The 121,896-nt window shown below is 54.2% G+C and overlaps 6 protein-coding genes across 9 annotated transcripts; all 6 read left to right on the plus strand.

The window, feature by feature from the left end:
• The first annotated feature begins 58,678 nt into the window (after window positions 1-58,678).
• Window positions 58,679-101,724, plus strand: LOC140404709 (histidine N-acetyltransferase-like). 4 transcript variants are annotated; one of them, XM_072493387.1, is made up of 5 exons: window positions 58,679-58,843; window positions 62,025-62,249; window positions 80,107-80,331; window positions 96,811-97,422; window positions 100,846-101,724. In XM_072493387.1, exons 2-5 carry the CDS (start codon window positions 62,073-62,075, stop codon window positions 101,467-101,469), a joined length of 1,638 nt encoding a protein of 545 aa, XP_072349488.1. In that variant the 5' UTR covers window positions 58,679-58,843; window positions 62,025-62,072; the 3' UTR covers window positions 101,470-101,724. The 4 variants fall into 4 exon arrangements, with proteins under 4 accessions (XP_072349488.1, XP_072349489.1, XP_072349490.1 ...); XM_072493388.1 differs by lacking the exon at window positions 80,107-80,331; XM_072493389.1 differs by lacking the exons at window positions 58,679-58,843; window positions 62,025-62,249 and adding an exon at window positions 65,888-65,974.
• LOC140404816 (histidine N-acetyltransferase-like) lies at window positions 88,258-89,310 on the plus strand. The gene has a single exon (XM_072493554.1). It carries the CDS (start codon window positions 88,340-88,342, stop codon window positions 89,039-89,041), a length of 702 nt encoding a protein of 233 aa, XP_072349655.1. The 5' UTR covers window positions 88,258-88,339; the 3' UTR covers window positions 89,042-89,310.
• Window positions 101,725-101,990: 266 nt separating the features above from the next.
• On the plus strand, window positions 101,991-106,394 carry LOC140404711 (histidine N-acetyltransferase-like). Its single transcript, XM_072493391.1, has 2 exons — window positions 101,991-102,104; window positions 105,516-106,394. The coding sequence occupies exons 1-2, from the start codon at window positions 102,006-102,008 to the stop codon at window positions 106,137-106,139; spliced, it is 723 nt and encodes a 240-aa protein (XP_072349492.1). The 5' UTR covers window positions 101,991-102,005; the 3' UTR covers window positions 106,140-106,394.
• Window positions 106,395-108,202: 1,808 nt separating this feature from the next.
• On the plus strand, window positions 108,203-110,406 carry LOC140404712 (histidine N-acetyltransferase-like). Its single transcript, XM_072493392.1, has 2 exons — window positions 108,203-108,609; window positions 109,529-110,406. Exons 1-2 carry the CDS (start codon window positions 108,208-108,210, stop codon window positions 110,150-110,152), a joined length of 1,026 nt encoding a protein of 341 aa, XP_072349493.1. The 5' UTR covers window positions 108,203-108,207; the 3' UTR covers window positions 110,153-110,406.
• Window positions 110,407-111,910: 1,504 nt separating this feature from the next.
• LOC140404713 (histidine N-acetyltransferase-like) lies at window positions 111,911-114,422 on the plus strand. The gene is made up of 2 exons (XM_072493393.1): window positions 111,911-112,622; window positions 113,542-114,422. Exons 1-2 carry the CDS (start codon window positions 112,221-112,223, stop codon window positions 114,163-114,165), a joined length of 1,026 nt encoding a protein of 341 aa, XP_072349494.1. The 5' UTR covers window positions 111,911-112,220; the 3' UTR covers window positions 114,166-114,422.
• A 1,598-nt stretch (window positions 114,423-116,020) lies between these two features.
• LOC140404714 (histidine N-acetyltransferase-like) lies at window positions 116,021-119,089 on the plus strand. Its single transcript, XM_072493394.1, has 2 exons — window positions 116,021-116,633; window positions 118,211-119,089. Exons 1-2 carry the CDS (start codon window positions 116,232-116,234, stop codon window positions 118,832-118,834), a joined length of 1,026 nt encoding a protein of 341 aa, XP_072349495.1. The 5' UTR covers window positions 116,021-116,231; the 3' UTR covers window positions 118,835-119,089.
• Window positions 119,090-121,896: the final 2,807 nt, after the last annotated feature.

Here is a 121,896-nt window from a genome sequence, read left to right on the forward strand (position 1 = left end):
CTACTGTGTCACCCAATGTGCTACTGTGTCCTCCACTGTGCTACTGTGTCTCCCACTGTGCTACTGTGTCTCCCACTGTGTTACTGTGTCCCCCACTGCGCTACTGTGCCAAAAAGTGTGCTACTGTGTCACCCAAAGTGCTACTGTGTCCCCCATTGTGCTACTGTGTCTCCCACTGTGCTACTGTGTCCCCCACTGCGCTACTGCGCGCACGAATGTGCTACTGTGTCACCCAATGTGGTACTTTGTCACGAATTGTGCTATTGTGTCCCCCTCTGTGCTAGTGTGTCACCCACTGTGCTAATGTGTCCCCCACTGTGCTACTGTGCTGCCCACTGTGCTACTGTGCCCCCCACTGTGCTACTGTGTCCCCCACTGTGCTACTGTGCCCACCAGTGTGCTACTGTGTCACCCACTGTGCTACTGTGTACCCCACTGTGCTACTGTGTCCCCAACTGTGCTACTGTGCTGCCCACTGTGCTACTGTGCCCCCTACTGTGCTACTGTGTCCCCCACTGTGCTACTGTGTCTCCCACTGTGCTACTGTGCCCATCAGTGTGCTACTGTGTCACCCAATGTGCTACTGTGTCCCCCACTGTGCTCCTGTGTCCCCTCCTGCGCTACTGTGCCCACCAGTGTGCTACTGTGTCACCCAATGTGCTACTGTGTCACCCACTGTGCTACTGTGTCCCCCACTGTGCTACTGTGTCACCCACTGTGCTACTGTGTCCCCCACTGTTCAACTGTGTCCCCCACTGTGCTATTGTGCTGCCCACTGTGCTACTGTGCTCCCAAATGTGCTACTGTGTCACCCATGTGCTACTGTGTCACCCACTGTGCTACTGTGCCCCCCACTGTGCTACTGTGCCCCCCACTGTGCTACTGTGCTGCCCACTGTGCTACTGTGCCCCACACTGTGCTACTGTGCCCCCCACTGTGCTACTGTGCCTCCCCACTGTGCTACTGTGTCGTCCACTGTGCTACTGTGTCCCCCACTGTGCTACTGTGTCCCCCGCTGTGCTACTATGCCTCCCACTGTGCTACTGTGTCACCCAATGTGCTACTGTGTCGCCCACTGTGCTGCTGTGCCCCCCACTGTGCTACTGTGCCCCCCACTGTGCTACTGTGCTGCCCACTGTGCTACTGTGTCCCCCACTGTGCTACTGTGTCACCCACTGTGCTACTGTGCCCCCCAGTGTGCTACTGTGCTGCACACTGTGCTACTGTGTCACTCACTGTTCTACTGTGTCCCCCACTGTGCTACTGTGTCACCCAATGTGCTGCTGTGTCTCCCACTGTGCTACTGTGTCCCCCACTGCCCTACTGTGCCCACCAGTGTGCTACTGTGTCACCCAATGTGCTACTGTGTCCTCCACTGTGCTACTGTGTCTCCCACTGTGGTACTGGGTCCCCCACTGCGCTACTGTGCGCACCAATGTGCTACTGTGTCACCCAATGTGCTACTTTGTCACCCATTGTGCTACTGTGTCCCCCACTGTGCTACTGTGTCCCCCACTGTGCTACTGTGCCCCCTACTGTGCTACTGTGTCCACCACTGTGCTACTGTTTCACCCACTGTGCTTCTGTGTCCCCCACTGTGGCTCTGTGCCCCCCACTGTGCTCCTGTGCCCCCCACTGTGCTACTGTGTTCCCCACTGTGCTACTGTGTCAGCCAATGTGCTACTGTGTCACACACTGTGCTACTGTGTCCCCCACTATGCTACTGTGCCCCCCACTGTGCTACTGTGTCACCCACTGTGCTACCGTGTTACCCAATGTGCTACTGTGTTGCCCACTGTGCTACTGTGTCCCCCGTATGCTACTGTGCCCCCACTGTGCTACTGTGCCGCGCACTGTGCTACTGTGTGTCCCACACTGTGCTACTGTGTCCCCCACTATGCTACTGTAACCCCCACTGTGCTACTCTGTCCCCCACTGTGCTACTGTGCCCCCCACTGTGCTACTGTGCTGCCCACTGTGCTACTGTGTCCCCCACTATGCTACTGTAACCCCCACTGTGCTACTGTGTCCCCCACTGTGCTACTGTGCCCCCCTGTGCTACTGTGCTTTCCACTGTGCTACTCTGTCACCCAATGTGCTACAGTGCCCCCCAATGTGCTACTATGCCACCCACTGAGCTACTGTGTCACCCACTGTGCTACTGTGCCGCCCACTGTGCTACTGTGTCACCCACTGTGCTACTGTAGCCCCCACTGTGCTACTGTGCCTCCCACTGTGCTACTGTGCCCCCCACTGTGCTACTGTGCCCACCAGTGTGCTACTGTGTCATCCACTGTGCGACTGTGTCACCCACTGTGCGACTGTGTCCCCCACTGTGCTGCCCACTGTGCTACTGTGTCACCCATGTGCTACTGTGTCACCCACTGTGCTACTGTGCCCCCCACTGTGCTACTGTGTCCCCCACTATGCTACTGTAACCCCCACTGTGCTACTGTGTCCCCCACTGTGCTACTGTGCCCCCCTGTGCTACTGTGCTTTCCACTGTGCTACTCTGTCACCCAATGTGCTACAGTGCCCCCCAATGTTCTACTATGCCACCCACTGAGCTACTGTGTCACCCACTGTGCTACTGTGCCGCCCACTGTGCTACTGTGTCACCCACTGTGCTACTGTAGCCCCCACTGTGCTACTGTGCCTCCCACTGTGCTACTGTGCCCCCCACTGTGCTACTGTGCCCACCAGTGTGCTACTGTGTCATCCACTGTGCGACTGTTTCACCCACTGTGCGACTGTGTCCCCCACTGTGCTGCCCACTGTGCTACTGTGTCACCCATGTGCTACTGTGTCACCCACTGTGCTACTGTGCCCCCCACTGTGCTACTGTGCCCCCCACTGTGCTACTGTGTCGCCCACTGTGCTACTGTGTCCCCCACTGTGCTACTGTGTCCCCCGCTGTGCTACTATGCCTCCCACTGTGCTACTGTGCCCCCCACTGTGCTACTGTGTCACCCAATGTGCTACTGTGTCATCCACTGTGCTACTGTACCCCCCACTGTGCTACTGTGCCCCCCACTGTGCTACTGTGCTGCCCACTGTGCTACTGTGTCCCCCACTGTGCTACTGTGTCACCCACTGTGTTACTGTGCCCCCCACTGTGCTACTGTGTCCCTCACTGTGCTACTGTGTCACCCAAAGTGCTACTGAGCCAGCTACTGTGCTACTGTGTCCCCCACTGAGCTACTGTGCCACCCACTGTGCTACTGTGTCACTCACTGTGCTAATGTGTCACCCACTGTGCTACTGTGCCTCCCACTGTGCTACTGTGCCCCCCACTGTGCTACTGTGCCCACCAGTGTGCTACTGTGTCATCCACTGTGCTACTGTGTCACCCACTGTGCTACTGTGCCCCCACTGTGCTACTGTGCTGCCCACTGTGCTACTGTGCTCCCAACTGTGCTACTGTGTCACCCATGTGCTACTGTGTCACCCACTGTGCTACTGTGCCTCCCACTGTGCTACTGTGCCCCCCACTGTGCTACTGTGCCCACCAGTGTGCTACTGTGTCATCCACTGTGCTACTGTGTCACCCACTGTGCTACTGTGCCCCCACTGTGCTACTGTGCTGCCCACTGTGCTACTGTGCTCCCAACTGTGCTACTGTGTCACCCATGTGCTACTGTGTCACCCACTGTGCTACTGTGCCCCCCACTGTGCTACTGTGCCGCCTCCTGTGCTACTGTGTCGCCCACTGTGCTACTGTGTCCCCCACTGTGCTACTGTGTCCCCCGCTGTGCTACTATGCCTCCCACTGTGCTACTGTGCCCCCCACTGTGCTACTGTGTCACCCAATGTGCTACTGTGTCACCCACTGTGCTACTGTGCCCCACACTGTGCTACTGTGCCCCCCTCTGTGCTACTGTGCTACCCACTGTGCTACTGTGTCCCCCACTGTGCTACTATGTCACCCACTGTGCTACTGTGCCCCCCACTGTGCTACTGTGCTGCACACTTTGCTACTGTGTCACTCACTGTGCTACTGCGTCACTCACTGTTATACTGTGTCCCCCACTGTGCTACTGTGTCACCCAATGTGCTGCTGTTTCTCCCACTGTGCTACTGTGTCCCCCACTGCCCTACTGTGCCCACCAGTGTGCTACTGTGTCACCCAATGTGCTGCTGTGTCCCCCACTGTGCTACTGTGTCTCCCACTGTGCTACTGTGTCCCCCACTGCGCCACTGTGCGCACCAATGTGCTACTGTGTCACCCAATGTGCTACTTTGTCACCCATTGTGCTATTGTGTCCCCCTCTGTGCTACTGTGTCACCCACTGTGCTACTGTGTCCCCCACTGTGCTACTGTGTCACCCAATGTGCTACTGTGTCACCCACTGTGCTACTGTGCCCCTCACTGTGCTACTGTGCCCCCCACTGTGCTACTGTGCTGCCCACTGTGCTACTGTGTCCCCCACTGTGATACTGTGTCACCCACTGTGCTACTGTGCCCCCCACTGTGCTACTGTGTCCCCCACTGTGCTACTGTGTCACCCAATGTGCTGCTGTGTCTCCCACTGTGCTACTGTGTCCCCCACTGCCCTACTGTGCCCACCAGTGTGCTACTGTGTCACCCAATGTGCTACTGTGTCCTCCACTGTGCTACTGTGTCTCCCACTGTGCTACCGTGTCTCCCACTGTGTTACTGTGTCCCCCACTGCGCTACTGTGCCAAAAAGTGTGCTACTGTGTCACCCAAAGTGCTACTGTGTCCCCCATTGTGCTACTGTGTCTCCCACTGTGCTACTGTGTCCCCCACTGCGCTACTGCGCGCACGAATGTGCTACTGTGTCACCCAATGTGGTACTTTGTCACGAATTGTGCCATTGTGTCCCCCTCTGTGCTAGTGTGTCACCCACTGTGCTAATGTGTCCCCCACTGTGCTACTGTGCTGCCCACTGTGCTACTGTGCCCCCCACTGTGCTACTGTGTCCCCCACTGTGCTACTGTGCCCACCAGTGTGCTACTGTGTCACCCACTGTGCTACTGTGTACCCCACTGTGCTACTGTGTCCCCGACTGTGCTACTGTGCTGCCCACTGTGCTACTGTGCCCCCTACTGTGCTACTGTGTCCCCCACTGTGCTACTGTGTCTCCCACTGTGCTACTGTGCCCATCAGTGTGCTACTGTGTCACCCAATGTGCTACTGTGTCCCCCACTGTGCTCCTGTGTCCCCTCCTGCGCTACTGTGCCCACCAGTGTGCTACTGTGTCACCCAATGTGCTACTGTGTCACCCACTGTGCTACTGTGTCCCCCACTGTGCTACTGTGTCACCCGCTGTGCTACTGTGTCCCCCACTGTTCAACTGTGTCCCCCACTGTGCTATTGTGCTGCCCACTGTGCTACTGTGCTCCCAAATGTGCTACTGTGTCACCCATGTGCTACTGTGTCACCCACTGTGCTACTGTGCCCCCCACTGTGCTACTGTGCCCCCCACTGTGCTACTGTGCTGCCCACTGTGCTACTGTGCCCCACACTGTGCTACTGTGCCCCCCACTGTGCTACTGTGCCTCCCCACTGTGCTACTGTGTCGTCCACTGTGCTACTGTGTCCCCCACTGTGCTACTGTGTCCCCCGCTGTGCTACTATGCCTCCCACTGTGCTACTGTGTCACCCAATGTGCTACTGTGTCGCCCACTGTGCTGCTGTGCCGTCCACTGTGCTACTGTGCCCCCCACTGTGCTACTGTGCTGCCCACTGTGCTACTGTGTCCCCCACTGTGCTACTGTGTCACCCACTGTGCTACTGTGCCCCCCAGTGTGCTACTGTGCTGCACACTGTGCTACTGTGTCACTCACTGTTCTACTGTGTCCCCCACTGTGCTACTTTGTCACCCAATGTGCTGCTGTGTCTCCCACTGTGCTACTGTGCCCCCCACTGCCCTACTGTGCCCACCAGTGTGCTACTGTGTCACCCAATGTGCTACTGTGTCCTCCACTGTGCTACTGTGTCTCCCACTGTGGTACTGGGTCCCCCACTGCGCTACTGTGCGCACCAATGTGCTACTGTGTCACCCAATGTGCTACTTTGTCACCCATTGTGCTACTGTGTCCCCCACTGTGCTACTGTGTCCCCCACTGTGCTACTGTGCCCCCTACTGTGCTACTGTGTCCACCACTGTGCTACTGTTTCACCCACTGTGCTTCTGTGTCCCCCACTGTGGCTCTGTGCCCCCCACTGTGCTCCTGTGCCGCCCACTGTGCTACTGTGTTCCCCACTGTGCTACTGTGTCACCCAATGTGCTACTGTGTCACACACTGTGCTACTGTGTCCCCCACTGTGCTACTGTGCCCCCCACTGTGCTACTCTGTCCCCCACTGTGCTACTGTGCCCCCCACTGTGCTACTGTGCTGCCCACTGTGCTACTGTGTCCCCCACTATGCTACTGTAACCCCCACTGTGCTACTGTGTCCCCCACTGTGCTACTGTGCCCCCCTGTGCTACTGTGCTTTCCACTGTGCTACTCTGTCACCCAATGTGCTACAGTGCCCCCCAATGTGCTACTATGCCACCCACTGAGCTACTGTGTCACCCACTGTGCTACTGTGCCGCCCACTGTGCTACTGTGTCACCCACTGTGCTACTGTAGCCCCCACTGTGCTTCTGTGCCTCCCACTGTGCTACTGTGCCCCCCACTGTGCTACTGTGCCCACCAGTGTGCTACTGTGTCATCCACTGTGCGACTGTGTCACCCACTGTGCGACTGTGTCCCCCACTGTGCTGCCCACTGTGCTACTGTGTCACCCATGTGCTACTGTGTCACCCACTGTGCTACTGTGCCCCCCACTGTGCTACTGTGTCCCCCACTATGCTACTGTAACCCCCACTGTGCTACTGTGTCCCCCACTGTGCTACTGTGCCCCCCTGTGCTACTGTGCTTTCCACTGTGCTACTCTGTCACCCAATGTGCTACAGTGCCCCCCAATGTGCTACTATGCCACCCACTGAGCTACTGTGTCACCCACTGTGCTACTGTGCCGCCCACTGTGCTACTGTGTCACCCACTGTGCTACTGTAGCCCCCACTGTGCTACTGTGCCTCCCACTGTGCTACTGTGCCCCCCACTGTGCTACTGTGCCCACCAGTGTGCTACTGTGTCATCCACTGTGCGACTGTGCCACCCACTGTGCGACTGTGTCCCCCACTGTGCTGCCCACTGTGCTACTGTGTCACCCATGTGCTACTGTGTCACCCACTGTGCTACTGTGCCCCCCACTGTGCTACTGTGCCCCCCACTGTGCTACTGTGTCGCCCACTGTGCTACTGTGACCCCACTGTGCTACTGTGTCCCCCGCTGTGCTACTATGCCTCCCACTGTGCTACTGTGCCCCCCACTGTGCTACTGTGTCACCCAATGTGCTACTGTGTCACCCACTGTGCTACTGTACCCCCCACTGTGCTACTGTGCCCCCACTGTGCTACTGTGCTGCCCACTGTGCTACTGTGTCCCCCACTGTGCTACTGTGTCACCCACTGTGTTACTGTGCCCCCCACTGTGCTACTGTGTCCCTCACTGTGCTACTGTGTCACCCAAAGTGCTACTGAGCCAGCTACTGTGCTACTGTGTCCCCCACTGAGCTACTGTGCCACCCACTGTGCTACTGTGTCACTCACTGTGCTAATGTGTCACCCACTGTGCTACTGTGCCTCCCACTGTGCTACTGTGCCCCCCACTGTGCTACTGTGCCCACCAGTGTGCTACTGTGTCATCCACTGTGCTACTGTGTCACCCACTGTGCTACTGTGCCCCCACTGTGCTACTGTGCTGCCCACTGTGCTACTGTGCTCCCAACTGTGCTACTGTGTCACCCATGTGCTACTGTGTCACCCACTGTGCTACTGTGCCCCCCACTGTGCTACTGTGCCGCCTACTGTGCTACTGTGTCGCCCACTGTGCTACTGTGTCCCCCACTGTGCTACTGTGTCCCCCGCTGTGCTACTATGCCTCCCACTGTGCTACTGTGCCCCCCACTGTGCTACTGTGTCACCCAATGTGCTACTGTGTCACCCACTGTGCTACTGTGCCCCACACTGTGCTACTGTGCCCCCCTCTGTGCTACTGTGCTACCCACTGTGCTACTGTGTCCCCCACTGTGCTACTATGTCACCCACTGTGCTACTGTGCCCCCCACTGTGCTACTGTGCTGCACACTTTGCTACTGTGTCACTCACTGTGCTACTGCGTCACTCACTGTTATACTGTGTCCCCCACTGTGCTACTGTGTCACCCAATGTGCTGCTGTTTCTCCCACTGTGCTACTGTGTCCCCCACTGCCCAACTGTGCCCACCAGTGTGCTACTGTGTCACCCAATGTGCTGCTGTGTCCCCCACTGTGCTACTGTGTCTCCCACTGTGCTACTGTGTCCCCCACTGCGCCACTGTGCGCACCAATGTGCTACTGTGTCACCCAATGTGCTACTTTGTCACCCATTGTGCTATTGTGTCCCCCTCTGTGCTACTGTGTCACCCACTGTGCTACTGTGTCCCCCACTGTGCTACTGTGCCCCCCACTGTGCTACTGTGTCCCCCACTGTGATACTGTTTCACCCACTGTGCTTCTGTGTCCCCCACTATGGCTCTGTGCCCCCCACTGTGCTCCTGTGCCCCCCACTGTGCTACTCTGTTCCCCACTGTGCTACTGTGTCACCCAATGTGCTACTGTGTCACCCACAGTGCTACTGTGTCCCCCACTGTGCTACTGTGTCCCCCACTGTGCTACTGTGCCCCCCACTGTGCTACTGGGTCCACCAGTGTGCTACTGTGTCACCCACGTTGCGACTGTGCCCCCAACTGTGCTACTGTGACCCCACTGTGCTACTGTGTCTCCCACTGTGCTACTGTGCCCCCCACTGTGCTACTGTGTCCCCCACTGTGCTACTGTGTCTCCCACTGTGCTTCTGTGCCCCCACTGTGCTACTGTGTCCCCCACTGTGCTACTGTGTCCCCCACTGTGCTACTGTACCCCCAATGTGCTACTGTGCCCCCCAATGTGCTACCGTGTAACGCAATGTGCTACTGTGTCACCCAAAGTGCTACTGTGTCCCCCACTGTGCTACTGTAACCCCCCACTGTGCTCTGTGTCACCCACTGTGCTACTGTGCCCCCCACTGTGCTACCGTTTTACCCAATGTGCGACTGTGTCGCCCACTGTGCTACTGTGTCCCCCGTATGCTACTGTGCCCCCCACTGTGCTACTGTGCCACGCACTGTGCTACTGTGTGTCCCACACTGTGCTACTGTGTCCCCCACTATGCTACTGTAACCCCCACTGTGCTACTCTGTCCCCCACTGTGCTACTGTGCCCCCCAATGTGCTACTATGCCACCCACTGAGCTACTGTGTCACCCACTGTGCTACTGTGCCGCCCACTGTGCTACTCTGTCACCCAATGTGCTACAGTGCCCCTCAATGTGCTACTATGCCACCCACTGAGCGACTGTGTCACCCACTGTGCTACTGTGCCGCCCACTGTGCTACTGTGTCACCCACTGTGCTACTGTAGCCCCCACTGTGCTACTGTGCCTCCCACTGTGCTACTGTGCCCCCCACAGTGCTACTGTGTCACCCAAAGTGCTACTGAGCCAGCTACTGTGCTACTGTGTCCCCCACTGTGCTACTGTGCCACCCACTGTGCTACTGTGTCACTCACTGTGCTAATGTGTCACCCACTGTGCTACTGTGCCTCCCACTGTGCTACAGTGCCCCCCACTGTGCTACTGTGCCCACCAGTGTGCTACTGTGTCATCCACTGTGCTACTGTGTCACCCACTGTGCTACTGTGTCCCCCACTGTGCTACTGTGCTGCCCACTGTGCTACTGTGCCCCCCACTGTGCTACTGTGTCCCCCACTGTGCTACTGTGCCCACCAGTGTGCTACTGTGTCACCCACTGTGCTACTGTGTCCCCCACTGTGCTACTGTGTCACCCACTGTGCTACTGTGCCCCCCCCCCTGTGCTACTGTGCTGCCCACTGTGCTACTGTGTCACTCACTGTGCTACTGTGTCCCGCACTGTGCTACTGTGCCCACCAGTGTGCTACTGTGTCCCGCACTGTGCTACTGTGCCCACCAGCGTGCTACTGTGTCACCCAATGTGCTACTGTGTCCCCCACTGTGCTACTGTGTCCCCCACTGCGCTACTGTGCCCACCAGTGTGCTACTGTGCTGCCCACTGTGCTACTGTGTCCCCCACTGTGCTACTGTGTCACCCACTGTGCTACTGTGCCCCCCAGTGTGCTACTGTGCTGCACACTGTGCTACTGTGCTGCCCACTGTGCTACTGTGTCCCCCACTGTGCTACTGTGTCACACAATGTGCTGCTGTGTCTCCCACTGTGCTACTGTGTCCCCCACTGCCCTACTGTGCCCACGAGTGTGCTACTGTGTCACCCAATGTGCTACTGTGTCCTCCACTGTGCTACTGTGTCTCCCACTGTGGTACTGGGTCCCCCACTGCGCTACTGTGCGCACCAATGTGCTACTGTGTCACCCAATGTGCTACTTTGTCACCCATTGTGCTATTGTTTCCCCCTCTGTGCTACTGTGTCACCCACTGTGCTACTGTCCCCCCCACTGTACTACTGTGTCCCCCACTGTGCTACTGTGCCCCCCACTGTGCTACTGTGTCCCCCACTGTGCTACTGTTTCACCCACTGTGCTTCTGTGTCCCCCACTGTGGCTCTGTGCCCCCCACTGTGCTCCTGTGCACCCCACTGTGCTACTGTGTTCCTCACTGTGCTACTGTGTCACCCAATGTGCTACTGTGTCACACACTGTGCTACTGTGTCCCCCACTGTGCTACTGTGCCCCCCACTGTGCTACTGTGTCACCCACTGTGCTACTGTGCCCCCCACTGTGCTACCGTGTTACCCAATGTGCTACTGTGTCGCCCACTGTGCTACTGTGTCCCCCAGTATGCTACTGTGCCCCCACTGTGCTACTGTGTCCCCCAATGTGCTACTGTGTCCCCCACTGTGCTACTGTAACCCCCACTGTGCTACTGTGTCCCCCACTGTGCTACTGTGCCGCCCACTGTGCTACTGTGTCACCCACTGTGCTACTGTGTCCCCCACTGTGCTACTGTGCCGCCCACTGTGCTACTGTGTCACCCACTGTGCTACTGTAACCCCCACTGTGCTACTGTGTCCCCCACTGTGCTACTGTGCCGCCCACTGTGCTACTGTGTCCCCCACTGTGCTACTGTGTCCCCCACTGTGCTACTGCAACCCCCACTGTGCTACTGTGTCCCCCACTGTGCTACTGTGCCGCCCACTGTGCTACTGTGTCACCCACTGTGCTACTGTAGCCCCCACTGTGCTACTGTGCCTCCCACTGTGCTACTGTGCCCCCCACTGTGCTACTGTGCCCACCAGTGTGCTACTGTGTCATCCACTGTGCGACTGTGTCACCCACTGTGCGACTGTGTCCCCCACTGTGCTGCCCACTGTGCTACTGTGTCACCCATGTGCTACTGTGTCACCCACTGTGCTACTGTGCCCCCCACTGTGCTACTGTGCCCCCCACTGTGCTACTGTGTCGCCCACTGTGCTACTGTGTCCCCCACTGTGCTACTGTGTCCCCCGCTGTGCTATTATGCCTCCCACTGTGCTACTGTGCCCCCCACTGTGCTACTGTGTCACCCAATGTGCTACTGTGTCACGCACTGTGCTACTGTACCCCCCACTGTGCTACTGTGCCCCCCACTGTGCTACTGTGCTGCCCACTGTGCTACTGTGTCCCCCACTGTGCTACTGTGTCACCCACTGTGTTACTGTGCCCCCCACTGTGCTACTGTGCTGCCCACTGTGCTACTGTGTCCCTCACTGTGCTACTGTGTCACCCAAAGTGCTACTGAGCCAGCTACTGTTCTACTGTGTCCCCCACTGTGCTACTGTGCCACCCACTGTGCTACTGTGTCACTCACTGTGCTACTGTGTCACTCACTGTGCTAATGTGTCACCCACTGTGCTACTGTGCCTCCCACTGTGCTACTGTGCCCCCCACTGTGCTACTGTGCCCATCAGTGTGCTACTGTGTCACCCACTGTGCTTCTGTGTCCCCCACTGTGCTACTGTGCTGCCCACTGTGCTACTGTGCTCCCAACTGTGCTACTGTGTCACCCATGTGCTACTGTGTCACCCACTGTGCTACTGTGCCCCCCACTGTGCTACTGTGCCGCCCACTGTGCTACTGTGTCGCCCACTGTGCTACTGTGTCCCCCACTGTGCTACTGTGTCCCCCACTGTGCTACTGTGTCCCCCACTGTGCTACTGTGTCCCCTGCTGTGCTACTATGCCTCCCACTGTGCTACTGTGCCCCCCACTGTGCTACTGTGTCACCCAATGTGCTACTGGGTCACCCACTGTGCTACTGTGCCCGCCCCACTGTGCTACTGTGCCCCCCACTGTGCTACTGTGTCACCCAATGTGCTACTATGCCTCCCACTGTGCTACTGTGCCCCCCACTGTGCTACTGTGCTCCTCACTGTGCTACTGTGCCCCACACTGTGCTACTGTGCCCCCCTCTGTGCTACTGTGCTACCCACTGTGCTACTGTGTCCCCCACTGTGCTACTGTGTCCCCCACTGCGCCACTGTGCGCACCAATGTGCTACTGTGTCACCCAATGTGCTACTTTGTCACCCATTGTGCTATTGTGTCCCCCTCTGTGCTACTGTGTCACCCACTGTGCTACTGTGTCCCCCACTGTGCTACTGTGCCCCCCACTGTGCTACTGTGTCCCCTACTGTGCTACTGTGCCGCCCACTGTGCTACTGTGTCCCCCACTGTGCTACTGTGTCACCCAATGTGCTGCTGTTTCTCCCACTGTGCTACTGTGTCCCCCACTGCCCTACTGTGCCCACCAGTGTGCTACTGTGTCACCCAATGTGCTGCTGTGTCCCCCACTGTGCTACTGTGTCTCCCACTGTGCTACTGTGTCCCCCACTGCGCCACTGTGCGCACCAATGTGCTACTGTGTCACCCAATGTGCTACTTTGTCACCCATTGTGCTATTGTGTCCCCCTCTGTGCTACTGTGTCACCCACTGTGCTACTGTGTCCCCCACTGTGCTACTGTGCCCCCCACTGTGCTACTGTGTCCCCCACTGTGCTACTGTTTCACCCACTGTGCTTCTGTGTCCCCCACTGTGGCTCTGTGCCCCCCACTGTGCTCCTGTGACCCCCACTGTGCTACTCTGTTCCCCACTGTGCTACTGTGTCACCCAATGTGCTACTGTGTCACCCACAGTGCTACTGTGTCCCCCACTGTGCTACTGTGTCCCCCACTGTGCTACTGTGCACCCCATTGTGCTACTGTGTCCACCAGTGTGCTACTGTGTCCCCCACGTTGCGCCTGTGCCCCCAACTGTGCTACTGTGACCCCACTGTGCTACTGTGTCTCCCACTGTGCTACTGTGGCCCCCACTGTGCTACTGTGTCCCCCACTGTGCTACTGTGTCTCCCACTGTGCTTCTGTGCCCCCACTGTGCTACTGTGTCCCCCACTGTGCTACTGTGTCCCCCACTGTGCTACTGTACCCCCAATGTGCTACTGTGCCCCCCAATGTGCTACCGTGTAACGCAATGTGCTACTGTGTCACCCAAAGTGCTACTGTGTCCCCCACTGTGCTACTGTGCCCCCCACTGTGCTCTGTGTCACCCACTGTGCTACTGTGGCCCCCACTGTGCTACCGTTTTACCCAATGTGCGACTGTGTCGCCCACTGTGCTACTGTGTCCCCCGTATGCTACTGTTCCCCCCACTGTGCTACTGTGCCGCGCACTGTGCTACTGTGTGTCCCACACTGTGCTACTGTGTCCCCCACTATGCTACTGTAACCCCCACTGTGCTACTCTGTCCCCCACTGTGCTACTGTGCGCGCCTGTGCTACTGTGTCCCCCACAGTGCTACTGTGCCCCCCTGTGCTACTGTGTCCCCCACAGTGCTACTGTGCCCCCCTGTGCTACTGTGCCTTCCACTGTGCTACTCTGTCACCCAATGTGCTACAGTGCCCCTCAATGTGCTACTATGCCACCCACTGAGCTACTGTGTCACCCACTATGCTACTGTGCCGCCCACTGTGCTACTGTGTCACCCACTGTGCTACTGTAGCCCCCACTGTGCTACTGTGCCTCCCACTGTGCTACTGTGCCCCCCACAGTGCTACTGTGTCACCCAAAGTGCTACTGAGCCAGCTACTGTGCTACTGTGTCCCCCACTGAGCTACTGTGCCACCCACTGTGCTACTGTGTCACTCACTGTGGTAATGTGTCACCCACTGTGCTACTGTGCCTCCCACTGTGCTACTGTGCCCCCCACTGTGCTACTGTGCCCACCAGTGTGCTACTGTGTCATCCACTGTGCTACTGTGTCACCCACTGTGCTACTGTGTCCCCCACTGTGCTACTGTGCTGCCCACTGTGCTACTGTGCCCCCCACTGTGCTACTGTGTCCCCCACTGTGCTACTGTGCCCACCAGTGTGCTACTGTGTCACCCACTGTGCTACTGTGTCCCCCACTGTGCTACTGTGTCACCCACTGTGCTACTGTGCCCCCCCCCCTGTGCTACTGTGCTGCCCACTGTGCTACTGTGTCACTCACTGTGCTACTGTGTCCCGCACTGTGCTACTGTGCCCACCAGTGTGCTACTGTGTCCCCCACTGTGCTACTGTGTCACACACTGTGCTACTGTGCCCATCAGTGTGCTACTGTGTCACCCAATGTGCTACTGTGTCCCCCACTGTGCTACTGTGTCCCCCACTGCGCTACTGTGCCCACCAGTGTGCTACTGTGTCACCCAATGTGCTACTGTGTCACCCAATGTGCTACTGTGTCCCCCACTGAGCTACTGTGCTGCCCACTGTGCTACTGTGACCCCACTGTGCTACTGTGTCCCCCACTGTGCTACTGTGCCCACCAGTGTGATACTGTGTCACCCACTGTACTACTGTGTCCCCCACTATGCTACTGTGTCCCCCACTGTGCTGCCCACTGTGCTACTGTGCCCCCCACTGTGCTACTGTGTCCCCCACTGTGCTACTGTGTCCCCCACTGTGCTACTGTGCCCACCAGTGTGCTACTGTGTCACCCAATGTGCTACTGTGTCCCCCACTGTGCTACTGTGTCCCCCATTGTGCTACCGTGTCCCCTACTGCGCTACTGTGCCCACCAGTGTGCAACTGTGTCACCCAATGTGCTACTGTGTCACCCACTGTGCTTCTGTTTCCCCCACTGTGCTACTGTGTCACCCACTGTGCTACTGTGTCCCCCACTGTGCTACTGTGCCCCCCACTGTGCTATTGTGCTGCCCACTGTGCTACTGTGCCACCCATGTGCTACTGTGCCACCCACTGTGCTCCTGTGCCCCCCACTGTGCTACTGTGCCCCCCACTGTGCTACTGTGTCGCCCACTGTGCTACTGTGTCCCCCACTGTGCTACTGTTTCCCCCGCTGTGCTACTATGCCTCCCACTGTGCTACTGTGCCCCCCACTGTGCTACTGTGCCCCCCACTGTGCTACTGTGCCCCCCACTGTGCTACTGTGCTGCACACTTTGCTACTGTGTCACTCACTGTTCTACTGTGTCCCCCACTGTGCTACTGTGTCACCCAATGTGCTGCTGTGTCTCCCACTGTGTTACTGTGTCCCCCACTGCGCTACTGTGCCAAAAAGTGTGCTACTGTGTCACCCAAAGTGCTACTGTGTCCCCCACTGTGCTAATGTGTCTCCCACTGTGCTACTGTGTCCCCCACTGCGCTACTGTGTCCCCCACTGCGCTACTGTGCGCGCCAATGTGCTACTGTGTCACCCAATGTGGTACTTTGTCACCCATTGTGCTACTGTGTCCCCCTCTGTGCTACTGTGTCACCCACTGTGCTACTGTGTCCCCCACTGTGCTACTGTGCCCATCAGTGTGCTACTGTGTCCCCCACTGTGCTACTGTGCACATCAGTGTGCTACTGTGTCACCCAATGTGCTAGTATGTCCCCCACTGTGCTACTGTGTCCGCCATTGTGCTACTGTGTCCCCTACTGCGCTACTGTGCCCACCAGTGTGCTACTGTGTCACCCAATGTGCTACTGTGTCCCCCACTGTGCTACTGTGTCACCCACTGTGCTACTGTGTCACCCACTGTGCTACTGTGTCCCCCACTGTGCTACTGTGTCACCCACTGTGCTACTGTGTCCCCCACAGTGCTACTGTGTCCCCCACTGTGCTATTGTGCTGCCCACTGTGCTACTGTGCTCCCAACTGTGCTACTGTGCCACCCATGTGCTACTGTGTCACCCACTGTGCTACTGTGCCCCCCACTGTGCTACTGTGCCCCCACTGTGCTACTGTGCTGCCCACTGTGCTACTGTGCCCCCCACTGTGCTACTGTGCCCCCTACTGTGCTACTGTGCCCCCCACTGTGCTACTGTGCTGCACACTTTGCTGCTGTGTCACTCACTGTTCTACTGTGTCCCCCACTATGCTACTGTGTCACCCAACGTGCTGCTGTGTCTCCCACTGTGCTACTGTGTTCCCCACTGCGCTACTGTAGTTACCAATGTGCTACAGTGTCCCCCACTGTGCTACTGTGTCACCCAAAGTGCTACTGTCCCCCCCACTGTGCTACAGTGTCCCCCACTGTGCTACTGTGTCCCCCACTGCGCTACTGTGCCCCCCACTGTGCTACTGTGTCCCCCTCTGTGCTACTGTTTCACCCACTGTGCTTCTGTGTCCCCCACTGTGGCACTGTGCCCCCCACTGTGCTCCTGTGCCCCCCACTGTGCTACTGTGTTCCCCACTGTGCTACTGTGTCTCCCAATGTGCTACTGTGTCACCCACTGTGCTACTGTGTCCCCCACTGTGCTACTGTGTCCCCTACTGTGCTACTGTGTCCCCCACTATGCTACTGTGTCCCCCACTGTGCTGCCCACTGTGCTACTGTGCCCCCCACTGTGCTACTGTGTCCCCCACTGTGCTACTGTGTCCCCCACTGTGCTACTGTGCCCACCAGTGTGCTACTGTGTCACCCAATGTGCTACTGTGTCCCCCACTGTGCTACTGTGTCCCCCATTGTGCTACCGTGTCCCCTACTGCGCTACTGTGCCCACCAGTGTGCAACTGTGTCACCCAATGTGCTACTGTGTCACCCACTGTGCTTCTGTTTCCCCCACTGTGCTACTGTGTCACCCACTGTGCTACTGTGTCCCCCACTGTGCTACTGTGCCCCCCACTGTGCTATTGTGCTGCCCACTGTGCTACTGTGCCACCCATGTGCTACTGTGCCACCCACTGTGCTCCTGTGCCCCCCACTGTGCTACTGTGCCCCCCACTGTGCTACTGTGTCGCCCACTGTGCTACTGTGTCCCCCACTGTGCTACTGTTTCCCCCGCTGTGCTACTATGCCTCCCACTGTGCTACTGTGCCCCCCACTGTGCTACTGTGCCCCCCACTGTGCTACTGTGCCCCCCACTGTGCTACTGTGCTGCACACTTTGCTACTGTGTCACTCACTGTTCTACTGTGTCCCCCACTGTGCTACTGTGTCACCCAATGTGCTGCTGTGTCTCCCACTGTGTTACTGTGTCCCCCACTGCGCTACTGTGCCAAAAAGTGTGCTACTGTGTCACCCAAAGTGCTACTGTGTCCCCCACTGTGCTAATGTGTCTCCCACTGTGCTACTGTGTCCCCCACTGCGCTACTGTGCGCACCAATGTGCTACTGTGTCACCCAATGTGGTACTTTGTCACCCATTGTGCTACTGTGTCCCCCTCTGTGCTACTGTGTCACCCACTGTGCTACTGTGTCCCCCACTGTGCTACTGTGCCCATCAGTGTGCTACTGTGTCCCCCACTGTGCTACTGTGCACATCAGTGTGCTACTGTGTCACCCAATGTGCTACTATGTCCCCCACTGTGCTACTGTGTCCGCCATTGTGCTACTGTGTCCCCTACTGCGCTACTGTGCCCACCAGTGTGCTACTGTGTCACCCAATGTGCTACTGTGTCCCCCACTGTGCTACTGTGTCACCCACTGTGCTACTGTGTCACCCACTGTGCTACTGTGTCCCCCACTGTGCTACTGTGTCACCCACTGTGCTACTGTGTCCCCCACTGAGCTACTGTGCTGCCCACTGTGCTACTGTGACCCCACTGTGCTACTGTGTCCCCCACTGTGCTACTGTGCCCACCAGTGTGATACTGTGTCACCCACTGTACTACTGTGTCCCCCACTATGCTACTGTGTCCCCCACTGTGCTGCCCACTGTGCTACTGTGCCCCCCACTGTGCTACTGTGTCCCCCACTGTGCTACTGTGTCCCCCACTGTGCTACTGTGCCCACCAGTGTGCTACTGTGTCACCCAATGTGCTACTGTGTCCCCCACTGTGCTACTGTGTCCCCCATTGTGCTACCGTGTCCCCTACTGCGCTACTGTGCCCACCAGTGTGCAACTGTGTCACCCAATGTGCTACTGTGTCACCCACTGTGCTTCTGTTTCCCCCACTGTGCTACTGTGTCACCCACTGTGCTACTGTGTCCCCCACTGTGCTGCTGTGCCCCCCACTGTGCTATTGTGCTGCCCACTGTGCTACTGTGCCACCCATGTGCTACTGTGCCACCCACTGTGCCCCTGTGCCCCCCACTGTGCTACTGTGCCCCCCACTGTGCTACTATGTCGCCCACTGTGCTACTGTGTCCCCCACTGTGCTACTGTTTCCCCCGCTGTGCTACTATGCCTCCCACTGTGCTACTGTGCCCCCCACTGTGCTACTGTGCCCCCCACTGTGCTACTGTGCCCCCCACTGTGCTACTGTGCTGCACACTTTGCTACTGTGTCACTCACTGTTCTACTGTGTCCCCCACTGTGCTACTGTGTCACCCAATGTGCTGCTGTGTCTCCCACTGTGTTACTGTGTCCCCCACTGCGCTACTGTGCCAAAAAGTGTGCTACTGTGTCACCCAAAGTGCTACTGTGTCCCCCACTGTGCTAATGTGTCTCCCACTGTGCTACTGTGTCCCCCACTGCGCTACTGTGCCCACCAATGTGCTACTGTGTCACCCAATGTGGTACTTTGTCACCCACTGTGCTACTGTGTCACCCACTGTGCTACTGTGTCCCCCACTGTGCTACTGTGCCCATCAGTGTGCTACTGTGTCCCCCACTGTGCTACTGTGTCCCCCACTGTGCTACTGTGCCCCCCACTGTGCTACTGTGTCCCCCACTGTGCTACTGTGTCACCCACTGTGCTACTGTGTCCCCCACTGTGGCACTGTGCCCCCCACTGTGCTACTGTGCCCCCCACGGTGCTACTGTGTTCCCCACTGTGCTACTGTGTCACACAATGTGCTACTGTGTCCCCCACTGTGCTACTGTGTCCCCCACTGTGCTACTGTGCCCCCCACTGTGCTACTGTGCCCCCCACTGTGCTACTGTGTCCACCAGTGTGCTACTGTGTCCCCCACTGTGCTACTGTGCCCCCAACTGTGCTACTGTGACACCACTGTGCTACTGTGCCCCCCACTGTGCTACTGTGCCCCCAACTGTGCTACTGTGCCCCCCAATGTGCTACTGTGTCCCCAACTGTGCTACTGTGTCCCCCACTGTGCTACTGTACCCCAATGTGCTACCGTGTCACGCAAATTGCTACTGTGTAACCCACTGTGCTACTGTGTCCCCCAATGTGCTACTGTGTCACCCACTGTGCTACTGTGCCTTCCACTGTGCTACTCTGTCACCCAATTTGCTACAGTGCCCCCCAATTTGCTACTATGCCACCCACTGAGCTACTGTGTCACCCACTGTGCTACTGTGCCGCCCACTGTGCTACTGTGTCACCCACTGTGCTACTGTTTCCCCCACTGTGCTACTGTGTCACCCACTGAGCTACTGTGCAACCCACTGTGCTACTGTGCCCCCCACTGTGCTACTGTGTACCCCACTGTGCTTCTGTGTCCCCCACTATGATACTGTGTCCCCCACTGTGCTACTGTGCCCCCCACTGTGCTACTGTGTCTCACACTGTGCTACTGTGTCCCCCACTGTGCTACTGTGTCACCCACTGTGCTACTGTGCAACCCACTGTGCTACTGTGCAACCCACAGTGCTACTGTGTCACCCAATGTGCTACTGTGTCACCCACTGAGCTACTGTGCAACCCACTGTGCTACTGTGCCCCCCACTGTGCTACTGTGTACCCCACTATGCTTCTGTGTCCCCCACTATGATACTGTGTCCCCCACTGTGCTACTGTGCCCCCCACTATGCTACTGTGCCTGCCACTGTGCTACTGTGCCTCCCAATGTGCTACTGTGTCACCCACTGTGCTACTGCGCCCCCCACTGTGCTACTGTGCCCCCCACTGTGCTACTGTGTACCCCACTGTGCTTCTGTTTCCCCCACTATGATACTGTGTCCCCCACTGTGCTACTGTGCCCCCCACTGTGCTACTGTGCCTGCCACTGTGCTACTGTGCCTCCCACTGTGCTACTGTGTCCCCCACTGTGCTACTGTGTCACCCACTGTGCTACTGTGCCCCCCACTGTGCTACTGTGCCCCCCACTATGCTACTGCACCCCCACACTGCTACTGTGCCACCCACTGTGCTACTGTGCCCCCCAGAGTACGACTGTGTTACCCACTGTGCTACTGTGTCACCCACTGTGCTACTGTGTCCCCCAATGTCCTACTGTGCCCCCCACTGTGCTACTGTGTCTCCCACTGTGCTACTGTGCCCCCCACAGTGCTACTGTTTCACCCACTGTGCTACTGTGTCACCCACTGTGCTACTGTGTCCCCCACTGTGCTACTGTGTCCCTCAATGTGCTACTGTGCCCCGCACTGTGCTACTGTGTCCCCCACTGTGCTACTGTGCCCACCAGTGTGCTACTGTGTCACCCACTGTGCTACTGTGTCCCCCACTGTGCTACTGTGTCCCCCACTGTGCTACTGTGCCCCCCACTGTGCTACTGTGTCCCCCACAGCGCTACTGTGCCCATCAGTGTGCTACTGTGTCACCCAATCTGCTACTGTGCTGCCCACTGTGCTACTGTGACCCCCACTGTGCTACTGTGTCCCCCACTGTGCTACTGTGTCCCCCACTGTGCTATTGTGCTGCCCACTGTGCTACTGTGCCACCAACTGTGCTACTGTGTCACCCAATGTGCTACTGTGTCACCCACTGTGCTACTGTGCCCCCACTGTGCTACTGTGCCCCCCACTGTGCTACTGTGTCACCCACTGTGCTACTGTGTCCCCCACTCTGCTACTGTGTCCCCCGCTGTGCTACTGTGTCACCCACTGTGCTACTGTGTCCCTCAATGTGCTACTGTGCCCCCAACTGTGCTACTGTGTCCCCCACTGTGCTGCTGTGCCCACCAGTGTGCTACTGTGTCACCCACTGCGCTACTGTGTCCCCCACTGTGCTACTGTGCCCATCAGTGTGCTGCTGTGTCACCCAATGTGCTACTGTGACCCCCACAGTGCTACTGTGTCACCCAATGTGCTACTGAGCCAGCTACTCTGCTACTGTGTCCCCCACAGAGCTACTGTGCCACCCACTGTGCTACTGTGTCACTCACTGTGCTAATGTGTCACCCACTGTGCTACTGTGCCTCCCACTGTGCTACTGTGCCCCCCACTGTGCTACTGTGTACCCCACTGTGCTACTGTGTCCCCCGCTGTGCTACTATGCCTCCCACTGTGCTACTGTGCCCCCCGCTGTGCTACTGTGTCACCCAAAGTGCTACTGTGTCACCGACTGTGCTACTGTGCCCCCCACTGTGCTACTGTGGCCCCCACTGTGCTACTGTGCTGCCCACTGTGCTACTGTGTCCCCCACTGTGCTACTGCGTCACCCACTGTGCTACTGTGACCCCCACTGTGCCACTGTGCTGCCCACTGTGCTACTGTGACACTCACTGTTCTACTGTGTCCCCCACTGTGCTACTGTGTCACCCAATGTGCTGCTGTGTTCCCCACTGTGCTACTGTGTCACCCACTGTGCTACTGTGTCCCCCACTGTGCTACTGTGTCCCCCACTGCGCTACTGTGCCCACCAGTGTGCTACTGTGTCACCCAATGTGCTACTGTGTCCCCCACTGTGCTACTGTGTCCCCCACTGCGCTACTGTGTCACCCAATGTGCTACTGTGTCCCCCACTGTGCTACTGTGTCCCCCACTGTGCTACTGTGCCCCCCACTGTGCTTCTGTGTCCCCCACTGTGCTACTGTGTCACCCACTGTGCTACTGTGTCCCCCACTGTGGCACTGTGCCCCCCACTGTGCTACTGTGCCCCCCACTGTGCTACTGTGGTCCCCACTGTGCTACTGTGTCACACAATGTGCTACAGTGTCACCCAATGTGCTACTGTGTCCCCCACTGTGCTACTGTGCCCCCCACTGTGCTACTGTGCCCCCCACTGTGTAACTGTGTCCACCAGTGTGCTACTGTGTCCCCCACTGTGCTACTGTGCCGCCAACTGTGCTACTGTGACACCACTGTGCTACTGTGCCCCCCACTGTGCTACTGTGCCCCCAACTGTGCTACTGTGCCCCCCAATGTGCTACTGTGTCCCCAACTGTGCTACTGTGTCCCCCACTGTGCTACTGTACCCCAATATGCTACCGTGTCACGCAAATTGCTACTGTGTAACCCACTGTGCTACTGTGCCCACCAGTGTGCTACTGTGCCTCCCACTGTGCTACTGTAGCCCCCATTGTGCTACTGTGCCTTCCAGTGTTCTACTCTGTCACCCAATTTGCTACAGTGCCCCCCAATGTGCTACTATGCCACCCACTGAGCTACTGTGTCACCCACTGTGCTACTGTGCCGCCCACTGTGCTACTATGTCACCCACTGTGCTACTGTAGCCCCCACTGTGCTACTGTGCCTCCTACTGTGCTACTGTGCAACCCACAGTGCTACTGTGTCACCCAATGTGCTACTGTGTCACCCACTGAGCTACTGTGCAACCCACTGTGCTACTGTGTCACTCACTGTGCTAATGTGTCACCCAGTGTGCTACTGTGCCTCCCACTGTGCTACTGTGCCCCCCACTGTGCTACTGTGTACCCCACTGTGCTTCTGTGTCCCCCACTATGATACTGTGTCCCTTCACAGTGCTACTGTGCCCCCCACTGTGATACTGTGTCCCCCACTGTGCTACTGTGTCACCCACTGTGCTACTGCGCCCCCCCACTGTGCTACTGTGCCCGCCACTGTGCTACTGTGTACCCCACTGTGCTTCTGTGTCCCCCACTATGATACTGTGTCCCCCACTGTGCTACTGTGCCCCCCACTGTGCTACTGTGCCTGCCACTGTGCTACTGTGCCTCCCACTGTGCTACTGTGTCCCCCACTGTGCTACTGTGTCACCCACTGTGCTACTGTGCCCCCCACTGTGCTACTGTGCCCCCCACTATGCTACTGCACCCCCACTCTGCTACTGTGCCACCCACTGTGCTACTGTGCCCCCCAGAGTACGACTGTGATACCCACTGTGCTACTGTGTCACGCACTGTGCTACTGTGTCACCCACTGTGCTACTGTGTCCCCCAATGTGCTACTGTGCCCCCCACTGTGCTACTGTGTCTCCCACTGTGCTACTGTGCCCCCCACAGTGCTACTGTGTCACCCACTGTGCTACTGTGTCACCCACTGTGCTACTGTGTCACCCACTGTGCTACTGTGTCCCCCACTGTGCTACTGTGTCCCTCAATGTGCTACTGTGCCCCGCACTGTGCTACTGTGTCCCCCACTGTGCTATTGTGCCCACCAGTGTGCTACTGTGTCACCCACTGTGCTACTGTGTCCCCCACTGTGCTACTGTGTCCCCCACTGTGCTACTGTGTCCCCCACTGTGCTACTGTGTCCCCCACAGCGCTACTGTGCCCATCAGTGTGCTACTGTGTCACCCAATGTGCTACTGTGCTGCCCACAGTGCTACTGTGCCCCCCACTGTGCTACTGTGTCCCCCACTGTGCTACTGTGTCCCCCACAGCGCTACTGTGCCCATCAGTGTGCTACTGTGTCACCCAATGTGCTACTGTGTCCCCCACTGTGCTACTGTGTCCCCCACTGCGCTACTTTGTCCCCCACTGTGCTATTGTGCTGCCCAATGTGCTACTGTGCCACCAACTGTGCTACTGTGTCACCCAATGTGCTACTGTGTCACCCACTGTGCTACTGTGCCCCCACTGTGCTACTGTGCCCCCCACTGTGCTACTGTGTCACCCACTGTGCTACTGTGTCCCCCACTGTGCTACTGTGTCCCCCGCTGTGCTACTGTGTCACCCAATGTGCTACTGTGTCACCCACTGTACTACTGTGCCCCCCACTGTGCTACTGTGCCCCCCACTGTGCTACTGTGCTGCCCACTGTGCTACTGTGTCCCCCACTGTGCTACTGTGTCACTCACTGTTCTAATGTGTCCCCCACTGTGCTACTGTGTCACCCAATGTGCTGCTGTGTCCCCCACTGTGCTACTGTGTCACCCAATGTGCTACTGTGTCCCCCACTGTGCTACTGTGTCCCCCACTGTGCTACTGTGCCCCCCACTGTGCTACTGTGTCCACCAGTGTGCTACTGTGTCCCCCACTGTGCTACTGTGCCCCCAACTGTGCTACTGTGACCCCACTGTGCTACTGTGTCTCCCACTGTGCTACTGTGCCCCCCGCTGTGCTACTGTGCCCCCCACTGTGCTACTGAATCCCCCACTGTGCTACTGTGTCCCCCACTGTGCTACTGTACCCTAATGTGCTACTGTGCCCCCCAATGTGCTACCGTTTCACGCAATGTGCTACTGTGTAACCCACTGTGCTACTGTGTCCCCCACTGTGCTACTGTGCCCCCCACTGTGCTACTGTGTCACCCACTGTGCTACTGTGCCCCCCACTGTGCTACCGTCTCACCCAATGTGCTACTGTGTCGCCCACTGTGCTACTGTGTCCCCCACTATGCTACTGTGCCCCCCACTGTGCTACTGTGTCCCCCACTGTGCTACTGTGCCCCCCCTTGTGCTACTGTGTCCACCAGTGTGCTACTGTGTCCCCCACTGTGCTACTGTGCCCCCCACTGTGCTACTGTGCCTTCCACTGTGCTACTGTGTCACCCAATGTGCTACTGTGCCCCCCAATGTGCTACTATGCCACCCTCTGTGCTACTGTGTCACCCACTGTGCTACTGTGCCGCCCACTGTGCTACTGTGTCACCCACTGTGCTACTGTACCCCCCACTGTGCTACTGTGCCTCCCACTGTGCTACTGTGCCCCCCACAGTGCTACTGTGCCACCCACTGCGCTACTGTGCCTCCTAATGTGCTACTGTGTCACCCACTGTGCTACTGTGCCCCCCACTGTGCTACTGTGTCACCCACTGTGCTACTGTGCCTCCCACTGTGCTACTGTGTCACCCAATGTGCTACTGTGCCTCCCACTGTGCTACTGTGTCCCCCACTGTGCTACTGTGTCACCCACTGTGCTACTGTGCCACCCACTGTGCTACTGTGCCCCCCACTATGCTACTGCACCCGCCACTCTGCTGCTGTGCCACCCACTGTGCTACTGTGCCCCCCACAGTACTACTGTGTCACCCACTGTGCTACTGTGTCACCCACTGTGCTACTGTGTCACCCACTGTGCTACTGTGTCCCCCACTGTGCTACTTTGTCCCCCAATGTGCTTCTATGCCCCCCACTGTGCTACTGCGTCGCCCACTGTGCTACTGTGCCCCCCACAGTGCTACTGTGTCACCCACTTTGCTGCTGTGTAACCCACTGTGCTACTGTGTCACTCACTGTGCTACTGTGTCACCCACTGTGCTACTGTGTCACCCACTGTGCTACTGTGTCCCCCACTGTGCTACTGCGTCCCTCAATGCGCTACTGTGCCCCCCACTGTGCTACTGTGCCCCCCACTGTGCTACTGTGCCCCCACTGCGCTACTGTGTTACCCACTGTGCTACTGTGCCCCCCAGTGTGCTACTGTGCCACTCACTGTGCCCCCCACTGTGCTACTGTGCCCCCCCACTGTGCTACTGTGCCACCCACTGTGCTACTGTGTCCCCCACTGTGCTACTGTGCCCCCTCCACTGTGCTACTGTGCCCCCCACTTTGCTACTGTGCCCCCCACTGTGCTACTGTGCCTCCCACTGTGCTACTGTGCCCCCCACTGTGCTACTGTTTCCCCCACTGTGCTACTGTGCCACCCACTGTGCTACTGTGTCACCCACTGTGCTACTGTACCCCCCACTGTGCTACTGTGCCTCCCGCTGTGCTACTGTGTCACCCACTGTGCTACTGTGCCCCCCACTGTGCTACTGTGCCTCCCACTGTGCTACTGTGCCCCTCACTGTGCTACTGTTTCCCCCACTGTGCTACTGTGCCCCCCACTGTGCTACTGTGCCACCCACTGTGCTACTGTGTCACCCACTGTGCTACTGTGACCCCACTGTGCTACTGTGCCTCCCACTGTGCTACTGTGCCCCCCACTGTGCTACTGTGCCCCCCCACAGTGCTACTGTGCCACCCACTGTGCTACTGTGTCCCCCACTGTGCTACTGTGCCCCCCCCCACTGTGCTACTGTGTCCCTCACTGTGCTACTGTGTCCCCCTCTGTGCTACTGTGTCCCCCACTGTGCTACTGTGTCCCCCACAGCGCTACTGTGCCCATCAGTGAGCTACTGTGTCACTCAATGTGCTACTGTGCTGCCCACTGTACTACTGTGCCCCCCACTGTGCTACTGTGTCCCCCACTGTGCTACTGTGTCCCCCAAGGCGCTACTGTGCCCATCAGTGTGCTACTGTGTCACCCAATGTGCTAATGTGTCCCCCACTGTGCTACTGTGTCCCCCACTGTGCTACTGTGTCCCCCACTGTGCTATTGTTCTGCCCACTGTGCTACTGTGCCACCAACTGTGCTACTGTGTCACCCAATGTGCTACTGTGTCACCCACTGTCCTACTGTGTCCCCCGCTGTGCTACTGTGTCACCCAATGTGCTACTGTGTCACCCACTGTACTACTGTGCCCCCCACTGTGCTACTGTGCCCCCCACTGTGCTACTGTGCTGCCCACTGTGCTACTGTGTCACCCACTGTGCTACTGTGTCACTCACTGTTCTACTGTGTCCCCCACTGTGCTACTGTGTCACCCAATGTGCTGCTGTGTCCCCCACTGTGCTACTGTGTCACCCACTGTGCTACTGTGTCCCCCACTGTGCTACTGTGTCCCCCACTGCGCTACTGTGCCCACCAGTGTGCTACTGTGTCACCCAATGTGCTACTGTGTCCCCTACTGTGCTACTGTGTCCCCCACTGCGCCACTGTGCGCACCAATGTGCTACTGTGTCACCCAATGTGCTACTGTGTCCCCCACTGTGCTACTGTGTCCCCCACTGTGCTACTGTGCCCCCCACTGTGCTACTGTGTCCCCCACAGTGCTACTGTGTCACCCACTGTGCTACTGTGTCCCCCACTGTGGCTCTGTGCCGCCCACTGTGCTACTGTGCCCCCCACTGTGCTACTGTGTTCCCCACTGTGCTACTGTATCACCCAATGTGCTACTGTGTCACCCACTGTGCTACTGTGTCCCCCACTGTGCTACTGTGCCCCCCACTGTGCTACTGTGTCCACCAGTGTGCTACTGTGTCCCCCACTGTGCTACTGTGCCCCCAACTGTGCTACAGTGACCCCACTGTGCTACTGTGTCTCCCACTGTGCTACTGTGCCCCCCACTGTGCTACTGCGTCCCCCACTGTGCTACTGTGTCTCCCACTGTGCTTCTGTGCCCCCACTGTGCTACTGTATCCCCCACTGTGCTACTGTGTCCCCCACTGTGCTACTGTACCCCAATGTGCTACTGTGCCCCCCAATGTGCTACCGTGTCACGCAATGTGCTACTGTGTAACCCACTGTGCTACTTTGTCCCCCACTGTGGTACTGTGCCCCCGACTGTGCTACTGTGTCACCCACTGTGCTACTGTGCCCCCCCTCTGTGCTACCGTGTCACCCAATGTGCTACTGTGTCGCCCACTGTGCTACTGTGTCCCCCACTATGCTACTGTGCCGTGCACTGTGCTACAGTGTGTCCCACACTGTGCTACTGTGTCCCCCACTGTGCTACTGTGCCCCCCACTGTGCTACTGAGTCCCCCACTGCGCTACTGTGCCCCCCCCTGTGCTACTGTGTCCACCAGTGTGCTACTGTGTCCCCCACTGTGCTACTGTACCCCCCACTGTGCTACTGTGCCTTCCACTGTGCTACTGTGTCACCCAATGTGCTGCTGTGCCCCCCAAAATGCTACTATGCCACCCTCTGTGCTACTGTGTCACCCACTGTGCTACTGTGCCGCCCACTGTGCTACTGTGTCACCCACTGTGCTACTGTACCCCCCACTGTGCTACTGTGCCTCCCACTGTGCTACTGTGCCCCCCACAGTGCTACTCTGTCACCCAATGTGCTACTGAGCCAGCCACTGTGCTACTGTGTCCCGCACTGAGCTACTGTGCCACCCACTGTGCTACTGTGTCACTCACTGTGCTAATGTCTCACCCACTGTGCTACTGTGCCTCCAACAGTGCATCTGTGCCCCCCACTGAGCTACTGTGTACCCCACTGTGCTAATGTGTCCCCCACTGTGCTACTGTGCCCCCCACTGTGCTACTGTGCCTCCCACTGTGCTACTGTGCCTCCCACTGTGCTACTGCGTCCCCCACTGTGCTACTGTGTCACCCACTGTGCTACTGTGCCCCCCACTGTGCTACTGTGCCCCCCAATGTGCTACTGCACCCCCCACTCTGCTACTGTGCCACCCAATGTGCTACTGTGACCCCACAGTACTACTGTGTCACCCACTGTGCTACTGTGTCACCCACTGTGCTACTGTGTCACCCACTGTGCTACTGTGTCCCCCAATGTGCTACTTTGTCCCCCAATGTGCTACTATGCCCCCCACTGTGCTACTGCGTCGCCCACTGTGCTACTGTGCCCCCCACAGTGCTACTGTGTCACCCACTTTGCTACTGTGTAACCCACTGTGCTACTGTGTCACCCACTGTGCTACTGTGTCACCCACTGTGCTACTGTGTCACCCAATGTGCTACTGTGTCCCCCACTGTGCTACTGCGTCCCTCAATGCGCTACTGTGCCCCCCACTGTGCTACTGTATCATCCACTGTGCTACTGTGTCCCCCACTGTGCTACTGTGCCCCCCACTGTACTGCTGTGCCCACCACTGTGCTACTGTGCCACCCCACTGTGCTAATGTGCATCCCACTGTGCTACTGTGTCCCCCACTGTGCTACTGTGCCCCCCCACTGTGCTACTGTGCCCCCCACTTTGCTACTGTGCCCCCCACTGTGCTACTGTGCCTCCCACTGTGCTACTGTTTCCCCCACTGTGCTACTGTGCCCCCCACTGTGCTACTGTGCCACCCACTGTGCTACTGTGTCACCCACTGTGCTACTGTACCCCCCACTGTGCTACTGTGCCTCCCACTGTGCTACTGTGTCACCCACTGTGCTACTGTGCCCCCCACTGTGCTACTGTGCCTCCCACTGTGCTACTGTGCCCCTCACTGTGCTACTGTTTCCCCCACTGTGCTACTGTGCCCGCCACTGTGCTACTGTGCCACCCACTGTGCTACTGTGTCACCCACTGTGCTACTGTACCCCCCACTGTGCTACTGTGCCTCCCACTGTGCTACTGTGCCCCTCACTGTGCTACTGTTTCCCCCACTGTGCTACTGTGCCCCCCACTGTGCTACTGTGCCACCCACTGTGCTACTGTGTCACCCACTGTGCTACTGTGCCCCCCACTGTGCTACTGTGCCCCCCACTGTGCTAATGTGCCCCCCCACTGTGCTACTGTGCCACCCACTGTGCTACTGTGTCACTCAATGTGCTACTGTGCTGCCCACTGTGCTACTGTGCCCCCCACTGTGCTACTGTGTCCCCCACTGTGCTACTGTGTCCCCCAAGGCGCTACTGTGCCCATCAGTGTGCTACTGTGTCACCCAATGTGCTAATGTGTCCCCCACTGTGCTACTGTGTCCCCCACTGTGCTACTGTGTCCCCCACTGTGCTATTGTTCTGCCCACTGTGCTACTGTGCCACCAACTGTGCTACTGTGTCACCCAATGTGCTACTGTGTCACCCACTGTCCTACTGTGTCCCCCGCTGTGCTACTGTGTCACCCAATGTGCTACTGTGTCACCCACTGTACTACTGTGCCCCCCACTGTGCTACTGTGCCCCCCACTGTGCTACTGTGCTGCCCACTGTGCTACTGTGTCACCCACTGTGCTACTGTGTCACTCACTGTTCTACTGTGTCCCCCACTGTGCTACTGTGTCACCCAATGTGCTGCTGTGTCCCCCACTGTGCTACTGTGTCACCCACTGTGCTACTGTGTCCCCCACTGTGCTACTGTGTCCCCCACTGCGCTACTGTGCCCACCAGTGTGCTACTGTGTCACCCAATGTGCTACTGTGTCCCCTACTGTGCTACTGTGTCCCCCACTGCGCCACTGTGCGCACCAATGTGCTACTGTGTCACCCAATGTGCTACTGTGTCCCCCACTGTGCTACTGTGTCCCCCACTGTGCTACTGTGCCCCCCACTGTGCTACTGTGTCCCCCACAGTGCTACTGTGTCACCCACTGTGCTACTGTGTCCCCCACTGTGGCTCTGTGCCGCCCACTGTGCTACTGTGCCCCCCACTGTGCTACTGTGTTCCCCACTGTGCTACTGTATCACCCAATGTGCTACTGTGTCACCCACTGTGCTACTGTGTCCCCCACTGTGCTACTGTGCCCCCCACTGTGCTACTGTGTCCACCAGTGTGCTACTGTGTCCCCCACTGTGCTACTGTGCCCCCAACTGTGCTACAGTGACCCCACTGTGCTACTGTGTCTCCCACTGTGCTACTGTGCCCCCCACTGTGCTACTGCGTCCCCCACTGTGCTACTGTGTCTCCCACTGTGCTTCTGTGCCCCCACTGTGCTACTGTATCCCCCACTGTGCTACTGTGTCCCCCACTGTGCTACTGTACCCCAATGTGCTACTGTGCCCCCCAATGTGCTACCGTGTCACGCAATGTGCTACTGTGTAACCCACTGTGCTACTTTGTCCCCCACTGTGGTACTGTGCCCCCGACTGTGCTACTGTGTCACCCACTGTGCTACTGTGCCCCCCCTCTGTGCTACCGTGTCACCCAATGTGCTACTGTGTCGCCCACTGTGCTACTGTGTCCCCCACTATGCTACTGTGCCGTGCACTGTGCTACAGTGTGTCCCACACTGTGCTACTGTGTCCCCCACTATGCTACTGTGCCCCCCACTGTGCTACTGTGTCCCCCACTGCGCTACTGTGCCCCCCCCCTGTGCTACTGTGTCCACCAGTGTGCTACTGTGTCCCCCACTGTGCTACTGTACCCCCCACTGTGCTACTGTGCCTTCCACTGTGCTACTGTGTCACCCAATGTGCTACTGTGCCCCCCAAAATGCTACTATGCCACCCTCTGTGCTACTGTGTCACCCACTGTGCTACTGTGCCGCCCACTGTGCTACTCTGTCACCCAATGTGCTACTGAGCCAGCCACTGTGCTACTGTGTCCCGCACTGAGCTACTGTGCCACCCACTGTGCTACTGTGTCACTCACTGTGCTAATGTCTCACCCACTGTGCTACTGTGCCTCCAACAGTGCATCTGTGCCCCCCACTGTGCTACTGTGTACCCCACTGTGCTAATGTGTCCCCCACTGTGCTACTGTGCCCCCCACTGTGCTACTGTGCCTCCCACTGTGCTACTGTGCCTCCCACTGTGCTACTGCGTCCCCCACTGTGCTACTGTGTCACCCACTGTGCTACTGTGCCCCCCACTGTGCTACTGTGCCCCCCAATGTGCTACTGCACCCCCCACTCTGCTACTGTGCCACCCAATGTGCTACTGTGACCCCACAGTACTACTGTGTCACCCACTGTGCTACTGTGTCACCCACTGTGCTACTGTGTCACCCACTGTGCTACTGTGTCCCCCAATGTGCTACTTTGTCCCCCAATGTGCTACTATGCCCCCCACTGTGCTACTGCGTCGCCCACTGTGCTACTGTGCCCCCCACAGTGCTACTGTGTCACCCACTTTGCTACTGTGTAACCCACTGTGCTACTGTGTCACCCACTGTGCTACTGTGTCACCCACTGTGCTACTGTGTCACCCAATGTACTACTGTGTCCCCCACTGTGCTACTGCGTCCCTCAATGCGCTACTGTGCCCCCCACTGTGCTACTGTATCACCCACTGTGCTACTGTGTCCCCCACTGTGCTACTGTGCCCCCCACTGTACTGCTGTGCCCACCACTGTGCTACTGTGCCACCCCACTGTGCTAATGTGCATCCCACTGTGCTACTGTGTCCCCCACTGTGCTACTGTGCCCCCCCACTGTGCTACTGTGCCCCCCACTTTGCTACTGTGCCCCCCACTGTGCTACTGTGCCTCCCACTGTGCTACTGTTTCCCCCACTGTGCTACTGTGCCCCCCACTGTGCTACTGTGCCACCCACTGTGCTACTGTGTCACCCACTGTGCTACTGTACCCCCCACTGTGCTACTGTGCCTCCCACTGTGCTACTGTGTCACCCACTGTGCTACTGTGCCCCCCACTGTGCTACTGTGCCTCCCACTGTGCTACTGTGCCCCTCACTGTGCTACTGTTTCCCCCACTGTGCTACTGTGCCCCCCACTGTGCTACTGTGCCACCCACTGTGCTACTGTGTCACCCACTGTGCTACTGTACCCCCCACTGTGCTACTGTGCCTCCCACTGTGCTACTGTGCCCCTCACTGTGCTACTGTTTCCCCCACTGTGCTACTGTGCCCCCCACTGTGCTACTGTGCCACCCACTGTGCTACTGTGTCAGCCACTGTGCTACTGTGCCCCCCACTGTGCTACTGTGCCCCCCACTGTGCTAATGTGCCCCCCCACTGTGCTACTGTGCCACCCACTGTGCTACTGTGTCACTCAATGTGCTACTGTGCTGCCCACTGTGCTACTGTGCCCCCCACTGTGCTACTGTGTCCCCCACTGTGCTACTGTGTCCCCCAAGGCGCTACTGTGCCCATCAGTGTGCTACTGTGTCACCCAATGTGCTAATGTGTCCCCCACTGTGCTACTGTGTCCCCCACTGTGCTACTGTGTCCCCCACTGTGCTATTGTTCTGCCCACTGTGCTACTGTGCCACCAACTGTGCTACTGTGTCACCCAATGTGCTACTGTGTCACCCACTGTCCTACTGTGTCCCCCGCTGTGCTACTGTGTCACCCAATGTGCTACTGTGTCACCCACTGTACTACTGTGCCCCCCACTGTGCTACTGTGCCCCCCACTGTGCTACTGTGCTGCCCACTGTGCTACTGTGTCACCCACTGTGCTACTGTGTCACTCACTGTTCTACTGTGTCCCCCACTGTGCTACTGTGTCACCCAATGTGCTGCTGTGTCCCCCACTGTGCTACTGTGTCACCCACTGTGCTACTGTGTCCCCCACTGTGCTACTGTGTCCCCCACTGCGCTACTGTGCCCACCAGTGTGCTACTGTGTCACCCAATGTGCTACTGTGTCCCCTACTGTGCTACTGTGTCCCCCACTGCGCCACTGTGCGCACCAATGTGCTACTGTGTCACCCAATGTGCTACTGTGTCCCCCACTGTGCTACTGTGTCCCCCACTGTGCTACTGTGCCCCCCACTGTGCTACTGTGTCCCCCACAGTGCTACTGTGTCACCCACTGTGCTACTGTGTCCCCCACTGTGGCTCTGTGCCGCCTACTGTGCTACTGTGCCCCCCACTGTGCTACTGTGTTCCCCACTGTGCTACTGTATCACCCAATGTGCTACTGTGTCACCCACTGTGCTACTGTGTCCCCCACTGTGCTACTGTGCCCCCCACTGTGCTACTGTGTCCACCAGTGTGCTACTGTGTCCCCCACTGTGCTACTGTGCCCCCAACTGTGCTACAGTGACCCCACTGTGCTACTGTGTCTCCCACTGTGCTACTGTGCCCCCCACTGTGCTACTGCGTCCCCCACTGTGCTACTGTGTCTCCCACTGTGCTTCTGTGCCCCCACTGTGCTACTGTATCCCCCACTGTGCTACTGTGTCCCCCACTGTGCTACTGTACCCCAATGTGCTACTGTGCCCCCCAATGTGCTACCGTGTCACGCAATGTGCTACTGTGTAACCCACTGTGCTACTTTGTCCCCCACTGTGGTACTGTGCCCCCGACTGTGCTACTGTGTCACCCACTGTGCTACTGTGCCCCCCCTCTGTGCTACCGTGTCACCCAATGTGCTACTGTGTCGCCCACTGTGCTACTGTGTCCCCCACTATGCTACTGTGCCGTGCACTGTGCTACAGTGTGTCCCACACTGTGCTACTGTGTCCCCCACAATGTACTGTGCCCCCCACTGTGCTACTGTGTCCCCCACTGCGCTACTGTGCCCCCCCCTGTGCTACTGTGTCCACCAGTGTGCTACTGTGTCCCCCACTGTGCTACTGTACCCCCCACTGTGCTACTGTGCCTTCCACTGTGCTACTGTGTCACCCAATGTGCTACTGTGCCCCCCAAAATGCTACTATGCCACCCTCTGTGCTACTGTGTCACCCACTGTGCTACTGTGCCGCCCACTGTGCTACTGTGTCACCCACTGTGCTACTGTACCCCCCACTGTGCTACTGTGCCTCCCACTGTGCTACTGTGCCCCCCACAGTGCTACTCTGTCACCCAATGTGCTACTGAGCCAGCCACTGTGCTACTGTGTCCCGCACTGAGCTACTGTGCCACCCACTGTGCTACTGTGTCACTCACTGTGCTAATGTCTCACCCACTGTGCTACTGTGCCTCCAACAGTGCATCTGTGCCCCCCACTGTGCTACTATGTACCCCACTGTGCTAATGTGTCCCCCACTGTGCTACTGTGCCCCCCACTGTGCTACTGTGCCTCCCACTGTGCTACTGTGCCTCCCACTGTGCTACTGCGTCCCCCACTGTGCTACTGTGTCACCCACTGTGCTACTGTGCCCCCCACTGTGCTACTGTGCCCCCCACTGTGCTACTGCACCCCCCACTCTGCTACTGTGCCACCCAATGTGCTACTGTGACCCCACAGTACTACTGTGTCACCCACTGTGCTACTGTGTCACCCACTGTGCTACTGTGTCACCCACTGTGCTACTGTGTCCCCCACTGTGCTTCTTTGTCCCCCAATGTGCTACTATGCCCCCCACTGTGCTACTGCGTCGCCCACTGTGCTACTGTGCCCCCCACAGTGCTACTGTGTCACCCACTTTGCTACTGTGTAACCCACTGTGCTACTGTGTCACCCAATGTGCTACTGTGTCCCCCACTGTGCTACTGCGTCCCTCAATGCGCTACTGTGCCCCCCACTGTGCTACTGTATCACCCACTGTGCTACTGTGTCCCCCACTGTGCTCCTGTGCCCCCCACTGTACTGCTGTGCCCACCACTGTGCTACTGTGCCACCCCACTGTGCTAATGTGCCACCCACTGTGCTACTGTGTCCCCCACTGTGCTACTGTGCCCCCCCACTGTGCTACTGTGCCCCCCACTTTGCTACTGTGCCCCCCACTGTGCTACTGTGCCTCCCACTGTGCTACTGTTTCCCCCACTGTGCTACTGTGCCCCCCACTGTGCTACTGTGCCACCCACTGTGCTACTGTGTCACCCACTGTGCTACTGTACCCCCCACTGTGCTACTGTGCCTCCCACTGTGCTACTGTGTCACCCACTGTGCTACTGTGCCCCCCACTGTGCTACTGTGCCTCCCACTGTGCTACTGTGCCCCTCACTGTGCTACTGTTTCCCCCACTGTGCTACTGTGCCCCCCACTGTGCTACTGTGCCACCCACTGTGCTACTGTGTCACCCACTGTGCTACTGTACCCCCCACTGTGCTACTGTGCCTCCCACTGTGCTACTGTGCCCCTCACTGTGCTACTGTTTCCCCCACTGTGCTACTGTGCCCCCCACTGTGCTACTGTGCCACCCACTGTGCTACTGTGTCACCCACTGTGCTACTGTGCCCCCCACTGTGCTACTGTGCCCCCCACTGTGCTAATGTGCCCCCCCACTGTGCTACTGTGCCACCCACTGTGCTACTGTGTCACCCACTGTGCCTCTGTACCCCCCACTGTGCTACTGTGTCACCCACTGTGCTACTGTAACCCCCACTGTGCTACTGTGCCCCCCCACTGTGCTATTGTGTCACCCACTGTGCTACTGTACCCCCCACTGTGCTACTGTGCCTCCCACTGTGCTACTGTGCCCCCCACTGTGCTACTGTGCCACCCACTGTGCTACTGTGCCCCCCCCACTGTGCATCTGTGTCACCCAATGTGCTACTGTATCACCCAATGTGCTACTGTGTCACCCACTGTGCTACTGTGTCCCCCACTGTGCTACTGTGCCCCCCACTGTGCTACTGTGTCCACCAGTGTGCTGCTGTGTCCCCCACTGTGCTACTGTGCCCCCAACTGTGCTACTGTGACCCTACTGTGCTACTGTGTCTCCCACTGTGCTACTGTGCCCCCCACTGTGCTACTGCGTCCCCCACTGTGCTACTGTGTCTCCCACTGTGCTTCTGTGCCCCCACTGTGCTACTGTATCCCCCACTGTGCTACTGTGTCCCCCACTGTGCTACTGTACCCCAATGTGCTACTGTGCCCCCCAATGTGCTACCGTGTCACGCAATGTGCTACTGTGTAACCCACTGTGCTACTGTGTCCCCCACTGTGGTACTGTGCCCCCCTCTGTGCTACCGTGTCACCCAATGTGCTACTGTGTCGCCCACTGTGCTACTGTGTCCCCCACTATGCTACTGTGCCGTGCACTGTGCTACTGTGTGTCCCACACTGTGCTACTGTGTCCCCCACCATGCTACTGTGCCCCCCACTGTGCTACTGTGTCCCCCACTGCGCTACTGTGCCCCCCACTGTGCTACTGTGTCCCCCACTGTGCTACTGTGCCCCCCCACTGTGCATCTGTGTCACCCAATGTGCTACTGAGCCAGCCACTGTGCTACTGTGCCCCCCACTGAGCTACTGTGCCACCCACTGTGCTACTGTGTCACCCACTGTGCTACTGTGCCTCCCAATTTGCTACTGTATACCCCACTGTGCTTCTGTGTCCCCCACTGAGCTACTGTGTCCCCCACTGTGCTACTATGCCTCCCACTGTGTTACTGTGTCCCCCACTGTGCTACTGTGCCTCCCGCTGTGCTACTGTGCCCCCCGCTGTGCTACCATGCCTCCCACTGTGTCACTGTGCCCCCCACTGTGCTACTGTGCCTCCCACTGTGCTTCTGTGTCCCCCACTGTGCTACTGTGCCCCCCGCTGTGCTACTGTGCCTCCCACTGTGCTACTGTGCCCCCCACTGTGCTACTGCACCTCCCACTGTGCTACTGTGTCACCCACTGTGCTACTGTGCCCCCCCCCACTGTGCTACTGTGCCTCCCACTGTGCTACTGTGTCACCCACTGTGCTACTGTGCCCCCCACTGTGCTACTGTGCCCGCCATTGTGCTACTGCACCCCCCACTGTGCTACTGTGTCACCCACTGTGCTACTGTGCCCCCACTGTGCTACTGTGCCCCCCACTGTGCTACTGTGTCACCCACTGTGCTATTGTGTCACCCACTGTGCTACTGTGCTTTCCACTGTGCTACTGTGACGCCCACTGTGCGACTGTGCCCCCTACTGTGCTACTGTGTCACCCACTATGCTACTGTGCCCCCCACTGTGCTACTGTGTCCCCCACTGTGCTACTGTGTCCCCCACTGTGGTCCTGTGTCCCCCACTGTGCTTCTGTGTCAGCCACAGTGCTACTGTGTGCCCCACTGTGCTACTGTGCCCCCCTGTGCTACTGTGTCCCCCACTGTGCTACTGTGTCCCCCACTGTGCTACTGTGGCCCATGTGCTACTGTGTCACCCAATGTGCTACTGTGCCCCCCACCGTGCTACTATGCCACCCACTGTGCTACTGTGTCACCCACTGTGCTACTGTGCCGCCCACTGTGCTACTGACCCCCCACTGTGCTACTGTGCCTCCCACTGTGCTACTGTGCCCCCCACAGTGCTACTGTGTTACCCAATGTGCTACTGAGCCAGCCATTGTGCTACTGTGCCCCCCACTGAGCTACTGTGCCACCCACTGTGCTACTGTGTCACTCACTGTGCTACTGTGTCACCCACTGTGCTACTGTGTCACTCACTGTGCTACTGTGTCACCCACTGTGCTACTGTGTCACCCACTGTGCTACTGTGCCTCCCAATGTGCTACTGTGTCACCCACTGTGCTACTGTGCCCCCCACTGTGCTACTGTGCCGCCCACTGTGCTACTGACCCCCCACTGTGCTACTGTGCCTCCCACTGTGCTACTGTGCCCCCCACTGTGCTACTGTGCCCCCCACTGTGCTACTGTGTCACTCACTGTGCTACTGTGTCACCCACTGTGCTACTGTGTCACCCACTGTGCTACTGTGTAATCACTGTGCTACTGTGTCCCCAAATGTGCTACTGTGCCCCCCACTGTGCTACTGTGTCACCCACTGTGCTACTGTGTCACCCACTGTGCTACTGTGTCACCCACTGTGCTACTGTGTAATCACTGTGCTACTGTGCCCCCCACTGAGCTACTGAGCCAGCCATTGTGCAACTGTGTCACCCACTGTGCTACTGTGCCCCCCACAGTGCTACTGTGACCCCCACTGTGCTACTGTGCACCCCACTGTGCTACTGTGTCACCCACTATGCTACTGTGCCCCCCACTGTGCTACAGAGTCCCCCACTGTGCTACTGTGTCCCCCACTGTGCTACTGTGTCCCCCACTGTGCTTCTGTGTCACCCAGTGTGCTACTGTGTCCCCCACTGTGCTACTGTGCCCCCCTGTGCTACTGTGTCCACCACTGTGCTACTGTGTCCCCCACTGTGCTACTGTGGCCCATGTGCTACTGTGTCACCCAATGTGCTACTGTGCCCCCACCGTGCTACTATGCCACCCACTGTGCTACTGTGTCACCCACTGTGCTACTGTGCCGCCCACTGTGCTACTGTGTCACCCACTGTGCTACTGACCCCCCACTGTGCTACTGTGCCTCCCACTGTGCTACTGTGCCCCCCACAGTGCTACTGTGTCACCCAATGTGCTACTGAGCCAGCCATTGTGCTACTGTGCCCCCCACTGAGCTACTGTGCCACCCACTGTGCTACTGTGTCACTCACTGTGCTACTGTGTCACCCACTGTGCTACTGTGTCACTCACTGTGCTACTGTGTCACCCACTGTGCTACTGTGTCACCCACTGTGCTACTGTGCCTCCCAATGTGCTACTCTGCCCCCCACTGTGCTACTGTGTCCCCCACTGTGCTTCTGTGTCCCCCACTGTGCTACTGTGTCCCCCACTGTGCTACTGTGCCCCCCACTGTGCTACTGCACCCCCCACTGTGCTACTGTGTCACCCACTGTGTTACTGTTCCCCCCATAGTGCTACTGTGTCACCCACTGTGCTACTGTGTCACCCACTGTGCTACTGTGTAATCACTGTGCTACTGTGTCCCCAAATGTGCTACTGTGCCCTCCACTGTGCTACTGTGTCACCCACTGTGCTACTGTGCCCCCCACAGTGCTACTGTGTCACCCACTGTGCTACAGTGTCACCCACTGTGCTACTGTGTCCCCCAATGTGCTACTGTGTCCCTCAATGTGCTACTGTGCCCTCCACTGTGCTACTGTGTCACCCACTGTGCTACTGTGTCCCCCACTGTGCTACTATGCCACCCACTGTGCTACTGTGTCCCCCACTGGGCTACTGTGCCACCCACTGTTCTACTGTGCCTTCCACTGTGCTACTGTGCCCCCCACGGTGCTTCTGTGTCCCCCACTGTGCAACTCTGCCCCCCACTGTGCTACTGAGCCCCCACTGTGCTACTGTATCACCCACTGTGCTACTGTGCCACCCACTGTGCTACTGTGTCATTCACTGTGCTACTGTGCCCCCCACTGTGCTACTGTGCCCCCCCACTGTGCAACTGTGCCACCCACTGTGCTACTGTGTCCCCCACTATGCTACTGTGCCCCCCCCCCCACTGTGCTACTGTGCCCCCCACTTTGTTACTGTGCCCCCCACTGTGCTACTGTGCCTCCCACTGTGCTACTGTTTCCCCCACTGTGCTACTGTGCCCCCCACTGTGCTACTGTGCCACCCACTGTGCTACTGTGTCACCCACTGTGCTACTGTACCCCCCACTGTGCTACTGTGCCTCCCACTGTGCTACTGTGTCACCCACTGTGCTACTGTGCCCCCCCACTGTGCTACTGTGCCTCCCACTGTGCTACTGTGCCCCTCACTGTGCTACTGTTTCCCCCACTGTGCTACTGTGCCCCCCACTGTGCTACTGTGCCACCCACTGTGGTACTGTGTCACCCACTGTGCTACTGTACCCCCCACTGTGCTACTGTGCCTCCCACTATGCTACTGTGCCCCCCACTGTGCTACTGTGCCCCCCCACTGTGCTACTGTGCCACCCACTGTGCTACTGTGTCACCCACTGTGCAACTGTGTCACCCACTGTGCTACTGTACCCCCCACTGTGCTACTGTGTCACCCACTGCGCTACTGTACCCCCCACTGTGGTACTGTGCCGCCCCACTGTGCTACTGTGTCACCCACTCAGCTACTGTACCCCCCACTGTGCTACTGTGCCTCCCACTGTGCTACTGTGCCCCCCACTGTGCTACTGTGTCCCCCACTGTCCTACTGTGCCCCCCCCCACTGTGCTACTGTGTCACCCAATGTGCTACTGAGCCAGCCACTGTGCTACTGTGCCCCCCACTGAGCTACTGTGCCACCCACTGTGCTACTGTATACCCCACTGTGCTTCTGTGTCCCCCACTGTGCTACTGTGTCCCCCACTGTGCTACTATGCCTCCCACTGTGTTACTGTGCCCCCCACTGTGCTACTGTGCCTCCCGCTGTGCTACTGTGCCCCCCGCTGTGCTACTATGCCTCCCACTGTGTCACTGTGCCCCCCACTGTGCTACTGTGCCTCCCACTGTGCTTCTGTGTCCCCCACTGTGCTACTGTGCCCCCCTGCTGTGCTACTGTGCCCCCCACTGTGCTACTGCACCCCCCACTGTGCTACTGAATCACCCACTGTGCTACTGTGCCCCCCACTGTGCTACTGTGCCTCCTATTGTGCTACTTCACCCCCCACTGTGCTACTGTGTCACCCACTGTGCTACTGTGCCTCCCACGGTGCTACTGTGCCCCCCATTGTGCTACTGCACCCCCCACTGTGCTACTGTGCCACCCACTGTGCTACTGTGTCCCCCACTGTGCTACTGTGCGCCCCCTGTGCTACTGTGTCCATCAGTGTGCTACTGTGTCCCCCACTGTGCTACTGTGCCTCCCACTGTGCTACTGTGCCTTCCAGTGTGCTACTGTGTCACCCAATGTGCTACTGTGCCCCCCAATGTGCTACTATGCCACCCACTGTGCTACTGTGTCACCCACTGTGCTACTGTACCCCCCACTGTGCTACTGTGCCTCCCACTGTGCTACTGTGCCCCCCAAAGTGCTACTTGGTCACCCAATGTGCTACTGAGCCAGCCACTGTACTACTGTGTCCCCCACTGAACTACTGTGCCACCCACTGTGCTACTGTGTCACCCACTGTGCTACTGTAAACCCCACTGTGCTTCTGTGTCCCCCAATGTGCTACTGTGTCCCCCACTGTGCTACTGTGCCCCCCCACTGTGCTACTGTGTCCCCCACTGTGCTACTGTGCCCCCCACTGTGCTACTGTGTCACCCACTGTGCTACTGTGTCACCCACTGTGCTACTGTGCCCCCCACTGTGCTACTGTGACCCCCACTGTGCTACTGTGTCACCCACTATGCTACTGTGCCCCCCACTGAGCTACTGTGCCCCCCACTGTGCTACTGTGTCCCCCACTGTGCTACTGTGTCCCCCACTGTGCTACTGTGTCCCCCACTGTGCTACTGTGTCCCCCACAGTGCTTCTGTGTCACCCACTGTGCTACTGTGTCCCCCACTGTGCTACTGTGCCCCCCTGTGCTACTGTGTCCCCCACTGTGCTACTGTGTCCCCCACTGTGCTACTGTGGCCCATGTGCTACTGTGTCACCCAATGTGCTACTGTGCCTCCCACCGTGCTACTATGCCACCCACTGTGCTACTGTGTCACCCACTGTGCTACTGTGCCGCCCACTGTGCTACTGTGTCACCCACTGTGCTACTGACCCCCCACTGTGCTACTGTGCCTCCCACTGTGCTACTGTGCCCCCCACAGTGCTACTGTGTCACCCAATGTGCTACTGAGCCAGCCATTGTGCTACTGTGCCCCCCACTGAGCTACTGTGCCACCCACTGTGCTACTGTGTCACTCACTGTGCTAATGTGCCACCCACTGTGCTACTGTGCCTCCCACTGTGCTACTGTGCCCCCCACAGTGCTACTGTGTCACCCAATGTGCTACTGAGCCAGCCATTGTGCTACTGTGCCCCCCACAGAGCTACTGTGTCACCCACTGTGCTACTGTGTCACTCACTGCGCTACTGTGTCACCCACTGTGCTACTGTGCCTCCCAATATGCTACTGTGCCCTCCACTGTGCTACTGTGTCCCCCACTGTGCTTCTGTGTCCCCCACTGTGCTACTGTGTCCCCCACTGTGCTACTGTGCCCCCCACTGTGCTACTGCACGCCCCACTGTGCTACTGTGTCACCCACTGTGATACTGTGCCCCCCTCAGTGCTACTGTGTCACCCACTGTGCTACTGTGTCACCCACTGTGCTACTGTGTCACCACTGTGCTACTGTGTCCCCAAATGTGCTACTGTGCCCCCCACTGTGCTACTGTGTCACCCACTGTGCTACTGTGCCCCCCACTGTGCTACTGTGTCACCCACTGTGCTACAGCGTCACCGACTGTGCTACTGTGTCCCCACTGTGCTACTGTGTCCCTCAATGTGCTACTGTGCCCTCCACTGTGCTACTGTGTCCCCCACTGTGCTACTGTGTCACCCAATGTGCTACTGTGTCACCCACTGTGCTACTGTGTCCCCCACTGTGCTACTATGCCACCCACTGTGCTACTGTGTCCCCCACTGGGCTACTGTGCCACCCACTGTTCTACTGTGCCTCCCACTGTGCTACTGTGCCCCCCACGGTGCTTCTGTGTCCCCCACTGTGCAACTGTGCCCCCCACTGTGCTACTGAGCCCCCACTGTGCTACTGTGTCACCCACTCTGCTACTGTGCCCCCCACTGTGCTACTGTGTCATTCACTGTGCTACTGTGCCCCCCACTGTGCTACTTTGTCCCCCCCCCACTGTGCTACTGTGCCACCCACTGTGCTACTGTGTCCCCCACTGTGCTACTGTGCCCCCCACTGTGCTACCGTGTCACCCACTGTGCTACTGTACCCCCCACTGTGCTACTGTGCCCCCCCCACTGTGCTACTGTGCCACCCACTGTGCTACTGTGTCCCCCACTGTGCTACTGTGCCCCCACTGTGCTACTGTGTCACCCACTGTGCTACTGTGCCCCCCACTGTGCTACTGTGCCCCCCACTGTGCTACTGTGTCCCCCACTGTGCTACTGAGCCCCCCACTGTGCTACTGTGTCCCCCACTGTGCTACTGTGCCCCCCAATGTGCTACTGTGTCACCCACTGTGCTACTGTGTCACCCACTGTGCTACTGTGCCCCCCCACTGTGCTACTGTGCCCCCCACTGTGCTACTGTGCCTCCCACTGTGCTACTGTGCCCCCCACTGTGCTACTGTGCCCCCCACTGTGCTACTGTATCACCCACTGTGCTACTGTGCCCCCCACTGTGCTTCTGTGTCACCCTCTGTGCTACTGTGTCACCCACTGTGCTACTGTGCCTACCACTGTGCTACTGTGCCCCCCACTGTGCTACTGTGTCACCATTGTGCTACTGTGTCACCCACTGTGTTACTGTGCCCCCCACTGTGCTACTGTACCCCCCACTGTGCTACTGTGCCTCCCATTGTGCTACTGTGCCCCCACTGTGCTACCGTGTCACCCACTGTGCTACTGTGTCACCCACTGTGCTACTGGGTCACCACTGTGCTACTGTGTCCCCAAATGTGCTACTGTGCCCCCCACTGTGCTACTGTGTCACCCACTGTGCTACTGTGTCACCCACTGTGCTACTGGGTCACCACTGTGCTACTGTGTCCCCAAATGTGCTACTGTGCCCCCCACAGTGCTACTGTGTCACCCACTGTGCTACAGTGTCACCCACTGTGCTACTGTGTCCCCCACTGTGCTACTGTGTCCCTCAATGTGCTACTGTGCCCTCCACTGTGCTACTGTGTCACCCACTGTGCTACTGTGTCCCCCACTGTGCTACTATGCCACCCACTGTGCTACTGTGTCCCCCACTGGGCTACTGTGCCACCCACTGTTCTACTGTGCCTCCCACTGTGCTACTGTGCCCCCCACGGTGCTTCTGTGTCCCCCACTGTGCAACTGTGCCCCCCACTGTGCTACTGTGCCTCCCACTGTGCTACTGTGCCCCCCACTGTGCTACCGTGACCCCACTGTGCTACTGTGTCACCCACTGTGCTACTGGGTCACCCACTGTGCTACTGAGCCCCCACTGTGCTACTGTGTCCCCAAATGTGCTACTGTGCCCCCCACTGTGCTACTGTGTCACCCACTGTGCTACTGTGCCCCCCACAGTGCTACTGTGTCACCCACTGTGCTACAGTGTCACCCACTGTGCTACTGTGTCCCCCACTGTGCTACTGTGTCACCCACTGTGCTACTGTGTCCCCCACTGTGCTACTATGCCACCCACTGTGCTACTGTGTCCCCCACTGGGCTACTGTGCCACCCACTGTTCTACTGTGCCTCCCACTGTGCTACTGTGCCCCCCACGGTGCTTCTGTGTCCCCCACTGTTCAACTGTGCCCCCCACTGTGCTACTGAGCCCCCACTGTGCTACTGTGTCACCCACTGTGCTACTGTGCCCCCCACTGTGCTACTGTGTCATTCACTGTTCTACTGTGCCCCCCACTGTGCTACTTTGTCCCCTCCCCACTGTGCTACTGTGCCACCCACTGTGCTACTGTGTCCCCCACTGTGCTACTGTGCCCCCCACTATGCTACCGTGTCTCCCACTGTGCTACTGTAACCCCCACTGAGCTACTGTGCCCCCCCCACTGTGCTACTGTGCCACCCACTGTGCTACTGTGTCCCCCACTGTGCTACTGTGCCCCCACTGTGCAACTGTGTCACCCACTGTGCTACTGTGCCCCCCACTGTGCTACTGTGCCCCCCACTGTGCTACTGTGTCCCCCACTGTGCTACTGAGCCCCCCACTGTGCTACTGTGTCCCCCACTGTGCTACTGTGCCCCCCACTGTGCTACTGTGTCACCCACTGTGCTACTGTGTCACCCACTGTGCTACTGTGCCCCCCCCCACTGTGCTACTGTGCCCCCCACTGTGCTACTGTGCCTCCCACTGTGCTACTGTGCCCCCCACTGTGCTACTGTGCCCCCACTGTGCTACTGTGGCCCCCACTGTGCTACTGTATCACCCACTGTGCTACTGTGCCCCCCACTGTGCTACTGTGCCCCCCACTGTGCTACTGTGCCTCCTATTGTGCTACTGTGCCCCCCACTGTGCTACTGTGCCCCCCACTGTGCTACTGTGCCTCCTATTGTGCTACTGTGCCCCCCTGTGCTACTGTGTCCCCCACTGTGCTACTGTGCCTCCTATTGTGCTACTGTGCCCCCCACTGTGCTACTGTGCCCCCCACTGTGCTACTGTGCCTCTTTTGTGCTACTGTGTCCCCCACTGTGCTACTGTGCCTCCCACTGTGCTACTGTGCCCCCCACTGTGCTACTGTGTCACCATTGTGCTACTGTGTCACCCACTGTGTTACTGTGCCCCCCACTGGGCTACTGTGCCCCCCACTGTGCTACTGTGCCTCCTATTGTGCTACTGTGCCCCCCACTGTGCTACTGTGCCCCCCACTGTGCTACTGCGCCTCCCACTGTGCTACTGTGCCCCCCACTGTGCTACCGTGACCCCACTGTGCTACCGTGTCACCCACTGTGCTACTGTGCCACCCACTGTGCTATCGTGTCACTCACTGTGCTACTGTGTCACCCACTGTGCTACTGGGTCACCCACTGTGCTATCGTGTCACTCACTGTGCTACTGTGCCCCCCCACTGTGCTACTGTGCCTCCCATTGTGCTACTGTGCCCCCCACTGTGCTACTGTGTCACCCACTGTGCTACTGTGTCACCCACTGTGCTATCGTGTCACCCACTGTGCTACTGTGCCCCCCACTGTGCTACTGTGCCTCCCACTGTGCTACTTTGCCTCCAACTGTGCTACTGTGCCCCCCACTGTGCTACTGTGTCACCCACTGTGCTATCGTGTCACCCACTGTGTTACTGTGCCCCCCACTGTGCTACTGTGCCTCCCATTGTGCTACTGTGCCCCCCACTGTGCTACTGTGTCCCCCACTGTGCTACCGTGTCACCCACTGTGCTACTGTGTCACCCACTGTGCTACTGTGCCTCCCACTGTGCTACTGTGCCTCCAACTGTGCTACTGTGCCCCCCACTGTGCTACTGTGCCCCCCACTGTGCTACTGTGTCACCCACTGTGCTACTGTGCCTCCCACTGTGCTACTGTGCCTCCCACTGTGCTACTGTGCCCCCCACTGTGCTACTGTGCCCCCCACTGTGCTACTGTGCCCCCCACTGTGCTACTGTGCCACCCACTGTGCTACTGTGTCCCCACTGTGCTACTGTGCCTCCCACTGTGCTACTGTGCCCCCCACTGTGCTACTGTGTCACCCACTGTGCTACTGTGCCCCCACTGTGCTATCATGTCACCCACTGTGCTACTGTGCCGCCCACTGTGCTACTGTGTCACCCACTGTGCTACTGTGTCACCCACTGTGCTACTGTGCCCCCCACTGTGCTACTGTGTCACCCACTGTGCTACTGTGCCCCCACTGTGCTACCGTGTCACCCACTGTGCTACTGTGCCTCCCACTGTGCTACTGTGTCCCCCACTGTGCTACTGTGCCCCCCCCTGTGCTACTGTGTCCCCCACTGTGCTACTGTGTCACCCACTGTTCTACTGTGCCTCCCACTGTGCTACTGTGCCCCCCACTGTGCTACTGTGTCACCCACTGTGCTACTGTGCCTCCCACTGTGCTACTGTGCCGCCCAATGTACTACTGTGTCCCCCACTGTGCTAACGTGCCCCCCACTGTGCTACTGTGCCCCCCACTGTGCTACTGTGTCACCCACTGTGCTACTGTGTCCCCCACTGTGCTACTGTGCCCCCCACTGTGCTACTGTGCCCCCAGAGTCAAGATGCAGTTCCACCTCTGTTCTGATCAACGTTCGAGGGGCTGAATGGCCGTTGTCCCCCCCCTCCCCTGTCTTCCCCCCCCCCCCCTCCCGCCCCCACCCGCCCTCCGCCGTCCTCTTCCCCTGTTTCTTCCGGGGGATCGTTATTCCTCGGTTTGGCGAGCGCCACACTGACCCTGAATTGTCAGCACAATGTTAATGGAGCGAATGCAGTTCCTTCATGACTGTGTGAGTCACTCCGCTGCCGTCATGGTTACTGCACTGACAAAACTCCGAGCTCCAATCTCCTGCAGTTTTTGGGCAATCGCAGCACAGAGGTTTCGTGCCGATTTAAAGTTGTCGTTCTTGTCTTGCGTCTTTGGCGGGCCCACTCCTCCGCAAAACCTTCGCTTCTCGTCGCGCGGGGGCACGTGGTGTGGGCGTGTGTCGCCCCACCGGGCAACTGCTGGCACGCAGGGTGAAAAGTGGTAGGAGCTGGTCCTTTGGCTCCTCGAGTCTGCTCTACCAGACTGTGGGCTTAACTCGACTTTCCCATGTGCCCCCGCCACTCGCCCCCGCCCCACCCCCAAGAACCATGGACACCCTGTTGATCACAAACCTGTCTAACTCAGCCGGTTGTATCATCAATGACCCTGGGCGGGATTGTCCATCCGTTCACTCCGGCGGGATTCTCTGGCTGCTCTGCACAGAATGGGAGATTCGGCGGAACGCCAAATTCCCCATCCCCACCAGCCCCGGTAACAGGGCAGATTCACAATGGAGAATCAGGGAAACAACCTCTCAGAACCCACCCCGTCAAGCCCCCCCCCCTCCTCAGAATAGAATCCATACGGTGCTGAAAGAGGCCATTCGGCCCATCGCGACTGCATTGACACTGAGAAAGAGCGCCCGTACCGAGAAGGTTCTGGGGAAACTGTAACGTCTGAAGGTGGATACATCACCTGGACCGGATGGACTACACCCCAGGGTTCTGAAGGAGATAGCTGAGGAGGTTGCGGAGGCATGAGGGGCTGGTTTAGCTCACTGGGCTAAATCGCTGGCTTTGAAAGCAGACCAAGGCAGGCCAGCAACACGGTTCAATTCCCGTATCAGCCTCCCCGAACAGGCGCCGGAATGTGGCGACTAGGGGCTTTTCACATTAACTTCATTGAAGCCTACTTGTGACAATAAGCCATTTTCATTTCCATTTTCATTTCATTTTTATTAGTGATGATCTTTCAGGAATCACTGGAGGCAGGAAGGGTCCCAGAGGACTGGAATGTGGCTAACGTAACACCGCTGTTTAAGAAGGGAGGGAGGCAGAAGATGGGAAATTATAGGCCGGTTAACCTGACTTCAGTCATTGGTAAGATTTTAGAGTCTGTTATTGAAGATGAGATCGCAAAGTACTTGGAAGTGCATGGTAAAATAGGACTGAGTCAGCACGGCTTCGTCAAAGGGAGGTCATGTGTTATAAATCTGTTAGAGTTCTTTGAGGAGGTAACAAGGAAGTTAGACAAAGGAGAACCAGTGGACGTGATCTATTTAGATTTCCAGAAGGCCTTTGACAAGGTGCCGCACAGGAGGCTGTTTAATAGGTTAAGAGCCCATGGCGTTAAGGGTAAGATCCTGGCATGGATAGAGGATTGGCTGACTGGCAGAAGGCAGAGACTGGGGATAAAGGGGTCTTTTTCAGGATGGCAGCCGGTGACTAGTGGTGTGCCTCAGGGGTCGGTGCTGGGACCACAACTTTTCACAATATGCATTAACGATCAGGAAGAAGGAACTGAAGGCTCTGTTGCTAAGTTTGCAGATGATACAAAGATCTGTAGAGGGGCAGGTAGTATTGAGTAAGCAAGGGGGCTGCAGAAGGACCTGGGCAGGCTGGGAGAGTGGGCAAAGAAGTGGCAGATGGAATACAATGTGGAAAAGTGTGAGGTTATGCACTTTGGCAGGAAGAATTCTCAATGGGAAAAGACTTCTGGAATAAGAGGCACAAAGGGGCTCAGGAGTCCCAGTTCAAGATTCTCTTAAGGTTAACGTGCAGGTTCAGTCGGCAGTTAGGAAGGCAAATGCAATGTTAGCATTCATGTCGAGGGGGCTAGAATACAAGAGCAGGGATGTACTTCTGAGGCTGTATAAGGCTCTGGTCAGACCCCATTTGGAGTATTGTGAGCAGTTTTGGGCCCCGTATCTAAGGAAGGATGTGCCGGCCTTGGAAAGGGTCCAGAGGAGGTTCACATGAATGATCCCTGGAATGAAGAGCTTGTCGTCTGAGGAACGGTTGAGGACTCTGGGTCTGTACTCGTTGGAGTTTAGAAGGATGGGGGGGGGATCTTATTGAAACTTACAGGACACTGCGAGGCCCGGATAGAGTGGACGTGGAGAGGATGTTTCCACTTGTAGGAGAAACTAGAAGCAGAGGACACCATCTCAGACTGAAGGGACGATCCTTTAAAACAGAGATGAGGAGGAATTTCTTCAGCCAGAGGGTGGGGAATCTGTGGAACTCTTTGCCGCAGAAGGCTGTGGAGGCCAAATCACTGAGTGTCTTTAAGACAGAGATAGATAGGTTCTTGATTAATAAAGAGATCAGGGGTTATGGGGAGAAGGCAGGAGAATGGGGATGAGAAAAATATCAGCCATGACGTGGCAGCACGGTAGCATTGTGGATAGCACAATTGCTTCACAGCTCCAGGGTCCCAGGTTCGATTCCCGGTTAGGGTCACTGTCTGTATGGAGTCTGCACGTCCTCCCCGTGTGTGCGTGGGTTTCCTCCGGGTGCTCCAGTTTCATCCCACAGTCCAAAGATGTGCAGGTTAGGGTGGATTGGCCATGGTAAATTGCCCTTAGTGTCCAAAACTTCCCTTAGTGTTGGGTGGGGTTGCTGGGTTATGGTGATGGGGTGAAGGTGTTGACCTTGGGTAGGGTGCTCTTTCCAAGAGCCGGTGCAGACACGATGGGCCGAATGGCCTCCTTCTGCACTGTAAATTCTATGATAATCTATGATTGAGTGGCGGAGCAGACTCGATGGGCCGAATAGCCTAATTCTGCTCTGACATATTATGGATTTATGGGTGAGCCACAAAACAGGGGACATAATCTCAGGGTTAAGACTTGAGATGAGGAAGAATTTCTTCACTTAGAGGACGAGTGAGGCTGTTCAAGACAGAGATTCCTACGTCCCTGGAGACGAGGGACATCAAGAGATATGGAGACCGGGCAGGAAAGTGGAACCGAGGGCAGATGATGAGCCAGAGAATTGAATTGCGGAGCAGGCTCGATGGGCCGAATGGTCTACCTCGGCACTACAGAAATTCTATGGCTTCTATGAATTCAGGCACAGTCCCCTGAATCTCCTGCGACAATCGAGCCTTCTTCGGGATTAATCTGCTGATCGTTCTCAATTCTTAATCCACCATAAATGAAAAATAGTTTTCCTTGCTCCTCCAAGTCAATCACTGCCCAACAGCAGGGGCACAGCGTTTTGGCATTGAACCGTCCCTGCACACGGCTCCCAACCTCTCTCCTCACTCTCGCAAGGCCGACTTTAAATTGGATGAACCTTGTCTCTGACTCCCCAAGCACAGGCATCGGAAACAGCTCTTTGCTGCTGTCAAGCAAGATACCATCACTCAACATTTCATGCGGCCCAAACACATTTCAAAATTAAAATCACCTCCAACAGGAGCATTGGTCAATTAAACCGCATTCAGGAGAATGTATTTTTTCGCGTTGCTTCAGTTAATTCAATCATTGCCTTCACTATTAAATTAATACATGCTTCTGGGTGAATGTCATCGAATACAATCCGTTCCCCTGGTCCATGAGACCTGATGCATGCCCTTAACAGCCCCTCCAATCTCTAGTATCTCAGTTCTTTCTACCATTCTTAACATCGAGTTTGTTCCTTGTCTGCCGTCCCTTCTTTCGGAGTGATTACAGAGAGAGGATTTTATTGGAATGTTGCTGATTGTTCTCACTCATTGTCCCCATCAAACACGCCCAGGACAGGTACAGCACGGGGTTAGATACAGAGTAAAGCTCCCTCTACACTGTCCCCATCAAACACGCACAGGACAGGTACAGCACGGGGTTAGATACAGAGTAAAGCTCCCTCTACACTGTCCCCATCAAACACGCACAGGACAGGTACAGCACGGGGTTAGATACAGAGTAAAGCTCCTTCTACACTGTCCCCATCAAACACTCCCAGGACAGGTACAGCACGGGGTTAGATACAGAGTAAAGCTCCCTCTATACTGTCCCCATCAAACACTCCCAGGACACGTACAGCACGGGGTTAGATACAGAGTAGAGCTCCCTCTACACTGTCCCCATCACACACTCCAGGACAGGTACAGCATAGGGTTGGATACAGAGTAAAGCTCCCTCTACACTGTCCACACCAAACACTCCCAGGACAGGTACAGCACAGGGTTGGATACAGAGTAAAGCTCCCTCTACACTGTTCCCATCAAACACTCCCAGGACAGGTACAGCACGGGGTTAGATACAGAGTAAAGCTCCCTCTACACTGTCCCCACCAAACACTCCCAGGACAGGTACAACACGGGGTTAGATACAGAGTAAAGCTCCCTCTACACTGTTCCCATCAAACACTCCCAGGACAGGTACAGCACAGGGTTAGATACAGAGTAAAGCTCCCTCTACACTGTCCCCACCAAACACTCCCAGGACAGGTACAACACGGGGTTAGATACAGAGTAAAGCTCCCTCTACACTGTTCCCATCAAACACTCCCAGGACAGGTACAGCACAGGGTTAGATACAGAGTAAAGCTCCCTCTACACTGCCCCCACCAAACACTCCCAGGACAGGTACAGCGCGGGGTTAGATATAGAGTAAAGCTCCCTCTACACTGTCCCCATCAAACACTCCCAGGACAGGTACAGCACGGGGTTAGATACAGAGTAAAGCTCCCTCTATACTGTCCCCATCAAACACTCCCAGGACAGGTACAGCACGGGGTTAGATACAGAGTAAAGCTCCCTCTACACTGTCCCCATCAAACACTCCCAGGACAGGTACAGCACGGGGTTAGATACAGAGTAAAGCTCCCTCTATACTGTCCCCATTAAACACTCCCAGGACAGGTACAGCACGGGGTTAGATACAGAGTAAAGCTCTCCCTCTGCTCTGTTAAATGCGTTAGGGGGAGGGAGCTGCCTAAAGCGCTGTTGGAGATTGCGTCCCTGGCTCCCATTAGCAGCATTGTTCATGAGCGAGTCGCTGGGGGCCGAGATGGATCCAAGCAAAAAGCATAACCAGGGCACGGTGACTAATCCTGAGGTGGTACGTGGGCCTGTGGTGAGTAATACTGGCACAGCAGTGAGTCACTGCAATGCCGTCACCCCTCGCAACAGAAGCCGGTAGAGCTGTCCACAATGACACAACGGAATTCTTCCCCCTGCTGCTCAGTGTCCCACTGCCCAGCGTCCTGGCAATGCGTGGGATTTGCGAATGAAAGATCTGCTCCAGGCCTTCAGTTGAGTGTGATGCTGGAGCCTGAGCTGGTATTCCCCACTCCCCGGAGAACTGGGGACTGGCTCCAATGCCACGGCGGTGCTGGTGGAGTCTGGGAGGGGAAGTGCTCTCCGATAAAAGGAATCCGGTTTTCTTCACCGCAACAAAGTTTCCACAAAGCTGCCAAGGCAGTGGAACATTGCAAGGTGTCCCTCACGGACTATACCCATGGTTCGAGTCCCTGTTGTGTTGAGCTTTGCTGGTCCTGAGCATATTACAGATATACAGAGCAGTTACAACCACTGAAAGAGGTCCTTCAGCCCTGTTGTGCCTGCCCTAGCCCCGGAGAATGAGCAGTGCACCGAGTGCAACTCCCCTGCCTTCTCCCCGTAACCCTGCACATCCTTCCTTGAGATACAATTCCCTCTTGAATGACTCTTTCCTTTGGGATTATTAAAAGCGAACATGGCTTTGCGGTTTTCGCATGCAAGCTCATCGGAACTTTCCAGCCGTCAAGGAACTGTCAAAGAACTGTGGGCAGCACAGTAGCACAAGTGGCTAGCACTGTGGCTTTACAGCACCAGGGTCCCGGGTTCGAGTCCCCGCTGGGTCACTGTCTGTGCAGAGTCTGCACGTTCTCCCCGTGTCTGCGTGGGTTTCCTCCGGGTGCTCCGGTTTCCTCCCACAGTCCAAAGACGTGCAGGTTAGGTGGATTGGCCATGCTAAATTGCTCTTATTGTCCAAAAAGGTTAGGAGGGGTTATTGGGTTACGGGGATAGGGTGGAAGTGAGGGCTTAAGTGGGTAGGTGCAGACTCGATGGGCCGAATGGCCTCCTTCTGCACTGTATGCTCTATGTTCTATGAAACTGTCCAGCTGTCAATGAGCTGTCAAAAGTTGTTCCACTCTCGGTGGACTGTCAAGGAACTGTCAAAGGGCTGTCATGCCGTTAACAAACCTGCAAAGGGCTGTGCTTCCACCCAGCCTGCCTCAATAACTGGCAGCATCCACACACATACTGGAGGTGAGGGGGGTAGGGGAGAGCATGGGTTGTTGGCTGCGGGTCTGACCTCCAGTCCAGCCCGCATCCTGCAGAATGAAAAGCTAACCTGCGGGCCACCATTTATAAGGGACCGGGGATTCTCCTGACTTTAAGTATTCGACCCAGGAGTAAAAATCTGGGCCAAAGTCCCCCCTCCATCCGGAGCCCATGTGTGATCTTCAATCAGTGCCTCCTCGCGAACTCCTCAAACTACATCCCCTCCCCTCAATCAAAGAGAGCACTCCTCCTTCTTCTCCAAATTACGCCATCTCTCCAACCGCAAGTCCCCTCCCTTCTCCACCCAGGTCTTTTCTGCAGTTGCCAACGAGACTGCAAAACAGCCGTCTTGACCGGCAGTCTACTAAAGTGAGGAATCTCTTGACAATGGTATGTCAGCATGACAGTTCCTTGACAGCTCAAACAGGTTTGTACGTAAAAAGTGCACACTCTTGGTCGCTTTTAACAATCCGAAAGGGTGCCTTATGCAATGCATTTCATGGCTTCAGACCACCCTCAGGGAGTAGGCAGCACTGCTCCCCTGGCAACACAACCCCACCCACACACCCGTAACCCACCCCCCACTCACCTGGAGGGTGGCGGAACACCCTACCCTGAACCACATGCTGGGCACTGAAGCCACCAGCTACCCATCCGCTGGGCCGCATGTGTCGGACTGTCTAGCACTGTCATTGTCTGTTTCCCGCACACCCCCCCCCCCCACCCCCGGAGAAGGCCGTGCACAACTTCCAAGAGTGGGAGAAGACAGGAGGGGGACCACTGGACCTGCGGCCCCTCGCTGTGGCACAGCAGAAAGCCCTGGACGTGGTCAGCAGCCCGGAAGAAAGGGAGATCGCCAAAACGGAGTTCGGCCACAGGCAAGGGGGTGAGCCCCCGTGCATTTGCAGTGCCCCATGGCACTACCCTCACTCTCAGCCTCGTACTGGAGGGCCCCTCCAGAGAAGCACAGGCACCTGAACCACTCCTTCAGGAGGCCGGAGCAGAGCTCAATCACACTGCTGGTCGCAGATCCTCGAATGACATGCGGCGCCTCCTTGGCACCTCCTCCTCCTCGGCCTGTTGGGCGGCCAGCTCTCCCTCCTGGGCAGCTGCCTCCTGTTCCTCAGGGGCAGGCTCCGCTGCTGCAGTTTCCTCCTCCCCGAGCAGCTCCAGCTCGTCCAGCCACAGGGCATCCCCCAGGGCCGCAGTGCCGGGGAGGAAGGCCACCATTGGCTGGTTGAAGTCCAATATCTATTGTCTGCAGGGGGGTGAAAGGTCGACATGTTAGCATGGTGCATACCCCCATGCCCATGATACATGGTAGACCCAGTTGGCACCGCCCCTCTCCTCCCATCCCCATACCCCTGGCCCCGTCGGCAGGCAACACCGTGGGAGCCTCTGGCGCCCATTCCTGATGCCAGTGGTAGCATCGGCTGGCACTGCCGGGGCTACTGTGGGTGTTGCCCTGGGTGGACCGCCGGTGGCATGCGGCCGGGGGGGGGGGGGGAGGGGGGGGGGGTGGAGGTTGGGGTAGGGGGGGGGTGGAGGGGGTGGGGCACCCGGACACCCAGTGTCATTCTGCGGAACCAGGGGCCAAGGGGGGGGTGGTGAGCGGGTGCGCAGGAAGATGGCCGCGGTAATGGCGGTCCGTGCCTGGACATGTCCGCAGTCTCATGGGGGGGGGGGGGGGGGGAGGGTCATCCCGTACACTCAGCCTGTCCCTCCCCGTCCCGCCTCCCCCAGCTTTGATGAGGGACACTGATAGGGTGGATTGGAAGGAACTTTCCCCCTTAATAGAGGCGTCAATAACCAGGGGGCAGAGATTTAAGGTCAGGGGCAGGGGATTGGGAGGGGATGCGAGCAAAACTTTTTCCCCCAGAGGATGCTGGGAGTCTGGAACTCGCTGCCTGAAAGGGTGGGCGAGGCGGGAACCCTCACAACATTTAAGAAGCATTTAGATGAGCGATTGATACCACGCAGCAAACAAGGCTGTGGACCAAGTGCTGGATTCGAATAGATAGGTGTTCGATGGCCCGCGCAGACGCAATGGGCCGAAGGGCCTCAATCTGTGCTCTCTGGCTCGACGATTCTATGAGTTGCCTCGGCTCGAGCTCTGGAAATCCCTTCCGAGACCCCTCTGCCTCCCCGATCGCTCTGCGTCACCAAGACGCTCCAAAACACTTGCTTGCCCCTCATACCTTTCGACAGCACCTTCCAAACCTGCGACCTTCACCACTGAGAAGGAAGGGGGCAGCAGACACAGGAGAACACTGCCACCTGGTGGTGCTCCTCCAAGCCACGTGCCACCCTGGAAATACATTGGCAGTTCCTTCAGAGAATCCTTGCTGCGCAGAAGGAGGCCATTAGGTTCCTCTAGTCTATACCGGCCATCCGAAAGAGCACCGTCCCCAGGCCCAGCCCACTCCCCCGCCCTGTAAACCCACCTACCCTGCACATTGTTCGACAGTAAGGGACATTTTATACGGCCAATCCTCCCTCACCTGCACATCTTCGGACTGTGGGGGGAAACCGGAGCACCCGGAGGAAACCCACGCAGATACGGGGAGAGCGTGCAAACTCCTCACAGATGGTCACCCAAGGCCGGAATCAAACCCGGGTCCCTGGTGCTGTGAGGCAGCAGCGCTAACCGCCGTGCCGCCCATAGCGCTGGGTCAAAACCCTGGAACTCCCTCCCTAACAGCACAGTGGGTGTACCTACACCACAAGGACTGCGGCAGGTTCAAGGTGGCGGCTCCCCCACTTCCTCCTCGAGGGGCAACAAATGCTGGGCCCAGCCTGTGACGTCCACATCCTGCTAAATCATTTTTAAACTGCCCTAATATCTCCTCAGTGTCGAACCTCATGTTTTATCGTGTTATAGGCGCCGCACAAATGCAAGCTATTGTTGTTGCCTTCTGGGTCCAAAGCAGGTGAATTTCCAAGGCTGCTCCAGTAGGTGGCAGCATCTCCTGGCCTTCAAGGGTTGGATGCCTTGCAGCTGGGCACTAGTCACCACCTGCTGGCCGGGGAAAGTATGGCAGGAGCAGCTGTCGCGAGCAGCTCCCATTCCGACCAAACGATGGCGTGGCTGTACGGGGACGGAGGCCATCCGGACCGTCGCACCCACGCCCTCGCACAGCGACAGCCACTTCGCCATTCTCACCCATCCCCCGCCCCCTCCCCGACCCCGCCTTTTCCCCTTAGCCCAGCGATTTATTTCTCTTCTACTGACGATCATAAAAGGTTACGATCGAACGTGTCTCCACCACACTCCCAGGCAGCGCCTTCCAGATCCGAACCTCTCACTAAAGTGGGAAACAGAACGATCTCCTATCATCGTCATTGCTCCTTTTGCCCCATCACCTGGAGCAGTGACCCCTGGTTCCCGACCCGTCTGCCGAGGGGAGCAACTTCTCAGGCTCCCTCCAATCTCCTGTGTACCTTATTTTCTCAGAGGCAGAGACCCTCAGGACATTGAAGAATGATGTGCAGATGGACTGGGGTGAGCACAGGAAGAAGTCTGATAACACCAGGTTAAAGCCCAACAGGTTTGTTTTGTATCACTTGCTTTCGGAAGCTAGTGATTGCAAACTAATATTTAAGAAGTATTTAGAGGTGCGCTTGCGATCCCAGGGCAGACGGGGCTCGGGACCAAGTGCTGGGAAATGGGGTTAGATTAGTTAGATAGTTGTTTTTGACTCGAGCAGACCCGATGGGCCGGAAGGCCTTTTCTGTGCAGTAGGCCTCTCTGACCCCGTCACAATCACTGAATCACAGAATCCCTACGTATGCCACTCGGCCCATCGAGTCTGCACTGACCCCTCCGACAGAGCACCCTACCCAGGCCCCCACCCCTTACCCCACTAACCTTTGGACACGAAGCGGCAATTTATCGCGGCCAATCCACCCTAACTTGCCAATTGTTGGACCGCGGGAGGAAACGGGAGCGCCCGGAGGAAACCCCAGGCAGGCACGGGGGAGGACGCGCAGACTCCGCGCAGACAGTGATCCAAGCCGGGAATCGCACCCGGGTCCCTGGCTCTGTGAGGCGACAGTGCTCACCCACCGCGCCGCCCGCAATTTCATTTTTACAGGACACGAGCATTTATTGCCCCACCCTAACTGCCCTCCATTTCAGAGTCAGCCACATTGGCTGTGGGGGGGTGGGGGGGGGGGGGGGAGCTGGAGTCACAAGTAGGCCAGACCGGGGTAAGGATGGCAGATTTCCCTCCTTGAAGGGGGCACTCTTGAACCAGACGGGCGTTTGCGACAATGTGGGGGGGGGGGGGGGGGGGGGTAACGGTCCTGACCCCCCCCTTGTGATCCCAAGTTTGTTTTCACTGAATTCACAACCCATGGCGGGGTTCGAACCCAGGCCCCCAGACCCCTGGGTCTCTGAATCGTTAGGCCAGTGGCAGCCACCGTGCAAGTCCTGCAGAAGGATCTAAAAAGGAAGGATGGGCAGGTTTAGATATGAAACGTTAACGATTGATTTCTCCCTCTCTCTCCGCAGATGTTGCCAGGTTTATCCTGCACTTCCTATTTTCACCCTGGGAGATTAACCTTTAATCCCTGTCTGGATCCCAGCCAATCCCCGGAGGGTCAGCAACCCTCCTGAGGAGGGGGGCAAGGGGGGGATGGGGGGGACAGACAAGGCCTGGGCTTCAGTGTCGTCGTCTCCCCCCCCCTACTCTGCCCTCGGGGGGGGGGGGGGGGGGGGGGTGGTTCCCACTGCCAGGGGTGTGTCGCTCAGGCCTACAGGATGCCAGTTGAATACTCCAGGCTTTGCACTTTGCCCTTTCATCCTGGTGCACTACAGTCATGTGACGCAGAGCAACCGTTGAATAGCCACTCCAGGTTCAGAGTCCCTCACATTCCAAGCTCCTGCCGCCTCGTCGACAGGTAACTGTATCAATGGGCGCTGGGGCTCTGATTGCCCTCGTTGTGCCAGTCGAGGGCCAAATCCCGTGGTTTTGCGGCGATTGCGAGCGAGAGCGGGGCCAGACCTCGGAGGGCTGGTAAAAAATTGTTCCCCAGGGGAAAGCGTTCCCAGCGGAGAAGGGGGACAATTCCGGACCAGCCCCCTGCGTCCTCAGGAGGCCCGAGGACCGCCTGAGGCCCAACAATCTTTATTTTGCCGCGCCCTTGAATTTTAAAGTAATATGAGTGATCCCCTTTAAATGTCACTTTTGTGTCATCGCGCGAGCTTAAAGGGACCGATTTGTAAGCGAGGAATATGTAGGTTTTAACTGCGCGGGTGAGGTGTTGAAGGCGGTTGTCTGGGAGGCTTTAAAGGCGGTGGTGAGGGGGGGGGGTGATCCCGTTCAAGGCTAGGCTAGACAAAGAGGAAAGGTTGGAATGTCAGAGGGTGATAGGTGAGATGTTGGAGGTAGATGGGAGTTCTGCAGAAGATAGGGACCCAGTTGGAAAAGAGGAAGGAACTCCAGGCGAGCTTTGACCGACTATCTACCAGGGAGGCGGTACGCCAATTGGGACGAGCAAGGGGGGCAGTTTACGAGCATGGGGTGTATGTTGGCGGGGTCAGCTCCGTAGGGAGGCTGCGGCAAGGGAAATTGCCCAGGCGCAGGACAGGGCAGGGAAGTTGGTGGTAGATTAACAAGGTCTTTAAGGAACTCTATGAGATATTTTACAGGTCAGAGCCACCTGGGGGAGGCCGGGAGATGCAGGAATTTCTAGATGAGTTGGAGTACCCGCGGTTAGGGGAGGGGGACAGGGCTGCATTAGAGAGGGCAATAGTGGAGCAGGAGATAAAAGATGCGATTGGGAGGATGCAGTCGGGGAAGGTGGCAGGGCCTGGATGGGTTTCCGGTGGAATATTATAAAAAATTCAAACATAAGCTGGTACCGCTGATGGTGGGGTTGTTTGAGGAGGCGATAGGGAAGGGGGTGTTACCACAAACCTTGTGGCATCGATTTCCCTGTTACTTAAGAAAGATAAGAATCCGACGGAGTATGGTCGTGTAGGCCCATACCACTTTTAAACGTGGATATTGGCGAAGGTGCCGGCAGGTCGGCTGGAGGAGTGCCTCCCGAAGGTCAGGCGGGGTTTGTGAGAGGGAGGCAGCTCTTTTCGAATGTTAGGCGAGTATTGAACGAGGTTATGGCACTAGCGGAGGGGAAGGAAACAGAGGTGGTTGTGGCATTGGACGCCGAGACAGCGTTCGACCGGGTAGAATGGCAGTCTGGGGCGGTTTGGAATTGGGCCCAGATTTGTGGACTGGGTAAGGCTATTATATAAGGAGCCGAGGGCGGGTGTCGCACAAATAACATCAGCTCAGAATACTTTCTTCTCCAATGCGGGACTAGGCAGGGATGTCCTATGTCCCCCGCTGCTGTTTGCACTCGCGATTGAGCCATTGGCCATCGCATTAAGAAGTTCGGGGGTACGGAAAGGAATAGTGTGGGAGGGGGTATGGAGCATAGGGTGTCCTTATATGCCGATGACTTGTTACTATACGTGTCAGAACCGAGTGTGTCAATAGGGGGAATACTGAAGCTGCTTCGGGAGTTTGGGTCTTTCTCGGGGTACAAATTAAATCTCGACGCGAGTGAATATTTTGTGATGTCTCGGCCAGGGGTGGGGGCAGGGGTGGGGGTGGGGGGGGGGGGGGGGGGGGTGCTGCCATTCCGTAGAGCAGGGACTCACTTTAGATACCTGGGGGTGCAGGTTGCTCAGGATTGGGGGGGGGGGGGGCTCCGTATGTACAACATTTCTAGTTTGGTGGGGAGAGTGAAAGCTGATCTGGGTTGACTCCCAGTGGGTCAGAATGGAGGAGAGTTTGGGTAGGGGGTCGGGATTGCGCAACAGCGCTGCTCCCAACGGCCCCGGGGAAATACTCGGGGAGTCCGGTAGTAATAGCTTCATTGAGAATTTGGAGGCAGGTACAACAACACTTCGGGTTGGGGGCAGGGTCAGGGGAAATGCCGATTCGGAGGAACCATCGATTTGAGCCAGGGAAGTGGGATGGAAATTTTCGGAGATGGGAGGAGAAAGGAATGAGGACACTAAAAGATTTGTTTCTTGGGGGTTGGTTTGCGGGATTGAAGGAGCTGGGAGCGAAGTATGGGCTGGAGCAGGGGGAAATATTTAGATACATGCAGGTTCGAGATTTTGCCAGAAAGGAGATACAGAGCTTCCCAGTGCAGCCGGCCTCCACATTGCTGGAGGAGGTGCTGACGACAGGGGGACTGGAAAAGGGGGTAGTATCAGCGGTTTACGGGGCTACTTTGGAGGAGGAGACGTCGCCGCTAGAAGGGATCAAGGCAAAGTGGGCGGAAGATTTGGGAGAGGATATGGAGGAGGGGTTCTGGTGCGAGGTGCTCCGGAGAGTGAACGCCTCCACCTCGTGCGCGGGGTTGGGGCCGCGCCTGATGGGGGAGGGCGGTTCGGAATTTGGTTGCCTGTTTGGAGGAGTTGTCGGCTGGGGTGGTGGCGGGCGCGCGCATCAGGACCCAGGCCTCCAGGGCCGAGGGAGTCCTCCCCTTCCTGGGCTGGAGGTGGTGGAGGTCCCACCTCTTGGCCAGCATCAAATTCAGATCGACGTTGTGACCTTGACGAAAGGCGCCAAAATGGTGGCCCATAGCGCGGGCAAGGGCCATACTGGGATTTAGACCCCTACCCTGCCCGGGGCTGGTAGGGGGGTGGGGGGGAGTGGGGGAGGAGAGGGTGTGTAATACATCCCCTTCTCTCCTTCCCCCCTTTCCCTCCGATCCGTTGGAATTAAGGTGACGATTGGCGTAACTGTCGGTGTGTGTCCCGGGAAATCTCCCAGAGGTCCTCTACCTTGACATGATGGGGGAGAATCTACCTTGCCTTTTCCCAGGGGGCGGACCTCTGACCCCCCCCCCAACCACTTCCTCCGCCCTCCTCTTCCCCCTGTGCCCCGTCATTCAAAGCGAAGTTAGGGGCTCGTCGGTTGAGTAAATTCTCTTCGGGAGAAACAGAAAGCGGAACACGGTTGCAAATGAGCTCCCACCACGTCGCCTGACGGTTCCCGGTAACCCTCATTCCCCCCACCCTCTGCCGAACGATGCGATGACTGGTGTCCTGTCCCGTCCACAGATCATTCCGAGTGCCGACCGACGGGGGAAGGGGGTGTGGTGGCCCGAGATGGAAGGAGCGAGCCATGGCCTAGAGTTCTGCCTCGCCAAGGAGGCCGACTTTGAGCAGGTGATGTCCATCTCGGAAGACGTTTACGACGGCATTGATTACATGCCTGCCAGATACCACGCCTGGCTTAAGGAACCGGATCGAAGGGTGATACTGGCTAAAAGGAAAGGGCAAGTGGTAAGTGTGGTTGTCCCCTGTCAAATTGATTGTCTGCCTTTCACCTCCCCCTGCCATTTCCAACTTGGTCCAAACCAGGGCCTATAAATCCAATTCTCAGGCACTATCTGGCCTACTAAGCTTTCCCCTCCCCCCCCCCCCACTGACCCCTTCACACCCCTGCTCCCATTTCACCCCTGTTTCAAAACTTCTTCCCTCAATCTCGCTCGCCCCCCCTTTCCAGCCTCCATTTCCCCTCCATAAACAAGACATTAAAGCCAATCCTTCTCCCCCCACCCCCACCCCCCCCCACCTCCCCCACCCACACTCAGGTGACAAGTGAAGGTCAAGGATGCCAAGGCCACCATTTTGAAGAGGACGTCCTGGCCGGCACCTCACCAAGACCTCGGCCTGGATCACATCCCCCACTGCCGTTCAGGGTTCGGCTGCCCCATATTCCCGCCCGACGCAATAAAACAAAACTTGGCATTAACGCAGTGCCTTCCGCGACCGGGGGACATCCACGCGGCCTGCGAGGCCCTCTTTTTGGGGAACTGCGCTCGCTGTCGGAATGTGGCAAGTTCAGCAGCCAATCTGGACGAGGCGAGGTTCCAGAAACGGCACTGCGACGATGACCCACGTCCATCTCTCCGGGAAGTTCCTGGCTGGAGGTTTAAGCACACCCTGGAGAGGGGGTTGGCAGGCACTTTTATTGGCATCTCCAGACTCACCTATTCCAATGGATCCCTGACTGCTCTCTCCCATCCTACCCTCCGTTAGACTTAAGGTTGTCCGAAGCTCTGTTGCCCTTGTTTTGGTGCGTACTGCTCCCCCATCACCCCCCTGCACTCGCTGGCCTATGATGGCTCACGGTCGAGATTTCAAAACTCTCCTCCTGGTTTTCAAATGCCTCCCTATCGCTGTAATCGCCTCCAGGCCCACAACCCTCCAAGATCTCTGCGCTCGTCCAAAATCTGGCCTCTTGCCCAATCCCGATTATAATCACTCCGCCATTGGCGGCCGTGCCTTCAGTTGCCTGGCCCCCAAGTCCTGGAATTCCCTCCCTCAACCTCTCCGACCCTCGACCACACTCTTCTCCTTTAAGACAGCCTTTAAAATCGATCTCTTTGACCGCACTTTTGATCACCTAATCTAATATCTCCTTCTGTGTTCGGTGTCAAGCTTTGTTTTGTAATGCTCCTGTAAGTATAGGTTTTTGGTTGTCTGTTTTTTAATGTTTGGCGAGAGATAGGTATTGCTCCATGTTACGGCCCCCTGGATCGGGGCTCATTCAATCCAACCCCACTTTACCCAGAGTTGCAACACAATTGAAATAAACTATTAATTCTTAGACAAATACCCAAAGTGTTTGGTCCTTGGCTGCCGAATAATTACAGACTCCAGGGTTGTAAATATAAATATAAATAATGTATATTAATAACAATAATTATAATTAAGTTGGCAGCGAATAAAACTGGTTAACTTTTCTTTTCCCCACTCTCTATACACGCAGAAGACAGACAAACACAGAGGAAAAAGAGGAAAAAAACATACGAAGGCTAAAAGACTAAGGCCGGGATTCTCCCTTCTGGGGACTAAGTCCCCACGCCGGCGGGAGAACCGGCGCCAAAGACTCTGGCGTCAACAGCCCCCGAAAGTGAGGAATTCTCCTCACTTTTTGGGGCTAGTTTGACGCCGGAGTGATTGGCGCCGCTCCAGCTGGTGCCGAAGGGCTGGTGCGAGTCCGTGCATGCACGGAACGGCCGGCATAATCTCGCGCACGCGCGGACCGGTCGGCGTATTTCCGCACATGTGCTGACCGGTCGGCGTATTTCCGCGCATGCGCTGACCGGTCGGCGTATTTCCGCGCATGCGCTGACCGGTAGGCGTATTTCCGCGCGTGCGCAGACCGGCCAGCGTATTTCCATGCATGCACGGGGGGTTTTCTTCTCTGCGCCGGCCCTCGGGCAATATGGTGGAGCCCTACAGGGGCCCGGCGAGGAGGAAAGAAAGCCCCTCACGCAAACAGCCCGCCCGCAGGATCGGTAGACCCCGATCGCAGGCCAGGCCACTGTGGATCCCCCCCCCCCCCCCCCCCCCCCCCCCCCCCCACAGGACTGCCCCCGCATATTGGATAAACATATGGATGATAATGGCATAGTGTAGGTTAGATGGCTTTTGTTTCGGTGCAACATCGTGGGCCGAAGGGCCTGTACTGCGCTGTATTGTTCTATGTTCTATGTTCTATATTCACCTGCCAGGTCCCGCCGTGTGTGAGTTGAGTAATTCACGCCGGTGGGCCAAAACTGGACGGCCACTCGACCCATCGGAGCCCGCAGAATCGCCGGGGGGGACCGCTGTCAACGTCCCCCGACCAGCACGGCGGGAATCCCGCGCCTCCCGAAAAACGCCGGCGGCGGCGGGGCAGGATTCGCGCCTCCCCCCGGGGATTCTCCGACCCGGCGGGCTGTCGGAAAATCCCGGCCTAAAAGTCTCCATTTCAGATGGACCACGGCCAGTTTGAGCATTTTGCGTCGAGGCCTTCACTTGAGGGAGGTCTTTGCTTTCAATCTGCCCCTCCGTTGGAGCCAGTTTAGCTCAGTTGGCTGGACACCTGGTTCATGATGCACAGCACAGCCAGCAGCGAGGGTTCCATTCCTGTACCGGCTCAGGTTATTCCTGAGTTTTCAACCTTGCCTGAGGCGTGGTGACCCTCAGGTTAAATCGCCACTAGTCAGTCCTTCTCCTCAAAGGGGAAAACAGCCTCTGGTCATCTGGGACTATGGTGACTTTACAATTATAACTGCGATATTGTGTGGAGTTCTGGTCACCACATTACAGGAAGGATGTGTTACTCTGGGGAGAGAGCGCAGGGAGGATTAACTAGAATGTTTCCAGAGGGGGAGAATGGTAGCTACGAGAAGCGATTGGAGAGATTGGAGTTGTTTTCCTTGGAACAGTGAAGGTAGAGGAGTGACATGATTGACGTCCACAAAATCATGAGGGGTAGAGATAGAGTGGACAGGAGAAGCCTGTTTCCCTTGGCAGAGAAAAGGCCTGGCAAAGGAATGTGGTCTGTTAATATTCGGCAATGGCTTCTGTGGACATATTGGTGGAATTGTTTTTGCACCAGAAATCCTCCCTGTTCGGTTTGTGAGCAGCACCTCTCTGCTTCCACAAGGGACCTGGGTGCGTAGCCAAGAGGCCTTCCTGAGCCATCTACTCAAAGATACAAAACGACCACTCCCGTTCCACAGCGAGAGGCATCGGAAGACAATATTGGTTACTTTCTGGAATCGTCGGGGGCCGGTATGTTCGACGACAGCAGTTGCTGTTTCACTTTTGCCAAAGTTTCAACCTGTGGCGTGGCCACGACCTACCTCTGGTGTCTCACGGGCGCAGTGGCGACGCGGATTTTTAACTTTCCTGTCAAGTTTGGGGCCTTTCAGCACAGGAAAAGCGGTTCTGTCCAATGCTAGGTTGTTGTGACTGAGAGAAGGAAGGGGAGGAAAAATACAAAGGCATTACGGAGGCTGCAGAAAGGATTTATGATTTACGACAATGAGGAACTTTAGTTATGTGGTTGACTGGCGATTGTAACATTTACAGTAAAGACTGTACCCGGCCAAAATTCTTCAAATTGTGCCTCGAGTGAGGGGACTAACCCTGTTGGGAGATATTAATCAGTGGCAGAGTTCAGTTTGAGGTACAGAATGTACAGCACGGGATAGCGACAAGACTGGGAGGTGAGTCAGCTCCATACAGCTAAGCTGATGCTGTTCGCTCCATGATCATAGAATCATAGAACCCCGACAGTGCAGGAGGAGGCCATTCGGCCCGCCGAGCCTGAACTGACCCTCCGAAAGAGCATTCGGCCTAGGCCCGATCTCCCGCCCTATTTCCGTCAGCCCGCGCATCGATTATAGCCAATCCACCCCGAACCTGCACATCTTTGGGCAGTGGGAGGAAACCGGAGCCCCCGGGGGAAACCCATGCAGACACGGGGGAGAACGTGCAGACTCCGCACAGACAGTGACCCAAGGCTGGAATTGAACCCGAGGTCGCTGGCGCAGTGAGGCTGCAGTGCTAACCCACTGTGCCACCGTGCTATCCACCCCATAATCCCTTCCCCCCCCAACTCCTTTCAAGGAGAGGAACAATTCGTCAGGTCTCCTATTCCACCTAGTAACCCCTTGTGCCTCTCATAGAATTACATAGAATTTACAGTGCAGAAGGCGTTGGCGTTGGCGTCTCTGTTGGCGTTGAGTGTATATAGGGTTTAGGGACCACCCCCCAACCATCTCACCCCTGTCCCCCCAGCCCCCCTCTGATGCCCCATGGTCAACCGTGCTAACCCACTTTGCCGTTGCGCCGCCCAATGATGCTGGCACGATAGCACAGTGATTAGCACTGTTGCTCCACAGCACCAGGGTCCCAGGTGCGATTCCAGGCTTGGGTCACCGTCTGTGCGGAGGCTGCACGTTCTCTCCCCGTGTCTGCGTGGGTTTCCTCCGGTTTCCTCCCACAAGTCCCGAAAGACGTGCTTGTTGGGTGGACATTCTGAACTCTCCCTCCGTGTACCCGAACAGGCGCCGGAATGTGGCGACGAGGGGATTTTCACAGTAACTTCATTGCAGTGTTAATGTAAGCCTTCCAGCAGAGGGCAGTAGAGCGGAGCTGCTGATTGGTGTTACAAGGGAAATTTGCATACCTCCGTCGTGGTTCGCAGGAGGAGGAGGAGCAGTCTCTGTCAGGGAGACAACCTGAGAACATCTAAGACACTCAGAAGGTAAGAAGGTAAGAAAGTGATTTTTACTCATTTTTACTTTTATACCTTTTTCAAATTGTGTGTGTCGGGGGGAAACAGAAAAGCTGTGACCTGAGTGGCTGGTTGGGAATCTACACTAAATTTTTAAAAATTCAGCATTGGTAACTAATTAAACATAATTACTTAATTATAATTTAGAGGGGTATCTAAGCCAGAGATCGGAGAGTACTATGTTTAGCTTTCGCATTTATATTAGAAATCTAGTGCGAGGAGACAGATAGTTAACAGTAACTTTAAAAATATATATATATTAAAACATTTTTTAAAAAACTTTTAATTTTAATTAATTGACGCTATGTCAGTTAGAGGGGTGCAGTGCTCTGACTGTAAGATGTGGCAGGTCCGGGAGGCTTCACACGGGAGGGTTTAAACTAATATGGCAAGGGGGTGGGCACGGGAGCAATAGGTCAGAAGGTGAGAGCATTGAGGGAGAACTAGGGAATAGGGACAGTGTGGCTCTGAGGCAGAGCAGACAGGGAGAAGTTGCTGAACACAGCGGGTCTGGTGGCCTGAAGTGCATATGTTTTAATGCAAGAAGTATTACGGGTAAGGTAGATGAACTTAGAGCTTGGATTAGTACTTGGAACTATGATGTTGTTGCCATTACAGAGACCTGGTTGAGGGAAGGGCAGGATTGGCAGCTAAACATTCCAGGATTTAGATGTTTCAGGCGGGATAGAGGGGGATGTAAAAGGGGTGGCGGAGCTGCGCTACTGGTTAGGGAGAATATCACAGCTGTACTGCGGGAGGACACCTCAGAGGGCAGTGAGGCTATATGGGTAGAGATCAGGAATAAGAAGGGTGCAGTCACAATGTTGGGAGTTTACTACAGGCCTCCGAACAACCAGCGGGAGATAGAGGAGCAGATAGGTAGACAGATTTTGGAAAAGAGTAAAAACAACAGGGTTGTGGTGATGGGAGACTTCAACTTCCCCAATATTGACTGGGACTCACTTAGTGCCAGGGGCTTAGACGGGTCGGAGTTTGTAAGGAGCATCCAGGAGGGCTTCTTAAAACAATATGTGGACAGTCCAACTAGGGAAGGGGCGGTACTGGACCTGGTATTGGGGGATGAGCCCGGCCAGGTGGTAGCTGTTTCAGTAGGGGAGCATTTCGGGAACAGTGACCACAATTCAGTATGTTTTAAAGTGCTGGTGGACAAGGATAAGAGTGGTCCTAGGATGAATGTGCTAAATTGGGGGAAGGCTAATTATAACAATATTAGGCGGGAACTGAAGAACCTAGATTGGGGGCGGATGTTTGAGGACAAATCAGCATCTGACATGTGGGAGGCTTTCAAGTGTCAGTTGAAAGGAATTCAGGACCGGCATGTTCCTGTCAGGAAGAAGGATAAATACGGCAATTTTCGGGAACCTTGGATAACGAGAGATATTGTAGGCCTCATCAAAAAGAAAAAGGAGGCATTTGTCAGGGCTAAAAGGCTGGGAACAGACGAAGCCTGTGTGGCATATAAGGAAAGTAGGAAGGAACTTAAGCAAGGAGTCAGGAGGGCTAGATGGGGTCACGAAAAGTCATTGACAAATAGGGTTAAGGAAAATCCCAAGGCTTTTTACACGTACATAAAAAGCAAGAGGGTAGCCAGGGAAAGGGTTGGCCCACTGAAGGATAGGCAAGGGAATCTATGTGTGGAGCCAGAGGAAATGGGTGAGGTACTAAATGAATACTTTGCATCAGTATTTACCAAAGAGAAGAAATTGGTAGATGTTGAGTCTGGAGAAGGGTGTGTAGATAGCCTGGGTCACATTGAGATCCAAAAAGGCGAGGTGTTGGGTGTCTTAAAAAATATTAAGGTAGATAAGTCCCCAGGGCCTGATGGGATCTACCCCAGAATACTGAAGGAGGCTGGAGAGGAAATTGCTGAGGCCTTGACAGAAATCTTTGGATCCTCACTGTCTTCAGGTGATGTCCCGGAGGACTGGAGAATAGCCAATGTTGTTCCTCTGTTTAAGAAGGGTAGCAAGGATAATCCAGGGAACTACAGGCCGGTGAGCCTTACTTCAGTGGTAGGGAAATTACTGGAGAGAATTCTTCGAGACATGATCTACTCCCATTTGGAAGCAAATGGACGTATTAGTGAGAGGCAGCATGGTTTTGTGAAGGGGAGGTCGTGTCTCACTAACTTGATAGAGTTTTTCGAGGAGGTCACAAAGATGATTGATGCAGGTAGGGCAGTGGATGTTGTCTATATGGACTTCAGTAAGGCCTTTGACAAGGTCCCTCATGGTAGACTAGTACAAAAGGTGAAGTCACACGGGATCAGGGGTGAGCTGGCAAGGTGGATACAGAACTGGCTAGGTCATAGAAGGCAGAGAATAGCAATGGAAGGATGCTTTTCTAATTGGAGGGCTGTGGCCAGTGGTGTTCCACAGGGATCAGTGCTGGGACCTTTGCTGTTTGTGGTATATATAAATGATTTGGAGGAAAATGTAACTGGTCTGATTAGTAAGTTTGCAGACGACACAAAGGTTGGTGGAATTGCGGATAGCGATGAGGACTGTCAGAGGATACAGCAGGATTTAGATTGTTTGGAGACTTGGGCGGAGAGATGGCAGATGGAGTTTAATCTGGACAAATGTGAGGTAATGCATTTTGGAAGGTCTAATGCAGGTAGGGAATATACAGTGAATGGTAGAACCCTCAAGAGTATTGAAAGTCAAAGAGATCTAGGAGTACATGTCCACAGGTCACTGAAAGGGGCAACACAGGTGGAGAAGGTAGTCAACAAGGCATACGGCATGCTTGCCTTCATTGGCCGGGGCATTGAGTATAAGAATTGGCAAGTCATGTTGCAGCTGTGTAGAACCTTAGTTAGGCCACACTTGGAGTATGGTGTTCAATTCTGGTCGCCACACTACCAGAAGGATGTGGAGGCTTTAGAGAGGGTGCAGAAGAGATTTACCAGAATGTTGCCTGGCATGGAGGGCATTAGCTCTGAGGAGCGGTTGAATAAACTCGGTTTGTTCTCACTGGAACGAAGGAGGTTGAGGGGCGACCTGATAGAGGTCTACAAAATTATGAGGGGCATAGACAGAGTGGATAGTCAGAGGCTTTTCCCCAGGGTAGAGGGTCCAATTACTAGGGGGCATAGGTTTAAGGTGAGAGGGGCAAGGTTTAGAGTAGATGTACGAGGTAAGTTTTTTGCGCAGAGGGTAGTGGGTGCCTGGAACTCGCTGCCGGAGGAGGTGGTGGAAGCAGGGACGATAGTGACATTTAAGGGGCATCTTGACAAATACATGAATAGGATGGGAATAGAGAGATACGGACCCAGGAAGTGTAGAAGATTGTAGCTTAGTCGGGCAGTATGGTCGGCACGGGCTTGGAGGGCCGAGTGGCCTGTTCCCGGGCTGTACATTTCTTTGTTCTTTGTTTGTACATGTGACACTAATAAAGATTGTTATTCGACTGAGTGTGCTGGGGTTCAGAGAACCCTGATAGCTTCACGTTCCTCAGGTTTGAAGCTCAGAGGAGTCAGTTGTTGGCCACAGCAAGGCTGAGAGGCTGCGGCCGTGCGTATGTTCAAATTCTGGAGCGTCGCCTCGCCAACATGGCGGCGTGCAGTGTCAGGGGAAGGTCAGGTCAGGAGCACAGAAAGATCAGTTTCGAAAGAAATCTGTAAATATCCTGCCTCCTGGGATATGAACGTTACCCATGGAACTCAGGTAGAGTTTCTATCCACTGAGTATTAGACTATGGAGCAGAGCTAAAATTCCTCAATGAAGAAGACCGTGCTCTAAAGAATTTTTGTGATTCAACTGCGATGACTAACATTTGGGAGTGTTGCTGTGAACTTGAGAAGATCAGCCTTCATTCTGTCTGCCATTCAACATGTAGTTTGTGGTGTGTTTGACCAATATTTGCCTATTCATCCATGTTTACATTCAGCTAATTCTAGATGTTAGCCCATCAGATAAATAGTATTGACTGTTTGCTTTGCTGACTCTTGTACAATATAAAATTTTCGACCTGCTGAATGGAATATTGTGGCTTAGTAAGCAACTGGGATATAACATTTCGGGATCGTATCGAATTTGGATCAGAGGAAATCTTGGGGGTTGTGATAATAGGGCAAAATATTCACATCGGTGGGCGGATTGAGAAGAAGAGGGGAACAGGTTTAGTGTGATTGGCTAAAGGAGCGACGGAGATGGGAGGAGAAACTTCCTCACCCAGCGAGGAGTTAGGATCTGGAAGGCGCCACCCGAGAGTGAGGTGGAGACGGGTTCAACCGAGACTTTCCAGAGGGAATCGGATCGTTATCCGATAAGGGAGAGGGTTAAGAGGAGAAGGTGGGGGATGGCAATAGGTAAGTGGCTCCCTGGGAGTGCGATTCTGTGATAATTGTTTGAACACTGTCGTGCGAGTGTCCCTTTAAGAAAGGCTTAGTCTCTTATCATGCGTCTTAGAACATAGAACATAGAACAATACAGCGCAGTACAGGCCCTTCGGCCCACGATATTGCACCGAAACAAAAGCCATCTAACCTACACTATGCCATTATCATCCATATGTTTATCCAATAAACTTTTAAATGCCCTCAATGTTGGCGAGTTCACTACTGTAGCAGGTAGGGCATTCCACGGCCTCACTACTCTTTGCGTAAAGAACCTACCTCTGACCTCTGTCCTATATCTATTACCCCTCAGTTTAAAGTTATGTCCCCTCGTGCCAGCCATTTCCATCCGCGGGAGAAGGCTCTCACTGTCCACCCTATCCAACCCCCTGATCATTTTGTATGCCTCTATTAAGTCTCCTCTTAACCTTCTTCTCTCCAACGAAAACAACCTCAAGTCCATCAGCCTTTCCTCATAAGATTTTCCCTCCATACCAGGCAACATCCTGGTAAATCTCCTCTGCACCCGCTCCAAAGCCTCCACGTCCTTCCTATAATGCGGTGACCAGAACTGTACGCAATACTCCAAATGCGGCCGTACCAGAGTTCTGTACAGCTGCAACATGACCTCCCGACTCCGGAACTCAATCCCTCTACCAATAAAGGCCAACACTCCATAGGCCTTCTTCACAACCCTATCAACCTGGGTGGCAACTTTCAGGGATCTATGTACATGGACACCTAGATCCCTCTGCTCATCCACACTTTCAAGAACTTTACCATTAGCCAAATATTCCGCATTCCTGTTATTCCTTCCAAAGTGAATCACCTCACACTTCTCTACATATGTCTTATAGCGCATTGAGCTCTGGCTGTGAGGTGAGAGGGCGTTTCAGTGTCAGTGTGACTGCTTTGGACAGCAGAAGGAGAAAGACGTGTTGTCCCTGATTTCTCAGTTTTCCTTTTAAAAGCTGTTCCAGTAAAAAACACATGGTTGTGGCTAACCGCCTTGGTAACTTTAAAGATAGAGTTGCTTTCCAGAAGTGGTTTGAATCTGCTGGTTGAGACTGGAATAAAATCTTCGGAAAAAGACTAGCCCCATTTAAGTGAGAATATAGTGTGCTGGACCACACCCCCACACCCTTGAAAAGGGGTTTTGGTTTAATTAGATTTTGTTATTGAATTGGAACAGCTAAGGGGGAATTCATTAAGTGTTAGATACATAGATTACTGTAGCTGTTGTGTTGTCTTTATGTTTGTAATTGATAAAAATTCTTGCTGTGTTTATATATATATATATATATTAACTACATTCTTAGAATAAACCTTGTTTTGATAAAAGCGCCCAGGAAGTCTGGTGAATCACACCTGAAGTGGAAGCTCTTGTGCTCATCCTAGACAAATTCAACATTCAGGTTGTAGGTCAGATGAACTTCATAATCCACTTTGGAGTTTCCAAGCCCTGGCCCATTACAACACAAAGAGACATCAGCTACCTTGACGGCCTTTCCTGTTTCCTTGAGAACATGTCCGGGGAACTCCCAATTGGAACATAGAACCTAGAACATTACAGCGCAGCACAGGCCCTTCGGCCCTCGATATTGCGCCGACCTGTGAAACCACTCTAAAGCCCATCTACACTCTTCCCTTATCGTCCATATGTCTACCCAATGACCATTTGAATGCCCTTAGTGTTGGCGAGTCCACTAGTGTTGCAGGCAGGGCATTCCACGCCCTTAATACTCTCTGAGTAAAGAACCTACCTCTGACATCTGTCTTATATCTACCTCCCCTCAATTTAAAGCTATGTCCCCTCGTGCTAGACATCACCATCCGAGGAAAAAGGCTCTCACTGTCCACCCTATCCAATTCTCTGATCATCTTGTATGCCTCAATTAAGTCACCTCTTAACCTTCTTCTCTCTAACGAAAACAGCCTCAAGTCCCTCAGCCTTTCCTCATAAGATCTTCCCTCCATACCAGGCAACATTCTGGTAAATCTCCTCTGCACCCTTTCCAATGCTTCCACATCCTTCCTATAATGCGGCGACCAGAATTGCACGCAATACTCCAAATGCGGCCGCACCAGAGTTTTGTACAGCTGCAACATGAACTCATGGCTCCGAAACTCAATCCCTCTACCAATAAAAGCTAACACAGCGTACGCCTTCTTAACAACCCTCTCAGCCTGGGTGGCAACTTTCAGGAATCTATGTACATGGACACCGAGATCTCTCTGCTCATCCACACTGCCAAGAATCTTACCATTAGCCCAGTACTCTGTCTTCCTGTTATTCCTTCCAAAATGAATCACCTCACATTTGTCTTCTTCCGCTATTACTTAAGAGTTCACTTAGAGTCATGGAATCCCTACAGTGTTGAAGGAGACCATTCAGCCCATTGGGTGTGCACCGACCCGCCCAAAGAGCACCCTACTTAGGCCGACAATCCCGCCCTCTCCCCGCTATCCCACCTAAACCTTTAGACATTAAGGGGCAAGTTTAGCTTGGCCAATGAATGAAATCCACCCTAACATGCACATGTTTGGACTGTGGGAGGGAACCGGAGCACCCGGAGGAAACCCACGCCGACATGGGGAGGACGTGCAGACTCCGCACAGACGGTCGGTCACCCAAGGCCAGAATTGAACCCGGGTCCTTGGCACTGTGAGGCATCCATATCGCGTCCATCTGCCTCTAGAAGCACGGTGCCATTGGCTTAACAGATGTTTCTGATGACCCCCCCCCCGCCCCCAACCTTTATACCAACCACCAATTCTTCTGAGAACGCATTCATGTGTGGAGAAGCCGTCTGGCGAGAGAATGCTGCAGAGATTGATTACTAGAGCTGTAGCAGATCAGACTGGTTAACTCTTTCTTTACGTCGCCAAGCGGCTTGAGGCATCGGTTCATGAACGACCTTCATTCCTTCAAGGATGAGCTCCAAAAGGCCAGAGTCAAACCCCCGGAGAGGCCAGGAGCCACTCGGATAACATCCTGACCTGCCAGAGCCTGGAGGAATTGTGGGATAGCATGCGGCCATTTTATCCCTCGGGTGTTGGAGTTTGGGATCCGACCTAAACCAATTCAAGCAGAGGAGACAGGAGCAGGAGGAGGCCATTCCGCCCACCGGGCCAGAACTGCAACTAGATCGTAACGGGTCTTCCAGCTCAACTCCACATTCCGTCCCAACCCCACAACCCTCAATACCCTTTGTCCGAACATCTATCGATCTCAGTCCTGAATATTTTCAGTGGTTGGGAACGCACAGCCTTCCAGGGGTTGAATATTCCAACAGTCCACAATTGTCCGAGGGAAGGGCTCTCCCCTCGCCTCAGTCCAAAATGGCCACCCCCTCACGCTGGGACTAATCGTGCTCGCTCCCGACTCTCCAGGCTGGCGGACCGACTCGGATTCATGTGAAGCGCCCCCGAAGGATGGCGGACCTGCGCACAGCAAGATCCCACCCAAACAGCACTGAGGTGGCTGAGCAAGCTGCTTCTCATGACATTGATTAAGGGACATCTTGTGTGCACCAATGAAAGCTCTCCTGATATTCTGTAACAAAATAGAGAATGATTGCCAAAGGTGTATGTAATGAATGGCAGGACACTGTAATGTTCTCATCGGAAGGCCTGATTTACATTACAAGAACACTTGCAGCTAAAGTTATAAACGATTTATTAACATTAACTGTGGGTCAAATATATGCAAAACAACAGATGAATAACAGTATGATCATGCACAAGCAACCTCTCTCCAGCTCCCTCCAGTCAGTCTGAGGTCACCTGACTCTAACATTCACCGATATACTAATGAGACTCCTAGTGGCCAGTTGGTGAATTACAACACAACCATGATATCACGAGAGACACTCGGAAGCTCAGGGGATCAGACAGATCTTGGGGTACCTGTTTACAGATCCCAGAAAGTGGCAGAGTAGGTGAAGAGGTAGTTAAGAAGGCACATGAGGGGCGGGATTCTCTGACCCCCCCACCGGGTCGGAGAATCGCCGGGGGCTGGCGTGAATCCCGCCCCCACCGGTTGCCGAATTCTCCGGCACCGGATATTCGGCAGGGGTGGGAGTCGTGACGCACCGGTTGGCGGCCCCCCCCCCCCCCCCGCCGATTCTCCGGCCCGTGATGGGCCGAAGTCCCGCTGCTGGAATGCCTGTCCCGCCGGTGAGAATCAAACCACCTCTCTTACCGGCGGGACAAGGCGGCGCGGGCGGGCTCCGGGGTCCTGGGGGGGGGCGCGGGGCGATCTGGCCCCGGGGGTGTGCCCACACGGTGGCCTGGCCTGCGATCGGGGCCCACCGATCCGCCGGCGGGCCTGTGCCATGGGGGCACTCTTTTCCTTCCGCCTTCGCCACGGTCTCTACTATGGCGGAGGCGGAAGAGACCCCCTCCACTGCGCATGCGCGGGGATGCCGTGAGCGGCCGCTGACGCTCCCGCGCATGCGCCGCACGGCAAAGTCATTTCCGCGCCGGCTGGCGGGGCACCAAAGGCCTTTCCCGCCAGCTGGCGGGGTGGAAGTCAGTCCGGCGCGGGCCTACCCCCTCAAGGTGAGGGCTCGGCCCCTCAAGATGCGGAGAATTCCGCACCTTTGGGGCGGCGCGATGCCGGACTGATTCGCGCTGGTTTTGGCGCCGGTCGGCGGACATCGCGCCGATTGCGGAGAATCCCGCCCGAGATTTTTTTTCTTTGTTCATGGCATCGCCAGCTGGGCCAGCATTTATTGTCCATCTCTAATTGCCCTTGAGGGGGCAGTTATGAGTCTGGAGTCACATGTAAGCCAGGCCAGGTAAGGACGGCAGATTTCCTTCCCTAAAATACATTAGTGAACCAGATGGGTTTTTACGACACTCGCCAATGGTTTCACGGTCATCACTAGACCTTTAATCCCACATTTTCATTGAATTCAAATTTCACTATCTGCGTTGGTGGGATTTTGAACCTCGGTCCCCAGGTTCCTCAGCTAGTCCAGTGGCAATACCATCATGCCACCACTTCCCCATAAATTTGCCTTTATCAGCCCTGGCAGAGAATATAAGAGCAATGAGGTTATGTTGGAGCTATGCAGAAGGTTGGTGAGGCCACAGCTGGAGCACTGTGTGCAGTTCTCGTCGCCAAATTATAGGAAGGAGGCGATTGCACTGGAGGGGGTGCAGAGGAGATTCACCAGGATGTTGGCTGGGATGGAGCGCCTGAGCTGTGAGGAGAGACTGGATAGGCTTGGATTTTATTTTGAGGAAAGAAGGCCGAGGGGGGGATATAATTGAGGTGTAGAAGATTATGAGGGGGTTTGGGCAGGGTAAATAAGAACAAACAAAGAACAAAGAAAAGCACAGCACAGGAACAGGCCCTTCGGCCCTCCAAGCCCGTGCCGACCATGCTGCCCGACTAAACTACAATCATCTACACTTCCTGGGTCCGTATCCCTCTATTCCCATCCTATTCATGTATTTGTCAAGATGCCCCTTAAACGTCACTATCGTCCCTGCTTCCGCCACCTCCTCCGGCAGCGAGTTCCAGGCACACACTACCCTCTGCGTAAAAAAACTTGCCTCATACATCTCCTCTAACCCTTGCCCCTCGCACCTTAAACCTAAGCCCCCTAGTAATTGATTCCTCTACCCTGAGGAAAAAGCCTCTGACTACCCACTCTGTCCGTGCCCCTCATAATTTTGTCGACAAAATAGCTGTTCCCCTTGGTTGAGGGGTCGATCACAAGGGGGCATGGTTTTAGGGTGAGGGGCTAGAGATCCCGAGGGGGTTTTAGAAAAAAAAAATTCACGATGGTGGGATGCACGGCCTGCGAGAATAGTGGAGATTTTCACAGTAAGTTCATTGCAATGTTAATGTAAGCCTTTTTGTGACAATAATAACAATTATTATTATTAGTGGAGGCTGGAACCTCACAAGCTTTAAAAAGCACTTGAATGAGCACTTGAAACACCAACACATTCAAGTGCTGGTAAGTGGGATCAGCGCAAGGTTTGGGGTACTTGCTGTCGGTGCTGGGCCTTTTCTGTGCTGTATGACTCTATGATTTCAGAAGTTAACTGGCCCAGTATGAGTGGAAGCATCAACCTTCCTGTTTTAGCTCCCTTTCTGTTCTTTATTCTTCATTCATAGCTTGTGGGTATTGTTGGCAAGGCCAGTCTTTGTTCCCCGTCCCTAATTGCCCTTGAGAGCAGCTATGAGTCAACAATAGGCTCGGAGGCTCGGAGCCACACGTAGGCCAGACCAGGTAAGGCCGGCAAATGTTCTCCCCTAAAGGGACGTGAGTGAACCGGAAGGGGTTTTATAACAGTCAATCATGTTCACCATTGTTGGGGCTCGCTTTCGACATTTTATTTTTAAGTGAATTTAATAATTCATTGAATCACGGAACTGCTACAGCACCGAAGGAGGCCTTTCAAGTCTGCACTCTACCAAGGCCTGTTGCTAACTTTTGCCTTAGTTTAATTGCTCTGTTTTATCACCTTTGCTCTTGAGTCGCCAGGTATCTTTATGATACCGCCACGTGGTTCAAGTTCAAGTAATGATCAATAATCAAATACACCGCTTAGTAAGATTTAAATCAAAGCACATTTATTATACACAGTAATCACTACTCATGCATAAATTCTACGTCTAAGCTACTTCTACGACTAAGAGGCCAATACGTAACTCGGAACTGGCCCACCAGGTCAGGGAAACGAAGGGCCTTTCGTTCGGGTTCTGAGCCTGCGGGATTCGAAGTTGGTACAGATTGGTAGCTAGGAGCGCCTATCTCGTAGCGAGCGTTGAAGTAAGACTTACTAGATTTCAGCGATGGCTGGACTGGTCACTGTCAAGGGTTGGTTCGCGTTGCTGAGTGACCCGGTCAAGAAGAACGATTTGAACTTGGGCTTGATTCTTATAGTCCCCAGGGGCTTCCCGCCTTTCGGGGCGGACCCTGTACCTGGTTGCAAGTGATTGGACTTTGTCCCAATCGCTTGGTTCGATTTTCTCCAATGCTGGAGCGGTTCCCTGATCGATGGGCGGTCTTGAGGTGGTCGTTCACCTCCCTTTGTGTAGGCTTCTGCTGGCGCCGACGAGTCTGGGTTGGCTTCATGTGTCTAAATGTTGCACATTGTTCCCGGGGATTGCTCATTAGTATGCAGATGGCTGGTGTTTAGTTATGCTGATGGTTGCCGGTATCGATCTTGTCTGGCCTTTCCAGAGGTAAATACACACTCAACCCGCAGCTGCTTGTTTGTGTCCTGTTGGCTGACTTTCCCATCAGCCTTTGCCGTTCGCCATTTTAAATAGGGAGTTAGCCATTCTAAATCGGGAGTTAGCCATTTTAACTGGCTACAGGCCCACTCCACCACTCCCCTGCCCTATCCCTGTAGCCCCACCTAACATGCATTTCTTTGAGCTGGAGAGGGAAACGGGAGCTCTCAGAGGAAACCCAGGCCGACATGGGGGAATGGTAGATCTTGTGGCCCAGTAGATAACATAGAACATAGAATGCAGAAGGAGGCCATTCGGCCCATCGAGTTTGCACCGACCCACTTAAGCTCTCACTCCCACCCTGTCCCCGTAACCCAATAACCCCTCCTAACCTTTTTTGGTCACTAAGGGCAATTTATCACGGCCAATCCACCTAACTTGCACATCTTTGGACTGTGGGAGGAAACCGGAGCACCAGGAGGAAACCCACGCACACACGGGGAGGACGTGCAGACTCCGCACAGACAGCGACCCAGCGGGGAATCGAACCTGGGACCCTGGCGCTGTGAAGCCACAGTGCTAATCAGTTGTTTACGGGCAGCACGGTAGCATAGTGATTAGCACATTTGCTTCACAGCTCCAGGGTCCCAGGTTCGATTCCCGGCTTGGGTCACTGTCTGTGCGGAGTCTGCACGTCCTCCCCGTGTCTGCGTGGGTTTCCTCCGGGTGCTCCGGTTTCCTCCCACAGTCCAAAGATGTGCGGGTTAGGTGGATTGGCCGTGCTAAATTGCCCACAGTGTCCAAAATTGCCCTTAGTGTTGGGTGGGGTTACTGGATTACGGGGATAGGGTGGAGGTGTGGACCTTGGGTAGGGTGCTCTTTCCAAGAGCCGGTGCAGACTCGATGGGCCGAATGGCCTTCTTCTGCACTGTAAATTCTATGATGATCTATGATGAGTTGTGCTACCGTGCTGCCCTGCTATCTGGGGTCGAGTCTCACCTCAGGACTTGACAGCTAAGAAAAGTGCGTTCATGACGTAGACAAACAGGTTGATTGACAACCTGCAAATCCTTGGACACATGCCAATGACAAGAGCGGGAGTGATGCTTAGTCAGGCCTGTGATGGAAAGAACGTTTGGGCCTTTACTCTCACTGTGCATAGCTCCAGACGACAACTTGCAGACAAGAGGTGCCACAGCAACGCGGAGACCACCACCTCTGTACTTTCAGCAGCGTCTAGCTATCTCTTGTTCAGATCCCTCCATGGCCTTCCCCCTCCCTATCTCTGTAATCTCTCACACCCACATAACCGTCTGAGACCTCTGCTCTCCTCTAACACTGGCCTCCCACACCTCCCTGGGTTTAATTGCTCCACTATTGGCAGCTGCGTCTTTCTCCCTGAAGATTAAGCTGTGGAAATCCCTCCCTAAACCTCCCCTCCTCTATTAATGTGAATCAGTAAGTACCTCCTTGACCGAGCTTTTTACTATGTTGGCAGGTTGCCCTCGTATCAGCGAACGTCGTGGATGATGGGTGCACGGCTGTGGTGGAAGGGTTGAGGGTGGCACCGATGGAAAGAGGCAAAGGAATCGCAGGCCTCATCCAGCAGGACTGCTTCGATCTTATCAGGGTTCAGTTCCCAGAGGTCAAGGTGCTGAGGTACACCAGATCCGGCTACCTTGCACCAGAGGCCTTAGCCAAGTTCCGACTGATATGTAAACAGGTAACGTCACGGGTCACAATCGTCAATGGCGTCTGCTTCTTCCCAGCATTTGGTCAAGCCATCGTGCTGCTAGGGCAACCTGTGCCAACCGCCTTGACCTGCTCGGTGGTGGGGGTCGAAAGGTTCTTTCCAGGAAGTCCCGGCAAATTTCTTAAAATTCTTTTGTGGGGCATTGCTGGGAGGGGGTCATCATTTGTTGCCCATCCGTGATTGCCCTTGAACCGAGAGGGCTCGCACGGCTATTTCAGAGGGGCAGTCAAGAGTCAGTCGCATTACTGTGGGTCTGGAGTCACACGTGGGCCAGACCCAGGTAAGGGCGGCAGATTTCCTCCCTGAGTAAACCAGATGGGTTTTTACGACAATGGTCGCCATTATTCGGACTGTCTTTTAATTCCAGATTTTATCTGTTGAATTTAGTGTAGAGGGGGCTTAACCAGAGCTTTGTAAAGGTATAGCAAGATGCTCCTGTTTTGGTATTCAACGCAACTAATTTAATACAAAACCAATGGGGAGAGGACAGACTAAATGGTGCGTCAACCTTGCGCAGCACACCGCATTTACTGGACAACACACCCTGTAGCCAGCTAATAATAATCGCTTATTGTCACAAGTAGGCTTTCAATGAAGTTACTGCGAAAAGCCCCTCGTCGCCACATTCCGGCGCCTGTTCGGGGAGGCCGGTGCGGGGGTTGAACCCGCGCTGCTGGCCTTGTTCTGCGTTACAAGCCCGCTGTTTAGCCCACTGTGCTAAGCCAGCCCCTTCTGCCAGAGGCAAAGACAAAACAGAGTACTAGAAGGCAGCTCACCACCACCTGCTGAAGGGCAATTAGGGATGGGCAATGAATGCCGACCCCGCCAGCGATGCCGACATCCCGTGAATGAGTTAATAATAAAGGACAGTGGGGAGAACACTGTGTTCGGGGCCAGCACCGATCGCTTAACCAACACCACGAAAGCAGATTAGCTGGCATTTATCATATTGTTGTTTGTGGTAGTTGTTGCGAGCAGGTTAGCAGCCGTGTTCCCCTGATTGAAACTGGGGCGACACTTCAACATGAACTTCACTGGATACCTTGAGGCATTTTGCCAATTTGATTGTCACTTCAGGCTTTCTCTAGCCACGTGAATATGCCATGAGGCTGCCTCTGGAGGCAGCCATCTTGAGATCAGTTCAATAAAAGCCTCTCACAGGAACACGCTAATGAAAACCGCTGCCCTTCTGCTTGCAACCCTGGAGTTTGGGTTGTGTCAGGCGCTATACCAACACACGGCTTCCTTTGTATGGTTACAGGAAATACTGCCGCTACGCTTCGAGCTGGAGGAGATCCGCCCGAAGCTGGACTCTGCCATTTCCCAGCTGAAGACCTGTGGGGAGGAATGGGAAGATCCCATTCTGCTTCGGGCCTCCGACGTCCAGCGTGTGTTCCTGAATCCCAACGTGGTGGGTGGAGTGCTGCCCGGGAAGACCATCATTCAGGACTGGGCACCGTACAGGCCACTACAGAGCAACCTGGAGACCTTGCTGAAGAAAAATCTAATTTGGTTGGCTGATGGCAAGGAAGAGCCAAGGGTCCTCAGCCTGGGCGCCACCCCCTACAGAATACCCATGGGAGCTGATTACAACCGCCTCAGTATCAATATATTTGGGAAGCACTTCCCCGGTGCCAGGAACCAGTTTCTCGCTCAGCTCCAGCGAGGGATTGGCACCTTGCAGGGTTCCTTATATTGTCTCCTGTACCTGGAGCCATGCCTGTGGCAGCAAATGTATTTGTTCTGCCAGAGCTCCTTAGGCCTCCACCAGGAAAGGGACTTTGAGGGCCAGATGGTGCTGGAGAAAGATATGTCGACTGGCCAAGGGAGCTCAGAGTCACAAAGGCGGAGGGTTCAAAACCCACCCCAATGACGTGAGTGCATAACCCAGGCGGGCGCACCCGATGCGTGCACAGTCAGAGGCGTAATGTTCAATGGTTTAATTGTTCTGTGTTTGATTATGTGAACCTCGGAACTTATCTATGCTCACTGTGCTTGATCATTCGAGCCTGGGTGTTGACTCAGTGCAAAGTAAATTCGCACCGCAGAAAAATGCGGAGCTTTAAGCATGAGGGCAGTCAATCATGTGATTTCAGAGACATTTAAAAACTTCTGTGAATAAACCTGTCGTACATTTAGAAACGAGCGTCAGCTCTGCATTGTGCCCAGCTCGGGCCGATATGTCGAACCGAAGATTCCGACCTGCTTTATTAAATCAATATCTGCAAAACATGGTGCGGTTTAAAAAGCAATGGGGTGGAGGTGGGGCGTGCGGGGAACTTGGTGGGAGGAACTGTGTGGCTATGGCGGGTGACAGAAACAGCCCTACAAAGGAGATGGGCCAGTCTCTCCCTCGCAGTCCCATCCACTGGGGCCCCAGAGTTCCGTATCATGTTTCGGTAAGGTGCACACACCAAGGGCAGGTCACGGGACGACATTCAGATGCTTGATTCATCGCTGTGTAACATATATATATTTAAAAATAATATTCAATCCCACGCACGCACATCCCGTTAATTTTCACAGTACAGACCATCCATGTCAACTTTTGCAATGGACTTTTCCCCTCTGTGGTGAATGTCTCATTACTGATAATTCACCAGTGCCCTGTGTTATGTTATTAACCCTGTGGGCTCTACCTATGGGCCATTGTGTGGCTTCACCCTCAGGGGATATGTTGGGGCATGTACAGGCTCCGCCCATGACTCCACCCCCTTTACAGGAAGTATAAGAGCTGCTGACCTGCGGGGCCACCTTCAGTGTTGTACCGGTCACAGGCAGGCTCAGTTCTTAGCTGATTAAAACCACGGTTTACTTCTCCACGTGCCTTCGAGTGAATCGATGGTCGCATCACCTGCGCAAGCATGTCACACTGTAATTCCGCTCTCCCAACAGCGGTGGCAGTGCAGCACTTCAGCTCCCCCCCCCCACTCACAGTTTCTTGGTCCGCATTTTAGGGAGACTCCAGTCAGCTCCCTCCCTGATTCCCCGAATCGCCTTCAGATTTTATTTTTTAATAACGGTATCTAAATCCCCACGTCAAATCAAAACATAGTGAGAAAATGGCTGACTTAAAACCTGGGTCTGAGTTACCCCAGGTCAAAATCTCCGACCTTGTCTGACCGTAAAGCGCCTGATTACGCGTCTGTGCAAATTACCAGCCGGGCATGGGGGAGGGGTGGGGTGGGGGTGGGGTGGGGGGAGGGGTGGGGGGAGGGGGGGGGGGCCGGGGAGCCCTCCTCCCACCTCAGAAAGTTCCGGTAAGACCACCTCTCATTCTTCTGAACTCCAATCGGCATTGGACTTTATTCATAATGACAAACCCCGTTGATCCCAGGGATCAACCTCCTGGGACCTTCTCCCAGCTGCTTCACGAGCGAAAGGCGTGTCCCTCCTCACGTACGGAGGCCAAAACCATAAACGTTTTGGCCCCACCAAAAACGACCGAGCCGCGATTTGGCTCATTGCCCTCCACGGGATCTTTCTGTGCGCAAGAGCAGAGGGGCCTTTCGGCGCCCTCTCATAAAAACTGGAGGCGGAAGCCGGGCAGCGCGGTGGGTTAGCACGGCTGCCTCACGGGGCCAGGGACCCGGGTTCGACTCCGGGCCTCGGGTGACTGTGCGGAGTCTGCACGTTCTCCCCGTGTCTGCGTGGGTTTCCTCCGGGTGCTCCGGCTTCCTCCCACAGTCCAAAGACCAGGTAAGGGCAGCAGATTTCCTCCCTGAGTAAACCAGATGGTTTTTTTCAACAATGGTCACCATTATTGATATTTCAGATTTTACTAAGTGAATTTAGTGTAGAGGGGGCCTAACCAGAGCTTTGTAAAGGTTTAGCAAGATGCTCCTGTTTTGGTATTCAACGCAACTAATTTAATACAAAACCAATGGGGAGAGGACAGACTAAATGGTGCGTCAACCTTGCGCAGCACACCGCATTTACTGGACAACACACCCTGTAGCCAGCTAATAATAATCGCTTATTGTCACAAGTAGGCTTTCAATGAAGTTACTGCGAAAAGCCCCTCGTCGCCACATTCCGGCGCCTGTTCGGGGAGGCCGGTGCGGGGGTTGAACCCGCGCTGCTGGCCTTGTTCTGCGTTACAAGCCCGCTGTTTAGCCCACTGTGCTAAGCCAGCCCCTTCTGCCAGAGGCAAAGACAAAACAGAGTACTAGAAGGCAGCTCACCACCACCTGCTGAAGGGCAATTAGGGATGGGCAATGAATGGCGACCCCGCCAGCGATGCCCACATCCCGTGAATGAGTTAATAATAAAGAGCAGTGGGGAGAACACTGTGTTCGGGGCCAGCACCGATCGCTTAACCAACACCACTCAAGCAGATTAGCTGTCATTTATCAGATTGTTGTTTGTGGTAGTTGTTGCGAGCAGGTTAGCAGCCGTGTTCCCCTGATTGAAACGGGCGCGACGCTTCAACATGAACTTCACTGGATACCTTGAGGCATTTTGCCAATTTGATTGTCACTTCAGGCTTTCTCTAGCCACGTGAATATGCCATGAGGCTGCCTCTGGAGGCAGCCATCTTGAGATCAGTTCAATAAAAGCCTCTCACAGGAACACGCTAATGAAAACCGCTGCCCTTCTGCTTGCAACCCTGGAGTTTGGGTTGTGTCAGGCGCTATACCAACACACGGCTTCCTTTGTATGGTTACAGGAAATACTGCCGCTACGCTTCGAGCTGGAGGAGATCCGCCCGAAGCTGGACTCTGCCATTTCCCAGCTGAAGACCTGTGGGGCGGAATGGGAAGATCCCATTCTTCTTCGGGCCTCCGACGTCCAGCGTGTGTTCCTGAGTCCCAACGTGGTGGGTGGAGTGCTGCCCGGGAAGACCATCATTCAGGACTGGGCACCGTACAGGCCACTACAGAGCAACCTGGAGACCTTGCTGAAGAAAAATCTAATTTGGTTGGCTGATGGCAAGGAAGAGCCAAGGGTCCTCAGCCTGGGCGCCACCCCCTACAGAATACCCATGGGAGCTGATTACAACCGCCTCAGTATCAATATATTTGGGAAGCACTTCCCCGGTGCCAGGAACCAGTTTCTCGCTCAGCTCCAGCGAGGGATTGGCACCTTGCAGGGTTCCTTATATTGTCTCCTGTACCTGGAGCCATGCCTGTGGCAGCAAATGTATTTGTTCTGCCAGAGCTCCTTAGGCCTCCACCAGGAAAGGGACTTTGAGGGCCAGATGGTGCTGGAGAAAGATATGTCGACTGGCCAAGGGAGCTCAGAGTCACAAAGGCGGAGGGTTCAAAACCCACCCCAATGACGTGAGTGCATAACCCAGGCGGGCGCACCCGATGCGTGCACAGTCAGAGGCGTAATGTTCAATGGTTTAATTGTTCTGTGTTTGATTATGTGAACCTCGGAACTTATCTATGCTCACTGTGCTTGATCATTCGAGCCTGGGTGTTGACTCAGAGCAAAGTAAATTCGCACCGCAGAAAAATGCGGAGCTTTAAGCATGAGGGCAGTCAATCATGTGATTTCAGAGACATTTAAAAACTTCTGTGAATAAACCTGTCGTACATTTAGAAACGAGCGTCAGCTCTGCATTGTGCCCAGCTCGGGCCGATATGTCGAACCGAAGATTCCGACCTGCTTTATTAAATCAATATCTGCAAAACATGGTGCGGTTTAAAAAGCAATGGGGTGGAGGTGGGGCGTGCGGGGAACTTGGTGGGAGGAACTGTGTGGCTATGGCGGGTGACAGAAACAGCCCTACAAAGGAGATGGGCCAGTCTCTCCCTCGCAGTCCCATCCACTGGGGCCCCAGAGTTCCGTATCATGTTTCGGTAAGGTGCACACACCAAGGGCAGGTCACTGGACAACATTCAAATGCTTGATTCATCGCTGTGTAACATATATATATTTCAAAATAATATTCAATCCCACGCACGCACATCCCGTTAATTTTCACAGTACAGACCATCCATGTCAACTTTTGCAATGGACTTTTCCCCTCTGTGGTGAATGTCTCATTACTGATAATTCACCAGTGCGCTGTGTTATGTTATTGCCCCCGTGGGCTCTACCTATGGGCCATTGTGTGGCTTCACCCTCAGGGGATATGTTGGGGCATGTACGGGCGCCGCCCATGACTCCACATCCTTTACAGGAAGTATAGGAGCTGCTGACCTGCGGGGCCACCTTCAGTGTTGTACCGGTCACAGGCAGGCTCAGTTCTTAGCTGATTAAAACCACGGTTTACTTCTCCACGTGCCTTCGAGTGAATCGATGGTCGCATCACCTGCGCAAGCATGTCACACTGTAATTCCGCTCTCCCAACAGCGGTGGCAGTGCAGCACTTCAGCTCCCCCCCCCCACTCACAGTTTCTTGGTCCGCATTTTAGGGAGACTCCAGTCAGCTCCCTCCCTGATTCCCCGAATCGCCTTCAGATTTTATTTTTTAATAACGGTATCTAAATCCCCACGTCAAATCAAAACATAGTGAGAAAATGGCTGACTTAAAACCTGGGTCTGAGTTACCCCAGGTCAAAATCTCCGACCTTGTCTGACCGTAAAGCGCCTGATTACGCGTCTGTGCAAATTACCAGCCGGGCATGGGGGAGGGGTGGGGTGGGGGTGGGGTGGGGGGAGGGGGGGGGGGGCCGGGGAGCCCTCCTCCCACCTCAGAAAGTTCCGGTAAGACCACCTCTCATTCTTCTGAACTCCAATCGGCATTGGACTTTATTCATAATGACAAAACCCGTTGATCCCAGGGATCAACCTCCTGGGACCTTCTCCCAGCTGCTTCACGAGCGAAAGGCGTGTCCCTCCTCACGTACGGAGGCCAAAACCATAAACGTTTTGGCCCCACCAAAAACGACCGAGCCGCGATTTGGCTCATTGCCCTCCACGGGATCTTGCTGTGCGCAAGAGCAAGAGGGGCCTTTCGGCGCCCTCTCAAAAAAACTGGAGGCGGAAGCCGGGCGGCACGGTGGGTTAGCACGGCTGCCTCACGGGGCCAGGGACCCGGGTTCGACTCCGGGCCTCGGGTGACTGCGTGAGTCTGCACGTTCTCCCCGTGTCTGCGTGGGTTTCCTCCGGGTGCTCCGGCTTCCTCCCACAGTCCAAAGACCAGGTAAGGGCAGCAGATTTCCTCCCTGAGTAAACCAGATGGTTTTTTTCCAACAATGGTCACCATTATTGATATTTCAGATTTTACTAAGTGAATTTAGTGTAGAGGGGGCTTAACCAGAGCTTTGTAAAGGTTTAGCAAGATGCTCCTGTTTTGGTATTCAACGCAACTAATTTAATACAAAACCAATGGGGAGAGGACAGACTAAATGGTGCGTCAACCTTGCGCAGCACACCGCATTTACTGGACAACACACCCTGTAGCCAGCTAATAATAATCGCTTATTGTCACAAGTAGGCTTTCAATGAAGTTACTGCGAAATGTCCCCCCGTCGCCACATTCCGGCGCCTGTTCGGGTAGGCCGGTGCGGGGGTTGAACCCGCGCTGCTGGCCTTGTTCTGCGTTACAAGCCCGCTGTTTAGCCCACTGTGCTAAGCCAGCCCCTTCTGCCAGAGGCAAAGACAAAACAGAGTACTAGAAGGCAGCTCACCACCACCTTCTGAAGGGCAATTAGGGGTGGGCAATGAATGCCGACCCCGCCAGCGATGCCCACATCCCGTGAATGAGTTAATAATAAAGAGCAGTGGGGAGAACACTGTGTTCGGGGCCAGCACCGATCGCTTAACCAACACCACGCAAGCAGATTAGCTGGCATTTATCAGATTGTTGTTTGTGGTAGTTGTTGCGAGCAGGTTAGCAGCCGTGTTCCCCTGATTGAAACGGGCGCGACGCTTCAACATGAACTTCACTGGATACCTTGAGGCATTTTGCCAATTTGATTGTCACTTCAGGCTTTCTCTAGCCACGTGAATATGCCATGAGGCTGCCTCTGGAGGCAGCCATCTTGAGATCAGTTCAATAAAAGCCTCTCACAGGAACACGCTAATGAAAACCGCTGCCCTTCTGCTTGCAACCCTGGAGTTTGGGTTGTGTCAGGCGCTATACCAACACACGGCTTCCTTTGTATGGTTACAGGAAATACTGCCGCTACGCTTCGAGCTGGAGGAGATCCGCCCGAAGCTGGACTCTGCCATTTCCCAGCTGAAGACCTGTGGGGCGGAATGGGAAGATCCCATTCTTCTTCGGGCCTCCGACGTCCAGCGTGTGTTCCTGAATCCCAACGTGGTGGGTGGAGTGCTGCCCGGGAAGACCATCATTCAGGACTGGGCACCGTACAGGCCACTACAGAGCAACCTGGAGACCTTGCTGAAGAAAAATCTCATTTGGTTGGCTGACGGCAAGGAAGAGCCAAGGGTCCTCAGCCTGGGCGCCACCCCCTACAGAATACCCATGGGGGCTGATTACAACCGCCTCAGTATCAATATATTTGGGAAGCACTTCCCCGGTGCCAGGAACCAGTTTCTCGCTCAGCTCCAGCGAGGGATTGGCACCTTGCAGGGTTCCTTATATTGTCTCCTGTACCTGGAGCCATGCCTGTGGCAGCAAATGTATTTGTTCTGCCAGAGCTCCTTAGGCCTCCACCAGGAAAGGGACTTTGAGGGCCAGATGGTGCTGGAGAAAGATATGTCGACTGGCCAAGGGAGCTCAGAGTCACAAAGGCGGAGGGTTCAAAACCCACCCCAATGACGTGAGTGCATAACCCAGGCGGGCGCACCCGATGCGTGCACAGTCAGAGGCGTAATGTTCAATGGTTTAATTGTTCTGTGTTTGATTATGTGAACCTCGGAACTTATCTATGCTCACTGTGCTTGATCATTCGAGCCTGGGTGTTGACTCAGAGCAAAGTAAATTCGCACCGCAGAAAAATGCGGAGCTTTAAGCATGAGGGCAGTCAATCATGTGATTTCAGAGACATTTAAAAACTTCTGTGAATAAACCTGTCGTACATTTAGAAACGAGCGTCAGCTCTGCATTGTGCCCAGCTCGGGCCGATATGTCGAACCGAAGATTCCGACCTGCTTTATTAAATCAATATCTGCAAAACATGGTGCGGTTTAAAAAGCAATGGGGTGGAGGTGGGGCGTGCGGGGAACTTGGTGGGAGGAACTGTGTGGCTATGGCGGGTGACAGAAACAGCCCTACAAAGGAGATGGGCCAGTCTCTCCCTCGCAGTCCCATCCACTGGGGCCCCAGAGTTCCGTATCATGTTTCGGTAAGGTGCACACACCAAGGGCAGGTCACTGGACAACATTCAAATGCTTGATTCATCGCTGTGTAACATATATATATTTCAAAATAATATTCAATCCCACGCACGCACATCCCGTTAATTTTCACAGTACAGACCATCCATGTCAACTTTTGCAATGGACTTTTCCCCTCTGTGGTGAATGTCTCATTACTGATAATTCACCAGTGCGCTGTGTTATGTTATTGCCCCCGTGGGCTCTACCTATGGGCCATTGTGTGGCTTCACCCTCAGGGGATATGTTGGGGCATGTACGGGCGCCGCCCATGACTCCACATCCTTTACAGGAAGTATAGGAGCTGCTGACCTGCGGGGCCACCTTCAGTGTTGTACCGGTCACAGGCAGGCTCAGTTCTTAGCTGATTAAAACCACGGTTTACTTCTCCACGTGCCTTCGAGTGAATCGATGGTCGCATCACCTGCGCAAGCATGTCACACTGTAATTCCGCTCTCCCAACAGCGGTGGCAGTGCAGCACTTCAGCTCCCCCCCCCCCTACTCACAGTTTCTTGGTCCGCATTTTAGGGAGACTCCAGTCAGCTCCCTCCCTGATTCCCCGAATCGCCTTCAGATTTTATTTTTTAATAACGGTATCTAAATCCCCACGTCAAATCAAAACATAGTGAGAAAATGGCTGACTTAAAACCTGGGTCTGAGTTACCCCAGGTCAAAATCTCCGACCTTGTCTGACCGTAAAGCGCCTGATTACGCGTCTGTGCAAATTACCAGCCGGGCATGGGGGAGGGGTGGGGTGGGGGTGGGGTGAGGGGAGGGGTGGGGGGAGGGGGGGGGGCCGGGGAGCCCTCCTCCCACCTCAGAAAGTTCCGGTAAGACCACCTCTCATTCTTCTGAACTCCAATCGGCATTGGACTTTATTCATAATGACAAACCCCGTTGATCCCAGGGATCAACCTCCTGGGACCTTCTCCCAGCTGCTTCACGAGCGAAAGGCGTGTCCCTCCTCACGTACGGAGGCCAAAACCATAAACGTTTTGGCCCCACCAAAAACGACCGAGCCGCGATTTGGCTCATTGCCCTCCACGGGATCTTGCTGTGCGCAAGAGCAAGAGGGGCCTTTCGGCGCCCTCTCAAAAAAACTGGAGGCGGAAGCCGGGCGGCGCGGTGGGTTAGCACGGCTGCCTCACGGGGCCAGGGACCCGGGTTCGACTCCGGGCCTCGGGTGACTGTGCGGAGTCTGCACGTTCTCCCCGTGTCTGCGTGGGTTTCCTCCGGGTGCTCCGGCTTCCTCCCACAGTCCAAAGACCAGGTAAGGGCAGCAGATTTCCTCCCTGAGTAAACCAGATGGTTTTTTTCAACAATGGTCACCATTATTGATATTTCAGATTTTACTAAGTGAATTTAGTGTAGAGGGGGCCTAATCAGAGCTTTGTAAAGGTTTAGCAAGATGTTCCTGTTTTGGTATTCAACGCAACTAATTCAATACAAAATCAATGGGGAGAGGACAGACTAAATGGTGCGTCAACCTTGCGCAGCACACCGCATTTACTGGACTATTAAGACTACACACCCTGTAGCCAGCTAATCTTCTGACAGAGGCAAAGACAATACAGCATCCGAATAAGAGAAAACAAAACCCAAAAACACTTGTGTTTTGTTACGTACTCTGGGATAACACAGGCTGCAACAGCTTTGACCAAAAGATACTCCAGACTTTGAAGTAAGTTCAATGTGATTTATTGAACCATTAGCGCAGTTCTCTATGAGTTCGACTCTCCTGCTAATCTTGCTATAGTAACTCAGTCTAACTAACCAGTCTGCTCTAAGCCACGTGGTGGGTGTGATGCTTCTGATCTGCCCCTGTCTCTCTGAGTGTCGCCTGTGGAAAGAGTAAGAGCATGTGTGGCCTGTCCTTATATATGGGTTGTGTAATGCCCCCTTGTGGTAGTGTCACCTCTGGGTGTCTTGACTGCCCATTGGTCGTGTCCTATTCTACGTGTTCATTAGCTGTATGTCTGCATGTCATGATGTCTCTGGTGCTCCCTCTAGTGTTTACTTAGTCGTAGTGCATTTACATTAACCCCCTGTGTATATACAGTGATGCATATCGCCACAACTTGCATTTAAATAAATAAATAATCTTTATTGTCACAAGTGGGCTTACATTAACACTGCAATGAGGTTACTGTGAAAATCTCCTCGTCGCCACATTCCGGCGCCTGTTCGGGTACACGGAGGGAGAATTCAGAATTCTCAGCCGGCACAGGAATTGAACCCGCGCTGCTGGCCTTATTTTGCATTACAAACGAGCTCTCTCGCCCACAGAGCTAAACTAAACTCGCCATGACCCCCAGCATTTCACAGCCAATGTTTTTTTTTTCAAATTGCAATCACTGATGTAAGCATAGCAGCAAATTTGGCCACAGCTATTTCCCACGAAGAGCAATGCGACCAGGACCAGATCATCTGATTCCTCGTTCACGGGGTGATTGCATGGAAAATAAAGATATGGGATATTAAGACAAACTTTATTAATAACACAATATTAAAACATTGTTAACATTACAGAAGAAAACAGCTTACAATTTCCCCTTAAAAAATGCTAATCAATAATAATAATGACCCTTAACTGCCAACTTTACTTCCACTCAAACACAAAACCATCTTCGATCCCAATCCACTTTTAAATACAGTTAGCACTCAGGAATGCTTGCTGTACAGAGGTGTCATTTGAGCCTATTTGAAAATACAGACCTGACCCCTGCCATAATAATACAGAAACAGAGTGGCACATTGCAAGGTGGTTAGCACTGCAGCCTACAGCGCTGAGGACCCAGGTTCAAATCACGGCCCTGGGTCACTGTCCGTGTGGACTTTGCACATTCTACCCATGTCTGCGTGGGTTTCACCCCAACAACCCAAAGATGTGCAGGTTAAGTGGATTGGCCATGCTAAATTACCCCTTAATTGGAAAAGAATAATTGGGTGCTCTAAAATTATTATTTTTTTTAATGAATAATACAGAAATATTTGCTGTATTACTTCAGAAAACCTTCTCTACGTGCCTTCTTAACACTAAACCTCAACAGCTGACCCATTCAGCCCTGGCTCCTCCCATCAACTACGTCAACTCACTGAACTGAGCTTATGCCTCTAATTAACTACTCCGCAGGGAACACTCTTAATATAAGCAAAAACCCATTAGCCCAAACTTTAATGATGCTTTAATTGCACCTCTGGCTCCCAAAACGCCAAGCTGTCTGGCAAACCAGGCTTTTTAAAAACACTACTGCAGCGGTCATACACACACTAATCACGGCGTTTATCCTTTACTGCACCAAATACGTAGAATGTAACACATCACACCTCTCCCCCCCTTAAAGAAAATTGAAGCAGTAATATAAAAAGATGGCTTTATTTTCTGAAGCCTTTCAACTCTAAACATTTCTCTTTACTAATACTCTATTAAAAAAAAGGTATCATATTTCATTTAAGCATGCAAATTTAAACATTAGTGTGGTCCATTTCAGTCTGTCTTTTCCACCTTCGAACGTTCCAGTCTTCTCACATTTCAAAATCACGATAAAGCATCTGCAATCATGATTTCTCTTCCTGCTGCATCTATAATTTTCAAGTTAAATGGTTGTAGCAATAAACTCCATCTAAACAATCTTGCATTTCGATCCTTAAAGTTTTCAAAAAACGTTCATGGATTATTGAAATGTCTCCAATCAATTGTGAGCAACATAAGTGTCAAAATGTTGTAACGCTAATACCGAACTCAATGTCTCCTTCTCGATGGTCGAATATTTCTTTTGATGGATATTTTGTTTCCGAGAAAAATAACCAACAGGCTTTTCTATTCCTTCATTGCCTTCCTGCAACAGCACAGCACCCATATCACTCGCATCAATTGCCACCTTAAATTGCTTGACATAATTAAGTGTCGCCAATTCTGGTGCAGTGCTTAACACCAGTTGCAGATTGTCGAACGCCTCCTGACGACATCCTGACATCCACTGAAACCTCTTGTGTTTTTTCAGAAGTTCAACCAGCGGAGCGACCATGCTGCTGAAATTTGGTACGAATATTCTGGTCGAAACCACTCCTGCCCAGAATACTCAGAACGTCGCTCCTTGCTGATGGCTTTGGGAACTCCCCAATAGGTTGTGTATTTTGTGGGACCATCCGACCATGTCCAATTGTATGTCCTAAGAATGTGACTGGAGCTTTCGCAAATTCACTTTTAGCCTTGTTTACACCAATCCAGCCTCCTGTAGTCGATCGACTAATTCCTTGATGTGTTCCAAATGCAACTTTCCACCTTTGACTGAAGACCACCAAATCGTCAATGTACACGGCACAACGTGTTTAGTCCAGAAATTACCTTGTTGGTTAATCTTTGGAATGTTGCTGGCACATTCTGCATTCGTAACAGCGTAACCTTAAACTGATACAGACCATATGGTGTCAAAAAGCCAAATCCTCTTTCGTCCTGTCTGATGAAGGTACTTGCCAGTATATTTTGAGCAAGTCAAGTTTGGTAATAAAACTTGCTTGCCCCACATGTCCAACAGTCTTCCAAACAGGGAACAGGTTACGAATCTGGGGCGTCATTCTCCGCCGGCGGGAGTCTCCGTTTTGCCGGCGCCGGGGGGTTTCCCGACGGCGTGGGGCTGCCCCACAATGGGAAACGCCATTGACCGGCCGGTGTTACGGAGACTCCCGCCGGCCGGTCGGGGCAGAAATGTGGCGGGGCGGGGAGGAGAATTTCGCCCCGACTTTGCAACTGCGTTGACTTTTCTACAGTGCACACACAATCGTTGTGTTCTATTTGGATTTGGTACCATCACAATAATGCTGAGAGTCTTGTAGGGCAGTCCCTGAGAGTGTGATATAGGTTGTACCTGGGAGTATGGCGGGGGCAGTACCTGGGAGTATGGCGGGGGCAGTGCCTGGGAGTATGGCGGGGGCAGTACCTGGGAGTATGGCGGGGGCAGTACCTGGGAGTATGGCGGGGGCAGTACCTGGGAGTATGGCGGGGGCAGTACCTGGGAGTGTGGTGGGGGCAGTGCCTGGGAGTGTGGTGGGGGCAGTGCCTGGGAGTGTGGTAGCGGCAGTACCTGTGAGCGTGGTGAAGGCATTGCCTGGGGCCCTGGGCACCCTGAGGCAGCAGTGCTAACCACTGCGCCACCGTGCCACCCCGGGAAGCTTTGATGTTATTCAAAGTTATTGTAACGCGGGTTCTTGAACTTGCTGTACCCGAACAGTGCTCTGGGTGAACCTAAATAATCTTTATTAGTGTCACAAGTAAGCTGACATTAATACTGCAATGAAGTTACTGTGAAAATCCCCTAGTCGCCACATTCCGGCACCTGTTCGAGTAGACAGAGGGAGAATTCAGAATGTCTAGGTCACCCTGTGGGAGGAAACCGGAGCACCCGGAGGAAACCCACGCAGACACGGGGAGAACGTGCAGACTCCGCAGACAGTGACCCAAGCGGGAATCGAACCCGGGACCCAGGCGCTGTGAAGCAACGGTGCTAACCACTGTGCTACCCTGCCACATGGCCTGCAGTGGCTCTAGAAGGTGGCTCACTAACACCTTCTGAAGGGCAATTAGGGATGGGCAATAAATGCCGACCCCGCCAGCGAAGCCCACATCCCGTGAATGAGTTAATAATAAAGAGCAGTGGGGAGAACACTGTGTTCGGGGCCAGCACCGATCGCTTAACCAACAGCACTCAAGCAGATTAGCTGGCATTTATCATATTGTTGTTTGTGGTAGTTGTTGCGAGCAGAATAGCAGCCGTGTTCCCCTGATTGAAACTGGGGCGACACTTCAACATGAACTTCATCCTGGGTGTTGGCGTGTTGCAATGTACCCAATGTGACTGCCACTTCAGGCTTCCTGTAGCCACGCGGGTACGCCACGTGGCTGCCCCTGGAGGCAGAGGCCTTCGACAAGGTCCCTCATGGCAGACTGGTACAAAAGGTGAAGTCACACGGGATCAGGGGTGAGCTGGCAAGGTGGATACAGAACTGGCTCGGTCATAGAAGGCAGAGAGTAGCAATGGAAAGATGCTTTTCTGATTGGAGGGCTGTGACTAGTGGTGTTCCGCAGGGATCAGTGCTGGGACCTTTGCTGTCCGTAGTATATATAAATGATTTGGAGGAAAATGTAACTGGTCTGATTAGTAAGTTTGCGGACAACACAAAGGTGGGTGGAATTGCGGATAGCGATGAGGACTGTCAGAGGATACAGCAGCATTTAGATCGTTTGGAGACTTGGGCGGAGAGATGGCAGATGTAGTTTAATTCGGAGAAATGTGAGGTAATGCATTTTGGAAGGTCTAATACATATACAGTGAATGGTAGAACCCTCAAGAGTATTGACAGTAAAAGAGATCTAGGAGTACAGGTCCACAGGTCACTGAAAGGGGCAACACAGGTGGAGAAGGTAGTCAATGAGGCATACGGCATTCTTGCCTTCATTGGCCGGGGCATTGAGTATAAGAATTGGCAAGTCATGTTGCAGCTGTATAGAACCTTAGTTAGGTCACACTTGGAGTATAGTGTTCAATTCTGGTTGCCACACTACCAGAAGGATGTGGAGGCTTTAGAGAGGGTGCAGAAGAGATTTACCAGGATGTTGCCTGGTATGGAGGGCATTAGCTATGAGAGGTTGAATAGACTCGGTTTGTTCTTGCTGGAACAAAGGAGGTTGAGGGGTGACCTGATAGAGGTATACAAAATTATGAGAAGCATGGACAGAGTGGATAGTCAGAGGCTTTTCCCCAGGGTAGAGGGGTCAATTACTTGGGGGCATAGGTTCGAGGTGCGCGGGGCGAGGTTTAGAGGAGATGTACAAGGTAAGTTTTTTACACAGAGGGTAGTGGGTGCCTGGAACTCGCTGCTGGAGGAGGTGGCGGAAGCAGGGACGATAGTGACATTTAAGGGGCATCTTGACAAATACATGACTAGGATGGGAATAGAGGGATACGGACCCAGGAAGTGTAGAAGATTGTAGTTTAGTCGGGCAGCATGGTCGGTTCAGGCTTGGAGGGCCGAAGGGCCTGTTCCTGTGCTGTACTTTTCTTTGTTCTTTATTCAGACATCTTGAGATCAGTTTAATAAAAGCCTCTCACAGAAACACGCTGATGAAGACCGCTGCCCTTCTGCTTGCAACCCTGGAGTTTGGGTTGTGTCAGGCGCTATACCAACACACGGCTTCCTTTGTACGGTTACAGGAAATACTGCCGCTATGCTTCGAGCTGGAGGAGATCCGTCCAAAGCTGGACTCTGCCATTTCCCAGCTGAAGACCTGTGGGGCGGAATGGGAAGATCCCATTCTTCTTCAGGCCTCCGACGTCCAGCGTGTATTCCTGAATCCCAATGTGGTGGGTGGAGTGCTGCCCGGGAAGACCATCGTTCAGGACTGTGCAGCGTACAGACCACTACAGAGCAACCTGGAGATCTTGCTGAAGAAAAATCTCATTTGGTTGGCTGACGGCAAGGAAGAGCCAAGGGTCCTCAGCCTGGGCGCCAACCCCTACAGAATACCCATGGGGGCTGATTACAAACGCTTCAGTGTCAATATATTTGGGAAGCACTTCCCCGGTGCCAGGAACCAGTTTCTCGCTCAGCTCCAGCGAGGGATTGGCACCTTGCAGGGTTCCTTATACTGTGTTATGTCCCTGGAGCCATGCCTGTGGCAGCAAATGCATTCGTTCTGCCAGAGCTCCTTAGGCCTCCACCAGGAAAGGGACTTTGAGGGGCAGATGGTGCTGGAGAAAGATATGTCGACTGGCCGCAGAGCTCAGAGTCACAAAGGCGGAGGGTTCAAGCCACACCCCGATGACGTGAGTGCATAACCCAGGCGGGCGCACCCGGTGGGTGCAGTCAGAGGCGCGAATGTACAATGGTTTAATTGTTCTGTGCTTGATTATGTGAACCTGGTAACTGATCGATGCTCACCGTGCTTGATCATTCGAGCCTGGGTGTTGACTCAGAGGAAAGTAGCATCACCCCACAGAAAGATGCGGCGCTTTAAGCATCAGTGCAGTCAATCTTGTGATTTCAGAGACATTTTAAAACGTCTGTGAATAAACCTGTTGTGCAATTATAAACTAGCGTCAGACCTGTTATATTACGTGATTGTGATACGTCATTACTGTTCGCTTATTCCCAGGATGGTCTGATGGTTGTAGATAAATGAAACTATCAGTCTTCAATTTACAGGAAATAACATTGAATGAATAACGAATATAAATGCGAATGGGTTTGCTCACTCCTGGTCCAGTGAGGACGGAAGATCATCTGAGTTCAGTTTATATAAAGGGAGCTGATGCTGCCATCGAGTTTTTGTCTAACTCTATGATACAGTTGTTAACCCTTTACATACCAGCAGATGTGCAGATCTCTACAAGACCTGCATTGTGCTCAGCTTGGACAAGATGGCGAACCAAAGACCCGACCTGTTTTATTAAAGCAACATCTGCAAAACACGGTGCGGTTTGAAAAGCAATGGGGGTAGGGGTGAGATTTGGTGGGAGGAACTGTGTGGCAATGGCGGGTGACGGAATCAGTCCTACAAAGGAGACAGGCCTGTCTCTCCCTCACAGTCCCAACCATTGGGTTCCCAGAGTTCCGCATCCTGTTTCGGTAAGATGCACACACCAAGAGCAGGTCGATGGGCCACATCCAACTGCTTCATCCCTCGCTCTGTAACATGTACATAGAACATAGAACATACAGTGCAGAAGGAGGCCATTCGGCCCATCGAGTCTGCACCGACCCACTTAAGTCCTCACTTCCACCCTGTCCCCGTAACCCAATAACCCCTCCTAACCTTTTTGGTACGAAGGGCAATTTAGCGTTGCCAATCCACCTAACCTGCACGCCTTTGGACTGTGGGAGGAAGTCGGAGCGCCCGGAGGAAACCCACGCACACACGGGGGAGAATGTGCAGACTCCGCACAGATAGTGACCCAAGCCGGGAATCGAACCTGGGACCCTGGAGCTGTGAAGCAATTGTGCTAACCACAATGTTACCGTGCTGCCCCGTGTGGTGGGGGCAGTACCTGGGAGTGTGGTGGGGGCAGTACCTGGGAGTGTGGTGGGGGCAGTACCTGGGAGTGTGGTGGGGGCAGTACCTGGTACTGTGGTGAAGGCATTTTCTCAGGCCCTGGGCACCCTGAGGCAGCAGTGCTAACCACTGCGCCACCGTGCCACCCCGGGAAGCTTTGATGTTATTCAAACTTATTGTAACGCGGGTTCTTGAACTTGCTGTACCCGAACAGTGCTCTGGGTGAACCTAAATAATCTTTATTAGTGTCACAAGGAAGCTGACATTAATACTGCAATGAAGTTACTGTGAAAATCCCCTAGTCGCCACATTCCGGCACCTGTTCGGGTAGACAGAGGGAGAATTCAGAATGTCCAAGTCACCCTGTGGGAGGAAACCGGAGCACCCGGAGGAAACCCACGCAGACACGGGGAGAAAGTGCAGATTCCGCAGACAGTGACCCAAGCGGGAATCGAACCGATGACCCAGGCGCTGTGAAGCAACGGTGCTAACCACTGTGCTACCATGCCACATGGCCTGCAGTGGCTCTAGAAGGTGGCTCACTAACACCTTCTGAAGGGCAATTAGGGGTGGGCAATAAATGCCGACCCCGCCAGCGAAGCCCACATCCCGTGAATGAGTTAATAATAAAGAGCAGTGGGGAGAACACTGTGTTCGGGGCCAGCACCGATCGCTTAACCAACACCACTCAAGCAGATTAGCTGGCATTTATCATATTGTTGTTTGTGGTAGTTGTTGCGAGCAGATTAGCAGCCGTGTTCCCCTGATTGAAACGGGGGCGACACTTCAACATGAACTTCATCCTGGGTGTTGGCGTGTTGCAATGTACCCAATTTGACTGCCGCTTCAGGCTTCCTGTAGCCACGCGGGTACGCCATGTGGCTGCCCCTGGAGGCAAAGGCCTTCGACAAGGTCCCTCGTGGCAGACTGGTACAAAAGGTGAAGTCACACGGGATCAGGGGTGAGCTGGCAAGGTGGATACAGAACTGGCTCGGTCATAGAAGGCAGAGAGTAGCAATGGAAGGATGCTTTTCTGATTGGAGGGCTGTAACCAGTGGTGTTCCGCAGGGTTCAGTGCTGGGACCTTTGCTGTCCGTAGTGTATATAAATCATTTGGAGGAAAATGTAACTTGTCTGATTAGTAAGTTTGCAGACGACACAAAGGCTGGTGGAATTGCGGATAGCGATGAGGACTGTCAGAGGATACAACTGCATTTAGATCGTTTGGAGACTTGGGCGGAGAGATGGCAGATGGAGTTTAATCCGGAGAAATGTGAGGTAATGCATTTAGGAAGGTCTAACACATATACAGTGAATGGTACAACCCTCAAGAGTATTGACAGCCAGAAAGATCTAGGAGTACAGGTCCACAGGTCACTGAAAGGGGCAACACAGGTGAAGAAGGTAGTCAAGGAGGCATACGGCATGCTTGCCTTCATTGGCCGGGGCATTGAGTATAAGAATTGGCAAGTCATGTTGCAGCTGTATAGAACCTTAGTTAGGCCACACTTGGAGTATAGTGTTCAATTCTGGTCGCCACACTGCCAGAAGGATGTGGAGGCTTTAGAGAGGGTGCAGAAGAGATTTACCAGGATGTTGCCTGGGATGGAGGGCATTAGCTATGAGGAGCGGTTGAATAAACTCGGTTTGTTCTTGCTGGAACGAAGGAGGTTGAGGGGCGACCTGATATAGGTCTACAAAATTATGAGGGGCATAGACAGAGTGGATAGTCAGAGGCTTTTCCCCAGGGTAGAGGGTCCAATTACTAGGGGGCATATGTTTAAGGTGCGCGGGGCAATGGTTAGAGGAGATGTACGAGGCAAGTTTTTTGCACAGAGGGTAGTGGGTGCCTGGAACTCGCTCCCGGAGGAGGTGGTGGAAGCAGGGACGATAGTGACATTTAAGGGGCATCTTGACAAATACATGAATAGGATGGGAATAGAGGGATACGGACCCAGGAAGTGTAGAAGATTGTAGTTTAGTCGGGCAGCATGGTCAGTGCAGGCTCGGACGGCCGAAGGGCCTGTTCCTGTGCTGTACTTTAATTTGTTCTTTGTTCAGACATCTTGAGATCGGTTTAATAAAAGCCTCTCACAGAAACACGCTGATGAAGACCGCTGCCGTTCTGCTTGCAACCCTGGAGTTTGAGTTGTGTCAGGCGCTATACCAACACACGTCTTCCTTTGTATGGTTACAGGAAATACTGCCGCTACGCTTCGAGCTGGAGGAGATCCGCCCGAAGCTGGACTCTGCCATTTCCCAGCTGAAGACCTGTGGGGAGGAATGGGAAGATCCCATTCTTCTTCAGGCCTCCGACGTCCAGCGTGTATTCCTGAATCCCAATGTGGTGGGTGGAGTGCTGCCCGGGAAGACCATCGTTCAGGACTGTGCACCGTACAGGCCACTGCAGAGCAACCTGGAGATCTTGCTGAAGAAAAATCTCATTTGGTTGGCTGACGGCAAGGAAGAGCCAAGGGTCCTCAGCCTGGGCGCCACCCCCTACAGAATACCCATGGGGGCCGAATTCAACCGCCTCAATATCGATATATTTGGGAAGCACTTCCCCTGTGCCAGGAACCAGTTTCTCGCTCAGCTCCAGCGAGGGATTGGCACCTTGCAGGGTTCCTTGTACTGTGTTATGTCCCTGGAGCCATGCCTGTGGCAGCAAATGTATTTGTTCTGCCAGAGCTCCTTAGGCCTCCACCAGGAAAGGGACTTTGAGGGGCAGATGGTGCTGGAGAATGATATGTCGACTGGCCGCAGAGCTCAGAGTCACAAAGGCGGAGGGTTCAAGCCACACCCCGATGACGTGAGTGCATAACCCAGGCGGGCGCACCCGGTGGGTGCAGTCAGAGGCGTGAATGTACGATGGTTTAATTGTTCTGTGCTTGATTATGTGAACCTGGTAACTGATCGATGCTCGCCGTGCTTGATCATTCGAGCCTGGGTGTTGACTCAGAGGAAAGTAGCATCACCCCACAGAAAGATGCGGAGCTGTAAGCATCAGTGCAGTCAATCTTGTGATTTCAGAGACATTTTAAAAAGTCTGTGAATAAACCTGTTGTGCAATTATAAACTAGCGTCAGACCTGTTATATTACGTGATTGTGATACGTCATTACTCTTTGTTTATTCCCAGGATGGTCTGATGGTTGTAGATAAATGAAACTATCAGTCTTCAATTTACAGGAAATAACATTGAATGAATAACGAATATAAATGCGAATGGGTTTGCTCACTCCTGGTCCAGTGAGGACGGAGGATCATCTGAGTTCAGTTTATATATATGGAGCTGATGCTGCCATCGAGTTTTTGTCTAACTCTATGATACAGTTGTTAACCCTTTACATACCAGCAGATGTGCAGATCTCTACAAGACCTGCATTGTGCTCAGCTTGGACAAGATGGCGAACCAAAGACCCGACCTGTTTTATTAAAGCAACATCTGCAAAACACGGTGCGGTTTGAAAAGCAATGGGGGTAGGGGTGAGATTTGGTGGGAGGAACTGTGTGGCAATGGCGGGTGACGGAATCAGTCCTACAAAGGAGACAGGCCTGTCTCTCCCTCGCAGTCCCAACCACTGGGTCCCCAGAGTTCCGCATCCTGTTTCGGTAAGATGCACACACCAAGAGCAGGCCAATGGGCCACATCCAACTGCTTGATCCCTCGCTCTGTAACATGTACATCGAACATAGAACATACAGTGCAGAAGGAGGCCATTCGGCCCATCGGGTCTGCACCGACCCACTTAAGTCCTCACTTCCACCCTGTCCCCGTAACCCAATAACCCCTCCTAACCTTTTTGGACACGAAGGGCAATGTAGCGTGGCCAATCCACCTAACCTGCACGTCTTTGGACTGTGGGAGGAAGTCGGAGCGCCCGGAGGAAACCCACGCAGACACGGGGGAGAATGTGCAGACTCCGCACAGATAGTGACCCAAGCCGGGAATCGAACCTGGGACCCTGGAGCTGTGAAGCAATTGTGCTAACCACAATGCTACCGTGCTGCCCCGTGTGGTGGGGGCAGTACCTGGGAGTGTGGTGGGGGCAGTACCTGGGAGTGTGGTGGGGGCAGTACCTCTGAGCGTGGTGAAGGCATTTTCTCGGGCCCTGGGCACCCTGAGGCAGCAGTGCTAACCGCTGCGCAACCGCGCCACCCCGGGAAGCTTTGATGTTATTCAAAGTTATTGTAACGCGGGTTCTTGAACTTGCTGTACCCGAACATCGCTCTGGGTGAACCTAAATAATCTTTATTAGTGTCACAAGGAAGCTGACATTAATACTGCAATGAAGTTACTGTGAAAATCCCCTAGTCGCCACATTCCGGCACCTGTTCGGGTAGACAGAGGGAGAATTCAGAATGTCCAAGTCACCCTGTGGGAGGAAACCGGAGCACCCGGAGGAAACCCACGCACACACGGGGAGAACGTGCAGACTCCGCAGACAGTGACCCAAGCGGGAATCGAACCGATGACCCAGGCGCTGTGAAGCAACGGTGCTAACCACTGTGCTACCCTGCCACATGGCCTGCAGTGGCTCTAGAAGGTGGCCCACTAACACCTTCTGAAGGGCAATTAGGGATGGGCAATAAATGCCGACCCCGCCAGCGAAGCCCACATCCCGTGAATGAGTTAATAATAAAGAGCAGTGGGGACAACACTGTGTTCGGGGCCAGCACCGATCGCTTAACCAACACCACTCAAGCAGATTAGCTGTCATTTATCATATTGTTGTTTGTGGTAGTTGTTGCGAGCAGATTAGCAGCCGTGTTCCCCTGATTGAAACGGGGGCGACACTTCAACATGAACTTCATCCTGGGTGTTGGCGTGTTGCAATGTACCCAATTTGACTGCCGCTTCAGGCTTCCTGTAGCCACGCGGGTACGCCATGTGGCTGCCCCTGGAGGCAGAGGCCTTCGACAAGGTCCCTCGTGGCAGACTGGTACAAAAGGTGAAGTCACACGGGATCAGGGGTGAGCTGGCAAGGTGGATACAGAACTGGCTCGGTCATAGAAGGCAGAGAGTAGCAATGGAAGGATGCTTTTCTGATTGGAGGGCTGTGACTAGTGGTGTTCCGCAGGGTTCAGTGCTGGGACCTTTGCTGTCCGTAGTGTATATAAATCATTTGGAGGAAAATGTAACTTGTCTGATTAGTAAGTTTGCAGACGACACAAAGGCTGGTGGAATAGCGGATAGCGATGAGGACTGTCAGAGGATACAACTGCATGTAGATCGTTTGGAGACTTGGGCGGAGAGATGGCAGATGGAGTTTAATCCGGAGAAATGTGAGGTAATGCATTTAGGAAGGTCTAACACATATACAGTGAATGGTACAACCCTCAAGAGTATTGACAGCCAGAAAGATCTCGGTGTACAGGTCCACAGGTCACTGAAAGGGACAACACAGGTGAAGAAGGTAGTCAAGGAGGCATACGGCATGCTTGCCTTCATTGGCCGGGGCATTGAGTATAAGAATTGGCAAGTCATGTTGCAGCTGTATAGAACCTTAGTTAGGCCGCACTTGGAGTATAGTGTTCAATTCTGGTCGCCACACTGCCAGAAGGATGTGGAGGCTTTAGAGAGGGTGCAGAAGAGATTTACCAGGATGTTGCCTGGGATGGAGGGCATTAGCTATGAGGAGCGGTTGAATAAACTCGGTTTGTTCTCACTGGAACGAAGGAGGTTGAGGGGCGACCTGATATAGGTCTACAAAATTATGAGGGGCATAGACAGAGTGGATAGTCAGAGGCTTTTCCCCAGGGTAGAGGGTCCAATTACTAGGGGGCATATGTTTAAGGTGCGCGGGGCAATGGTTAGAGGAGATGTACGAGGCAAGTTTTTTGCACAGAGGGTAGTGGGTGCCTGGAACTCGCTCCCGGAGGAGGTGGTGGAAGCAGGGACGATAGTGACATTTAAGGGGCATCTTGACAAATACATGGATAGGATGGGAGTAGAGGGATACGGACCCAGGAAGTGTAGAAAATAGAAAATAGAAAATAGAAAATACAGCACAGAACAGGCCCTTCGGCCCACGATGTTGTGCCAAACCTTTGTCCTAGATTAATCATAGATTATCACTGAATTTACAGTGCAGAAGGAGGCCACCCGGCCCCCCGAGCCCGCACCAGCCCCCGGAAAGAGCACCCCACCCAAACCCAACACCCCCACCCAACACCAAGGGCAATTTGGACATTAAGGGCAATTTATCATTGGCCAATTCACCTAACCCGCACATCTTTGGACTGTGGGAGGAAACCGGAGCACCCGGAGGAAACCCACGCAGACACGGGGAGGACGTGCAGACTCCGCACAGACAATGACCCAAGCCGGAATCGAACCTGGGACCATGGAGCTGTGAAGCAATTGCGTTATCCACAATGCTACCGTGCTGCCCTTAAGAACAAATAAATCTACACTATATCATTTTACCGTCATCCATGTACCTATCCAATAGCTGCTTGAAGGTCCCTAATGTTTCCGACTCAACTACTTCCACAGGCAGTGCATTCCATGCCCCCACTACTCTCTGGGTAAAGAACCTACCTCTGATATCCCTCCTATATCTTCCACCTTTCACCTTAAATTTATGTCCCCTTGTAATGGTGTGTTCCACCCGGGGAAAAAGTCTCTGATGGAGAAGATTGTAGTTTAGTCGGGCAGCATGGTCGGTGCAGGCTTGGACGGCCGAAGGGCCTGTTCCTGTGCTGTACTTTAATTTGTTCTTTGTTCAGCCATCTTGAGATCGGTTTAATAAAAGCCTCTCACAGAAACACGCTGATGAAGACCGCTGCCCTTCTGCTTGCAACCCTGGAGTTTGAGTTGTGTCAGGCGCTATACCAACACACGTCTTCCTTTGTATGGTTACAGGAAATACTGCCGCTACGCTTCGAGCTGGAGGAGATCCGCCCGAAGCTGGACTCTGCCATTTCCCAGCTGAAGACCTGTGGGACGGAATGGGAAGATCCCATTCTTCTTCAGGCCTCCGACGTCCAGCGTGTATTCCTGAATCCCAATGTGGTGGGTGGAGTGCTGCCCGGGAAGACCATCGTTCAGGACTGGGCACCGTACAGGCCACTACAGAGCAACCTGGAGATCTTGCTGAAGAAAAATCTCATTTGGTTGGCTGACGGCAAGGAAGAGCCAAGGGTCCTCAGCCTGGGCGCCACCCCCTACAGAATACCCATGGGGGATGATTACAACCGCCTCAGTATCGATATATTTGGGAAGCACTTCCCCTGTGCCAGGAACCAGTTTCTCGCTCAGCTCCAGCGAGGGATTGGCACCTTGCAGGGTTCCTTGTACTGTGTTATGTCCCTGGAGCCATGCCTGTGGCAGCAAATGTATTTGTTCTGCCAGAGCTCCTTAGGCCTCCACCAGGAAAGGGACTTTGAGGGGCAGATGGTGCTGGAGAATGATATGTCGACTGGCCGCAGAGCTCAGAGTCACAAAGGCGGAGGGTTCAAGCCACACCCCGATGACGTGAGTGCATAACCCAGGCGGGCGCACCCGGTGGGTGCAGTCAGAGGCGTGAATGTACGATGGTTTAATTGTTCTGTGCTTGATTATGTGAACCTGGTAACTGATCGATGCTCGCCGTGCTTGATCATTCGAGCCTGGGTGTTGACTCAGAGGAAAGTAGCATCACCCCACAGAAAGATGCGGAGCTGTAAGCATCAGTGCAGTCAATCTTGTGATTTCAGAGACATTTTAAAAAGTCTGTGAATAAACCTGTTGTGCAATTATAAACTAGCGTCAGACCTGTTATATTACGTGATTGTGATACGTCATTACTCTTTGTTTATTCCCAGGATGGTCTGATGGTTGTAGATAAATGAAACTATCAGTCTTCAATTTACAGGAAATAACATTGAATGAATAACGAATATAAATGCGAATGGGTTTGCTCACTCCTGGTCCAGTGAGGACGGAAGATCATTGGAGTTCAGATTATATATATGGAGCTGATGCTGCCATCGAGTTTTTGTCTAACTCTATGATACAGTTGTTAACCCTTTACATACCAGCAGATGTGCAGATCACTACAAGACCTGCATTGTGCTCAGCTTGGACAAGATGCCGAACCAAAGACCCGACCTGTTTTATTAAAGCAACATCTGCAAAACACGGTGCGGTTTGAAAAGCAATGGGGGTAGGGGGTGAGATTTGACGGGAGGAACTGTGTGGCAATGGCGGGTGACGGAATCAGTCCTACAAAGGAGACAGGCCTGTCTCTCCCTCGCAGTCCCAACCACTGGGTTCCCAGAGTTCCGCATCCTGTTTCGGTAAGATGCACACACCAAGAGCAGGCCAATGGGCCACATCCAACTGCTTGATCCCTCGCTCTGTAACATGTACATCGAACATAGAACATACAGTGCAGAAGGAGGCCATTCGGCCCATCGGGTCTGCACCGACCCACTTAAGTCCTCACTTCCACCCTGTCCCCGTAACCCAATAACCCCTCCTAACCTTTTTGGACACGAAGGGCAATGTAGCGTGGCCAATCCACCTAACCTGCACGTCTTTGGACTGTGGGAGGAAGTCGGAGCGCCCGGAGGAAACCCACGCAGACACGGGGGAGAATGTGCAGACTCCGCACAGATAGTGACCCAAGCCGGGAATCGAACCTGGGACCCTGGAGCTGTGAAGCAATTGTGCTAACCACAATGCTACCGTGCTGCCCCGTGTGGTGGGGGCAGTACCTGGGAGTGTGGTGGGGGCAGTACCTGGGAGTGTGGTGGGGGCAGTACCTGGGAGTGTGGTGAAGGCATTTTCTCGGGCCCTGGGCACCCTGAGGCAGCAGTGCTAACCACTGCGCCACCGCGCCACCCCGGGAAGCTTTGATGTTATTCAAAGTTATTGTAACGCGGGTTCTTGAACTTGCTGTACCCGAACATCGCTCTGGGTGAACCTAAATAATCTTTATTAGTGTCACAAGTAAGCTGACATTAATACTGCAATGAAGTTACTGTGAAAATCCCCTAGTCGCCACATTCCGGCACCTGTTCGGGTAGACAGAGGGAGAATTCAGAATGTCCAAGTCACCCTGTGGGAGGAAACCGGAGCACCCGGAGGAAACCCACGCAGACACGGGGAGAACGTGCAGACTCCGCAGACAGTGACCCAAGCGGGAATCGAACCGATGACCCAGGCGCTGTGAAGCAACGGTGCTAACCACTGTGCTACCATGCCACATGGCCTGCAGTGGCTCTAGAAGGTGGCCCACTAACACCTTCTGAAGGGCAATTAGGGGTGGGCAATAAATGCCGACCCCGCCAGCGAAGCCCACATCCCGTGAATGAGTTAATAATAAAGAGCAGTGGGGAGAACACTGTGTTCGGGGCCAGCACCGATCGCTTAACCAACACCACTCAAGCAGATTAGCTGGCATTTATCAGATTGTTGTTTGTGGTAGTTGTTGCGAGCAGATTAGCAGCCGTGTTCTCCTGATTGAAACGGGGGCGACACTTCAACATGAACTTCATCCTGGGTGTTGGCGTGTTGCAATGTACCCAATTTGACTGCCGCTTCAGGCTTCCTGTAGCCACGCGGGTACGCCATGTGGCTGCCCCTGGAGGCAGAGGCCTTCGACAAGGTCCCTCGTGGCAGACTGGTACAAAAGGTGAAGTCACACGGGATCAGGGGTGAGCTGGCATGGTGGAGACAGAACTGGCTCGGTCATAGAAGGCAGAGAGTAGCAATGGAAGGATGCTTTTCTGATTGGAGGGCTGTAACCAGTGGTGTTCCGCAGGGTTCAGTGCTGGGACCTTTGCTGTCCGTAGTGTATATAAATAATTTGGAGGAAAATGTAACTTGTCTGATTAGTAAGTTTGCAGACGACACAAAGGCTGGTGGAATTGCGGATAGCGATGAGGACTGTCAGAGGATACAACTGCATTTAGATCGTTTGGAGACTTGGGCGGAGAGATGGCAGATGGAGTTTAATCCGGAGAAATGTGAGGTAATGCATTTAGGAAGGTCTAACACATATACAGTGAATGGTACAACCCTCAAGAGTATTGACAGCCAGAAAGCTCTAGGTGTACAGGTCCACAGGTCACTGAAAGGGGCAACACAGGTGAAGAAGGTAGTCAAGGAGGCATACGGCATGCTTGCCTTCATTGGCCGGGGCATTGAGTATAAGAATTGGCAAGTCATGTTGCAGCTGTATAGAACCTTAGTTAGGCCGCACTTGGAGTATAGTGTTCAATTCTGGTCACCACACTGCCAGAAGGATGTGGAGGCTTTAGAGAGGGTGCAGAAGAGATTTACCAGGATGTTGCCTGGGATGGAGGGCATTAGCTATGAGGAGCGGTTGAATAAACTCGGTTTGTTCTCGCTGGAACGAAGGAGGTTGAGGGGCGACCTGATAGAGGTCTACAAGATTATGAGAAGCATGGACAGAGTGGATAGTCAGAGGCTTTACCCCAGGGTAGAGGGTCCAATTACTAGGGGGCATATGTTTAAGGTGCGCGGGGCAATGGTTAGAGGAGATGTACGAGGCAAGTTTTTTGCACAGAGGGTAGTGGGTGCCTGGAACTCGCTCCCGGAGGAGGTGGTGGAAGCAGGGACGATAGTGACATTTAAGGGGCATCTTGACAAATACATGAATAGGATGGGAATAGAGGGATACGGACCCAGGAAGTGTAGAAGATTGTAGTTTAGTCGGGCAGCATGGTCGGTTCAGGCTTGGAGGGCCGAAGGGCCTGTTCCTGTGCTGTACTTTAATTTGTTCTTTGTTCAGACATCTTGAGATCGGTTTAATAAAAGCCTCTCACAGAAACACGCTGATGAAGACCGCTGCCCTTCTGCTTGCAACCCTGGAGTTTGAGTTGTGTCAGGCGCTATACCAACACACGTCTTCCTTTGTATGGTTACAGGAAATACTGCCGCTACGCTTCGAGCTGGAGGAGATCCGCCCGAAGCTGAACTCTGCCATTTCCCAGCTGAAGACCTGTGGGACGGAATGGGAAGATCCCATTCTTCTTCAGGCCTCCGACGTCCAGCGTGTATTCCTGAATCCCAACGTGGTGGGTGGAGTGCTGCCCGGGAAGACCATCGTTCAGGACTGTGCACCGTACAGGCCACTGCAGAGCAACCTGGAGATCTTGCTGAAGAAAAATCTCATTTGGTTGGCTGACGGCAAGGAAGAGCCAAGGGTCCTCAGCCTGGGCGCCACCCCCTACAGAATACCCATGGGGGCTGATTACAACCGCCTCAGTATCAATATATTTGGGAAGCACTTCCCCTGTGCCAGGAACCAGTTTCTCGCTCAGCTCCTGCGAGGGATTGGCACCTTGCAGGGTTCCTTATACTGTGTTATGTCCCTGGAGCCATGCCTGTGGCAGCAAATGTATTTGTTCTGCCAGAGCTCCTTAGGCCTCCACCAGGAAAGGGACTTTGAGGGGCAGATGGTGCTGGAGAAAGATATGTCGACTGGCCGCAGAGCTCAGAGTCACAAAGGCGGAGGGTTCAAGTCACACCCCGATGACGTGAGTGCATAACCCAGGCGGGCACACCCGGTGGGTGCAGTCAGAGGCGTGAATGTTCAATGGTTTAATTATTCTGTGCTTGATTATGTGAACCTGGTAACTGCTCGTGCTCACCGTGCTTGATCATTCGAGCCTGGGTGTTGACTCAGAGGAAAGTAGCATCACCCCACAGAAAGATGCGGAGCTGTAAGCATCAGTGCAGTCAATCTTGTGATTTCAGAGACATTTTAAAACGTGTGTGAATAAACCTGTTGTGCAATTATAAACTAGCGTCAGACCTGTTATATTACGTGATTGTGATACGTCATTACACTTTGCTTATTCCCAGGATGGTCTGATGGTTGTAGATAAATGAAACTATCAGTCTTCAATTTACAGGAAATAACATTGAATGAGTAACGAATATGAATGCGAATGGGTTTGCTCACTCCTGGTCCAGTGAGGACGGAGGATCATCTGAGTTCAGTTTATATAAAGGGAGCTGATGCTGCCATCGAGTTTTTGTCTAACTCTATGATACAGTTGTTAACCCTTTACATACCAGCAGATGTGCAGATCTCTACAAGACCTGCATTGTGCTCAGCTTGGACAAGATGGCGAACCAAAGACCCGACCTGTTTTATTAAAGCAACATCTGCAAAACACGGTGCGGTTTGAAAAGCAATGGGGGTAGGGGTGAGATTTGGTGGGAGGAACTGTGTGGCAATGGCGGGTGACGGAATCAGTCCTACAAAGGAGACAGGCCTGTCTCTCCCTCGCAGTCCCAACCACTGGGTCCCCAGAGTTCCGCATCCTGTTTCGGTAAGATGCACACACCAAGAGCAGGCCAATGGGCCACATCCAACTGCTTGATCCCTCGCTCTCTAACATGTTCATAGAACATAGAACATACAGTGCAGAAGGAGGCCATTCGGCCCATCGAGTCTGCACCGACCCACTTAAGTACCTCACTTCCACCCTGTCCCCGTAACCCAATAACCCCTCCTAACCTTTTTGGACACGAAGGGCAATGTAGCGTGGCCAATCCACCTAACCTGCACGTCTTTGGACTGTGGGAGGAAGTCGGAGCACCCGGGGGAAACCCACGCACACACGGGGAGGACGTGCAGACTCCGCACAGATAGTGACCCAAGCCGGGAATCGAACCTGGGACCCTGGAGCTGTGAGGCAATTGTGCTAACCACAATGCTACCGTGCTGCCCCGTGTGGTGGGGGCAGTACCTGGGAGTGTGGTGGGGGCAGTACCTGGGAGTGTGGTGGGGGCAGTACCTGGGAGTGTGGTGAAGGCATTTTCTCGGGCCCTGGGCACCCTGAGGCAGCAGTGCTAACCGCTGCGCCACCGTGCCACCCCGGGAAGCTTTGATGTTATTCAAAGTTATTGTAACGCGGGTTCTTGAACTTGCTGTACCCGAACATCGCTCTGGGTGAACCTAAATAATCTTTATTAGTGTCACAAGGAAGCTGACATTAATACTGCAATGAAGTTACTGTGAAAATCCCCTAGTCGCCACATTCCGGCACCTGTTCGGGTAGACAGAGGGAGAATTCAGAATGTCCAAGTCACCCTGTGGGAGGAAACCGGAGCACCCGGAGGAAACCCACGCAGACACGGGGAGAACGTGCAGACTCCGCACAGACAGTGACCGAGCGGGGAATCGAACCGATGACCCAGGCGCTGTGAAGCAACGGTGCTAACCACTGTGCTACCCTGCCACATGGCCTGCAGTGGCTCTAGAAGGTGGCCCACTAACACCTTCTGAAGGGCAATTAGGGGTGGGCAATAAATGCCGACCCCGCCAGCGAAGCCCACATCCCGTGAATGAGTTAATAATAAAGAGCAGTGGGGAGAACACTGTGTTCGGGGCCAGCACCGATCGCTTAACCAACACCACTCAAGCAGATTAGCTGGCATTTATCAGATTGTTGTTTGTGGTAGTTGTTGCGAGCAGATTAGCAGCCGTGTTCCCCTGATTGAAACGGGGGCGACACTTCAACATGAACTTCATCCTGGGTGTTGGCGTGTTGCAATGTACCCAATTTGACTGCCGCTTCAGGCTTCCTGTAGCCACGCGGGTACGCCATGTGGCTGCCCCTGGAGGCAGAGGCCTTCGACAAGGTCCCTCGTGGCAGACTGGTACAAAAGGTGAAGTCACACGGGATCAGGGGTGAGCTGGCATGGTGGAGACAGAACTGGCTCGGTCATAGAAGGCAGAGAGTAGCAATGGAAGGATGCTTTTCTGATTGGAGGGCTGTAACCAGTGGTGTTCCGCAGGGTTCAGTGCTGGGACCTTTGCTGTCCGTAGTGTATATAAATAATTTGGAGGAAAATGTAACTTGTCTGATTAGTAAGTTTGCAGACGACACAAAGGCTGGTGGAATTGCGGATAGCGATGAGGACTGTCAGAGGATACAACTGCATTTAGATCGTTTGGAGACTTGGGCGGAGAGATGGCAGATGGAGTTTAATCCGGAGAAATGTGAGGTAATGCATTTAGGAAGGTCTAACACATATACAGTGAATGGTACAACCCTCAAGAGTATTGACAGCCAGAAAGCTCTAGGTGTACAGGTCCACAGGTCACTGAAAGGGGCAACACAGGTGAAGAAGGTAGTCAAGGAGGCATACGGCATGCTTGCCTTCATTGGCCGGGGCATTGAGTATAAGAATTGGCAAGTCATGTTGCAGCTGTATAGAACCTTAGTTAGGCCGCACTTGGAGTATGGTGTTCAATTCTGGTCACCACACTGCCAGAAGGATGTGGAGGCTTTAGAGAGGGTGCAGAAGAGATTTACCAGGATGTTGCCTGGGATGGAGGGCATTAGCTATGAGGAGCGGTTGAATAAACTCGGTTTGTTCTCGCTGGAACGAAGGAGGTTGAGGGGCGACCTGATAGAGGTCTACAAGATTATGAGAAGCATGGACAGAGTGGATAGTCAGAGGCTTTACCCCAGGGTAGAGGGTCCAATTACTAGGGGGCATATGTTTAAGGTGCGCGGGGCAATGGTTAGAGGAGATGTACGAGGCAAGTTTTTTGCACAGAGGGTAGTGGGTGCCTGGAACTCGCTCCCGGAGGAGGTGGTGGAAGCAGGGACGATAGTGACATTTAAGGGGCATCTTGACAAATACATGAATAGGATGGGAATAGAGGGATACGGACCCAGGAAGTGTAGAAGATTGTAGTTTAGTCGGGCAGCATGGTCGGTTCAGGCTTGGAGGGCCGAAGGGCCTGTTCCTGTGCTGTACTTTAATTTGTTCTTTGTTCAGACATCTTGAGATCGGTTTAATAAAAGCCTCTCACAGAAACACGCTGATGAAGACCGCTGCCCTTCTGCTTGCAACCCTGGAGTTTGAGTTGTGTCAGGCACTATACCAACACACGTCTTCCTTTGTATGGTTACAGGAAATACTGCCGCTACGCTTCGAGCTGGAGGAGATCCGCCCGAAGCTGAACTCTGCCATTTCCCAGCTGAAGACCTGTGGGACGGAATGGGAAGATCCCATTCTTCTTCAGGCCTCCGACGTCCAGCGTGTATTCCTGAATCCCAACGTGGTGGGTGGAGTGCTGCCCGGGAAGACCATCGTTCAGGACTGGGCACCGTACAGGCCACTGCAGAGCAACCTGGAGATCTTGCTGAAGAAAAATCTCATTTGGTTGGCTGACGGCAAGGAAGAGCCAAGGGTCCTCAGCCTGGGCGCCACCCCCTACAGAATACCCATGGGGGCTGATTACAACCGCCTCAGTATCAATATATTTGGGAAGCACTTCCCCTGTGCCAGGAACCAGTTTCTCGCTCAGCTCCTGCGAGGGATTGGCACCTTGCAGGGTTCCTTATACTGTGTTATGTCCCTGGAGCCATGCCTGTGGCAGCAAATGTATTTGTTCTGCCAGAGCTCCTTAGGCCTCCACCAGGAAAGGGACTTTGAGGGGCAGATGGTGCTGGAGAAAGATATGTCGACTGGCCGCAGAGCTCAGAGTCACAAAGGCGGAGGGTTCAAGTCACACCCCGATGACGTGAGTGCATAACCCAGGCGGGCACACCCGGTGGGTGCAGTCAGAGGCGTGAATGTTCAATGGTTTAATTATTCTGTGCTTGATTATGTGAACCTGGTAACTGCTCGTGCTCACCGTGCTTGATCATTCGAGCCTGGGTGTTGACTCAGAGGAAAGTAGCATCACCCCACAGAAAGATGCGGAGCTGTAAGCATCAGTGCAGTCAATCTTGTGATTTCAGAGACATTTTAAAACGTGTGTGAATAAACCTGTTGTGCAATTATAAACAAGCGTCAGACCTGTTATATTACGTGATTGTGATACGTCATTACACTTTGCTTATTCCCAGGATGGTCTGATGGTTGTAGATAAATGAAACTATCAGTCTTCAATTTACAGGAAATAACATTGAATGAGTAACGAATATAAATGCGAATGGGTTTGCTCACTCCTGGTCCAGTGAGGACGGAGGATCATCTGAGTTCAGTTTATATAAAGGGAGCTGATGCTGCCATCGAGTTTTTGTCTAACTCTATGATACAGTTGTTAACCCTTTACATACCAGCAGATGTGCAGATCACTACAAGACCTGCATTGTGCTCAGCTTGGACAAGATGGCGAACCAAAGACCCGACCTGTTTTATTAAAGCAACATCTGCAAAACACGGTGCGGTTTGAAAAGCAATGGGGGTAGGGGTGAGATTTGACGGGAGGAACTGTGTGGCAATGGCGGGTGATGGAATCAGTCCTACAAAGGAGACAGGCCTGTCTCTCCCTCACAGTCCCAACCACTGGGTCCCCAGAGTTCCGCATCCTGTTTCGGTAAGATGCACACACCAAGAGCAGGCCAATGGGCCACATCCAACTGCTTGATCCCTCGCTCTCTAACATGTTCATAGAACATAGAACATACAGTGCAGAAGGAGGCCATTCGGCCCATCGAGTCTGCACCGACCCACTTAAGTACCTCACTTCCACCCTGTCCCCGTAACCCAATAACCCCTCCTAACCTTTTTGGACACGAAGGGCAATGTAGCGTGGCCAATCCACCTAACCTGCACGTCTTTGGACTGTGGGAGGAAGTCGGAGCACCCGGGGGAAACCCACGCACACACGGGGAGGACGTGCAGACTCCGCACAGATAGTGACCCAAGCCGGGAATCGAACCTGGGACCCTGGAGCTGTGAGGCAATTGTGCTAACCACAATGCTACCGTGCTGCCCCGTGTGGTGGGGGCAGTACCTGGGAGTGTGGTGGGGGCAGTACCTGGGAGTGTGGTGGGGGCAGTACCTGGTAGTGTGGTGAAGGCATTTTCTCGGGCCCTGGGCACCCTGAGGCAGCAGTGCTAACCACTGCGCCACTGTGCCACCCCGGGAAGCTTTGATGTTATTCAAAGTTATTGTAACGCGGGTTCTTGAACTTGCTGTACCCGAACAGTGCTCTGGGTGAGCCTAAATAATCTTTATTAGTGTCACAAGTAAGCTGACATTAATACTGCAATGAAGTTACTGTGAAAATCCCCTAGTCGCCACATTCCGGCACCTGTTCGGGTAGACAGAGGGAGAATTCAGAATGTCCAAGTCACCCTGTGGGAGGAAACCGGAGCACCCGGGGGAAACCCACGCAGACACGGGGAGAACGTGCAGACTCCGCAGACAGTGACCCAAGCGGGAATCGAACCCGGGACCCAGGCGCTGTGAAGCAACGGTGCTAACCACTGTGCTACCATGCCACATGGCCTGCAGTGGCTCTAGAAGGTGGCTCACTAACACCTTCTGAAGGGCAATTAGGGGTGGGCAATAAATGCCGACCACGCCAGCGAAGCCCACATCCCGTGAATGAGTTAATAATAAAGAGCAGTGGGGAGAACACTGTGTTCGGGGCCAGCACCGATCGCTTAACCAACACCACTCAAGCAGATTAGCTGGCATTTATCAGATTGTTGTTTGTGGTAGTTGTTGCGAGCAGATTAGCAGCCGTGTTCCCCTGATTGAAACGGGGGCGACACTTCAACATGAACTTCATCCTGGGTGTTGGCGTGTTGCAATGTACCCAATTTGACTGCCGCTTCAGGCTTCCTGTAGCCACGCGGGTACGCCATGTGGCTGCCCCTGGAGGCAGAGGCCTTCGACAAGGTCCCTCGTGGCAGACTGGTACAAAAGGTGAAGTCACACGGGATCAGGGGTGAGCTGGCAAGGTGGATACAGAACTGGCTCGGTCATAGAAGGCAGAGAGTAGCAATGGAAGGATGCTTTTCTGATTGGAGGGCTGTAACCAGTGGTGTTCCGCAGGGTTCAGTGCTGGGACCTTTGCTGTCCGTAGTGTATATAAATCATTTGGAGGAAAATGTAACTTGTCTGATTAGTAAGTTTGCAGACGACACAAAGGCTGGTGGAATTGCGGATAGCGATGAGGACTGTCAGAGGATACAACTGCATTTAGATCGTTTGGAGACTTGGGCGGAGAGATGGCAGATGGAGTTTAATCCGGAGAAATGTGAGGTAATGCATTTAGGAAGGTCTAACACATATACAGTGAATGGTACAACCCTCAAGAGTATTGACAGCCAGAAAGATCTAGGTGTACAGGTCCACAGGTCACTGAAAGGGGCAACACAGGTGAAGAAGGTAGTCAAGGAGGCATACGGCATGCTTGCCTTCATTGGCCGGGGCATTGAGTATAAGAATTGGCAAGTCATGTTGCAGCTGTATAGAACCTTAGTTAGGCCGCACTTGGAGTATAGTGTTCAATTCTGGTCGCCACACTGCCAGAAGGATGTGGAGGCTTTAGAGAGGGTGCAGAAGAGATTTACCAGGATGTTGCCTGGGATGGAGGGCATTAGCTATGAGGAGCGGTTGAATAAACTCGGTTTGTTCTCACTGGAACGAAGGAGGTTGAGGGGCGACCTGATATAGGTCTACAAAATTATGAGGGGCATAGACAGAGTGGATAGTCAGAGGCTTTTCCCCAGGGTAGAGGGTCCAATTACTAGGGGGCATATGTTTAAGGTGCGCGGGGCAATGGTTAGAGGAGATGTACGAGGCAAGTTTTTTGCACAGAGGGTAGTGGGTGCCTGGAACTCGCTCCCGGAGGAGGTGGTGGAAGCAGGGACGATGGTGACATTTAAGGGGCATCTTGACAAATACATGGATAGGATGGGAGTAGAGGGATACGGACCCAGGAAGTGTAGAAAATAGATAATAGAAAATAGAAAATACAGCACAGAACAGGCCCTTCGGCCCACGATGTTGTGCCAAACCTTTGTCCTAGATTAATCATAGATTATCACTGAATTTACAGTGCAGAAGGAGGCCACCCGGCCCCCCGAGCCCGCACCAGCCCCCGGAAAGAGCACCCCACCCAAACCCAACACCCCCACCCAACACCAAGGGCAATTTGGGCATTAAGGGCAATTTATCATTGGCCAATTCACCTAACCCGCACATCTTTGGACTGTGGGAGGAAACCGGAGCACCCGGAGGAAACCCACGCAGACACGGGGAGGACGTGCAGACTCCGCACAGACAATGACCCAAGCCGGAATCGAACCTGGGACCATGGAGCTGTGAAGCAATTGCGTTATCCACAATGCTACCGTGCTGCCCTTAAGAACAAATAAATCTACACTATATCATTTTACCGTCATCCATGTACCTATCCAATAGCTGCTTGAAGGTCCCTAATGTTTCCGACTCAACTACTTCCACAGGCAGTGCATTCCATGCCCCCACTACTCTCTGGGTAAAGAACCTACCTCTGATATCCCTCCTATATCTTCCACCTTTCACCTTAAATTTATGTCCCCTTGTAATGGTGTGTTCCACCCGGGGAAAAAGTCTCTGATGGAGAAGATTGTAGTTTAGTCGGGCAGCATGGTCGGTGCAGGCTTGGACGGCCGAAGGGCCTGTTCCTGTGCTGTACTTTAATTTGTTCTTTGTTCAGCCATCTTGAGATCGGTTTAATAAAAGCCTCTCACAGAAACACGCTGATGAAGACCGCTGCCCTTCTGCTTGCAACCCTGGAGTTTGAGTTGTGTCAGGCGCTATACCAACACACGTCTTCCTTTGTATGGTTACAGGAAATACTGCCGCTACGCTTCGAGCTGGAGGAGATCCGCCCGAAGCTGGACTCTGCCATTTCCCAGCTGAAGACCTGTGGGACGGAATGGGAAGATCCCATTCTTCTTCAGGCCTCCGACGTCCAGCGTGTATTCCTGAATCCCAATGTGGTGGGTGGAGTGCTGCCCGGGAAGACCATCGTTCAGGACTGGGCACCGTACAGGCCACTACAGAGCAACCTGGAGATCTTGCTGAAGAAAAATCTCATTTGGTTGGCTGACGGCAAGGAAGAGCCAAGGGTCCTCAGCCTGGGCGCCACCCCCTACAGAATACCCATGGGGGATGATTACAACCGCCTCAGTATCGATATATTTGGGAAGCACTTCCCCTGTGTCAGGAACCAGTTTCTCGCTCAGCTCCAGCGAGGGATTGGCACCTTGCAGGGTTCCTTGTACTGTGTTATGTCCCTGGAGCCATGCCTGTGGCAGCAAATGTATTTGTTCTGCCAGAGCTCCTTAGGCCTCCGCCAGGAAAGGGACTTTGAGGGGCAGATGGTGCTGGAGAATGATATGTCGACTGGCCGCAGAGCTCAGAGTCACAAAGGCGGAGGGTACAAGCCACACCCCGATGACGTGAGTGCATAACCCAGGCGGGCACACCCGGTGGGTGCAGTCAGAGGCGTGAATGTTCAATGGTTTAATTATTCTGTGCTTGATTATGTGAACCTGGTAACTGCTCGATGCTCACCGTGCTTGATCATTCGAGCCTGGGTGTTGACTCAGAGGAAAGTAGCATCACCCCACAGAAAGATGCGGAGCTGTAAGCATCAGTGCAGTCAATCTTGTGATTTCAGAGACATTTTAAAACGTGTGTGAATAAACCTGTTGTGCAATTATAAACTAGCGTCAGACCTGTTATATTACGTGATTGTGATACGTCATTACACTTTGCTTATTCCTAGGATGGTCTGATGGTTGTAGATAAATGAAACTATCAGTCTTCAATTTACAGGAAATAACATTGAATGAGTAACGAATATGAATGCGAATGGGTTTGCTCACTCCTGGTCCAGTGAGGACGGAAGATCCTCTGAGTTCAGTTTATATAAAGGGAGCTGATGCTGCCATCGAGTTTTTGTCTAACTCTATGGTACAGTTGTTAACCCTTTACATACCAGCTGATGTGCAGATCACTACAAGGCCTGCATTGTGCTCAGCTTGGACAAGATGGCGAACCAAAGACCCGACCTGTTTTATTAAAGCAACATCTGCAAAACACGGTGCGGTTTGAAAAGCAATGGGGGTAGGGGTGAGATTTGGTGGGAGGAACTGTGTGGCAATGGCGGGTGACGGAATCAGTCCTACAAAGGAGACAGGCCTGTCTCTCCCTCGCAGTCCCAACCACTGGGTCCCCAGAGTTCCGCATCCTGTTTCGGTAAGATGCATACACCAAGAGCAGGCCGATGGGCCACATCCAACTGCTTCATCCCTCGCTCTGTAACATGTACATCGAACATAGAACATACAGTGCAGAAGGAGGCCATTCAGCCCATCGAGTCTGCACCGACCCACTTAAGCCCTCACTTCCACCCTGTCCCCGTAACTCAATAAGCCCTCCTAACCTTTTTGGACACAAAGGGCAATTTAGCACGGCCAATCCGCCTAACCTGCACGTCTTTGGACTGTGGGAGGAAGTCGGAGCACCCGGAGGAAACCCACGCACACACGGGGAGGATGTGCAGACTCCGCACAGATAGTGACCCAAGCCGGAAATCGAACCTGGGACCCTGGAGCTGTGAAGCAACTGTGCTATCCACTTGTGCTATCGTGCTGCCCACATTAAAAAAATATATTCAATCCCACACACGCACATCCCGTTAATTTTCACAGTACGGATCATCCATGCAATGGATTTTCACCTGCGTAAACATGTCACGCTGTAATTTCGCTCTCCCAACAGTGGTGGCACTACAGCAGTTCAGTTCCACCCCTCACAGTTCCTTGGTCCGCATGTTATGGAGACTCCAAACAGCTCCCTCCCTGATTCCCGCATCGCCTATGGATTTTATTTTTAAAAAACGCTATCTAAATCTCCGAGTCAAATCGAAACATAGTGAGAAAATGGCTGACTTAAAACCTGGGTCTGAGTGAGCCCTGATCAAAATCTTGTTGTCTGACCGTAAAGCGCCTGATTACGCGTCTGAGCAAAATCCCGGCCTTGAGTGGGGGGGTGGGGGGGGGGGGGAGGGGGGGTGGGGGGAGCCGCGATTTGGCTCATTGCCCTCCATGGGATCTTGCTGTGCGCAAGAGGGGCCTTTCGGCGCCCTCTCAAAAAAACTGGAGGCGGAAGCCGGGCGGCGTGGTGGCACGGTGGGTTAGCACGGCTGCCTCACGGCGCCAGGGACCCGGGTTCGACTCCGGACCTTGGGTGACTGTGCGGAGTCTGCACGTTCTCCCCGTGTCTGCGTGGGTTCCCTCCGGGTGCTCCGGTTTACTCCCATAGTGCAAATGTGTGCAGGTTAGGTGGATTGGCCGTGATAAATTGCCCCCTAGTGTCCAAAGATGTGAAGGTTAGGTGGGGTTACAGTGATAGGGCGGGCGAGTGGGCCTCGGTAGCGTGCTCTTTCAGAGGATTGGTGCATACTCGATGGGCCGAATGGCCTCCTTCTGCACTGTAGGGATTCGTATTCTGTGAATATTATCTGCCCAAAAGTTTCATCACGCCGGGAAAAGGTACGCTTTGAAAAGTCGTTCAATTTCAAATTAAAAAACACGTCTGTAAAGTTGTTCAGCTAAGGACACTTTATTAAATATTAACAGCAGATTAGTTATATGTGTGGGCTCTGCGATACTTGGAGTTCACCAGTAGGTGATCATTCACAGAGAGAATCTGCACCTGATGTTCCCCTTATCATGAGCGGTAATTAATTTATCAGGCCTGCGTTGCCTGGCGACGCCAACTGAGGCCTTTAATTACATTCCGGAGAAAGTTATTGATCAGCTGGCGTTTGGTAAATCTAATTATTGTCCCACGCATTTGTGGATCTCCAGAGCCCAGGGGGTTCCGCGCAGTGCGCAAAGGAAACCCTGTTGAGTGGGCTGAGACTAACTAGGCCGCCTCGTCAATCAGCCTCCTGTCGGTACGGCGTGCCAACACAACAGGGGGAGGGAGGGGAGGAGTTGGAGCCTGTGCCTCTGTTACTTAGCAGGAGGCTGAAAGGGAGGGATGAAAACGACTGGCATTCATTCAGTGGATTGTCCGTGCTAAATTGCCCCTTAGTGTCCAAAGATGTGCAGGTTAGGTGGATTGGCCGTGCTAAATTGCCCTTAGTGTCCAAAGATGTGCAGATTAGGTAGATTGTCCGTGCTAAATTGCCCCTTAGTGTCCAAAGATGTGCAGGTTAGGTGGATTGGCCGTGCTAAATTGCCCCTTAGTGTCCAAAGATGTGCAGGTTAGGTGGATTGGCCGTGCTAAATTGCCCCTTAGTGTCCAAAGACGTGCAGGATAGGTGGATTGGCCGTGCTAAATTGCCCCTTACTGTTCAAAGATGTGCAGGGTAGGTGGATTGGCCATGATCAATTGCCCCTGGCTGTCCAAAGATGTACAGGTTAGGTGGATTGGCCATGATACGTTGCCCCTTAGTGTCCAATAATGTGCAGGTTAGGTGGATTGGCCATGCTAAATTGCCCCTTAGTGTCCAATAATA

Source organism: Scyliorhinus torazame, chromosome 31 (genome assembly GCF_047496885.1).
Source record: "Scyliorhinus torazame isolate Kashiwa2021f chromosome 31, sScyTor2.1, whole genome shotgun sequence".
In the NCBI taxonomy this organism is placed as follows: Eukaryota; Metazoa; Chordata; class Chondrichthyes; order Carcharhiniformes; family Scyliorhinidae; genus Scyliorhinus; species Scyliorhinus torazame.

Bases quoted from the DNA above. Each gene is read 5' to 3' on its own strand.
- LOC140404709 (XM_072493387.1), top strand. From the start codon at position 62,073: ATGGAAGGAGCGAGCCATGGCCTAGAGTTCTGCCTCGCCAAGGAGGCC. The intron at 62,250-80,106 runs GTAAGTGTGGTT...CTATGTTGGCAG, and splicing joins CTAAAAGGAAAGGGCAAGTG to GTTGCCCTCGTATCAGCGAA. The intron at 97,423-100,845 runs GTGAGTGCATAA...GTATGGTTACAG, and splicing joins TCAAGCCACACCCCGATGAC to GAAATACTGCCGCTACGCTT.
- LOC140404816 (XM_072493554.1), top strand. From the start codon at position 88,340: ATGAAAACCGCTGCCCTTCTGCTTGCAACCCTGGAGTTTGGGTTGTGT.
- LOC140404711 (XM_072493391.1), top strand. From the start codon at position 102,006: ATGTGCAGATCTCTACAAGACCTGCATTGTGCTCAGCTTGGACAAGAT. The intron at 102,105-105,515 runs GTGCGGTTTGAA...GTATGGTTACAG, and splicing joins AGCAACATCTGCAAAACACG to GAAATACTGCCGCTACGCTT.
- LOC140404712 (XM_072493392.1), top strand. From the start codon at position 108,208: ATGTGGCTGCCCCTGGAGGCAGAGGCCTTCGACAAGGTCCCTCGTGGC. The intron at 108,610-109,528 runs GTAATGCATTTA...GTATGGTTACAG, and splicing joins TTAATCCGGAGAAATGTGAG to GAAATACTGCCGCTACGCTT.
- LOC140404713 (XM_072493393.1), top strand. From the start codon at position 112,221: ATGTGGCTGCCCCTGGAGGCAGAGGCCTTCGACAAGGTCCCTCGTGGC. The intron at 112,623-113,541 runs GTAATGCATTTA...GTATGGTTACAG, and splicing joins TTAATCCGGAGAAATGTGAG to GAAATACTGCCGCTACGCTT.
- LOC140404714 (XM_072493394.1), top strand. From the start codon at position 116,232: ATGTGGCTGCCCCTGGAGGCAGAGGCCTTCGACAAGGTCCCTCGTGGC. The intron at 116,634-118,210 runs GTAATGCATTTA...GTATGGTTACAG, and splicing joins TTAATCCGGAGAAATGTGAG to GAAATACTGCCGCTACGCTT.